Source organism: Panthera leo, chromosome C2 (genome assembly GCF_018350215.1).
Source record: "Panthera leo isolate Ple1 chromosome C2, P.leo_Ple1_pat1.1, whole genome shotgun sequence".
Lineage (NCBI taxonomy): Eukaryota > Metazoa > Chordata > Mammalia > Carnivora > Felidae > Panthera > Panthera leo.
This window is the reverse complement of record NC_056687.1, coordinates 80232086-80375887: the sequence shown is the minus strand read 5'-3', so window position 1 is coordinate 80375887 and position 143802 is coordinate 80232086. Positions and strand designations below refer to the sequence as shown.

The 143802-nt window shown below is 45.6% G+C and overlaps 2 protein-coding genes and 1 long non-coding RNA gene across 5 annotated transcripts; 2 read left to right on the top strand and 1 right to left on the bottom strand.

Moving 5' to 3' along the window:
- Positions 1-27282: 27282 nt before the first annotated feature.
- RTP1 (receptor transporter protein 1) lies at positions 27283-29275 on the top strand. The gene is made up of 2 exons (XM_042903062.1): positions 27283-27554; positions 28756-29275. Exons 1-2 carry the CDS (start codon positions 27283-27285, stop codon positions 29273-29275), a joined length of 792 nt encoding a protein of 263 aa, XP_042758996.1.
- Positions 29276-41811: 12536 nt separating this feature from the next.
- Positions 41812-102794, bottom strand: MASP1 (MBL associated serine protease 1). Of its 2 annotated transcripts, XM_042956145.1 has the most exons (16): positions 102728-102794; positions 95890-96121; positions 76168-76345; positions 73962-74093; positions 71612-71808; positions 69940-70087; positions 68495-68613; positions 67434-67512; positions 61003-61140; positions 60121-60195; positions 49724-49861; positions 48202-48315; positions 47131-47316; positions 45296-45363; positions 42990-43089; positions 41812-42560 (listed from the first exon to the last, which is right to left on the bottom strand). In XM_042956145.1, the coding sequence occupies exons 1-16, from the start codon at positions 102730-102732 to the stop codon at positions 42370-42372; spliced, it is 2100 nt and encodes a 699-aa protein (XP_042812079.1). In that variant the 5' UTR covers positions 102733-102794; the 3' UTR covers positions 41812-42369. The 2 variants fall into 2 exon arrangements, with proteins under 2 accessions (XP_042812079.1, XP_042812078.1); XM_042956144.1 differs by lacking the exons at positions 41812-42560; positions 42990-43089; positions 45296-45363; ... (1 more) ...; positions 48202-48315; positions 49724-49861 and adding an exon at positions 53705-56181.
- On the top strand, positions 89302-106377 carry LOC122230343. 2 transcript variants are annotated; one of them, XR_006207387.1, is made up of 5 exons: positions 89302-89463; positions 97793-97854; positions 101565-101667; positions 102390-102632; positions 103334-106377. It is a non-coding gene; the product is annotated as an uncharacterized LOC122230343 (long non-coding RNA). The 2 variants fall into 2 exon arrangements; XR_006207386.1 differs by having other exon boundaries at positions 103293-106377.
- The last annotated feature ends 37425 nt before the right edge of the window (positions 106378-143802 follow it).

Below are 143802 nucleotides of genomic sequence, written 5' to 3'. Positions count from 1 at the left end.
ACTCTTAGGTGGGGCCAAAGTATCTGCGTTTCTGAACACTTCCAGGTGGCGTTGATGCCGCAGGTGAGTGACTCATTCTTTTATCTGCAGGCATTTTACCTCAGGTTTTCTGACTAGTGACAATTTAATTTCTTTTAAGATTTATCCCACTAATTCCATTTCCCAAGATTGTATTAAATTCTCCTGACATCCGTAGTCTCACTTCCCGTTCCGTCGTCTTTATGGATTTACATATTTCAAAAAGTTGTTTTGTCTTGTCTTTATGTGGTGTGGGAAGGGACTGGAAATAAAAGCAAGTATTCAGACTGTTGCCATTTCTAACCAGAAGTCTAATTTGATTATCCATAAGCTTGGGGCAAATCCTGTTGGTGGCCTCCTCACCCTTTCAAACAGCTACTCCTCCCTTCCCGACAAAGGTCTTTCCAAACATCATTACTTCACCCCAAATCTCCATCCTACCTTTTTGTACACAAGTCCCACCCAGTAGAACCTTTGCTTCAACTTGACCTCTTTAATGTCTTGCCCGCATATCTGAAACTTTATTTAGTGATCACCTCCCTTTTTTTCTGGGAAAAAGAACTTGTTCTCCTGTTCAAAAAGAAAAAAAAAATCCCTTTATCTTACACCATCATTCACTGTCTTGGAATTCTGTATTTTCAACTGTTCCCTCTCTATGGGTGGTGGAAATTTGTGCATGTCTCTCAAATAAATTAAAAAATCCTGGGGCGCCTGGCTGGCTCCATCGGTTACGTATCCAACTTTGGCTCAGGTCATGATCTCACAGTTCATGAGTTCAAGCCCCATGTTGGGCTCTGTGCTGACAGCTCAGAGCTTGGAGCCTGCTTTGGATTTTGTGTTTCCCTCTTTCCCTGACCCTCTCCCATTCACGCTCTGTCTCCCTCTCTCTCAAAAATAAATGTAAAATAAACATTTAAAAATTCATAAGGTAAATTAAAAACCTAGTATCCCCCTCTCCTACCCCAAACAAATGGTTCCTGGAATGTAGGTCTACTTCTCTTTTATTTTAGCTCTTTCTCTCACAGATCTAAACGCTAAGGAGTCTTATGCTTAAGGTATTTGGGGGGTAATGGCTAATAGATGGCTACTGGCACGAATAATTTCAGTAGCTGACAGAGGACCCAGTAAAAAGAAGCATGGGGGGGCACCTGGGTGGCTCAGTCAGTTAAGTGTCTGACTCTTGATTTCGGCTCAGGTCATGATGTCAGGGTTCATGAGTTGGAGCCCCATGTGGGGCTCTGTGCTGACATTGTGGAGCCTGCTTGGGATTCTCTCCCTCTCTCTGTGCCCCTCCCTTGCTTGCTTCCTATCTCTCTCAAAATAAATACAAATAAATTAAAAAAAAAAAGAAGCATGGAAATGGGTTGGGGTGTGTGGGCTCTGGGAGGGGGTACATATAGTAATTATATGTTCCAAAGGATAAACCAGTTATTTTCAAGGGTGCGAATAGCATGCTTTTAATTGTGACATTAACTAGTCCGGCACTGGCTTAAAGAAACCGGAGTTAATTCTCTCACATAAGTCTGGAAGGAAGCCATGACTCAGTCAGGTCAGGGGAAGCAGCCTTTCCCTCAGAGTTGCAAGTTGCCTGCCAGTTCCTGGTCAACACAGAGGGTGGAGAACCGTAGATAGAGTCTGCTATGTCTCCCAATGAGCAGAGTCTCTTCCCACCCCTGGCAGTTTTGGGGATCGCAGCAGTGTCTTAATAAAGGAACCACTTCCCGACAACCATCTGTGTTTTCCTACTTCCGTCCTGGTTTTCTACTGCGGACGTTGCTCCGTCTGCTGACCGCAAGCTCTGCCGGCACTCATTTTTTTTTTTTTTTAAGTTTATTTGATTTATTTTGAGAGAAAGAGAGCAAGCAGAGAAGGGGCAGAGAGAGGAAATCCCAAGCAGGCTCTACACCATCAGCGCAGAACCCTACGTGGGGCTCGAACTCATGAACCGCGAGATCACAACCTGAGTGGAAATCAGGAGCCGGACGCTCAACCGACTGAGCCATCCAGGCAACCCTGCTGACACTCACTCTAGTTGTGTTCATTTCATTAAATTCGTGATTCCGCATTGCCACTTTTTGGCTGCACACTATCCTCATTTCTGGGTACCTTTGCTACTTACTTTCTTCTGAATTCTACTACCTTCTCTCAGGAACCATCATCTCCCATTAGGTACCACTTTGACCCACTGGGCGTTGCTGCTGTTCTCCTGGGTACCATAACTCCCACTGGGACTGGTGATTAGGATGCAGTGGAGGTCTCACGTGCCAAAGCTCTGTGGCGTTCCATGGGGAAGAACGTGCCCCCCTCTTTCTTATATTTGGTCATTTGCCACCATGACTGTGGTGCCGTGCCTCAGTGTTGCACATGGCGATTAGTGAAGGCATGTTCTTATTTTCATGCCACCTTTCTCTCTACCCCATTCCCCAGGACACATGACGAGCAGTTGTACCCAGCAACTGTTGAGTCGCTCCCCATCTCCTGTCACTGGCTCATCAAGTTGTTTTCCATGCTCACTGCTTTTAATGGGCTAGTTTAGTCAATCCATCATGTGCCCGAATACCTACTAATCCAAGGTATAGGTTCTGACATCAAGCCCCATGTTTAGTTGTTCATCAAGGCAGTGGGCTCCCAAGGGTTCCCTTGGTGTGGCTAGGTGTGTAGCAGGCAGGGTGTGAAAGGGACTGGTTGGTTGATATATCAATTAATCCATCCTACCTGCTTACACTGTACCTTGAGGCGAACTTCTTTATCCAGTGGGATGGTTACTGAGCCTTCACTAACCTTGTATTTCATAATCTGCTGAAGGGAGCCAGGGGCTGAGATCTCTGGTGCCCTAGCAGTATGATGGTGTGGTGGTGGCAGCAGAGTTTATTGCCCGGGAATAAGATGCTGAAATTAGATAAAGCTCAAAGGAGTTAGGCTGGGCTCTGGAGGGTTTCTATTAAGTCCCCAAAGGTGATCGATGGTCACGAGCTCTTCAGATCACAAAGTTGGCTCCTGCCCCATCACTCACTGTAGCGCCATGTCTCAGCCAGGAGCATCCGCCTGGCAGCTTACGCCTTCTGAGGTCCGTGGAACTGCTGGGCCTGCTGCTGAGTGGCAGCTTCTGGCCTGAGCTGCCTGGTTGTTACCAATGTAAGTTTGCTTTCTCTTTCTCCTTCCTCCTCATTGATCTTCTTCCTCCATTTAAAAAAAAAAAATTAATGTTTATTTTTGAGAGAGAGAGAGAATGAATGGAGGAGGTGCAGAGAGAGAGGGAGACACAGAATCCGAAGCAGGCTCCAGGTTCTGAGCTGTCAGCACAGAGCCCAATGCGGGGCTGGAACTCATGAACCGTGAGATCATGGCCTGAGCCGAAGTTGGATGCTTAACCGACTGAGCCCCCCAGGCGCCCCTCCATTTTTTCTTTGTAGTTTCATTTCCTTACTTTTGTTTCTTTCTTGTCTCCATTTCTCTTTTCCTATGTCTGTCTTCTTTGCTTCAAAGAATTAATTCCATATCTTCCTTTCTCTGACCGTTTGTTCAGTTCATTCGAACACACACGACAAGTGTGTTATGTGCTAGGGCATGTGTTAGGTGACAAAGGTATAAAGGTGAATAAAAGAAGGCGAGTTTTTCTGACACTTAGTTCGTTGTCAGCATCGGAACTATGATCCACAAAACAAAAGAAAATCATTAAGTGACTATAGTATTTCAGGCGCTTTACCCACATCACTGTATTTAATTCTCATAAAAATTAGTGAAGTAAGCATTCCATTTTACAGTTGAGAAAACTGGGACAGTTTCTGTCCTGTTTCTGACCCAACCTTTTCTTTTTGTGTCTGTCTTTCTTCTATTTATGTTACCCCCTTCACTTCCTTCTTCTGCTTCTCACCCTCTTAGCTGTACTTTGCCTCCCTCCCCAACTCTTTCTCTCTGTGCTGTTACTCTTCCTCAGCCTTTTCTCTTCCTGGTCCAATTCCCCTCTTCCCAGTTTATGCTCCCTCATCTCCCGCCCTTCTCCCTTTCTCCCTGCCTGCTTTCTGGCCATTCTGATGCAGTCTCCCTCACTCTAGGCTTCCTTCATCTCATCTCAGCATCTCAGACCCTCCCCCTTCCTCTTGCCTCTCTGTCTGTCAGTCTCTGTCTCTGTGTGCTTTTCTTACCTCTCCTTCCCTAGTTTCCTTCTCCTTGCTGTTCTGCCTCTTCGCCTTTCTTGCCTCGTCTCTGTGTTCTTTTTGTTCTTCCTCCTGTGATTTCTCCTGTTGTTCTTGTGTCTGACTCTGTTCCTTTGCTTCTCTTCCTCATCTTCTATGTTTATTGCTATCCCATCTTCTATCTCTCCCTCTAGCCTCTGCTTAACTCTTTCTAAAGATTCTTTTTTCTCCCCTACTTTCTTTGTCCTCCCTCTCTCTGCTCTCCCTCATCCATCCCCCTCCTTCCTCCCTGCTGCCCATTTATCCCCACTACATTTTTTCTTCCTCTCTGTCCACTCTTGGCTCTTCATTTTCTTTTCTTACTCTCTCCCCTGCTATGGCCCCTTTTCTCCCCCAGTCGTCCTAGCCCAGGAGGAGAGGGAAGCTCTGTGGCTGATCCCTCCCTCTCTCTGGCTGTGGGTTGGTGAATCTGGGTCTTCTTCCTGCCCTGGAGCCTCTCATTCCTGCTGCTCCCTCTGGGCAGTGTTGAGAGGTCCCCGGCCAGCAGAGGTGTGACCTTGGCCACCACATACACAATGCTAAGAGAGGCCAAAGAAGTCAGAATGCCATCCCTGGGGAGATCAGTTGTTTTTCTGAGCATCTAGAGTAGGGCCTGCATGCTGTGTGAGCTCACAGTGTTAGCATGGAGCAGAAAGCCACTTTTCCTTGACCGCTCCCCCCTTGTCCTGTCCATGTGTTCAGGACCCTCATGAGCAGTGACATCCTGGGGCATGTCCTTTGAGGGGCAGCTGCCCTGGTCATGTCCTTTGGGGGCTCTGGAACTTTGGGTTACCTGGGACTGGCATAGATAGGGCAGCTTCTAAGCACCCTGTAGTCTGGTTTTAGGAAGGCAACAAGATTTGAGCCTGCCTGCCAGCCTGCAGTGGTCCCCGAATACCCTTGTTTGCACCTCCATCTGGAGAATGGACTACGCACGTGGCCAGGGGGTGTCCCACATTCAGAATGCACCCTCAGCTGAGGCTGAGCAGAGGCTCTGCGCTGGGTGGGTCCTCTTCTGTGTGTCCCACGTGGCCCATGTCTCATCTGAGAGGTCTCCCTGGGATATCTGCTTCTTGGGTCAGGTGCACACAACGAGCCAGGGAACATGTGTTACGATAATTAACGTGAGCCCATTAGGATGGGCACCGCGGCGAGGTCTGGGCCAGAGGAATTGACACACCAAGGGCTGAGCCTGTACCTCGATCCAGCTTTCCCCAGTAGACTCTGTGCATGCTGCTGGTATCATGGGATGCTGTGCCTCTCACTATCAATGAGGGCTACAGGAGAAAAGCGTGAAGTGACCATTGGGGTCAGAGGAGAGAGAAATTGTGACTGGGAGAATCAAGGAAAGCTTCCAGAGAAGGTAGCATTTGAGGTAGGCCCTGCGGGATGGATTTGTTTTGGAAGATGAAGATAGACAAAGCAACAGTTCTTTCAGAGATAACTTTAAAGCTCCTCAGGAGACTCTAGGCTTTGGAATCAAGTGTCTCCGTGAGTAGAAGAATCCAGATCCCTGAGATGAAGCAGGGGTGCAGAATGAGGTGGGAATGAAGTACCAGCAGCTCCTCAGGGCTTACCTGTGACTTGGCTTGAGCAGTTTGTAGGGCTTGGGGCTCACTGGTGAGGTTGTGTCTTGTCCATAAGCCTCTGAACCACTGGCTGCCTCCTAGCCTCCAGCACACAGCCCTGGGGCTGACGTGCGAGTGACGGGGCTGGCCTGGGGCACTCTGAGGATCGTGCCAGTCCTGGGGTGGAGAGCTGCCAGTCACCTGACTTGTCACCTGACTCGCATCATATCCCTGCCTCTTCCCTTTGACTGAGACACCAGGGAGATACCACTGCAGGACTGGACCTTTATCTGGAATTGTCAAATATGAGAGTAAATGTACCCTGAAAGGCCCAGAATGGAAAACACTGAAGCGAGAATTATCTGTGACCAGGACCTCACGGCACTTTCTCATTTGCCGTCATCCATCAAACGCGAACTTTTAAAAAAGCAACCAAGCAAAACAAAACCCTGCAATATCACTCCTGAAAGCGTCTCCAGGGGGGTCAGCTTCACAAATCGTTTGAGCTGGAAGGGATTTTAAAGAACGTGTGCTCTAACCACACTACGTTTTCATGTGGGAAAACCAAGAATATCACGTGGTGTGTTTGAGTCAGGGCAGTTTATAAAACACAGGTTTCACAGCATGTAGCTCTGCCCGTGTCATGTGCTCTTGAGTTTTGTTGGGATTGCATGAGAAGAAACATTCTGTAGTTACTTACAGCCGGGGCTTCAGGGTCAGACCAGCCCGAGTAACATTTTGGTGCCTTCTAGTTTTAGTCAAGTTCTCTTTGAGCCTTGTTTTTTGTTTTTGTTTTTTTTAAATCTTTTAAATGGATAGAAGTATGGGATCCGCTATATTGGAATTATATCAGGATTGAATGAGATGATTCACATACTACACCTGGTGTAGAGTCTGAACATGTCTACTCACTAAAACTCATCTAGCACCATTAAGTTATACGGGTTATTAAACTTTTTTAAAGTTTATTCATGCTGAGAGAGACAGAGACAGCTCTAGTGGGGAAGGGGCAGAGAGAGAGAGAGGGAGAGAAGCCCAAGCAGGCTCCGTGCTCCCAGCCCAGAGCCCAACACGGGACTCCAACTCTGGAAACCGTGAGATCGTGACGCAAGCAGAAACCAAGAGTCAGACATTTAACCCACTGAGCCATTTAGGTGCCCCCATTTTTTTTTTTTTTTTTTTTTTGCATTGTGTAGCGTGTCTCTCAAGAATTATTGTAGAATCTTACAGTGTGTTATAACTGTATCTGCAGTGAGTAGTTTGTTGCTTGCCACGGACTTCTTTCTATTTCGTCTTTTCTTGCCAGAACCCCAGCTGTCCGGGGCCTGCCCTTGCCCCCAGCTGTTCCGCTCCACTTGGTGGCTTTGCAGGTGCTGGCAGGGCTCCTCACTCACTTGTCTCTGGCGTTTACATACCAGCCATCTTTTCACATATGACTAGTTGGTCAGGATGTTGTTCAACCTCATCCTATCCATGTCATTCCCTGAAAAACTGTCTTCAAATTTCTGCTCCACTAATGACACCATTCCTTGTGGCCCAGGGCTGTTACAGATGAAGACTCTCTCTCTCTCTCTCCTGTGTACACACACACACACACACACACACGCGCGCGCGCGCGCGCGCGCCTTTCTGTGTTTCTATGAAGTTTGATTGGAAAGGGTTCTACAAGCGTGGACTCCAAGGAGCATCTCAGCCAGGTGCAGCCCCCAGCGGGTTCAAGTAGGGTTCAAGTTTCTCACAATCCCGTTCCCAGCAGAAGCCCCACTTCGTGCTCAGGACAGCACATCCTCCTGTGGCACCTCACAAAGCTTCAGATGGCCCCAGAGAGCACGTCAGCTGTCTCCTTCTGGGAGCACTTAGGCTCTCACTCCTTGGCCAATCTGTTCTTTGATGACTGAAGCCAAGGTTTGAACTTAAGCTAGATTTATGATTAGATTCCTCCAGGAGAAAGGCCTCTCAACACAAGTCAGAGTTGGGATTTGGGTCCCCAGAGTTGTGCCTCTAGACCAATTCCCTGTGTGGGGAAGGCACGGTTTGGCTAAGAGGAGGAGGCAGGGCTAGATACAAGTGGCATTTTTAGACTCCAATTCCTGAAAACACTTGGAATTTTTTTCAAACCATAGATGTCTTTGTTGCTGAGAAGGCAAGTCGTGATAAGGTGCTGAGCAGGGGAGCTGAAGCTCCTGTTTAACTCATCAATTTACCTACTCATGGTATAATTTTGAGTGCACATCTTTCTCTGAGCCGTAGGATGGAATGTGGCCTGACCTGTCCCACCTGTTTCCCCAGCATGGAGGCCATGGGTGTCTCTAGGGTATCCAGAATATCTTCAACATGTTAGAGTACCAGCAGAAAGTCCCCGGCAAGAAGGGTACTTGTGAAGTCTTGAGTCTGTACTTTTGATGGCTGTTGGGGATCATCATCCCTGCTTGGGCCCCGGTCCCACCTTTCACAGCCCTGTATCAGACACATGAAAACCCTTCCTGAGACCCTCCATGTTAGGGTCTCCTGGCATCTTTCTTGGCCTTCATCCTATCCTAGTTGCTGTCTACTGCAAGATGGAGCCTCCCTGAGGTCCTGGGTTGACTGCCAAGCCCTGACCTTGCCATATTGCGTGTCCCCTATCCTTCTGGATTTTCTGTTTGAATTATCCTCCCGATAGCTGTTTCTGCATCTTTCCCTTTTTTTTTCTGTCTGTAACCCTCTTCACCATCTCTGCTGCTCTCTCATCTTTGATCTCTTCTTTTTCTTTATTTTTCTCTCTCCTCCTGATTTTTGTTACTCTCCCTCACACTGTTTTCCTTTAAACATTTCTTTCTGGGCTCTCTTGGTCCTTTCTCTTTCTTCTCACCTGTCCCCCTCTCTCTCTTTTACTCCCTTCTCAGCATATCTCTTCTCTTCTTATCTAACCAAGTGTCTCTTTGCTACTTTATCTCTTTATATCGCTGACCCATCTCTGTGCATCTGTCTGTTCTCCCTCACTTTCCTTCCCTTTCCTTTTCCTGAAAATACCTTTTAAAAAAATTTTTTTTAATGTTTTATTTTATTTTTGAGACAGAGTGAGACAGAGCATGAACAGGGGAAGGTCAGAGAGAGAGAGAGAGAGAGAGAGAGGGAGAGAGAGAGAGAGAGAGAGAGAGAATCCGAAGCAGGCTCCAGGCTCCAAGCTGTCAGCACAGAGCCCGACACAGGGCTCGAACTCACAGACCCTGAGATCATGACCTGAGCCAAAGTCGGACGCCCAACCAACTGAGCCACCCAGGCGCCCCTGAAAATACGTTTAATGTAAAATATAAGCATACATATGAGGAAGGCACAAAACATGACTATAAGGCTTAGCAAATAATTATGAACTGGACACCTATGTAACTCCTGCAAAGGTGAAAATAGATCATCTCTAGGATCCATGGCCTCTGTTATGTGCTGTTCTGACCACAGGCACGCATGTCCTTGGAGTCTCACTTTTGTGACTATCATTTCCTTGTTTTATTTATAGCTGGACCACCCATGTACTCTTCTGAAACAACATAGTGTAGTTTTGCCTATTTTTGAATGTTAAGTACATGGAATCACACCATATATATTCCTCTGAGTCTTGCTTCTTTCACTGAGTATCACGTGTGTCAGATTCCCCCGTGTTACTGCTTGTAGTTATAGTTCATTCATTGCCAGTGCTTCCTAGTACTCATCATACGGACGTACTTAACCAAGGATGTACTTAACCATTTATCCTATCCGTTAAACAAGTTGTGGTTTTCAGAACACCTGTTCCACCTTTAAAAATAGCTGGTTTTGCTGCCCCCTGGTGTCTTACTGTCACCATAGCAACACCACTGGGTGTATCTTTTCTTACTCCTTACAAGCCAAAGAAGGGCTCCAAAAACCAGCTGGAGTTTCATCAGTCCAGCTTGCTCAAATTACACCTGGCGCTGAGGAGACCACACCTCTCAGCTGCAAAGGGCTCTGAAGAGGGAGAGGGTTTTCTTACCTGCACCAGGGTGAGCTCTGACTTGAGGTTTGAGTCACCAGGACTGAAAGGAATTCTGTGTGAATAGATTCGTCAGGATAGAGTTGGGAGGGTCTCAGAAGCCTAAAAGACTGTTTTTAAAAAGAATATCTTTTACGATATTATTATTCAGACATCAAGTCCTCCTGTAAAAGCAGGCTGGAGTAATTCATTTCAATGCGTATTTCTTTTATCCACCTGATGTTTACTGAGTCCGAGATTGTTCGAGGCACTAGATGACACAACTAAGCAAATCTAATACACAAAGAGTGAAAGAACTATTATAATAATCTGCCAGTTAGTGATAAGTACTAAAAAGAAGATGGTAAGGAAATAGAGGGTAATGGGCTGGTCCACGGAAAGCCACTCAGAGCTGGCGACAGGCAAAAATATGCATGAAATAATGGAGCAAGCCATGTGAAGGTCCAGGGGAAGAGCACAGGTAAAAGAAACAGTAAGGGAAGAATTGTTGAGGTGGGAAAGATCTTGGTGTGTTTGAAGCACAGTGAGGAGGTGGGTGTGGTAAGAGCAGAAGAGACAGAGCAGCAGGAAGAGGGCTGGAGAGATAAGGGAGGACACTGTAGGTGTGGTAAGAAAATCGCACTTTCCTCGGAATGGGGTAGCTTTGGACTGGATGAAATGGTGGAGATTGTAGGAAGTGGTCATATTCAGGCTGTATTTTGATGACAGAGCCTCCAGGACAGGCAGATGGGGATTGAGGGAAACAGGAGTCCTGGACGACACCCAGTTTGGGCTTAGCTGGTAGTGGAGGGGTGGAGGTCAGAGTAGGCAGGGAAGGGGCCCATCTCAAGTTCTACTGGGGTGCATTGACCTTGAGATGCTTATTGCTCATCCAAGTGGACACATCCAGTGGACAGTGGTATGTAAGTCTGGGAGTGAGATTGGGGCTGGAGGTATCCATGTAGGATACCTGGAAGAAATGGAACTGAATGAGATTGCCTAAGGACTGGATTCTGGGACACTCAACATTTAGACAGCCGGAAGAGGAGGTGGGGCCAGCAAAGGAAGCAGCAGGAATGGCCTGTGTGATGGGAGGGAAGCCAAGAGAGTTTAGCATCTCAGAATACTTTTATTTCTTAATGTTTGTTTGTTTGTTTATTTATTTATTTATTTATTTATTTATTTATTTATTTATTTATTGAGAGAGCATGTGTGTGCACATGCTTGCAAGTCAGGAAGGACAGGGGGCAGAGAGAGAGAGAGAGAGAGAGAGAGAGAGAGAGAATCCTAAGCATGGAGCCTGCTGCTGGGCTCAATTCCGTGAACTGTGAGATCATGACCTGAGCCGAAATCAAGAGTCAGATGCTTAACCGACTGAGCCACCCAGGCACCCCTCAGAAGACTATTTTTAAAAATAGTTAAAGAAGGAAAGCAATAAACTCCCAAAAAAATGCTATTGAGAAGTCAAGTAAGATGAGAATTGAGAATTGACCACTGCATTTTTCCAGGATGGAAGTCATTGATGACCTTGGCAAGACTGATCTTAGTAGGAGGGGATGGGCTGGAAGTTTGGTTGGGAAAGATTGCCTTAAGACCAGGGAGGGGAGATGTAGAAATCATGACTAAAGACAATCAGGAAGTTTTCAAGAAATGTAATCCACACTCACAGGTAGTTGAGCTCATTAAAGATGGATCAATATTTCAGGTGGCTTCTGTGGCTTTTGAATTTATATCTGCCAACACGAAAGGCAGGCCAAAAAAGAAAAAGTTTAAAAAATGCCTCTCTGGTGTGCTGGGAAGAAAATCATTGAAAAATTTTAAAGAAACTTATTTTTGCATCTAAATGGCTTAAAAGTTAAGGAGAACCCTCCCACTCCCCCGCCCCCGTTATGCACCATTAGAAGGCAGAGTACTAACCAAGCTTTTGCAATTGCATCCAAAGTGCTGGCTTGGCTCAGGAGAGTCAGATGGCTGCAATTGTGTGGACAATTTCCTCTTAAAAATTTTTTTTATGTTTATTTATTTTTGAGAGAGAGAGAGAAACAGAGCACCAGTGGGGAAGGGGCAGAGAGAGAGAGGGAGACACAGAATCCAAAGCAGGCTCCAGGCTCTGAACTGTCAGCACAGAACCCGCTGAGGGGCTCAAACTCATGAACCACGGGATCATGACTTGAGCCCAAGTCGGACACCCAACCAACTGAGCCACCCAGCACCCAAATGATCTCCTTTTTTAAGTACAAATTGAATAACCTTACAAATCTGTTTCACCTTACTTTTTTTTATTCTTGATTTCTCTTTGACCACATTTTCTCACCTATTTGATGTAAATTTTTTACCATTTGATCATTGAATTATTTCTTCTTAAACACTGCTTTAATTTTTTTTGGAATAAGACAAGTAATAATATCTTAGCTGACCAGTGTAGTTATTGAAATATTTGTAGGTTTTCATCCAAATGGCCTTTCATAGATACCTGATACATATAAAATGTTATCCCACATCCTTATGGATTCCAGCATTATACATAAGCTTCATACTTATATGGATGTTTATAGCTTCATATTATAAAACTATGAATACATATTCTTTAGTTATAGACTATGTTAGTCACATACTCCAGAGGAACAGAAACTATATATCTATATCTATATATAGATATATTAATTAATTAATTACAATGAATTGGATCATATAGTTATGGAGGCCAGCAAATCCCAAGATCTTTAGGGTGAGTCAGAAAGCTGGAGACCCAGGAAAGCCGCTGGTTTAGTTCTAGCCTGGAGGCCAGTAGGCCCGAGATTCAGGAAGGGTTGATGTTTCCACTGGAGTCTGGAGGCATGAAAAGGCCTATCTTAGTTTGGCCTGCCTTAGAAGGCTATTTGGCAGGAAGAATTTTCTGTTACTCAGGGGAGGGTCAGTCCTTTTGTTTCTTTCAGACCTTCAACTAGTTGGACGAGGCCCACCAACATTAGGGAGAGCAATTTGCTTTACTCAGTCTTCTGATTTAAATGTCGGTTTCATCCAAAAGCACCTTCACAGAAACCACCAGAATAATGTTTGAACAAATACTGGGATATTCAGTTAACCATTGGGGTAAGGTAATTTTCACTCAAATAATTAACAAAAAATTAATTGTCACATAAATAGATACTGTTTTATTTTTAGGTGTTGAGGTTGAGGATGACCAAACAGTATTTAATTGACGTAAGGTCATAATATACGAGTAGCTCCTTGTAATATTGGAGTCTTTGACTCTAATGGTATCCAATCCCCTAAGTAAATACAACAGGTAGGGATTTCTAAGTGCATGCTTGAATTACACCTGTGAAATAGCATCTAAAATCTGATCAGAATGAGGATGGCCTGGGATCTCATGCAGGGACTCTGGCAGAGACTGCTGATTATCCCCTGACACTCTCCCTCCTAATATACCCCATCTGGAACCCTCAGTCTACTATAGAGGATGGGAATGCTGTGGATGGATTCTATGGTGGCAGATACATCCAAGTGTCAAACCCTCAGCTGCATCAGCCTATTCCAGCAGAATGCCAGTGACAGGTGGACTCAGGGACTGATATGGGAAAAAGTGGACAAAGTAGGTGACATCATTAGATCTAACTTAGGGAGTTGGAGTAGCCTTGTGCTACTCTTCTCTCCGGTCCTTTTCTGACCCCCTCAGGAAGCATCCCTGACCCTGATCCACAGGGAATGCTGCTGAGGCTTTTTCATAGCTTGGGACTTGGCAAAGTATGGGATGCCCTTCAGCCTCTTCTGCCTTATATAGAATTTCTTCCCCTCCTGACTTTTATTTCTTCTCACGCCCTCTCTTTCCAGCTCTGTCTTGGTTACATGCAGAGTGTTGTGCTTAGAGTTGGGGGGACCCGGGTCTGAATCCCAGTTCTGCCTCATAGAGGCTCCTTAACAATGCAATCCTCATACATTCTTTCAGAGAGTATCGCAGAGGACCAACCACAGGTTCGGCAAAGACTCCCCAGTGGGAAAGAGCAGAGAGCAGTCCTCTGTCCAGAGCATTTCAGAGAAAATGGAAGGAAATGAGGGGGTGTTATGTCTACACTGAGCGGGTGACATGTCTACACTGCTTCCCTCCTCTGACCTATCTGCATTTCTGAGGGTCACAGTCTCACACAACTAAGAGAGCTAGATGGTGAAGTTCAGGCCCGGGAGGTCAGTCACAACCCCAGGGAAGCCTTCCTGGGTTTGTTTTGAATGTGTTGTTGAGGACGGTGCCTTTCAGGGCACCTCTCAGTGGCTCTCTAATGAAGACCCATAGGAGAGGTTTTGCTTAGGACTCAGCATTGGGAACAGTGCTGTACTTGAAACTCTTGTTTGCTTCTGCCGTATAGACACTGAATGCCTTCTCACTACTCCTGTTTCCTTTTTCACATTGGCAGTTACCAATTTTGTGGCCATTCCTGTAACACGTGTATAGGAGTCCCTGGAACTCATTTGTGCACAGACTCCAGTTCTCGATCCATCTTATTTACAGTTCTATTCTTGTTTACCCTCTGCTTTTGTTTTTACTGATTTACAATGTTTTGGATGAAATTTCTAACGTACTTAAAAGCAGAGAGAATAGTACAATTAGCCTCCGTGGGTCTAGCCTCCAGACTAAAGTTATCGAGATGTACCACACTGGCATCATTGATTGATTCCTTTTATGTTTTTGTTCATGGCTGGGGAATTTTGAAACAAGTATTAAATACCATGCCATTTTATCCTTACGTACTTCATTCAGCATGTCTAAAAAATTTGGACAGGTTATTTTTTTATTTATTTATTGCGTTTTTTTTTTTTTTAACGTTTATTTATTTTTGAGACAGAGAGAGACACAGCATGAACGGGGGAGGGGCAGAGAGAGAGGGAGACACAGAATCGGAAGCAAGCTCCAGGCTCTGAGCCATCAGCCCAGAGCCCGACGCGGGGCTCAAACTTGCAGACCGCGAGATCGTGACCTGAGCCGAAGTCAGACGCCTAACTGACGCTTAACCCCTATTTATTGCATTTTTAATTTTAATTCCAGGATAGTCACCAGTTAAATTAGTTTCAGGCACACAATACAGTGATTCAGCAATTCTATACATTACCCAGTGCTCGTCGTGATAAGTGTGCTCTTTAATCCCCATCACCTATTTTACCCATTCTCCCACCCACCTCCCCTCTGGTTGGACAAATTCTTAAAAATCCATAATGACATTGTCGCACCTAATGAAATTATTAACAATTCCTCAGAATTAGCTAACTCAGTCTGTAATCAGATTTCTCAAGTCATCCTAAATATGTCTTTCTGTTTGATTCATTCAGTATCCAAAGAAGGTCCATCTATCACATTTGGTTGTAGATCTCAATTCTCTTTTAATTTATAATGGTTCCCCCCTCTCTTATTTTTCCTTTGCCATTTATTTATTATTTGTGCCGTGCCACAAAACCATGTGTCTTGTGGTTTGCATTTTCAAAATGTCCATGTTTTGGACTTTGCTGATAGCATTCTTGAGGTGCTGTTCGTGATATCCCCTCCTTATCCTGTGTTTCCTCTAGACGATCTTGAAGCCTGAGCAGATTCAGGTTAATTTTTTTGATATGAATATTCTACGGTTAGTGTTGTACAATTCCTGTAACGTTCCATCAGGAGGCGTGTTGTGTCCTGTTGCTTTTCTTTTCATGATTGATCCATCCTGTTCCCTCCTTCTCTGATAGGCAGGAAATCTCTTTGGTTTTTTATTTATCCTTCCATTTATTTTAATATATGCAAATATTGACTTCTCACACTTAGGTCAAAAACAGCAATCTCTATATGCGCCTGACCTTGTTTTTAATTTCTTCCTGTTTTTTTCTTAATTAAAAAAAAATTTTTTTTGAGAGAGAGAGAGAGAGAGAAAGAGACGGCAAGCATGGCAGGGGAGGGGCAGCGAGAGAGAGGGAGACACAGAATCTGAAGCAGGCTCCAGGCTCTGAGCTGTCAGCACAGAGCCTGACATGGGGCTTGAACCCATGAACCATGAGCCACTGTTCGAGCCAAAGTTGGACACTGAACAACTGAGCCACCTGGGTGCCCCTCCTTCCTGCTTTTAAAGATAAGAGTATATACTGGAGATGATTGCATAACTTATGGAGATAATCTTCCTTCCTTTGTTCAACATCTACCATTGGGTAATGTTCCATATTTTATTCATCTATCCTATGAATAAGGTTTTAGGTTGTTTTCAGTCTTTGGCTGCTACAAATAATGTTGCAGTAAATGGTTTTTGTGCACATCATTTTCGAATTTTGCCAGTATATGTAAGGCATAAATTTCTAAACATGGAATTGCTGAGTCAAAGAGAAATGCATATATTATTTTGTCACGTATTTTTGGTTATGTTAAAATGTAGAACATACTGTATTTTGTGTGTATCTGAAAGCTACTCTGAACTCTTTTTCAAGAAAGTTGGGCATGAATTAATTGTTATTTTCATTATTATAATAATGCTTTAGAAGGCACTGAATAAAATACATTTGATTGTATATCTATCATTTACAGGCATGAGTCTCTATTGTGAAAATGAATATTAATCAGGGATTATCCATATACTTCCCTCTTGCCCCATGAAAGCAAATGCCGTCATTGCCAGATCAACCTTTCCCTCCTCTCCCCCCATGCTTTTTCCACCCCTCACACTCTAAACTTGTCACTGCTGGGCCAGTGTCTAGCCTTTTGTGAGAATGGGTCAAGAAGGATTTTAGGGCAGTGAAGAAGCTACCCAGGGAGAAAGGTAGAGGGATGGGAGGTGAGCAAGCCGAGGCCACAGAGGCTGGAGGTGGGCAATGTGGTGGGAAGGTAGAGGTAGCAAGTGAGGGGTGCCAGGGGACTTGGAAGGGGGGAAGTGGGGGGAAGAAACATAGGAATGTGAGAAATCTGCTGTAGCTTGTGACTTTGATCACTTTTGTCTCCTTTTGAAAAAGTAAGTGAATACGATTCTTCTGTAGTTACTTATTTGGCTCTTGCAGCATGCATCTTGAACATAATGCCGTGTAGAGATGGACCTGTGTGGACCATAGCGTCGAGTCTTCGTGATACAAATGCCTAATGCGTTTGCAGAGAATACTGGGTTGAGATTTAAGTTGGCTGTCAGTGTGAAATCCCTTATGTGAGGATTAATATATGTGAACCAACCTAGGTAGCATTGGAAGCCCATCCACGTACCCACCATGTAGGTATATATTTTTCTAATTATAAGCAGACCTAAAGGCAAGGCTGAGTCATCCCAGACGTCCGCTTACATCCTAATGCTTGAATCCAGATCTCCTGAAATGAAACTATATGAATCACTGGCAACATCTCCAAAAGAGAAGAAAAAACACGGCAACAGAAAATAAACCCTGACTCCAAGCACTGCCAATGCATTAGCTGCACAGAATAGGCCAGGTTGTCAAAATGTTGGTGGGTGTGGCCGCCATCTAAGGAGAAACTGAGGTCAGTTGCCCATGATCAGAGACCAGGGAGCAGCTACATATGCCCTTCACAGGATTCTTTCGTAGGAGAGCAGCCTTCTGGCCTGGTCCCTGATGGCCTTGAGGGCTAAACTGGGAACCCGTTCCCTGAGGGCACTGAGGGCAGTGCTTGGCAATCCTCTCCTCAGTCCATCTCCATCTGTGGAAAACTGGGGCTTGAATTCACGGTTCTTTCTTCCAGAGAGGATCGAGACTTCCATTTGCCGGAGTCTGGGGGGAGTAACAGACACAGAGTTGTTTGCTCAGCCTTAATCTGGGAACCTGGGTCGATTCTGCTTTCTCTCTGCCCAAAGTTTAGAACCGGATTATTATTGTACTGATATTGACACTTACCCTGAAGACAACTCTCCCTTTTTCTACCCACTACTGGTTTCGGCTCAACATTTTATTTCTTTTCCTTCCTCCCTTCCACCCTTCCTTCCCTCCTGACTCAGGATTTGATCCCATGATCCTGGAATCATGACCTAAGCCAAATTTAAGAGTCAGACGCTTAACAGACTGAGACACCCGGATGCCCCTCAGCTCAACATTTTCAAAGTAAATGTAAAACTTCCATATACAGTGGACCCTTGAGTAACATGGATTTGAACTGCATGGTCGGTCCACTTATACACTGATTTTTAAAAAATAAATACAGTATAGTACTGTAGATATATTTTCTCTTCCTTATGATTTTCTTTTTTCTACCTTACTTTATTGTCAGGATACAGTATATAATACAGTAACATATCAACTATGTGTTAATTGACTGTTTATGTTATCACTAAGACTTTCAATTGATAGTAGGCTATTAGTAGTTAAGCTTTTGCAGAGTCAAACGTTGTATGTGTGGATTTTTGACTGCGTAGGCCTTGGTGCTTCTAACCCCCACATTGTTCAAGAGTCAGATGCACTCGTCTCATTTACCCTCACTGATACCCTGTGAGGTAGGAACCATTATTCCCCTTGCCCCCACCCTAGATCAGCCAAATGAGGAAACAAGGCTTTCAAGAATACAAAGTTCTCCAAAGTTACACTCCCAGTTAAGTGGTAGAGCCTTGAGTTCAGCCTTGAATCTTTGATTCCAAAGTGCATGTTCTTAACCACTGTGCTTCCTCTTGTGTCCTAACTGGAGTGGACTATGGCCATGGCCTTGAGATGGCCACTTGGCTGTTTTGCATTTCAGTCTGCCCTTCATGCTGCCAGCTGACTGCCCCTCGCAAAATATGGCTGTCTAATAGCATCAGTCTGACCATCCCTGATATATGCCATCTCCCTACTTCCTACCGAAATGTGCCGAGACATACAAAGGACACAACTGCCATAGCACCGGGAATTAAGGATGGTGATGCACCATTTGCCAATGTCTGGGAAATTTCCCACTAAGTGAGATGTGGAGGGGCTTAACATGACAAACTTTTCACTTTGACCTGTGACACAGTAGCGAGGCAGTCATAGTGATACCAGAGAGCAAATTTGACACTCCTCACCCCAAGTCCTTTCTCCAGGCCATGCAAACTCCGCATCTCCAAGTCACCACAGCCATGGCTATGCAATTCCTTGTGGGGGAGGAAAATAGAGGAAGAGTCTGTGTTAGTTTCTTCCTGGGGCAAGATATAAAATCAGCCAGGCAGAAAACCAGAGCCTGGGGACAGTGCACGCAAGGGCTTGGTTTCCTGAGACAGCTCTGCCCAGCCCCTCCCTCTTACCATTTACCTTTGTTGTGCCAACAGAAGTAAAAGATAGGGGGAACTAGTAAGTAAGTAGGTTTTATTGGGGAGATACTTAGGAAAGCCTGCAGGAGATGGGTTTCTGTGTGGTTTTGCAGAGAGAAAAAGAAAAAGTTTCAGAGGAATATCTGCTACGATAAGTCAGAAGTGGATGGTGGCAAGGAAGTTTAGGGTACTCTGTTTTGTGTTACACTATGTAATTCCCCATCTGGCATCTCTCGGAAAGATGTCAATAAAAATGTAAATTAATTTTCAATGCCTTTTTGGACTGTGCTTCTTTTTATTATGTCTCTGTTTTTTTTTTAATTTTTTTAACGTTTTATTTATTTTTGAGAGAGAGACAGACAGAGAGAGCGCAAGTGGGGGAGGGGCAGAGAGAGAGGGAGACACAGAATCTGAAGCAGGCTCCAGGCTCCAAGCTGTTGGCACAGAACCTGATGCGGGGCTCAAACTTACGAACCCCGAGATCATGATCTGAGCTGAAGTCCGAGGCTCAACCGACTGAGCCACCCAGGTGCCCCTTTATTGTGTCTCTGTTTAATGAATGATGTCATGGTGGTTCAAATTCATCTCCTCTTCACAAGGAGGCAGTGGAAGAAATGGAAGGATTCCTTCTTAGTCTGGGTGAGTCAATCCTGATGTAGGTCTACCTCCATCTAGGGTGTTATCTGAGTGAGGGGAATCCATGCTACCTGCCTGCTGGAAAATATCGAAACTGCATGCATTTCTTTCAAATTTGAGCAAGTAGGGAAACAAACCAAATCAAGCCAAAGAAAAATATAAGCCCACTCCAAATGGAATCCATAACAAGAAGCCACAAAACACAATAATACTCTAAAGATGTTAAAAAAAAATACAAATTTAGAAGAAGTTACCATAGGAATCAAAAGCATGCTTTAGAAGAATCTGCTTTCCTTCTTTTTTCTCCAACTCTCTTTCTTTCTTCCTGTGATTCGCTTGCTTCTCTCCTCAGTCCTTCAGTATTCCAGACTCTCTTCTCTTTCTTCCCCTCCACCTGCCCTCCCTCCTTCTGAAGCTTACTCTTCCTATTTCCCCTTATCCCTTTCGGTTTACGAAGTCCCTGCTAACGAGGACATGGTGGGCATCTTTAGATCTTCCCCTTGTTCTCCATCCCATGTCACAGAGGGACTGTTGGGGACTGAAGTTCCAGGTCCTCTCAGTCCTGAGCCTCCCGGGGGAAATCTCTTCCTGTAGCTTCTTTGCAGCGTTTGACATCATGTCTTACATCAGAGTCCCTTGGATCCATGTTCCCTTGTTGAGGCTTGTTAAAGAAGGCAAGATGCAACAGGTGTGGGGCAGCAGTGACCCTGTGTAGAGTCTAAGGGTGCCTCAGATTGAATTTTCTGGAAACAGGTGCAGAGATGGAGAGCTGCATGCAGCATTTACTGGGAAGTGCTCTCGGGAGTTACACCTGTGGGGAGGTGTGGAAGGGAGGGTTAGATAGACAAGATAGTGTCACACCATATGGTTGCAAATGAGACTCAGCTGATCCTAAGGGGAACTTGGAAACTGAGATAGCCTTTCAGAATTGTCCCAAATCAGGCAAGGGGGGCAGGCCTTTGGATCCTTGAATCAGTCAGTCATTGGCCTTGGGGAGTCTACTGTGAAGGGCAATTCTCAGTGAGCCATCAGCATTAATATTCCCAGCTGAGGGATAGGAGCAGCTACAGAAAGGAGAGAATCTGGGTGGGTGATCTGGAGTCCTACCTAGGGATGTACATAATTTAGGTGTTTTAGAACCATCCACCCGATACACTCCTTCATTCGTTATCACAGTGATGAATGAGACAGAGGGTCAGATACGGATTCGGTCTTCATACAAGGTACAAAGTGATAATGACCCAAAAAATAAAGGATCGAGAAAAAGATTAAGAAGGGAGATACCAACCTCAGAGGAGGATCTGGGTCTCTCTGGGGGAAGTAGCTTTGAACTGGCCCTGAGAGAAACACTAGATTTGATAGGTAGATGTGAGGTGTAGGGCAGCTAAAATGTAGACAGAAGGAGTCATTTTGAAGTAAAGTTCATCCTTGGACAACATGGTGATTAATGGTGCTTATCCCCTGCCCAGTCAAAAGTTCATGTACAACTTTTGACTCCCCCAGAACTTAACTGCTAATAGATTACTACTGACCGGAAGTATTACTGATAACGTTGTCAATTAACACATATTTTGTATATTATAGGCATTATATGCTGTATTCTTACAATAAAGTAAACTAGGGAAGAGAAAATGTTTTAAGAAAATCACAAGAGAAGATACATTTATAGTATTTACATTTATAAAAATTTTTTTTTTGCATGTAAGTGGACCCATGCAGTTGAAACCTGTGTTGTTCAGGGGTCACCTATACTTTAAAGTCTGTGCAGGTCTTCAAGCCCCAGGTTATTTTGAATAAGGAAGTGCTGATTTCTCAAAGTAAGCATCTTTAAAGACTTGTGATAAAGCATAAAACGGAGTGGAAAGAAAACCCAAGAGGCCTTTCCCTGGAGATGTTTTGCATGAATTAAAACCTCGAAGATGGCAGGAAGCTACAGGTATGGAGGTGTTCCCTGGAGACCCCATAACTTTAGCATCCTATATTTAATGGAAGTTTAGTCACAAAGCCATTTCTGAGGCTGGTGCCTTGAGACGAGGTTGAGAACTTTAAGGATTGTAATAGCTGCTGCCTTCAGGGATCTGAAGGGTGCCATGGAGTGGGGTGGGGTGGGGTCTAGCACTTACTTAATATGGATCCAGAAGGCAAATCTGAGATTACTATATGCATGAAACAGGAAAGAGATGGCTTACCTCATTGAAAGGAAAAGTTTAATGAAAGACAAAGACATTGCTTTGTCAAAACCAAGTAGGTTAGGAAGTAATAAGTTGACTACAGAAGATATTTCAGCAGAAGCTGTAAATGCAGACAAGGTTAGAGAGAAGATTCTTTCTTTGAGATTCACAGTTGATCTAGATGATCTTTAAAGCCCATTTCAAGTCAGAGATGATATAACAATGACTAGCGTTTATTCAGCATTTACTATTACTTGTCATAGTGCTTAGCAGAGCAGGAATTGCCATCAGACTACCCAGGTTCAAATCCCTCCCATACCACCTGCTGCCCAAGTGACTCAGGGCAAATTGTTGAACCATTTCAAGGTTTATTTGACTCACCCATAAAAAGCAGAAAAACAAAAGCGTACTTTATAGATTTGATGTGAGGATAAAATGTAAACCTTTAACAGGGTGCCTGCTTGGCCTATAGTAAGCACTCAATAAATGCTAGCCATCCTTATAAATGCTGTTGTACGGAAATGTGGGCTGCTATAGAGAGCATAGGAACTCCCTGCCTCGACCCAGTATAGGGGAGTAAGCATACCAGGCTGAGTAGTGTGGTGCTCTATGAAGACAGGATTCAGGCATTTCAGGGGGAAGAGACATCAAGGACAAAGGAAGAGGTGGGATTCCAGAACCTGTTCTGGGAGTAGAGAGGCATCGGTCAGGTGGGTTGAGAAAGGGTAAGGTAGTGGAAGCTCTGCTTGGTGAATTAGATTGAGACCCGGTCATGGGGGAGCTTGAGAACCACACTAAGCAATTAACTCAGGGGGGTTAAAGTGGCCTTAAAGTATGAAAACGGGTTGCTTTCCACATTTATGCATCCTTCTTTTGTAGACCCTGCTGAATCTAGTTGGAGTCAGAAAAAACTTGGAACACTCATTGCCAGGCAAAGATATAACCTACAGCTGTCTGGGTTAGAGGGTGGTTATTTTATAACTTTGGTCATTTAACAATTTGAGAAGGATTCTAGACAGCCAGCCGCCCTTATTTGTTCATAAAATCTTTAGTAAGGAAAAATTATGGGCATGGTATCATGTCCTCATTGGGAAAATAGAGAGTTGTTCCTTGCATGTTTCCGAGGCTCTAGGGGGGGTTTTGGAGAGGGAAATCCTGTCTTTACCAGAGCTACAGGTGGGTTATTAATTGGGGGCCCACAAATTATTAGGGCAAGGACGAAACTTACAGACACGTGCTACAATTCTACCAATTTTCCAGACAGAGAAATGGAAGACCAGAGAGCCCAAGTCACATAGCAAGTCAGTGACATAACGGCAGACCTACCATTTCTCTTTCTCGTTCCCATTCTTTCTGCACAGTTCTCGCTAACACTATTTCTCTCCTGTAGTTTCTGAGAGTTTCTATACGTAGATATGTACTGAGTATCATATTTACAACTAAGATGTGGATCTATGTGCAGAGGTGTGTTGTACCACATCATACCAGATGTTGGTTGCTTCCAGAAGCAAGGGTCCCAGATGTCTGAAATGCAATTTAGTCAAACGATGGCGAAGAGTCTACAGGAAATAGCAAAGGTTTTGCATAAAATGAAAAGGCTATGGACACCAAAGTCCTAAGGCTAGCCAGGCGTGGGTGGCTGCACTGTAAAAGGAAGCATGAGTCACTATGACCCATGAGTTCCCTCTGGTGCAGACTTGGCCAGTCTGAGTTGGAGTGTTCATGTCCTTGCGCCTTCTGCACCTGTTCCCCATGGGCACTCAGATATGGGGCTTCGGGCCCCTTGACCTTCTACCTGGTGTGAAATCCATCTCTCTTCTGGTGGGGCTTGTCAGACACCCTGAGCAGGGGTTTCGCTCCTGGAAACTGAGAAATGCAGAGTAGAAATGCAGCTTCTGGTACTGGTGCCCCAGACAGCCTGCAGGCTGACCTTCAGTGAGGTCATTTGATAAAGAATAAGTTGGAATACCATAGGCTTATTTATCTTGATAGAAGTACTATTTTATTGGAGAAAACATCCTGCTATACACAAGGAGGTATTACATTGGCCTCTGCATAGCAAGCTCAAGTTCTAAATTAAACTTAATTTGTGCCAATGGGGATTGCATCAGCTGGTTACATACACACTTGGGTGCGTGTGTGTGTGCGCATGCGCGCGCGCGCACACACACACACACACACACACACACACACACAATTCTGGTGATTCTTACCTTCTATGTTCTTGTTTTTCATCATAATGTTTACTGTAGCAACAACTGCAAAATGCTTCTAGAGAATTCATTCCTGGTATTGGGTGATATGCTTTGACTCCAGGGCGAGGTTTATAAGCTTCCCTCAACCTCACATATTTTCTGGGAATGTCCTCAGCCTCCGTTCTCACCTTGGCTTATGGCTACAACCTGAGACAGCTCCCAACATACCTCTGAGGCTGATTAAGTCAGTTCACTTCTCTGGGCATTGATTGCCTTAATTCAGAGACAAGAATACTGACTTGAAGGATAAAAAGTTTAATAAAAAGAAATCCTTTCCAGTGTTAAGGTTCAGTGGCTACAATTTAAATTCTGCCTTTCTTACCGTGTCCAGTATAAAACTGGTAGAGTGACACCTCCTCAGAGCTCTTCAGTTATGTAGTGGCCCCTGAGGAGACAGACCCTGAGTCCAGGCATTACCCACAATGCCTCATTAAGAGCTTCCTTCCTCCATCCAGTGGCCTCTATCTTCCCTCCTGTACCCGAAGGATTCCAATTTATAAGTATAAAGCTCTTTGAAACTGTACATGGTATCGTCACAGGGGACCTTAGTGTTGCCATATACTTTAATACCCCATTGAACAAATGGACAAACAGAGGCCAAGAGACGTGACGTGTCCAAGGAACCAAAGCCAGCCAGTTGCAGAACTGGGATATACATTTATATCTCCTAACTTCGGGTTCAGTGCTCTTTCCACTGCACCTGGGTGCCTGTCATCAATTGGTTACAGGCTTCACAGGAACGGTATTCACACAGATGGCTTTATGCACTAGATCTTCTTTGGTAAGATTTCAAGACGAATTTCTATTTCAGCTCTAAAATATTTACATTGGGCATCAGGGGGTCCATGGACCCCTACAGCAGTGACAGGGAGCCTGACGGGTCAAATACGCCTCACCCCTCTTCCCCAGAGTTGTGGCCTCGGTAGGTTCTAGTGAACCACTTGCTGGAAAAACATGAACTTCAATCCTCAGAGTCTGGAATGGCCATATTGAGTGATGAGAAGGTAGAAAGACGTTTATTTTGTGAATATTTTGTTCTAGATCCCATGCTGGACAAAGCTGATCAAAGCTGGGACTTTGGAGACAGTCATATAGGATCCCATCCCGGTTCCATTAATGATTATCTGTTGAATTTTGGGCTTCTCTGCTTTAGCTTCCACATTTGCAAAATGGATCTGCTGCTGCTGTTACCTACCTATGGAGGTTGTTATTAGGATGAAATAAATTAATATGTATAAAGCACTTAGGATAATGTCTGATACCTAGTAAGTGCTGTATCGTGATTGCTGTTTCTATGCAAATTAAAAAATATGTTCACATGAAAACACATGTTTTGCCAGAACAAAATGACACACATTAAATATATTAGAATGGCTACCTATGAGAGAGAATTGCTACCTATATAAGAGAATTGCAAATCAGACAAACAAGAACAACAACCAAAGCAAGTGATTGCAGAGCCCTTGCTTTTCATCTCTACAGATATTGCTTCCTTGTTATCCCGTTGTCAAGGTGAATAAACTGAGGCTAAGATAAAATATGTCAAGGCATCAAGCATTCATGCAGGGGCAGGAGGAGCTCTTGGAAGGTGGGCTCCTGTACCAGATGGGAATTTTAGGCCTTTCTTTTTCGTCTGCAAACGTCAGGATCTGCAGGCTGCCCATAAGTCACACTGTTTGAAGAACCTGTTCAGATTCTGAGCTTCTGCAGAGAGTAGAGTCAAGAGATGTGTTTTACAGCTGCAGGAGGCACTGTCTGTGAGATCTAGAATGCAGGACCATGAACTTCATCAATAAGTTGTATACAAATAGGTAGCAAAAATGAAATTATAAAAGATTAGAAGAAAACACTTTAGTACCCTCAAATAGAGGAGTAGCTAAATAAATTATGCTCCACTAGATCACAGAATATAGGCAGACCACAAGATGGAATAATATTAATTACTTAGAAAAATATTCACTATATATCGTTATTTAAAACATAGATCACAGTGGGGCATGTAGAATGTGTGTGTATGTGTGTATATATATACAGACACACATATACACACACACAAGCACAGATAAGTGGCAGTCAGGATGCATATATCGTAATATTAACAGTGATTATTTTGAACACGAGTTTTAGCAAGAGTTTTACTTTTGCTTTTATCTATATTTTCCAACTTTTCCAAATAAAACTGGGACTTTTATAAAGGAAAATAGTTTATTAAAAAATATCAGGAGAGGCACCAGGAATAAAGGCTATTTTCCCCCACGTATATTGCTCTCGTCTTCTATCATCAGGTTGAAAATCATCTTTTCTCCTCCTACCAGGCTGATGCAATGGTACCCACCTTTGTGCAAAGGTAGTTGCTCTTGTACAAGGCTGTCCAAGTACAGATCCGTTGCGTTCTGGCTATTGGGTACATACACAGTTACCACCTGGCGTAGAGCCTGGTGCAGGGGTGTGTTTGAAATGAATGACCTAGGGGTGCCTGGGTGGCTCAGTCAGTTAAGTGTCCGACTTCAGCTCAGGTCATGATCTCGCGGTCCGAAAGTTCGAGCCCCGCGTTGGGCTCTGGGCTGATGGCTCAGAGCCTGGAGCCTGCTTCCGATTCTGTGTCTCCCTCTCTCTCTGCCCCTCCCCCGTTCATGCTGTGTCTCTCTGTCTCAAAAATAAAATAAAAACGTTAAAAAAAAAGGTTTATGAAATGAATGACCTAAATGAATGAGTATGGGCTCAATCACTTGGATTTGAATATGAGCTCTCTGCCATTTATAAGCTAGATGAGTCCCGCCTCCTGATCTGTAGAGTGACAATAACGATTGTGGGTCAAAGGACTGCCAATAGTTTTTGTAAATGGCCCAATGCCAGTCACAAATGGGTGGGAGTGCAGAGAGTTTATTATTATTGCTGCGTCTATTAACAGGTCCACAGCATCCCATCCCTAAGGTCTCTTTGGCTCCCTAAGGCATCATGGTTACCATAGCAGCCAGATGCTGATGATGCCTCCAGGGGCAGCAAGGTGAGGCTGAGCCAGCTCCCGGGTCTTCGCCTCTGCATGCCCTTCACAGGCCAGAGTGAGATGGCCTGAAGCTCAGCCTCCTTTCAGGCCCCCCACCTGCCTCAGGTCACTTAGACCCACAAACTTTGCCTCTGCAGCCTCAGTTCGGGGCCTTCCAACACCCCTTTGGAGAGTCCCTCCTCCCCAAGCTCTGTCTCTTGGCGCCCTGCCTGGTTGCTGTGGAAACAGGTTCCACTGCGGACAAAGGAGGGAGCTGGGTCCTGCTTCCTCCCGGTCCTGTCGATGAGGATTTTTAGACCGTGGAAACTGCGCTGCCCTGCCCTACACCTGCCCTCGCTCTCCGTGTTCTCACTCAGGTGGAGCCTGCCCTCCTTTGCCACTGACGAGACCATGTGTAAAAGCGTGACTACAGGTGAATGGAAGAAGGTCTTCTATGAGAAGATGGAGGAGGCCAAGCCGGCCGACAGCTGGGACCTCATCATAGATCCCAACCTCAAGCACAACGTGCTGGCCCCTGGCTGGAAGCAGTACCTGGAATTGCATGCCTCGGGCAGGTGAGTGGCCCGGGCAGTAGGGGCCTGGCAGGCTGGGGGCACCTTCCAAGAAGAAACAGAGATATAGAGAACCCAGATGCTTAGGGTCAGTCTCGCTGGGCCGGTATAGACTGGGAGGCAGAGAAAGAGTCCCTCACTGGGAAGTGGGATACCGGAGTTTCATTCCAGCTCTTCCTCTGCACTCCTATGTAGCTTTCCCTCTCTGAGTCCTAGCTACTGCTTCTGACGAAGAGGTGGGACATACTTACTAGTTCTAACCTCCGACATTTTACATATTTTCAGATTTTAATCCTCTAAATGGGTTGAAAACCAAGAGACGGGGGGCTCAAGGTCTATGGAGGTTGAGTTCTGTGCTCTGGTCCTGGGACAGTTCAATTTCAATCTATTTAATTCGGCCTGACTTAATATAAAATACTGAACACATGAGGTGTTCTAGAAACTGGCTCTACTATGAGCTCCACGGCCCTTGAGCAATTCATTTTCCTTCTTGGACCTCACTTTCCCCATTTGCGAAAGGAGAGGTTAGACTAGATCCCTACCTTGTGGGTCATGGACCAGCAGCACCAGCATCATCTAGAACTTGTTAAAGATGCAGAATCTCCAGTCCCGTTCTAGACCTACTGAATCAGAACCTGCATGTCAACAAGGTCTCTCAGTGATTCAGATGTACAGCAATATCTGAGATGACTTTCCAGCACTCTTGTCCATGGGTCTATTATGCAGGACTTCCCTTTGGGACAGAAGATGGGGAGGCTCCATGGTGCAGCGTGGGGGTCAGAAGCAAGGCCTTACTTCCTGCCCTGGTTCAGTCCATCCAATTCAATTCAAGAAAAATCTATTGAGCACTTGTTACGTGCTGGCTACTGGCTCTGACTCTGGCTGTGTGCACGTGGAGGCCCAGCAGCAGTAACGGTGTCATTTTTCTCCTGATTTGGGTCTAACCTGTTCACAGTCAGTGTTAACAGGTAAGACTGTGCGGACGGATGGTGCATTTCCCAGCTGGTCCAGGCCATCCCCGCCGTGAGACTTAAAACAGGTCTGAGCAGGAAGGACTCATCTGGTGCCCCCTGAACATTTTGCAGATGAGGAAATATCCCCAGAGCCAAAGCCCCAAGGGCAAGGCCTGAAGGCACTGGGATGCAGGAGGCAGGGGCCTCTGCAGCACACAGTCCTTTCCCCCTGCCTCAACCCCTCTCCGCAGGTTCCACTGCTCCTGGTGCTGGCACACCTGGCAGTCGCCACACGTGGTCATCCTCTTCCACATGTACCTGGACCGCGAGCAGCGGGCGGGCTCAGTGCGCATGCGCGTCTTCAAGCAGCTGTGCTACGAGTGCGGCACTGCGCGGCTGGACGAGTCGAGCATGCTGGAGGAGAACATCGAGAGCCTGGTGGACAACCTCATCACCAGCCTGCGCGAGCAGTGCTACGGGGAGCCCGGTGGCCAGTACCGCATCCACGTGGCCAGCCGCCAGGACACCCGGCGGCACCGCGGCGAGTTCTGCGAGGCCTGCCAGGAGGGCATCGTGCACTGGAAGCCCAGCGAGAAGCTGCTGGAGGAAGAGGCTACCACCTACACCTTCTCGCGGGCGCCCAGCCCCACCAAGCCACAGGCGGAGGCGGGTTCTGGCTGCAACTTCTGCTCGATACCCTGGTGCTTGTTTTGGGCCACGGTCCTGCTGCTGATCATCTACCTGCAGTTCTCCTTCCGCAGCTCTGTCTAAGATTCCCTTAGTGGGCGCAGGGGAACTCTTTGCGGCCCAAGGCCCATGGGGGCCAGCCAGCTGGGGGGAGGGGGCAAAGAGAGACCTGGGGTGGGAGTGGGTTAAATTCTAGTGCTGGTGCCACCACGGACTCCATGGGGACCCTGGGCAAATCACACGTCCTTACCATCCATAAAATCAAGGGTTTCTGAAGTGAAACCCAGGACCCCCAAGTTCTGCATAGCTGTTGCTCAGGGACTTTTGGATTTGGAAGGTAGGCCTGGTGAGTAGGGTTCCCATCCTGGTCACACTGTCCATTCCTGGCTCCTACTTCCTCATCTCGCCTTGATCAGAACATCTTGGAGTGGCATTTAAGAGTTGTGGATGCAAATAGGTTCAACTGCTTCAAAAGAAAAAAAAAAGCTTGACCATCACAGGGCTTGGTGATCTCAAAAGGCCTTTCCACAGTGATGAGCTCATTCTTGTGCTCTCTTGTCAACCCCCGGCCCCTATGGAGAAGCTTCCTCCTCAACTCTGCCTCCCTGCACAGAGCAGAACTTTCTCTTGAAGAGAAGAGGTGGAAGCATTAGGCTGTCCCTTTGCTGCTGGATGCACAGGGTTCCTTGATTCTGTTCCCCAGACCCCTAGCTTCCAGCAGCCTCTCTCCACTCAGGATGGATTCTGAGGCCTACCTGTCTCAGAGATGGTGGTTGGGGTAGAGTTCCATAGACGAGGCTTCCTACCCATGGCTTATGAACTGACAGAGAATTTAGGGGAGGTTCGGAAGGTAGAGTGTTAGACGCAAGGCACAAAATCCCTAGGAAACAAATATATGATGCTCTGTTATAATGAAGAGTATGTAGAGTTCAGGGACCCAGCCTCACCGATTCTTCAGCAGTTCTGATGGTCATGACACCTAGGGGTCTGGCTTCCTGGGCACCTTGCTGATATGCTAGTTGAGAGGCTTCCCTACTTCGGCCATGCATAGGCCCTCTCACCAACCATTAGCTGTCCATCTAGAACCACAGGGATGGGGTGTCATTAGCAAGAGAGGGAACATTAAAGACATGAAGTGCTTTACCCATAGAGAAGTGCATAGATATGTGAGAGAACCTTGTATCACTTTAAACTGGGATATGTATGGTTTGGGGTGGGAGGAGAGACTTTCTGAGGGTATGGGTATGGATGGGGTGTGAGGGGAGGCAGAAGGCAGGAGATGGGATGCCACCCTGCACTTTCTAGGGTCCTCATTCACCTCGCCTCTGTTAACAACTTGATTCTTCCTGTGTCCCCTACCGATCCCCTTTTTAATGGAAAGTCACCACTGTCTGTAGTGGTGGAGGGAGTAGGGCCACTTATATAAAGATGGGATACTTTAATAAAGACTGTATATCTTCAATCAGGCTTAGTAGTCATGAATGTGTGCTTGAGACCCACTACAACGTCCCTGATATGTGGTCCCTGATATGTTAGACGCCCCCTGTCTCCTTCTTTCCCCTCTCTTGGGCTCCCATATAAGGCTTTATCTAGTTCCAGCTTCAAGGTCTGGGCTGATCATGAAGGTCAGGAAGAATGCAGGCAGCGCTCAGTCAGTCATCCAGGGGACTCAGCCTAAGGCTGGTCGTACCCTTGCCCTTGCTGTAATTCTAGCACCTGGCTGCCGACGTCCTTTGCTTTATTCACACAGTGCTCATCCCTTTATCCAGGCCAAGTACCCCAAACACCCTCTGTCTGACAAGCCCTGATTTGGGTGCTGGGATCCAGTGGGCACTGAGACAGGCCTTGTCTCCCAGAGAGCCCTGCTTATTATTGAGGAAGTTCCTGGCCCTGGCTGTGCTTTCGAAATCCTGGGGAGCTTTTTAAGGAAATGTCTGTTCCCGGCCTCCACTTCAGTGCAACAGAATCAAAATTTCTGGGCATGAGGCCTGAGCATCTGAATTGGAATAAGACTCCCAGGTGGTCCACCTGCGCTGCCTGGTATAAGGCCTTCTCGCTGAGGAACAGACTTCCTTTTGCACCCAGTCTTGTTATGATGAGCCCTGAGGTCTCCCTTGATGGCCCTGCCTTGGATTCTCTAGGACTAGGACTCAGCTTCCCTCTTACCCCCCTACTCTCTGTCCTGGGAACTTGACTTTCCCTCAAAACTCCTGGTTCCTGCCTGTCCTCTGCTATGATGGCTTTGTCCTGCTCTGAGAGTCTCCATCATTGAGCTCGACCACTCTTGCCAGATGCTTATCAAATTTTGTTACAAGTACTTGCTTATGGCTGTATTCCTTCCTGGAATGTGACCACAGTGTGGAAGTGGCTTACCTCAAGTTCCCTTGCCAGCTAGTGGCAGAGCAAGAAGTCCAACCCTTACCTAGTTTTAGTTCAGGCCTCTTTTTTAAAGCATTAGGCCTCTTCCTCCTCTGTAGGAAGATGTCTGCAACCCTCGGAGGCTTCCACTGTTTCCTTTATTGTTGTTGCTACAGATTGGGGGGCGGGGGTGGGTCTAGGTTTGCTCACTGGCTTATGCCTCATCTTGGCAAAGACTTCTCTGGGACAATCCTTCCTTTGTACACATTGCCCCGTGCCACATGATGAACTTGTTAGATGTGCCCTAGGCATTATAAATAAACTTCTCGGAGACATTTCAAGATCCCAGCCTCTCCCACTGGAGCTTCCGGGTACTAGTCTTGATGTTCAAGCCAGGAGCAGACCTACAGGCTCTGAATTGTGGCTCCAGAGGCTGAACTCCTCAGTGTGGTATCAGCATGAAATGCAGCCTGGATCATTTCCCTCACTCACGGGACAGGGCCATCTCCATGGGAGAACACTTCCTGGGGGTCAGGAGCCCTAAGAACAAAGGAAATCACCAGCTCAGGACAATTTCCAACATAGTCCATAGACCATCAGAGCTGTAAGGCAGCTTCGATCTAGGGCCTTTATGTCATGGGTAAGGAACTTAAGCCTAGAGAAAGTAAGAAATTTGACCAGCGTTATATGCACAGAGTCAGGGAAGATGATTAATTCAAACTTCAGAAACAGGTTCTGCTACTTATGAGCTGTACAGCCTTGGGCAAATTACTTAAACTCCTTGAGCCCCCTTTCCCTTATCATCAAAATGGGAATAACACTCGTGCCTTGCGAAGCTATTGTGAGAAATAAATGAGGCACTGGCAGTAACTTTGCCTGATACAGAGCATAGGCTCACCCTCTTCCTTCTTCCCCTTTGCCTTTCATCTGGCAGCCTCCCCTTTGACTCCCTGAGGGGCTCTTTCTCTTTGTGATTTCAGCTCTGCTGGTAAATGTTTTAGGGGGGGGGGAAGCAAAGAAAGAAAAAAGAAAAAGGAAGGTAAGGGTTAACTCCTCCAGCCCAAGGCTGAGACCTGGTTTATTTAAATGTAATGTAGAGTCATTTCTTTTCTTCGTCTCAAATTTATTTCAAAGCAGTGACTTCATTTTTCCAGTGGCATGGTAGCCACTCTTCATTCTTCAAAGAGAGCTATATAAAAATCACCCCAAACAGAAAACACCAGTGATTTCTGGGCTCTATTCCCATTGGCTGAAATACCGCAAAAGGAATTTCGTTCCATTCCAAGTCCCATTCTGGTTCTCTGTAGGACTCCCAGCTAAGGAAATTCCTTTGGAATCGTTTTTTTGGCACGGCGTGGGTACTGCCACATGCACCAGGGAAATGAAATCCGCCTGTTGTATGGCTATTTTGTGACGAATCTTGTGTGGGTAGGTGGGTGGTGGTTGTGCTACAGAAAACTCATTGGCCTGGGATTTGGGCAACATGGGTCCCAGCTCTGGGTTAGATGTCATCGAGGCATCTAGGCTGCTGACCTTGGGTCTTTCCCCTCTCCTGGCTCTCAGTTTCCTCATTTGTGAAGCAAAGAAGTAAGGTGATCTGAAGGGCCCCTACTAGCCTTGACCTTGCTCATACACTGCAGCTTGGCCTTCTTCGTCCTCACTCGTTTGGGGTGGCGCCTGACCCTGACCCATCTGGTGGGTCATGTAGTTCAGCACTTCAGTCTGACCAGGTGCAGGTGGGTTTGGAGTTTGATCCTTTTCCCCTTTCCTTTCTGGAGGCAAACTTTGAGACATCATACCCTAACGAGACCTCTCTGCAGTGATATTTGCATTTGAAAAGGCAGTTACCTTGAGAGGTGCTGCCTTATACAGGGACTTGGGTGGTAGCCATGGAATTTCAGTCTGTGTTGTTGTCCCCTCACTTCTAAAATAAGCTCAATCATTCTTCACTTCATCATAGTGGTGTTACAGTAACGTTTTGAAGACGTAATAAGATTTCCCCTGTTTCCAGGATTATTCATTCATTCAACAAATGTTTATTGGGTACATATTATACGTTGCGCTTTGTTCGAGGCACTGTGGATAGAGGGGAAAGCAAAGCCACCAAATAGTTTACCGTATGCTTAGTAGAGGAACTAGGCAATAAACAGTCTGAGTAAGATGTGTGATATATTAGGGGCTGTTAAGTACTAAGGAGAGGAATAAAGTAGGCAAGGGGGATAGAAAAGCAAGGACTGGAGTTACCATTTTAGATTGGGTAACTAGGGAGAGTCTCGCTAAAGAGGTGAACTGAGGAAGGGGGGGGGATGGCATGTGCAAAGGCCCTGAGGTAGGAGCAGCCTGGAATGTTCAGCTGTGAGGAGACCAAAGTGGCTGGGGTGCAGTTCAGGCTTAGTAGTCATTACTAATAGGGTAACAAAGATTAGAGTACTAATGAGGGTCAGACCATATGTGTCACAGGGTATTGTCAAAACGTTGGTTTTTAATCTGAATGAGACAAGAAGTCAGTAGAGGGTTTGAGCAGTGGAGTAATGTCATCTAATTTATCATCACCATGTTGAGAAGACCATAGAGGAGTAAGAATAAAAGAGGGAGGATTACCTGGGAGGCTCTTGCAGTAATCTAGGAAAAGAGGTGATTATGACCTGTTCCAGTGAGGTGGAAAGTTGGATTGAGTCTGGGTATATTTTAAAAGTAGAGCTGAGAGGATTTGCTGATGACTCAGACATGAGAGAAAGAGGAGCCAAAGAGGCCCCAAGGTTTTTAGCCTGGCCAACCCCCTTCGGCGACGAGGAAAGCTATGCGAGGAATAGATTTGGGGGCGATGTCAGGAGCTTGGTTATGGACATGTAAAGCTTGATATGTGTTGTAGACATTCTGTTAGACATTAAATGTAAGAAATGCAAGGTGGCAGTGGAATGTTCATAACAGCAGTTCAGAGGAAAGGCGCAAGCTGGAGAGATAATTGGAGCAGTCAGCATCTACGTGATATGAAATGTCATGAGATTCGCTGAGATTTTTCAGGGAGTGAGGCTAGATAGAAAAGAGGCCAAGGACTGAGTCTGGGGCTCTCTAAGTAGAGAGGTTGAAAAGAAGGAGCAATCCACCAGGGGCTGTGGAAACTGAGGCACAGAGAACGTGATTTGCTTGAGCTTTCAGAGCCATCAAGCCGCAGGGCTTGGACTGGAGCCCAGGTCTTCAGCGTCAAGGTGCAGAGCTCTTCCCCCTGGCCCAAAGCACCTTCTCTGTCATGGCTCCAGCTTGCTCTCTGGATGGGAGTCCTGCCCCTCTCCCTTGCGCGGGAAGTGTTTCGTCAAGTCTGAGCAGGACAGGGATTTTTGTTTCTGTTCTTCTCAGTGTGTTTGAAGTGTTTCATAATTTTAAAATGCACTCAAATTAAAAAGGCTTTGTGGGAGGCCTAGACAGCCAGGATGGGTTTGGGCATTGGACACACAAACTCAGACCAAAGGAAGATGTTGTCGGAGTTGTTTAAAGGAAGGATTCTGTTGTCTTGGATCCCGTTGGCAGGCCTGGGCCATGTGTGAGCACTTAAACTTGGGCATGGATGAAATCAACCAGATCGTGTCAGGAGATGGGCTAGATGGAATAATGTCACAGGATAAACAGCTCAGGGGGAAGTGTAGGTCTTCTCTTTCAAAATAGGTCAGCATCTTCTGAAACTTGGGTCTGGACCACATCTACACGGTGCCCTCCAGATTCCCAGGGCTTGCTCTGTTTGATTCTGGCCTGTGGTATGGCTTGGGGTCATAACCTGTTCATTTGCAGAAGCTTCCACTGGGACTGGCAGATGTTGGTGGAGGAGATGCATTCCCACGCACGCGGATCTGTTCATTCAGCACGCTTGCCCTGCGGCACCATCCGGGCTTGACACACCTTCCTCTTGTCATAATACTGTCTTGTCCTAATACCCCATTCTTCAGAGGGGACCCCCTTGGAGCCTTTGTGATCTGCCTAGGTGTTGAAAGGGTCTTGGCTCTTTTTCCTGCATCAGAAGCTCATTGCTGGGAATTGAGCCCGTGTTTTTACATGCAAACAATTTTTCTTAACGTCTCCAAAGAGAGGCCAACACACATCAGATGCAGGAGACAGTTGCAAAAACCGTGTTTGTGTCCTTCCCTCAAATTTAGAGACGCCCATGGCTTTCTTTCTGGAGATAAACACTCATGCCTGCAGCTCACAGAAAGACCAGGGGCCTGGAAAACCATTACTGCCCTTGGGTTTTGGTCTATGCCCTGTTTTCTCTCTGCTTCTCTGCTAATTCATCCTGAAGTATTATCAGAAGCTGGGAATCTCTTAACAGTGTCTCTTTTGGACTTAGCCCTAGGTTCTCAGACCTCTGAAAAGCAGATTCCTGTCCTCCCTCCATACAGGCCTGCACTCATTCAGGACCAGAAGGTCCCTTGCCTGATGTCAGAAGCCATCTTGAATCCCCTACCTTTGGTGTCTTCTCCTTTAGTTACTTCTCTGCATTAAGGCCTCATTGGAAAAGTCAAGTGATCATATCTCCCTTTGATTCAAAAAACTCAAATGTTTCCCCATTCCCGAAACCAAGCTGAGCATACAAGGCCTGCACTTCATATCTGCCTGATGGTGTTCTCTTTTCTCCTAGTTCTTCTGGTTTTCCAGGAACACCAAGTCATTCAGATTCCCCCAAACATCCACTGCCCTTTCATATCCTTTGTTTTGCATATGCTGTTCCCCCATGCCTGGAATACTTTCCCCTTCTTCAGTTTACCATTGCAAAGTAAAAAAGACTGTTCTTTCCAGGAAAATACTCATGCAGAGATATCATAGTGATGGTTTTGTGGCTGAGAGTCAGAACATTCTGGATTGTGGGCTAGAGCAGCAGGGTGCCTACCTCACCTCTGCTTCCCAAAAGCTACATGACCTAAGTCAAAGACCCAAGCTGGAGTAAAAGAGGCTCCCAACATTCTTCAGGAGCCACACACTGGCAGGATAGCTTAGAAATGTGGTTCTCAAACTGTATGCACATTAGAGTTACCTGGGGAACTTTTAATCCCACCCACCAATGCTCAAGACTTACTCCTGGTTATATTCGAGTCTCTGGGGGCTGAGACTCAGACATTGGTGTTTCTGGTGCCTCCTGTGTGCAGCCTACCTTGAGAACCATTGGGGTAGAGCCAGTGGAACCCAGAGTCCATCAGAACTGGTTTCAAATCCCAGTTTCCCCATCTCCTGACCGAGGGACCTTGGGTCACATTTTAAAATAGAAACTTTTAATTTTAAAATAGTTCTTTTTTTAAGTTTACTTATCTTCAGAGAAAGCAAGGGAGTAGCAGGGGCAGAAAGAGAGGGAGAGAGAATCCCAAGCAGGCTCCAAACTGTCAGCACAGAGCCTGACTCAGGGTTTGATCTCATGACCTTGCGATCATGAGTTAACCCAAAATTAAGAGTCAGACACTTAACAAACTGAGCCACCTAGGTCCCTAAAATAGTTTTATAATTACAGAAAAATTGTACAGATGGTACAGAAAGTTCCCATAAACCCTTCCCCAGTGTCTCCTATTATTAACACCTTATGTTAGTATATGGTTCAATTGTCACAATTAATAAACCAGTATTGATGTGTTATTCTTAACAGAAGTCCATCCTTGATTCAGATTTCCTTCATTTTTACCTAATTTCCTTTCTCTATTCCAGGGGGCCATCTAGGGTCCTATGTCACACATTTAGTTTCAAGTATCCTTAGGCTCTGTGTTAGTTTCCTCAGACTACCATGACAAAGCACCCCAAACCGCATGGCTTAAAACAACAGACATCTATTGTCTCATAGTTCTGGAGGCTAGTGGTCTGAAATCAAGAATTGGTGGGGCCACGCTCCCTCTGAAACCTCGGGAATAGGGTTGGGGGGTGAGAATCCTTCCTTGCCTATTCCCAGCGTGTGGTTGCTAGTGACCCTTGGCCTTCCTTGGCTTCTATCCGCGTCCATCATACATGGCGTTCTCCTTCATAAGTCTCTGTCTCTGTGTCTCATCTTCTCTTCCTATAAGGTCACCAGTCATATTGGGTGAAAGGCCCACCCTACTCCAGTATGACCTTGTCTTAACTAGTTGGATCTTCAAGGACCCAGTTTTCAAATAAGGTCACATTTGGAGGTCCTGAGGATGAGAACTTCAATGTATCTTTTTTAGGGATACAGTTCAGCGTATTATAGACTCCTCTTGGCTGGGACAGTTTCTCAGACTTCCAGTAGTTTTGATCACCTTAACAATTCCAAGGAGTATTGGTCAAGTGTTCTATAGACTATCCCTCAATTGGGATTTTTCAGATCTGTTTCTCATGATTTTAGGCTGGGGTTATGAGATGAATGGAGGAAGAGTGCAGAGATACAGTGCTATTTTCATTAGGACATATCAAGGTCATATACTATCAACATGACTATCATTGTTAATATTAACTGTGATCACCCGGCTGGGGTAATGTTTTTGTTAGGTTTCTCCACTCTAAAGTTACTTTGCCACCCCCACCCCCAGCTCCCCCATTTCCGTACTGTACACTTTGGAAGGAAATCACTATTTGCACCCCACACTTAAGGGAGGGAGAATTATGTTCCATCTCCTTTAGAGCAAATTATTTATATGAACCATTTGGCATTCTTCATGGGAGATTTATCTATTCTCCCCCATTTACTTATTCATTCAATAACTTACGCATGTAAGTATACACTTATGGATATGTATTTTATACTTTGGGTTGCAATCCAATTCTGTTTTGCTTTGTTGCTCAAAGTGTTCTTGCTTTGGTCATTAGAGATCTTCCAGTTGGCTCCTGTGTCCCTTTGACATACCCCCCATCACTGTGTGTGACTACCTTATTCTCTGGAACAACATACTCCAGGCTCATCTTGTATATTTTCTGTGCTAGTCCTAGAATCAGCCATTTCTTTAAGGATCCCTCGTTCCTTTTATTGAAGAATAGTGTTAGAAACCAAAATCTGGACATTAGGTGTGCTTGTTGCTACTGGGGTGTTGGTGTTTGTAGGTTGGTCCACATTTTTAACCTCACTGTTTTAGTTTTCTTGCCTGTAAAAAGGGGAGAAGAGAGTAAGAGTACTTTGTGAAGATAGATGAGAGAATTATGTAAGAGCTTAGTGTGGTCTCAATCAGATAGTGAATGTTCAGAAATGTTAGTGATTATCTCCCACAGAACTTTTTATATTTGAGCTACATTTAGTTTCCAGAGTTCTTTCCTATATGGTAATTCATCTTATTCTACAACCCTCAGACAGGTAAAGCAAAGATTTTTCTGCCAGTTAATGGATGGAGAAATTAAGTGGATAAGAGAGTCAACCTATGCTGCACTAGAACCTAAGTCTCTTGGTTTCAAGACCTATTCTAGACCCAAATTGGTCACCATCTCTGCCACATGATCAGTATAGATTTCTCTAATTCCACCTAATCCTACCTATCATTGCTTGAAGGGCTTCTTGTTGGTGCTAATTCTCTGATTCTTGCCATCGGAACAAGATTAACTCATAGCAAAAGGAAAGTACACACTACAATTCAAAAGAGTGCACTCATAGACATGGTGCCATATTTTCTGAACCAAACAATTGAACACATGATGAAAAAATTTTTTTTCTATTCTGGGAGTGGATGACAATCAAGAAATGTAATTTGGATGCTCAAAGATAAGCATCCTGGAATATTTTGATAATTTATAGGAATAATAGGACAAGGTGTTTAATCAGAACTGACCTGAAAAACCTAAGACCTGCTATTGTATTGACAATATGATCTCCCCCACTATCTCTGTTCATAGTACAGTGATACTAATCAGATTCAGAGAAGTGTTGATAAATGAAAGTACGACTTACCAGAATCATTAGTGCATGAAAAACATATAAGCCAAACAGGATTCTTTGACTCAACGCAGATATTTATTGGAACAAATGGGTAGCTACTCACAAAAACAATAGCATTTGTTGCTAATGAAGTTGGCATGATCATTATTGCAAAGAACATTCATGGTATGGAATCACAGCTACAAACTCTATTCTAGGGAGGTGGAGTTTTGTTACATAGAAAAGGGACCCTAAGAGGCAGCACATTTTGAATTTGGAATGGGCTGCATTTGGAGCTAATGAGTTTCCCACCTCTAGATAAGATGGTCCTAATAGACACTCCCACCCTCTGCTTCTTTTTTAAAAAAATTTTTTTTAATGTTTATTTATTTTTTGAGAGAGAGAGAGAGAGAGAGAGAGCGCACAAGCAGGGGAGGGGCAAGAGAGAGAGGGAGACACAGAATCCGAAGCAGGTTCCGGGCTCCGAGCCGTCAGCACAGAGCCTGATGCAGGGCTCGAACCCACAAACCATGAGATCATGACCTGAGCCAAAGTCTGGCGCTCAACTGACTGAGCCACCCAGGCACCCTCCAACCCTCTGCTTCTATAACTCTGTGAGAAGTTTGGGTTTCTTGAAACTCAGCAGCAGTGCAGCGGCTGATAAATGCTTGTTGATCAAGGGTAAGCTGGAGTTCCAGAGCACATTTAGACATTTCCTCAGAATAAGGATAAAGGGGAAATAACAGGATGAACTGGGTCCAGCAAGAAGCGAGTATTTATGCACAAATCCTGAGGCTATTTCAAACGCTATAGTTGCCTGACTTTTAGAAGAAAGGCTATTTCAGATGGTGATTCTGATCCCAGAATCAGAACAATGTCCTTTCTCTGTTCCAGGCCTAGTAAACCCACCATTTTTGTGGGAGAAGCTAGTGTAATATGAGGAAAACCTGAGTGGACATTTACTCTTGTGATCCTTCCACCTGGAATGCCTCCCTCTGTTTTACCTGTGGGAATGCCCACCCTCCTCAAGGGTCAGTGCCAACATCATCTCCTCTAGGATTCCTTCCTGATGTCCCCTCTTCTTTCGCACGCCTCCATATCAGAGTGGCTATTCTTTTGCTTCCATGCTGCTCCCAAACATAGCACTTGGCTGGGTTCCTTCTGTTCATGGTAGTCACTTGTGGATGTGTCAGTTCCACCTGTAGGAGCTCCTGGAAGGCATGAACCATGCTTCCCTCAACTTGGTATTCTCCATAGCCCCGTCGGCACAGCCTAGCACATGGGGACACCTGGGCAGTGCTGTGAGGTAGGAAGGTATGGGGTTTTGGAATGTCTTACAGCAACTCCAAAACTTTGCATTGCAATTCTTTGGTGTCTGAGATAGAGCTCCAGCTCGTCTGACATATATCTGATGAAGTTGGGTACCCATTGCCATCTTCCCTTTACAGCATGGACCACAAGGCCCAGAGAGGTAGAATGACTTGCTCATGGAACCAGCAGCAGGCTGTGAATTGCTGTCCCTGAGCACTCAGCCTAGTGCTTAATTTCTGTGAGTTCTCACCCCTCGGTATCTTCATCTTCCAACAAGAGGTTCTGACTGAGTCCACCAACCGCAGTGCAGGTTAAGAACTAGAATCTCCCACGAAGACCAATTTTGATAAAATAGAAGACAGGAACCTGGGGCTTCTGACCCTTGAAGAGCTTAAATCTCAGAGCTCTGGAGGGGATGAGGTCTCCCCAGAGATGAGGTGGTTCTTGGAGGGGAGAGGCATTCTGCCTGGGAAACACTTGTGATCTTGCAGTGCCAGGGCATTCAGGGTGAGGGACAGGGTGTGAAATCAGTGGCACTGCTGCTTGGGGTTAGCTGGGGACATAAGAAGGAAGGGTTCAGGGGTCTGAGTCTAGCCTACCAGGGCTGACCTTGTGCAGCTCAGGTTCCCAGGAAGGGTAGGAGCAGATGCTCTGCTTTGGAATGTGGAAAGTTCCCTTGGCTAGCACTTTGCTAGGTGACATTCTTGGAAACCAGGGCATGGTAGACGGGGTGGGGATGGGGAGAGCAGTGGATGCAGTATTGGGTCTGCATCAAAGCTCTGTTGAACCTTAAAGTAATTTTTGCCTTTTGGTTACTTCAGCTTCAACTCATCTCATTAGAGAAACATGTCTTTGTTGGATCCTAGACTGTCAGAGCTGGGAGGGTCCTTTCAGATGAGGGGAAGGGACTGGCATAGAGCCACACAGGAGCTGGGGGAAGAGCTATTTGTAAAACCTGGCATCTGACTTCCCAGTCCACTGCTCCTGGTCTGCCCCCCTCCTCCTGTCCTGCTTCTCTCGGGCACTCTCTCAGTTTCATGTCCAGCTCACATTCACAAGTGCATTGCTATGGGACATGCTATTGGACTTAGAAACTTGTCACTTTTTCTTTTTTTAATAGGGAACATGGATTGGGACTGAGAAAAGTACATGGTAGCAAAGAATCATGGAACATTTTCAGGCAGATGAAGGAGATGGTCAAGGTTGAGGGGAAGGGTACACACTGAGCAGCCCTAAGACCCGACGGGATTTGTGGGAGAACTTCATTTGCCTGGTAAACACAATGACTTTTGCTAAGTCATGTTTATTGAGGACTTATGTCTGCACTGTGCTAAGTGCTACGTATATATTAATTAATTTTATCTTCATCAGACTCTTCTGAGGTAGGTAAGGTATGCCATTTTTATAATATGGACAAAGAAACAGCCATTCAGAGGTAAAGCCACCTGCCCAATGATGCAATGTCAGTAAGTGATAGGGCCTGGCTTCAGCCTTGTATTCTGATCACTCAGCTACTCTACTCCTTTACAGAGTGTGGAGAGGGGGCTGAGATACCTCTTTATTGGCCAGTAATGGGTGGGCTGAACGAAATGGGTGAAAGGTGAGGGGTGGCCATCTTGCATCAGATAATTATCCTGTGCTGCTGAGTGACCCGGGGCAGGCGGTTGGGGGTGAGGAACAGAATTCAATTCCTTATCCTGGTGACCCTCTGGATCCAGTCTGTGTTGTAGTAGATGTAGGAATACACTCCATAGCGGTCTTTCTTTCCACAGTCGTCGCCCCAGGACACCGTGCCCACCAGGTACCACTGGCCTGTCGCTTTATCCAGGGTCACCATGGGGCCTCCGGAGTCACCTGAGCAAGCGTCCTTTCCCCCTAAATGAAAAGGAGATGCATGTTAAAGCTTTCCCCTTCCTAGCCCCAAATAAATCCAAAGGAGCCTCCTTTTCCCTACATCTGACTTGCAGTTCAGAGAATTGAACACGAGGGGGCGCAACAGACCATGTGACCCAAACCCGGACTCTGCAGTTCTGTCCGGTCTCCCGAGAGCTCAGTGATTTCAGTTATTGCAGGCAGGTTCGGGACTCTCCTTTCATAGGGGAATCCTTGGGCTTGGAGATGGGAATGATGGGAATTTCTTAGCACTCGTTTCTTTGACGCAGTGTAATTCTCCAGTGGAATCCTTCTTCTCGTGACCTCCCCCATTCCTCTCTGAGTCCTCCTCTGTTCAGCCTTAAAGACTGGACGATCTCCAGTCCTTCCATTGCTGGTGGTGCCCTGTTGTATGCCATCCTCTTGACTTACCTTCCTTCTCCCCAGCACAGATCATGTCCCTGGTCACTTTCTTCTTCAGAGGGGCATAGGCCTCTTGGCATGTGCGGTGGTCAACGATTGGGATTTCAATCTGCAACATAAGGCCATTGTTGGCTCTACCCCTGGCTGAGGAGTTCTTGCTGTTCTGATACCCCTAGAGCTGGCTCCTCCCCATCTCCTTCCTGGATGAGCTTAGGTCGAACCTTAGACCTGGTCTCAGAGACTATCCTATTGTGCAGGTGAAGGAACACTGAAGAATGGGGAGATCATGTTCTGCTACAGTCTTAGTCATGAACTTGCTGTGCGACCTTGAGCAAGTCTTTTGCCCTCCCTGGGCCTCATTTTTCTCATCTGTAATAATACTTGCCTAGCACATTCATTATTTCAAATATGGGAATGTATACAAAACATGGTCAATCTTCTCCCCCCGCCCCCATCCCTACAATTGCTGGCTGTGGGACCTGCGGCATATAGTTTACTTACTGCTTTTCAGACCTCTGAGATCGCTTCCTCATCTGAGAAATGGAAGTCACACTACTTGCCATACGAATCACATGGAATGGTCCAAAGAGGAGAGGAATAAGCAGATACTTTGTAAATTACAAACACCGGATAAATGTTAAGTCCATAGGGGTTACCACTGCTTGCCTTACAGCAGGCATCACAGTAGTATAAGCTTCTGGACACTGGGTTTGCATTTTGTCCACTTCTACTTACATAGCTTGGGACAGAGTCAATACTCAGGGAATAGTCTTTTTAACTGAAGCAATAAATTGATACGTAAAAGTAAGGTATTGTGATTATTATTGCCCTGGATTCAGCTTGGGGGTAAATGTTGGAGCAGATGTCTGGGATAAAATGAAGAAACATATGAGTCTCATTTACCCACACCAAGAACTGAATGGGACCCCAAAGTATAGTTCTTGTTGACCTTTGCCATTTTGGTCCCTCTTGGGCCATGGCCTTCCCAAATCACTGGGGAGAGAAACTTAGGGCAGAGCGGTCACAAGCACAGAGTAGTCACAAGCACATATCTTCAGCAGACCATCAAGTGCCTGACTGACCTCTATTCATTGTTCAGGTATTAAAGTGTTATTTTCTCTGGAGAGCCCTTCTGTACCCTTAAGATGAGGTTGGATTTCCTGTTATACATTCTGGAGCCTCCTGCACTTCTTCCTCATCACATTTATCATGTTGGTAACTACTTTCTGTCCCCCTCACTTGACTAAAAGGGCAGATCCAGTCCCTATAAGATCCAGGGACATGATCTGTCCTTTTACCCCCCTGCATACCTAGTAACTAGTACAATGTCCGGTACATGGGAGGCACCAAATAAGTACCTGGAAGTTAGTGAAGGAAAGGATGAATGGCTGTTGCAAATCTGAAATTTCGAAGTGTGTTAAAATAACATATGTTGTGGGGCGCCTGGGTGGCGCAGTCGGTTAAGCGTCCGACTTCAGCCAGGTCACGATCTCGCGGTCCGTGAGTTCGAGCCCCGCGTCAGGCTCTGGGCTGATGGCTCGGAGCCTGGAGCCTGTTTCCGATTCTGTGTCTCCCTCTCTTTCTGCCCCTCCCCCGTTCATGCTCTGTCTCTCTCTGTCCCAAAAATAAATAAAAAAAAAAAAAACGTTGAAAAAAAAAAATTAAAAAAAAAAAAAAATAACATATGTTGAAAGGTCAAAAATTAGCTGTGGCAGTCACTAACCCCAGTCATGTCAGAGTCAGGCAGATCTTGGGGGGGCGTCTAGCATTGCCCCTAACTTTGCAGCTCGAGATACTATACAATGATCTAGAGAGGCAAATGACTTGTTTAAGATCACCCAGCAAGTTAGTAGGAACCAGTACTTGGAGCTATGGCTCCTTACTTCTGGTTCAGTGTTCTTTTATGAAATGATATAAATGTGAACTCCTAAATGCAACTGTCAAGTTTATTACTACAAGAACTGCAGCTCTCAAGAGCCCATTCTTTAGCCCATTCTCTGGTATGTGAATCTTTACGGTATACTGATGGGTCACCTTTTGGGGTGTCCAAGCCTGCTGTTTTCTGGAAGAATTTCCATGAGCTGAGTCTTTAATATGTTACAGAAATACTGAACAATGTTTAGAGACTAGTGCCCCATGTAGAACAAACAGACCAAACTTGTTGGGGTTCAAAGTCCCAGTGAACTTTGGAGGTGGGTCTGGGCCCCTTTTGTCTCTCTCACCCAAAACTCTAAATCCCTGAGGGGAACATGGAGCAGAAAGGGTCAATGCAGGGCAGAGGCATCATTCTCTATGGGGCATAAATTGAACCTCACCTCCATCAGTGTCTCTGGGAACCTTTGCAAGAACTGTTTCCCCCAGCCACTGACGATGACCATGGCGCCTGGAGGAAGGAAGACACAGTGAGAGAAGAGAGGCTGTCTGTGGGGTTCTCAGAGGGTTGAGTCTTGCTGTCCCATCATTCCCTGCATGGGAAGGAAGGGCTGAATTTGTCCCCTTGGAGAACGGCAGCATGGTGGAGAGGAGAACGGCTGGGTTGGAGCTTACCTGCAATAGAGGTTTGGACATTTGTTTCTAGGACTCATTAGCTGGCTAATTTGTTGTCCAGTTTCTCCCGCTCCCAACTAGCATGGAACTTAGGCTCCATTAAGTTAGTAGACTCAGCTTTCTCTCTCTTCCCTGCTATATCCTCATGCCTCCAGCAGTGCTGGTGCATAGTAGGTGTTCAATCAATAATGGTGAGAAATTAAAAAGTTCAGCCTAGTCCACAGTGTGCTCTGATGCCTTCGGGGAGCCCCCTCACCTCCCTCCCTTGCTGAGGCTTGGCTTCCCTGTCCATAAAACAAAATGAATTGGCTGGACTTGGTATTCTCTAACACCTCTCCCAGCCCTGATATTCTAGAAGTCTATGAAGTTGGCAAATATTGGGACAGTGTGGAAATGGGTTGAGCTCTGATAGAGCAATCATTTCTTCATTTGAAAAAGAGCCTGGACACTGGAAACAGCATTGGGTGTTAAGAGGGAAAACCTGGCTTCTGGTCCCAGCTATGCCTCTTACAAACCGTATCTTGGGTAAAGTCACTTCACCTTGCGAGGACTCATTTTCTCATCTGGAAAATGGGACTACAATACCACTTCACCAGGCTTTTAGAAGTAATAAATAAATTAACAAAAGCAAAGCAACTGGTACATGGTAGGCACATGACATCTGATAAAGCAGAGTCATCGCTGTGCCTTTCCTGTTGGCTCAGCTCTATTCAGCCATGTTTTATAACTTGATCAAACCGAAGAAGGTTAGCTACGATGCGGCACTACTGGGTTTAGACCAAGATGAAAAGAAAGCCAGTGTGTTTGAGTGTATTATTGAACTTAAATATCACAGCCACCCTATGGGGTATTATCTTCTGTGTAGAGGTAAGGGCCTTGAGGGTCTAACACTGTCTCAAGGTCACCCAATTGGGAAATGGCAGGGTGGGGTTTTGAATCTGTGTGGTGATGAAACCATTGTCTCTCGGGCCCAAGCTTCCTCTTTACTCTGCTTTGTGATGCTGCAGATGAGGCTCTAAAATGGGAGTTGTGCTTTGTTGAGGAGGAGGGGTCCCAGAAATAGGGGGCGTTTCCAGGAAGCCTTGCTGTTACTGTTGGCATTGCCCTAGCCCTGGGGGCTGGCCCTGGCTATTTCCCCAGCACCTCAGCACAGGGCTTTCTCCTCAGGCTTCTGAATCCCCTTTCCAAGTTTCTAGGTCCTGTGACTGCCCCCTCCCCCCTTTGTTCCCCCAGCCCCAGGAGGGGTGGGTTCTTCCTGTGGGTACTACCTGTGTTACATTAGCATTAGTATCCCCCTTTACTGCCCTAGTCCTCCAATGCCCTGTATTAAATTCTCTCTCTTGCGATAACTAGTCTGGTTTCTGTCTTCTCATCTGGATCCTGACTGACATAGTATTTACAGTACTGGTCAAGCCTGCCTATTTACTGTGTCCTGCCATGGAGCCGGTTCTGACTTAGCTGTTTTAGGGGAGGCAGCGGAGGGATCACGCAGACATGGTCAGCAGGCTCGGCTGGCACCAGAACCTCCCCAGGGCTGGAGAAGAAGTCCCTGTGAAGGCACCTGCTGCTCTGCAGAGGCAGGAGCAGGGGTGCGGCAGAGTACCTTCCTGTGGGGGCCCCTCGGGCAGACAGATGGGCATCACATAGTCGTTCAGCACCGGGCTCTCCAACAGCTCCACCAGAGCCACGTCATTCTCAAATGTGTTGGGGTCATACAGGGGATGGAGGAAGAAGCGTTTGACTCTGAGATGCTGTTCATTCTCATCTGACCGGCGCCTCCAATGCTTACCTGGGCAAGAGAAGGCCCATGAGGCATGGGGGTAATGGAGACATGGAGGGTAAGATCACACCTTGTCCCCAGTCACCCCCTGTCCCACCCAGCCTGCTTTCAGCCTTAACCCTTTTCTGCCTCTCACTGCTCTTTTCCCAGCCATCCCCTTACTCGACTTCTGCAAAGTCATGGGCTCCTACCTCTGGCTTTCTTCTTGAACTGATCCCATTGCCTTATAATCCTCATTCTGATGATCATTGCCACATGTCCAAACTATATAATCACACTTCAGTGCCTCAGTCAGGTGTTCCCTCCTCCATGAAGCTTCCCCGATTCTTGTGTTAGATTCTTCAGTTAGAAGTCTCTTTCTTGTGAATTCCAATGGTACCTCATCTGTTCCCCTCCTATAGGACTCTCTGCTTCCTATCTTATACTAGAGGTCTCTGTGTTCATATTCATAGTAGGCTGTAAGTTCCTTGGGGTGCAGGAACTGGCTCTTAATTACACTGTGTTCTTAGATCCCGGCATAATGTCAGTAGGTAAGTATGTGCTGAACCGAACTGAATCAGCTGATGGTCTAGATTTTATAAAAGAGAGGGTCAGCTTGGATCATCTGTGTGTGACTTACCTGAAACCATGGATTCATAGAAGCCTGAAGTGTCTTTAGAAAATATCTAGACTGGGATCCTTATTTTACTTATAAAAACTGAGGGCTGGACTTCAACGACTTGCTCATGGTCTCACTACCTGCAAATCATAAACTTGGGCTAGGACTGAGGCCTCTGGACTCCAGTTCTAGATCATTCTTCGTCCCAGGTGTCCTGCCCTGATGAGTGAGTGAGTGGACACAGTCTATGCCCAGAACCACTGTTGGCTTTAGGAGTCAGCCTGCTCCTCACTCACCCAGGATGATTTTGAAGTCAGAAGGTCTGATCAGGTCTGAGTCCTGTAGGGCTGGGTATTCTGGATTGAGTAACTGGTGGAGGCAGTGAGCCGCGGTCACAATCCAGCTGGAGCCTGAGAACAGAATTGTACATAGGTACTGCCCTAGACTCCCCCTCCTGCCTTCTATTGCCTTGAGGTGAGAGCTTCAGACTACTTCAGGCTTTCCCCTTTCCATTGTGTTTCACAGCCCGAATTCAGACACTCATTTGACCCTAATCTGAAGATGAGGATTTAAATCTGTGATTTCATCTATCTATTCTAACCAAGAGGCCAAGACTGAACATCTTCAATGGGATTTTAGGGCTCCCTTAAACCTATGGGCTTGGTGAACTCCACACAGCCCAAGATGGGTCCGCAAAAAGCCTTGTGCTTACTGGCTACCCTTTAGGCATCAGCCTCAACTGGGAACTTCTTAGAAATGCAGACTCTCAGGCTCTGCCTCAGATTTACTGAAATAGAATCTTTATTAATTCTATAATAAAATCTGGGGATTTTAACAAGACCCTCAAGTAATTCCTATTCATATTAAAGTTTGAAAAGCACTGATCTAGCACGGACATGTCCTTACCTGACTGTACTGTCAGGAAGGTGAGTCAGTGAGAGACGAGGCTGGCAGCCTGGGAGCTGCCCAGGCAGATGTGGACCCATTCATGCCTTCTGATCTCTCAGAGATCAGACCAGGAACTGGCCAGGGACTCTAGGTTGCTATTCATTTTTCCTATGATGTCAGAGCTGGAATGGATCTTTGATCATCTGGACCAAACTGCAATGGGAAGAGCTGCCAGCCATTTCTTTCCCACCCTTACTCCCCTTCCCACCCACGTTCACTCCTTGCAAAATCCTGACCGTCCTATTTCCTAATCCTTTCGAATCTGCCTTATTTCTTTCCCTTGTCCCATGTCCTCATGCTGAGGCTAATGACTTCCCTCCCTACAATTGCAATGGCTACCTCACTGAATTCCTGGCTTCTGGATTCACTCTTCCTTCAATCCGTGTTACCCCGGCAAGAACTTTCCATAATATGTTTATAAATCTGCAGCAGCCTTCAGGAGAGATCTAAATTCCTAAATATGGCACTCAGGGCCTTTGTAAATCTCCCTTCCCTGACTTCTCCAGGGTGAGTTTCCTGGTTCTCCCCAGTCCCACAGCCCTAGTCAGCATGCCTTTGAGCTGCACATAAGTGCCTTGTAATTCATGTTTGAGGGTCTGACTCCTTGACTTAGTCCTTCCCAGTGCCAGAGACTGACCAGGACTTCATAGGTGTTTGTTGACTGAAGGAGCAACCTAGAGCAGGAACACATGTCTCCTAGCTGCAGTTAAGGACTCTTCCTACCACACTGTCCTTCTGGGTCCTGCTACTAGTGTGGACAGTGATTCTCAATGAAGAAATCTTGATCAGTCTCTAGAATGAAGGTTGGTTCCCTTCACTTGCACCCAGTCCCCGAATCCTGGGTCCCCCACCCTTTCCACATCTCCTTACCTAGAAGGGAGCCCCCACAGAAGGGCTGCTCACTCCAGTGTGACAGCATGGCAATCCAGGGGGTGGTGCCCTTCTGGGCTGGGCGTCCATTGAAGATCCTGGCCATCAGCTTCCGGGAGAACTTGGGGAGCCCACACACTGCAGCCAAAGGAGGGAGGGACAGATCACACTCTGGGCTTCATCTTGCTCTTTGCTAGAGGTATGAGCTCATCATCGTCTTTTAGGAACATCTATTATTTTTGATTTCCCAGCATTCACTGCACTTTAAGTAATAGCACCCCAGTTTTTCTCTGGGGTATACTCTTCCCTCATTCTTAGTCCATTATGTCCTGAGTTGGAATGATCTTACATCTGTTTCCAGACATAGGAATGTGACTCAGACCTAATGAATTAAATCCTCTCATCCTCTGGGGACAACAATTGCTCAGAGATGGGAATGTAACCCTGGCTAGCCCAATGAAAGCTGGCCTTGGGAATTTTGCTAAACGTATTAGAAAAAGAGAAGGCCTTTCTCTATTGGGGTTGCTAAGCTGCTGGTTATAATCCAAGATCTATCAATGATCACTTCATTGGGAGTCTTCAGAGAATGATGCTACTAATGGAAAAAAGTGGGTCTAGATGATGAAGGATGAAGCAAGAGAGAGATTGTATCCTGATATTTGGGTTCCTTGATCTAACCATACCTGAAGTCTTGTGATTTGGACTTTTTAGCTATGTGAGCCTATAACACAAACACTCTCTCCCTCCCTCCCTCCCCTGCCCTCTCTCTCTTCCCTAAGCTATTTGTATTGGGTTTCTTTTACATGAATGAAAGAGTCCTGACTAATAAAGAATTTTCATGCTCTATCCAGGGGGATCTCTTTTCAGAGAAGCCCTTCCTCAGGGCCTTGGGGGGTTGAAGACCCCTCCAAGGGTCTCCCTGATCCATATTGTTTCCACTGACTTGGATTCACAGACACAGACACACAGCACCTTACAGCTGAACAGCCTTGGAGACCATCTAGTCTATCCCTCTCATCATACACCTAAGGAAACTGAGGCTTTAAGAAGGGAATTAACTTGCAAAGAGCTACTCTATGAGTTAGTGGCAAAATTCTAATCTAGGTCTCCTGACTTCAGGGCTTTTCCCACCATATCCAGCACCACTAACTCTTACTATGTGACTTCCTAGAGCACTCATACCCTAAGCCCCTGGATCCAGGTAGCCATTTGCCTTCTTGGTAGCTGTCACCAGGCTGCTGAGTAGGGCTGGGGAAATCCCAGATGGATGTGCTTTAACCTTGACTGCATCTTCAGTATCTTCCAGTAGCTTCATTCTACATGCCCTTGGCTAATGTCTCAGGCTAATGTCCTGTCCCCACTCCCAGCAGAATATCAGAGCCCACTGGGTGGGAACTCTCCCAAGCATTCTCTCTCCATCTTCCCCTGTCTATAAACCTTTTTCTCTTCAGAACTAATTCTGGACTCTGGATCTTCTCACTTCCACACTCTTGGGGACCTGGCTTGGGAGATTCTCATCCCTCTCTGATATCTTGAATCTTTCCTTTGCCCACACCTCCAAAACATGGCCGTGTTCTCATCCTGAAATCGCACTTCCACTTTCCTGGCTTCTCATTCATTCTACAGTCTCTCCTTCTCCTCCCTTCCATAGCCAAACTTATGGAAAGAGGAATTGACAGTTAGTCTCCACATCCTCTCCTCTCCTTTGGAGGTGGATTTGGAAGAAGAAAGTGCCAGACTGTGCATACACTTGGAAATAAAGTGGCTATTTGGACATTTAGTAGATCCACAACAATATATGGAGGTAGAATGACTCTGGACCCATACATGGGACTTCAAAAGACATGTTTTCATGTGTAGGAAAACAGGATTTGAAATTTTCTGTCATATATTCTCTATGTCCAGGAATTCCCCTTGTCCTCTGGCTCCTTATTATTAAAGCTGAGCATCCATTGTTTTAGGTGAGGCTGGATACAATTCTGACTTTTGAAAGAGCAAAGTAGAAAGAAAAGTTGGAAATTTAAACTTTCATTTGAAGAGTCAAGGATTGTGGTAAAAGATTTGTAGGTTTCAAGGAATCCAAACCCAGAGAACTAAGCATATAATCATATAATTTTTACTGTAAGTCATAGAGAAAAGTGGATGTAAGGATAGTTGGATAGTTGCCTGCCTCAAGAGAGAGAGATAAAACCTAGGAAAAGTGTGGAGACAGAGGGGGGAAATGAGGGAGGGAGAGAGGAAGGAAGGAAAGAGAGAGAGAGAGAGAGAGAGAGAGAGAGAAGAGAGGAGGAGGAGGAGGAGGGAGAGTTGGAGATTTAAACACAGCAGGGGCCCTGCTTCCTAGAGCCTCTGAGTGGACAGTAGAGGCTGGGTCCTTGTCCCTGGGGAGTATCCTGCCTGGAGGTTAGCTTCAGACTGTCCTGTGGCATTGGCACTGTTGACTACTGTACCCTTCCTGATACTGCCTCCTTGGCTTCTGAAGCACTTCTCTGCTGTGTTTCTGACCCCTCTTTTTTGTCTCTTTCTTGGAGTTTCTCTTTTCTCCATGCCTTCCATGCTGTGGCACCCTTGATCAGTCCTTGGCCCATTCTTCTGGACACTTCCGGTAGATAATAGCAGTCTCCTGTGGCCATCCTACTGTACCCTGATGGATTCCAAATCAGTATCTCTGACCTGGCTTCACTTCTCAGTGATTCCCTTCTTGCTTATTCATTCCTTACATCTCCAGCTGGATTGCTCGTGACCTTCTCCCCTCTGATATTCCAGATGTCTGTTAAGGTCTGCATAGATTGCATCCTAAAGCTGGTAAAAAAAAAAATCACCAGGGGAAGTAGAGAGTAATGTGACTCCTCCCTGCCATGTCACAAGGTGGTTTCCATGTAACCTCATGATACCTCAGCGTCTCAATATGTCACAACATAAAGTCCTAATATTTAGAGGATAGTAAAAATCTGAAACACATTAGAACGCAAGACAGGATAGTGCTCGAGACCAGCTACATATACAATGTCAAGCATAATTTAGGATTCTTTTAGTTCTCAATAGTGTAAAAAACATGATATTTTCATTATGATACGAACCCCAAACAAAGGCAAACCATGAGCACATCCATGGAGAGCCCTCATGAGCAGGTTAGCTGTGCCCCCCCCTCCCCACCAGCTCCATGTCTGCACTATTTCACACCAGGCCTATACACTGAGCCCTGCTGAATACATCATTTGAAGGTTTTAAACTCCCCCAGCTCCCACATCTGCACTGGCTTAGCCATAGGTCTGGTGGGTTTGCACCTTTTTCTCCAGCACCTTCCCCCTCCCCCCACTTCCCACACTGTGCTGCCCACCCTCAGAATCCTCTGCCAGTGAGACCCAGGAATCTGCATTTCTAAGGAGCACTCCAGGTGATTCTAATATACTCCCAATTAGAGAGTCACTGGTTACAGGGCATAGTGCAACCATTGTATGGCCTTTAAGACTCCTTCCACCTTCCCTGATTCCCTGATGCACCTCTCCACTCAGGCATGCTTCCCTGCTTGATCTTCATCCACACTGGCCCTTCTCTCCTGTCTCCTGGTGTGTTCTCTGCAGCCTGTTTATAAAGCTCCCCAAATCCCCTTCAGCCCTGTGACTCTCCCGCCTTCAAGTGCCCACATTGCTGTGATCTCTACTCTTCTTACGACACTTCACTGCTTTCACCTGTGTGAGACAAGGATGCACGTGACCCTGTCTTGCATGCTAGTTTGGCCTCTTTGAAGTTAAGGACTTAAATGACAGGTGCTTCAGTGAAGGCACACAGCCTGGGGGGACACATGTCCATAACTGACTCCATTCCTCATTTTACCCTTTCTTGGATGATGTCCAAATGACAAAAAGTTGTACCTTTTCTGTAATGGGAGAGATAGTAGCTTAATGAGGGGCCAGTTTCCTTCAAAAGGTCAAAATACACAAACATCAACAATAACCAAACCTCAGAATGAAGGCTGTTTGTTATCCACAGAGGGTTTATTTCCACTTTAGACCCCTGACAGGAGAAACAGAGCACAGAGGCACCTTGCAGAGTAGTGAAGCTTGTGGTATGAAATATACAAAATACAGCATTCTCTATGTGCACTGTTCATAGACATAGGAGTGTGTTTCATGAACTGATTGGACAAGCGGACACTTCCCAATGTTCTCTTGGAATTCTTCTCAAGAGACTTCTCTGGCTGCCTTTCTCTGACGGAGAATCCCCAGAAAAGCAAGCTCTGGGGAGGAGGAACACAGTCAGCCCTGTGAGAGCCAGGGAAAGGCTCTGGCAGTCAGAAGACTGAATGCTAGCACTAGAAGAACGCTGAGAGGGATCTGATGTCTTCCTTTTCTAGATGAGGAAACTGAGGCCCAGAAAGGGAAAGTGATTTGTGAGAAGTTATACAGCCAGTTAGGGGACTGGAACCCAACACTCTTGGCTGTCTCTCTCTCTTCCCTGCCTTTCATGGGCAAGTCTCTGCTTCCCATGACTCGGGCTCCTGGAAACCAGAGGGGTGGATCTCTCTGAACATCCATGCCAGGTGGGTTCTCTGAAGAGCTCAGACTGTAGGCACACTGGGCAGTCTGGTGAGATCAGGTTACTCCTAATGTCCTGAGCCCACCCTTCTTCCATTTCCTTGCCCAGAAGCCCAACGGGACACAGTGTGGGCCTTCTCTTTTTCTAAACAATCCAGTTGGGTCTCCATGCCTAGGGCTGGGGCTCAGGTCGCCCTTTCAGATGATACACTTCAAAGCTGGAAGTTTGCTTCATGCTTGTCTGGAGCGGCAGGTGTGGACGCCCATGTTGTCAGCTGATATTGGAGAGTAACATATGGGTCTAAATGATGTGTTCAGAATTGACAATAGGAATTTATCAGGGATGGGGGGCCTCCCACTGATATTCTCCTCCTCCTGGTCACCACAACACCTTCCCAGCTTTCTCGTTGTCCTTTGAAATTCCTTTAATAGAGAACACAGGCGTATGGCTTGGACTACAAGAAGCTTTTGGGAGAGAAACCTAAGGAACAAAAGTACTCCAAGGCATCACCCTAGGAGACAGAGCCTTGGGGGTCTGATCCCTGTCTTCTAAAACCCTAGAAGAGACTAGACTTGTCTGTGCCAGGGGTGATCAGGGAAAACATACGGACTCAGCATTCAGCTCAACATAAGGAAAGATTTTCTAACAATCAGGTCCCAGCTCGGGCACACCAACAGTGCGAGGAGTGCGTTTGGTAAGTGACTAGGAGTGCATAAGGCCACCGGGGTCAAGTGCTCCCAAAGAGGAGTGCTGGGATTGGCCAGAGGTCTAGTCTCCCTCACTGTGCTGCCGGGGAGAGTGAGGCCTACAGAGGGGCAGGGGCTTGCTCAGGGCCATGCACCCAGGTCTCTCATACAACCTTTTCCTATACCACACTGCTGGCTCTCAGGGCCCCTGGGCTGTCTTGGGAGGATGAGAACAGCGCGTTCCATTCCATCTGGTCTGGTGAGTAACGTGGAGTGTGCTGTCGGAAGTGCGTGTGCAGACTCACTCGGGCTGGGGTGGGGCAGGCAGGCCCTGAGGAAGTCGGTCAGCTCACCGTTCCACCTGGAGCGCCCCCAGGCCTTGTGGGGAGCCCATCTGCTCCCACAACCAGTCCACGTAGTTGGAGACCTTTGTGTAGACCCCATAGACCTGCTTGCTGCCGCATTCTTCAGGGCCCCCCCATGACACCAGGCCTTGGGCCACCCAGCGCTGGGTCAAGTCATCCAGAATGACAAAGGCTCCACCGCTGTCTCCAAGGCACGTGTCCTTGCCACCCTCATAATAGCCGGCACAGAACATGTTCTCTGTGACACTGTAGTTACCCGATCGAGACTCATAGCTGGTTTTGCACTCAGCGTGTGGCACCACAGGTAACTTGACGTACTGCAGGACATCGGACAAGGTCCGTGTGCCACTGCTGATGATTTCATCCACTGTCACGTTAGGATTGGAGATGCCCCACCCAGCTACCAGGCCCAGCATGTGGGGCTCCGGGCCTTCGGGCTCAGGGCTTGGTAGGCAGATAGGCATGACGTGGGGTCCCAGGGGCACAGGTTCCTGAAGCTGCACCAGAGCTATGTCATGGTTGTAGTTCTGGATGTTGAAGTCTGGGTGGAGCACCACTTGTGCAGCTGAGCTGTTGACAGCGCCTGATTTGTCCCGCACATCGTGCAGGCCCAGGTAGACGGTGACATGCTCCTTGGAGACCGGTGTCACTGTGTTGTCTCTTCGCTGGGAGCGCAGCACATGGGCTGCTGTGAGGATCCAGGACTCGGAGAGCAGAGCCCCACTCCCAAACCACTTGTCATTTGGCACCCTTGAGGTGTCCTCCACCACTATCAGGGCCTGCCATGGAAAGAGGCCAGGCTCGGCATTCCGACCCCCAATGATTCTCTTGACCAGGTTGGGCAGAGAGCGGGAGGGCTGACCACACACTGTAAGGAGAAGGAGGGAATGGGGACAAGAGACAGAGACTGGTCAGGTCAGACATATGGAAAGAGCTGCTGAAAGAAATTCACATCATTCACTGTAGATTATGCCACACGGGACCCTACTCTACATCACAGGGCCACACTAGCCTGGGAGAGTTCTGCACAGGTGTCATCTTCGACTTGTCTTTCTGGTCTGGCCTGTGTATGGTCTGGCCCTTCTGTAGCCAGTGCTATCGACAGACCAGACCATTTCATGTGTGGGGGCTTCACCATCCTGAATCATTTCCAGCCAACATCACTTTTGGCTTTGACCAGCTCATATTCCAGAAGAGGCCCATGCTGTGGGTACTTAGAAAAGTTCTGAAAACCATAGGTCATGGGCTTTGAGCGATGGAAGGAAACTAAAAGACTGTCCAGCGGGTCACAGCAAACACTGGGCTGGGAGTCAAGATACCTGGGGACTTGACCCAGCTTCTCTCTCCTATGTCCTGTGTGACTCTAAGTAAATTTGTCTCTTAATTTTTGATCTGCTAAATGAAGCAGTTGGCCAATATGATCTCCATGGATCCTTCAAATTCCAAATTCCCTCAATTTTTATTTCATTTTCCATGGCCATCCCCATTTTATGGGAGTAAAACTCTCCAGAGGTTAAGCAATTAGCCCAAGACACATGACCATTAAGTTAGTAGGGGAATTAACTAGATTCTAAGATCAATGTCTTGTCCCATATCCCACAGTACCTCATTATGTATACAGATCATGGTCATGGGCTCTGTAACTTTTTCTTCTTTGGCCTAAAGGACTCATGCTATGAATGCATGCCCAGGGCATCGAAGGTTAGGGGAAAGTGGCATAATCTACAAGCAATGATGCATGGGCTCTGCTCTGAGCCACCCATCATTGCACCCAGGAACCATGTAGTACCTTCAGGGGAAGAAGAAAGGTCTGATCAAACTTCGTTCCACTGAGTTGTACCCCGAGCATGCACATGCACCACCAGCCTCCTGCAGCCAAATGTCTTTGGCCCATGAGCAGAGAGGGTCTTCAGTACCAGTCCCCTGCTGGCCAAGAACAAGCTCACATGGGCCTTCCCAGCAGGGCTCTTAGGCTTGGGAGGTGAGCCTGGTGTGAGTGTGGGCTTCCTCCTGGTTGCAAATGGCCAGGCTACATTCTTTGGTTCTGGATACTTTCAACAATTCTTTAAAGACCAAGGAATATTTGTGTTTTCTTGGCAACTTTGGGAGGTCAGGCTTTCAGCGACCCAATGTTTTTCAGATGCTCTTCTTCCTGATGCCAAAAGCTTCTGACATGATCCTTAGGCACTCTGTCCTTCACATCAGGCCAGATGTGAGCTGGCCTTTGCTAATTCTCTGTGGCCTGGTCTTTCAGAGTTGAAGGCCAGACTCCCAATTACAAGCAGCAGCCTACAAGGTGACATCTCAAGGCAATCTGTGACTGGCCCTGCACAACAACTCATTTAGTGCTGAAAGGGCCTCATCTGGTAAGGGACATGCCTGTGGTTGAGTTCATGCTTACAACAAAGCCAGCTCTGAATGGTGCCTTTCTTCAATGTCAGAGCTGGGGAAGCTTGGAGCACCACTAATTGACAGATGGAGAAATCGAGGTTCAGAGAAGGCAAGTGACATACTCAAAGTCATTAGTGACAGAGCCAGAAGTAGAGCCTGTTTCTTCTAACTCTTGTTTTATTTTCTGCACTAAAGTCTGTTTTTCATCTTGATGTGCTTTTGTCTTTTCAAGAGGTTGAATGATGCAACAAGCCTTGAGCGAGCTCATTGAAATGGGACCTTCTTTTTGGCTGCTACCCTTTTCCATCCAATCTTTCCTGGAATAAAGGAATCTTCTTGAAAAACTAGAGCTTCAGCTGCACTGAAGCCAAATTCAGACTCTAGAGCACTGGAGGTACTGAGGGAGGGCCCTTAAAACAAAAATATAATATTCTAGAATTCTGGGTCCATGAGGATGCCATGAAACATAGAGTGAAGAATGGCTCAACACTGCTTGTGTTGACAGCAAAATTCTTGGCTTCATCTTCCAGCTCTGCCCCTAACTTTGTGAATAGCTTTGGATAAATCAGTGCTCCTCACCGATCCTCAGTTTTCTCACATGTAAAATGAAGGGCAGAGAGTATTTGCTTAATAAGATTCTTTGGAAAGGTGGATGTTATGATGTTAAATAAAATGGCTTTCTCCTTTCTGGTTTGCTTTTGGGTTCAATTTTGGTGTCTTAGGAGGAAAGGATTTAGAAATCTCTGGCATGGTCCAATGGTAAACCACAGTTCTTCCCAATACCAGGTGTTAAAAGAATTTCATGACTCACTATATCCAAGATGCTTTGTGTAAATATAGAGGATGATAACCATTGCAGGTTATAGAATGTTATGGATCACTTGGTCCTACTCCCTCACTTCTGAGGTATGGAATCTTAGCCCCAGAGATTACTTACCAAAGATCACAATAAGAAAATGACAGCACCAGGACTAGGACCCAAGCCCCTGACTCCCAGCTCAATGCCTCTTCCCCTTCCAGAGGTTGCAATATGGCTGCCCAGGATGGAATCCACCTGCAATGCTTTTACCTTTGGCCCACATAGTATTTTAGCAACATGGGGATTTGGCTTTCCAGTTTTCCACAGCTCCACCATTCCCCATCTTCTCTGAGGGTTCACATTGGGTGTGCTCTGTGCCCTTGGGTGTGCTCCTGGCTAAGCCTGAATGAGATGATGGGGATCACCAGGGTATGAGTGGGTTGACCTTTCCTCCGCTTCACCTCCTCCAACTTCTTTCTTAAGTATAAAACCCTCCCAAGTGAAGTCTTCCTAACCAGTCCTGACTCCTCCACTCCCAGACTACCACACGCAGTGAATTCCTCCTTCTGTAGGATCTCATAGCAACTGTGATGGCCAACATAGAATGCTAACATTTTCTTTGGTTCTTACAGATAATGGTAGACAACCCTATAGTCTTTCTATTTTAACATCTATATCTAACATATAGAAGCCTACTGAGTGGATATTGAGGGTTACTAAAAGGTACCGTTCAGATAATACACTGTCTCAGTTTACCCCACACTCTAATTCAGTAAAATACAAATGCCACGCAACATTTAACTATACTGCAAAGCTCCTGCTGTTCCAGCAAATATGTAGGTGGGGTCAGCATCACTCCTCAGTGCTGTCCTGAATGGTTGTATCTTTTAATGAATTCTGCTTGATTAATTAAGTCAATTCTGCTATTTTTGCTTTTATTAAGAGTGTATATTTCTGTGCCATGACTATTAATTTTCTTTTTGGTGTGGATTATTTGTTTCACCCTACAGAGTGTGTTTGAGGCTACAGTTTTCTAGAAAGTTGATTTGAATATATGTGTGCACGATGATTGCAATGCAAATCACCTATATTTTTAATGCTAACACAAATATCTACAAAATGTCTCCCAAATCTCTATGCACAGTGACACTTTCTGTTACCACAAAGTTCTTTTTTCATCTTAGAGTGGGGTGAGTAGGTGAGCCATGGGGCTGCAGTGGTCAGTAAGACTTGAATACATTACTCTTTGGAGGAACTTCTTATTCTGTCCTATAGTTGTCCGTTATTTGTCCTATGTTGCTCATCTCTACAACACAGTGAGTACTTGAGGACAGAGTGCCCACTTTCTTGATTTCCCTGGTGCACAGGAAGTGCACACACAAACTGTTGGAGGGAAAGCCTGGTGGGAATGGAGCAGAACTGCAGAGAGAAGAGACAGGAAGGCTCTTGGTGTGATAACAGAGGCTGAATGTAGAGGCTGGATGGTTTGCCAAGACCTGATCTTGGGCTCTCTGAGGTAGCCCTTAACAAAGGACCAAAGCATCATGTTCCCCATCCACTCTCCAACAATAGCCTTGGATGGGAGACCTGGAGGCAGAGGACTTGAGGGTCAGGTACCTGGTAGACATGTGGGCTGGCTTCTCCCCAGTACTTCATTCATCCAGACTCCTTGGGCAGAACAGGTATATATACCTGGGAGAGTGAAAATAGATGGGAGAAAAGGGAGAGAATGGTTGATTTGTAGCATATGGAAAATAGATCTGGGTTCTTGATTCTTTTATAGTAGGCCATTGCAAGGGGTCTCTCTGATGCCATTCTCTTTAGGCCAGTCCTCTCTGCACCCTGAAGGACCTTTCTAAAATTAGAATCTATGCCTTCCCTCTGCTCACAATCACCAAGAGCTCCCCATTGCCCTCACAAACAAACAGCACACTCCTCAGCATGGTGTCCAAAGCTCTGTACAATCTGACTCCTGTCTGTCTGGGGCTGCCCCCTTCCTTTGATCCAGCCCAGCCCCTGGAAGGCACTTCCTCCTCCTCAGTCACCTGCCCTTTGCTCCTGCAGTTCCCCGTGGTGCACTTGTCTGCCCTCCTCTCCCCACTTAATAAACTCGTGTCCACACTCGTGTCCGCCATCTCATCTGAGTCTCACATTAGCTCTACGAGTTCCCCTTTTGAAAAGTGAGGGCTTTGAAGCTTAGAGAATTTTCTTAGTACCAGTCTGTGGCAGAGGCAAAACTGATTGGCTTTACTGTCTCCCTGAGGGTTCCTTCTCTGCCAGGGGCTCTGAGTGTGCATGTGAGGGTTTTGGGGGTGCCATGTGGCCTAACCCGTGGGATGTCAGCTTGAGGCAGGGAGAGGTAAGACATGCCCCCAGGTGTTTCTCCTTCCAATTCCTCCCAAACTTTGGCCAGTAGACTGGCTGCCTCATCCCCCCGTCCAACCCTGAGGCCCAAATGGTACAAGGTGGGAGTGGGCTGGTTTAGCATGGAGGGCTCACCTGTGATATTGTGGAGCATCTTGTAGTAGGGCTGCTGGCAGGAGTATCGGATCTCAGATTTGTATGTGGTAAGTTTGTTCCTGGTGGAGAAGGTGATTTGCCCATGTTTCAGCTCTGCTGGGGCTCCACAGTCTGCAACTGAGAGAAGAGAGTAACACCTCTTAATTACCCTGTGCTCTTCTCCTTGGGGCCATATGAAGGATCTGTCTCATATAGATGTGCAGGTTGTGCACTGCACACAAGTTCAGAGAGCAGTGCTCTAGTCTATGAGAATGGTACCCTAGAGATTTTACAGGGCCTTTGCCGCCATGAGTAGCTGTGCTTTTGGGGTCTCTTCCATCTACTGTGGCACTACTGTGTGGCCAACTCACCTGGCCTCGTGTCAACTCCAGGGCAGGGGCAGGGCTGCTGAGATTTAAGCAGACCCCAGTTTCTTCCCCACATAGTCCTTTCTTTGACTTCCAGTTCTATTGTGCAATCCTCTTAGTCTCTCCTGCCCAAGAATGAAGCCTGTAGCTCATTGAAAAAACTCTGGCTGACATGAACCAAGGAATCATCAGTTCTTCCAGACCCGACCACATGCTGAGCAAGAGCAGTTAATGTGCTCACATTGGTGCCTGGCATAAAAATACCAAAAACAAACAGAAATACAGCAGCTCCTGCATGAACACACAGCCCCACCCTGCTGGCTTTCTGTGGGCATCTTGGCCACAGAAGGCGGGAGGTGGGGCCCAGGGTGGGCTAAGTTTGAATCGTTCACCTGCTTATGTTCTCCAATTGTTGGGGCTGGATGTTGGGCTTGGCGGTAGGATGCCTGCTCCTCTGAGGTGGTCTTAGGGGGTTGCCAGCACAAAGTCCAGTACAAGTCTGTCAGAAGCCCAGGTCATGGGCTGAGGACCCAATTTATCAAACGGTCTCTTCAGGGACTTCTTTTAGGGGGTGGTGCTCATTTCTAAGGGCATCTTCATTTTAGGGCTAACAGCCTATGTCAGAGTTGAAGAATCACAGAAAAGTCATAGATAGAACTTTGCAGTTCATAAGGAACCCCAAAGGTGGACAATCCAGAATATCTTTACTTTACAGATGAGCCCAGAGAGAAGACTTGACTGGCCTAAGGTCACACAACAAGGTACAATCAGAAAACTAGACCTGATTTTGAATTCAGGTTTCTTTTGAGAAAACCAACTAACAATTCCTAAGGATCTGTTTTCTAGGTAAAATGGCTTAAAATCAGTATTAGCTGGGTAATGATGGACATTAACTATTAATCTTCTGATAATTTCAGAGGACAGCATTCCACAGAGCAGAACTTCCAGAATCCCCCCTCCTTGGGAAGCAGAGAGAGGGCAATTTCCCCCTGAGATGCTACCCAGAATTTGTGATTTTTAAGTTTAGAACTCTAAATTTATCATTTTGATCGAATAAAGAGTTACCTAATTTAAAACATAGATGGCTCCAAGGCCCTTCAATGTGGAGGAGAGCGGTGACAGCTGAGGGTAACAGCAGGTGTCTCCTATCCACAAGGAAGGCAAAAGCCAAGAGAACTGGCTAATGTTTTGTCTTGACCTCTAGTCTCCCTAGACAAATCGTTCCCACTCATTTTGATAACCCAAAACTAAAGACACTGTTCTACTCTGTATGATGAAGGTCAGCACTAGGGTCACCAGAGGTGATAACATCTATTATTTAAAGCTATAAAACAGTTTTAAATGTGCTTTCCTGCTGAGTCTCAAAGCAGATCTTTCTTCCTTTTTTAGGAAATACCATTCACTGGTGCCTGGACCTTGGTATTACTGTTGTGTCTCTGAGCTTTGGTTCATTTTACCTATCCTCTGGACCTAATACCTAGTTCCAGGGGGAGGAATTGCAGGGTTGGGCTTAGATCCTAGAAGCCCTGGCTAGAAGTTCAGTCTATTGAGAGACTGTTACTTGGCCAGCAATGGTGGGGAGATATTTCTTGAGTACCTGCTTTCTCATCACTCTAGAGAAGGAACTTTGCTGGCCCTCTAAGCAGATGGAGGTGATAAATAGTATATAATAGAGGGTCGCTTCAGCTTGGGACTTCTCCCAAGTCTATAGTATCAGGTGAAGAGCCATGCCTCTCTGGGACCTGGAGACAACTTCCCTTTCCCAGGGGCCTTGAGCCCACCTGGTGCAATCAAAGATGCTATACCCAGAGCCTCCTTCCTCAGCTAGCCTAGCCTCTTTGCTTTGGAAGGGGTCTCATCCTTTCTCTCACGCTCCCTCTGGCCACTTCCCCACTCTGGAATCAAAACGCGCTTCCTTTTTTCCATTCCCGTGGACGCCCTTTCTCATCATTCCCTGGGATGGGACACACCCACACCCTGTCTCTGCTGTCACTACTGGCTGCCATTGATTTTCCTTCGACACATCTTTCTTGACCTGCCATCCTGAGTGTGCTTTGCCACAATCTGGGGCTTCCTGCAGAACAATGCACCATGGGCTCCCCTGGCACTCACCCCAGCATCTCTTGGTCCCCACCCTCGGTGCACCTGTGCTCCAGCATCACACACCCTCACTGTGCTGCTCACTCGCCTGCTTTCCCCACACGGGAAACCATGTGGTCCACGCTCTGGCCACCCTTGAGGCCTTGATCAAGCGCTGCTTCTTCTTGAAAGCCTTTTCTCCATCTTCTACTTGGAGAGGGCTGCCTCCCTATTTCCCTTTGCTGAGGCCTCTGTTCATCTCTCTGATGCGTGCATCTTATGTTGCCCAGTGTTGCAATTATTTGGGTCCATATCGGATCTTCTGACTAAGTTAGGATCCCCTCTATCACACTGAGTAAAATATCTGTTACACATTGTGGGCTTAAATGTATTGACTTAACTGATGCCCGTCTTGACTGCCCACCTCATCTCCGCTCTCGGGGGCACCCCTGCCCTAAGCTGGCACTGCCGTCTCCGGACCTGCCATTGTCCACCTGTGCAGGATTCTGCCCTCATTAATCACCACATAGACTGACTGACTGGTCACAGTAATGAAGGGTTTCTCAGATGCGTCTATTCTGATTTTGTTCAGGCTGAAGCAGAGATTCCTGCTGCCACTAACAGAGCCCTTTATCGTGACCCATTGATGGCCCATGGCGCGAGAGCTGAGGACTGTGCTTTCAAGCGTGATACCTATCTTTTGAAACCTTTAATCAGGGAATTTTCAGAGATGCAAAATTTGTAAGCCCTGGTCCAGAGGAAAGAATACTAATAATGATAATGATAATGGGCTTTCAGTCCCGTGTTAGGTCTAAGTGGAAGCAAAACTTCTGTGGATGAGAATAGGTCTAGATTTCCTAAAAAGCCATGCTCTGGGAGTTATGGTTAGTTTCACACCTACTTATGGTTAGAAAGTAGCAACAGATAAAAATACTAAAGTCATAAAGTCACAGGCCTTCTGGCCCAGTTCAACTTGAAGTGTGGAGTGGATGAGGAACCAGGGCTCACTTTGACCTGGTCAGCCTAGGGCCATGTGATTGTATATGAAATCTTGTGTCTCTGGAACCAAAGTCATTTTTCCTTTGAGAATTGTACGGTCCGCTTGGAGGGTGCTAAAAAAAATCCCCCTTGGCTTTTCATTATTTTCCAGAGTAATGTTTGAATGATGGGTGGGCCCTCCAGGAGGGAACCTTTCTCCATTACACAGCAGTTTCGACTGCTTGACGCTGTGTTGCCTTGTTCAGCATCCACACTAATCCGCACAGAAATTGGAAATGGAGCGTTGGTGGGGTAGGGAGGGGTGGAGTAGCTCTGGGGCCCCAGGGTCTTGGGTATGGTCCATTCCTGGATGTCTGCACTCTGAGGGGTCCCGTCATTCACTCTGTCTCTTGCTCTGACCCGAGTTCGTTCTCCTCATCCATTTCGGTTTCTGCCACCGTGGTGAAGATCAAAGAGGGGTCAGGAGGTGCAGAGAAAGAAAGCAGAGAGAGGAAGAGAGGGAGAGAGAGAAAGGAGAGAAAGAGAAAAATTAGCAAGCAAAGCAGAAACAGTTCATGCAGGAAATACAGAAATCGCTCCACCAGATTGATTAAGAATGCAGTTTAGGTACAGCCAGTGTGGATGACAGTTTGGGATTGTGGAATTTGTACCATTCTGAGAATTTGCAGGGTCATAAGTCCTGGCTCACAAGGATTCCAGCACTCTGCCCCTGAAGCGAGCTTTGTTTTCATCTGGTTTGAACCTTCATTTGACATATGGCATTCAGCATGGAGAGTACTTGTGTTGGGTGGCCATGGCAAGGTGGAGGCAGGGTCAGGACAACCCTCCATCATTTCCACTTCCTGTTCCAGTGCAAGTTTCTTCACTACACATGCACACTTCCTGTTCCCAAACTCTTGCCCCACATTCCCTAGGGACTTGAAATTTCTTAGTCCTACTCATCTTTGCACCTAGGACCCAGCATATGTCTGGGACGCAGAGATGCTCGGTGAAAACCTATTCAGTGAATGAGTACAGGTGCCAGGTATGCCTGAATTGGGATTCTAATAACCCTAATCTGGACTATGTTGGGAGAACCAGGCCATATTCAGGAGAAAAAAAAATATTCCTCTTCTTTAGTACAAAATGATGGCCATTCTTTTGTATACTAAAGTAAGTCACTTAAAATAGTACCATCAAATGAAGTACTTCTGTTGTAATCGAAGTGTGCATGCTTCATTGGGGAAAAATTACTATTAAACTTTTCTACCTTCCAAAAGTATGAATGAGAGAAACCAAACCTCTGCCTAGTGAGGAGTTTGGATGTGGGTGGTGGGGAGGGAAGAGAGAAGCTTTTATGAACTTTCACTTATTCCTGGTGCTCCACTGGCACAGTAGGTACATTAGCCCAACTGGTCTTGAGAAAAATCAAGAGTGTAGGAAACTGAGGCCGGAAGTCTGAGTAAATTGCTTAGGGACACTCAACTGGTCAAGTCTGGATTTGATCTAGAACTTTCTGACTTTACAAACATCCTGTCTTCTCCACACCACATTCTCTTTTGCTTCCTCCTTCACAATGTGCCCTTGCTTTGCCTTGTACAGTATTCACACAGAACTTAGTCGCAGCACTACACGTGAGCCAGGCTTTGGAGAAGGTGGTAGACATGTCTGCTGGCCTTTGAGTTCCTCAGTTTCTGGACCTTTCTTTTCTACCTGAATTTTCTGTTTCCTATAGGCATCCAACTAGTGGAAGCCATAAAATGCACCCCCCTGCCCTGCCTTTTCCCACCCTGGGCTCTGACTCCAGCCACGTTGTCATATAAAAAAGAAAGATTTGAAAAGCAAGTGTATTTTCTAAAATTCTGTCTGGGATTTGCCTCAAGAGAGCACCTTTTGGGATGAGCACTGGGTGTTGTATGGAAACCAATTTGACAGTAAATTTCATATATTAAAAAATAAAATAAAAAAAAAAAAAAAAAAAGAGAGCTCCTACTGACAGAGTCCCCCCCTGGGGCTTTGGGAGTGGATCTGCCTGCCTAGAGAATTTGAGCCACTTAGTTCTCCTAACTACAGGGAAGTGGGATACTACTCCACTGTTTATGGCAAGCCATGAAACGGGGGTGGGCAGGACCAACTCTTGCCTTTTCACCTCTCCCTCCTAAAGCCAACCCTCTCTTTGCCCCTTCCCTTTCTTCCCTTCCCACCCTCCCGTCACCACACCTCCCTTCCCCCATGCTGCCATAATGAGTTTCCTAAAACTGTGGTCTTCACAAGTCTCTAACTGGAGCGACCTGGGTAGGGGACAGGGTGGTGGCTGGTAATCTATACTTTCACAGTGCACACTAGGTGATTTATGTGGAATATATTATTTGAGAAACGCCCCAATGTATTCTAAAGTATGAAAGCTAGTTCAACTTTTTATTGCACATTTGAGGTGAAGGATCTTGTGCATGATCACGGGGTGGGTTAGGAGCAGAGTCAATGCAAAATCTCAGGGTCTCAAGAGCCAGTACAGAGCTGTGCCCCTGGCCCCTGCTTCGCACAGTTCTACTGACCTCACAGCCTTTCCTGACGGGCCCTAAATCATGAGCTGTTGTAGAAACCTTAGTGGGTATGGCTGATGACCACATAGAGATTGGCAAGGTCATTTGGCTCTGGGCACCGGTGCTAAAATAGTTTCCTGAATTAGTAATTGCCAGAGCTAGTTTCAGAGCTGGGGACAAGCTACTTCTTTAGCAAGTTTGGCAACTTGCCTGCAGGCAGAGGTAAAGTTAGTATTTGGGAAGTAAACCGGGACCAACAAGAAGTTTCTTTTGGAATCCTAATGTCGTATTCCCTAAACAAACAATAGTCTTTCGGTCCAGCCCTCACGTGTCTGCTGAGTTACTGGCCCTACCCCTCGTTGAGCACACCCGTCAGGTTTTCACCCTTGTGTGGTCTCTGATTGGAACCCACCAATGCTGGGGAGCTCATTATCCTTATCATAGACCAGTTTTGTTCTCTTACTTTTACAGGTGGGAATCTTGTTACTCCATGTCCCATCCTTCAGACACTCGATCTGGAATGTGTCCATCTCCACATTATCCTAGGAAGAAACAGGAAGAAGATGTGGCAAGAGGGAGGAGGGGTGGGGTTGGTGGTTGTTCCCCAGTACAACCGGCTCAAATTCCATACCCAGTTGTCCTCGACTAACATTTTCCAACCACTGGCTTCCAAGGGCAAGCTTGACTTCATGGAAAAGACAGACTCTGAATTCATGGTGCCCATTCCGACCGCGGAAAGGGGCAAGGGCTGTGTGTGAGGAAGGGCTGGGGCAACTGTCCTGGAGGGGAAATCTGTACCCTTGACTCTCTTTCCAGAGCAGGGCCTCTCAAATGTGCATAAGCATCCGTATGCCTAAAGGCTTTTGCACAAACTGCTTGGCCCCACCCCCGGAGTTTCTGATTCAGTGGGCCTGGCTTGGAGACTGCTGTTTGCATTTCTAACGAGTGACGTGATGCTGTGGTGGGGACCCCACGTGGAGACCCATTCCGTGAGAGCTCCTCCAGCTTGGCTCGCGCTGGACTCACCTGGGTAACATAACAGAAAAACCAATCACTGGCCCTGCCCCAGAGATCCCGCTTTAATTCATCTCAGGTGAGGCCTAGGAGGTGCTTTTGTTTCTATTTTCCAAGGTAGCCAGGAGGCTCCTGGGAAGAGTGAGCCATGTGCCACCTCTCAAATCTCTGCTTCCCATCCCAGTTTCCCCCAATCGGCCTGACTGATGAACTCCGTTAAGGTTGTTTGTCCTGATTGTAGGGCTGAACGGATCTTGATTTGTTTTTGCAATTCAAACCAGCCCAAGGTATGATAAATGACTTTTGTGCCATTTCTAGAAGTGAGAGTCTGGGATGCATGCTTTGGATTATCAGAGGGCTGGCATTTCTGGAACATGCTGGAGGTTTATGGGGAAGTTGGTAAATACTGTGGAGGGGCCATGGCAAGCTCCGGGAAGCCCGTCTGGCCTGGGAGGCACAGGAGCATCTCTCTGGCCTGGTGGCCCTTCCTCCCCCAGCAGGACCCTGTACCTTTAGCACTTTGTAGCCTGTGTCACAGCTGATGAGCACCTGATCTTTGAAGGAATACTTGGCTTGCAAGGGCTCGATTTTCCCGTGGACAGGAGGTTGTAGGTCTGGGCACTCATTCCCTGGTGGGGAGCAATGAAAGAGCGGTGGGTGAGAAAACAAGGAAAAGGCTGCATCAGGTGGCGAGCCCCTGCAGTGCAAGGTATGGTGCAGGGGAGACCCACAGAACTAGGTGTTGGGGGTCTGTACCTACTAGGTTCTGAAGACTTATTCTGGAACCTTGAGCAGGTCACTTTCCAACTTGGACCTCTATGTCCTCATCAGTAAAATGAGCGGGTTGGCCAAATGATTTAATCACAACACATGGTAGGAAGGATATTAAATGTCATTGAGTGCAACCCTTGTCTGAGGCCTCCTTTACAACATCTTCCGTGGTAGATGTCAAACATCTATTTGCATTCCTACAGTGACAGGGAGCTTAATACCTCCCAAACCTGTGCCTTTCCTACTGGACTCCTCTGGTGAAAGGAACAGTGTTTTCCTATTTCACTGAAATTTATATCCTTGTCATTGGCACTCACTGGGCAAAGTTTATTCTCTTGGGCAGCTCAGTATGACTTAATCGCTCTTTCTCCCCAAGACCGTTCTTCAGAGTGTTAGAGAGAGACCGTGACCATATGCTTCTGAGTCCGCCCTTCCGAAGCCTAAATTGGACAGGATTCCCAGGTCTGGCTCCACCCCTGACATTTTTTCCTGGACAAATTCTCTGTTAATACACTCTCCATTCCCCTTCCCAGAACCAGGCATTGATGTGATAATGCAGGCAAGGCCAGGATATCAGATCTATGAGATCAGCCACAACCAGTACCCTCTTTTTCCTCGGCTTACTGCAGACCCCTGGGGCACATGGCTCTATCAGGCTTTGGGCCAGGACTGGCTGCCTTGGGGTACTAGGGAATGAGGCCTATGGAGGCTGCCAGTCTGGGGGCCACAGGAGGCAAACCGCCATAAGGAAACGTTTTGAGCTATAGGCCCACACTCAAATTCCTGCCCCAGACTTGGAGAGGGCTGAACTGGGAGGGTTCTCTCCAGGCCCAATGAATCAGTGTGAAACAGTAGAGTTCAGGAAGTAAGTTTTTTTTTGTTAGTTAGTTTGTTTATTATTGTTCTTGTTTAAATCTCTTTATGTGATTCTGAAGTGCGGCAAGTTTGAAAACTATGTCTAGTCTAATCCCACCATTATTGCTGCCCTTGCCCCCATTTCCTGGATGGTAAACTGAGTCAGGAGACAGAATGTATTTGGCCCCAACCTCCTTTATAGCGGAGCTGAGGGTCCTGTCACGTCCCCAGAGGAGTCCCAGGCCTGCATCCCTCATCCCTCAGCTATTGTCCCATGAGGGCTGAGCATGGTGACTAAGTGTGACCCATGGGGGAAGAGGCTGTATTACCTGTTGCCCTGTACGAGAGCCTCCAGCCCCGGTTCTCACCAGAGTTGTCGCTGCGGAACAGGATCTGGACACTGTGGCTCTGGGTATTGATGGGTTCTGGGGCTCTCTCTCCACAGAAGGGCCCCCAAACTTTTGGGTCAGCTTTAATCTGTGAGGGGCAAGATAGAGAAAAAGGTCACATCTGAGCTGTGGTGGCAGCTGCTGGGACCATCTCTGTACTGAACCCTGGCTTTCTGGAAGCTTCCATGTGAACCCATAGTATTCACTCATGTTTTTAGCGGGCATTAGCATTCACCAAACAGTTCCATCTCTACTCTCTCACTTGTAGATTACAATGGACTTGGAAGTGGACAAGGCAGTCCTCTGCTCCAAGATGAACATACTATGTCTCAGAATGGGACAGAGTCCTGTCTAGGTGCATAGGATATAAAAGGCTTCTGCTCTTAAAGAAACTGCAGTCTAGTCGAGGATGGAGGCGAGGGGGGGACTAACAATAAATAAGCAAAATAATTATAAAAAATAATCATGATGGTGTGTGTGTGTGTGTGTGTGTATATATATATATATATATATATATATATATATATATAATACAAGTATATGCTATATATTTCTAATGTATGTAGTAAAATCTATGTAACCTATATAATTCATCATTTATATAATAGATAAAATATTTATTTGTTTATTTGTAGACAAAACTTTAAATAGATGGTCAGGGAAAGTTTCTTCAAAGAGGTGACACTGGATTTGAGACATGGAGAATGAGTAGAAGATTGTCACTTGAGGAAGAGGGAAGAATACTTTTCAGGCAGAGAAAACAGTATATGTAAAGGTCAAGGCCAAAGGTGGGAAAGAGCCCAGCATTAAGAGCAGGGAAGGAAGCCAGAGTGGCTGGAACAGAAGGAGTGCCATAGCATGAGGTTGGAAAGGCAGGTATGCACCACATGATATTGAGGGGTTTATGTTTACTTCCAAGAGCAGTCCTAATTGGATCTGGATTTTATAAAGATCAGCCTTGATGTCATGGAGAACAGACTGTGTAGGGCAAGGCTAAAAGCAAGAAAAACAGCTAGAAGCCTTGCCACGGACCAGGAGATAAGAGGGATTTTCCTGGAATGGAGTCAGTGGGGATGGAGAGAAAGAAGTAGGCACTATTAGCTGATCTATATTTCCTGACTACCAGGTATGGGTCCTTCCTGTGCCTCTAACTCGTGTTTTCTTCCACCTCCGAGGACCAGGACTCCTGACCCTTCATCTGGTGACTTCCACAATCTTGGGTGATATCTCCATCTTGTCATCTTATTGTGAATGGGGGAAAAGTGAAGCCCCATGAGGTTAAGTGCCTGGAGAAGGTTTACAGCATAGCTCCTGGGATACTACGCGTGGTAGGCAGAAGTCTAAGATGGTCCTCGTGACCTTCACCTCTGGTGTTCCTTCATGGTGATATCACGTGACATGGCAAAAGGGATTTTACAGGTGGCCAAGGAGCTAGTGTTGGATCAGGGAAGATCCCTAGGCTGGAGCTGATGAAGCTGGTAGACACTATTTTAAGTAATTTTTGGTCTTGGTCTTCTATCCTGGGAGAAACTGGAGGACCAAGAATATCAATTTTCCCAATTCAGCCAAGATTTCCCAGCATGGCCAGGGCAAATGTCCATTGTAGGCTTACCTTGATGTAGTCATAGGGGCAGGGCACCTCAGGGTGGTCCTCAATGTCGAAAATGTCCTCAAACTGGAGGCTGACCATGAAACCCTCCTCTAGCTCTATCGTGTAGAAACATTCCGAGCTCTTAGGATAAGGGTTGGGGAAGTCGGGGCTGGTGATCACGCCGGTCCTCTGGGTAAAGAGGTTATCACTGCACTCCACTGTGGGAAACATACCAGAGCAAAGTGGCACACTACAGCCATGGCCACAGCAACCCCTTTCTCATCGGTTACTGTATGACTTTCCCACTGGTCCTGAGAGGCAATGGGAAGGCATCATTAGCCCCATGTTATGGATGGGTAGACTGAAGTTCAGGGAGAAGTGATGTATCCAAGGTCACACACCTCATAATATTCAGAGTCAAGACTCAAAGGCAGTGACTGTGATAAACCTTCTCATCAGCTTCTCTGGTATTGGTGTGGGGCAGAGGGGGTCTGAGAAGGAAAAGTTTTGAGATAGACTGGTAGGGGGAAACCTCTAGACCTCCTTTGTCTGTTCTCCCCTCAGCCCAGAACTCCATTAGGTCTCTGTTCAAAGCCTTCCTGATCCCTCATCCAACACGGGACACTCACACATATCCGTACTCTCTGGCCCCTGACCTTGTTCTGTTTCTCCTCATGTGGCTGACCACTGCTTGACATTATACAATATATTTGTTGGGGGATTTTCTTGCCCGCAGTAGACTGTAAGTTCCCTGAGCTCAGGGATTCTGCTTTGTTCGCCACTGTAGCTGCAACCAAGGATCCAGTGTCCTGGGACCCTGGCCATGGCTTAGCCCTGCCAAGGCCCTTTATCTGCCACTGAACCTTTGTCCTTGGGCTGACCCCTCCCAGATCTGGGATGTCAATCCTTTCTAAACCCTTGTTTATCCTGCTCATTTGAATATGAGAAAATTATGGCTCAGAGAGGGGGCATGGCTAACCTAAAGTCCTATAGCTGTGAGCTGCAGAGTATGGTTAGGATGAGGCCTCTTGAATTCCCACCTCTTTTCATTTCTTACCCCAAGCACTCTCTGGGGGGTGGCATTTAGCCCATGGAGGCTTTTTCATTTTTTTAGGCAGGGCTACTCTTTTTATGCATAATACACAGACGGGACATACAGTATATAAACATATATACGGTATTATCTGTGGTATTAAAATTTCATGGGTAGGGGAAATTAGGAAGATAATGTTTTAAAAGGCTCCTGGAGGCAGAGGAGAAAATGAAAACAAAGACCGAGAAGCCTTGCTCATTCTTAGTCCCCACCGGACTCAGTATGTAGTAGATACTCAATAAATACCTACTGAATAAAAACCAAGGAAAATACAGCCCTCTTGAAGAAAACTCCTGTATGTGCCTCCTTTATACTGATGGATCACATGAGGGTTTTATTCAGAAGAAAGTCGAAATTTTTTAAGGAGGAAGGAAAAGAAGTCTTGTTTCCAGCCTTTCTCTCCTCCAATGATCCCCCACTCAGCTTCCAAGTGACCCTCCTAAAACACAGGTCTTTACCCTGCAGCCATACTGATCTGATGGCAATGCCCCAAACATGCCAAGTTCTATCAGGACTCTGAACATTTGTTCCCTCTGCCTGGAGCACTCTCCTTTTCCTTCTTCTTCCCACTCTGCCAAGGGCCACCATCTCTGGGACATGTCTGCTCACGGTACCATGCAGACTTAGGTCACTTGTGCTGAGCCCACAGCATTTGCTACATTTCACCACTTGCTTCTGTGCTGATAACCCCACGAGTCAGGGAGGCCCTCATGGAAAGTGGCTGAAGTCTTCCATTTCTCCATCCTCGCCCTGCCCGGAGGTGGCAGCAGGGTGAGCGTGTTGATTAAGACAGGAAACCAGAGATGGAAGGAATGGGGCATGTTCCTCACTGTCTCTGTCTTTGCCTCTCTCCTTCCTCATCTTTTCTCTGGACTGAGGTTCTCTCGATCACAGAGGAACTTGTGAGGCCAGGGGAGTGAAGAGGTAAAGGAACGGCTGGGTGAGGCCGGGTGCATGGCTGAGAAAGGACTGGGAACCCAGCTTTTCCCATAACTGAGGCCAGGCCAGTTACCTACAGTAGGAGAGCAGAAGTTCCTGCTGTCCAGGAAGAAAGATGGCCTAGAGGCTTCACAAGTGTGGTCCTTTGAGAACCTGAACGCAGACTTCCCGGCTGGCGGGCATTTCAGCATCTTCAGGCATAGGGTATCTGAGGCAGAGCTCTCTGGCTTCATTTTTACTTGTTTCTACTCCATATCTGTTCCGCCTCTGAGCCTCCCCTAATCTTATTGAGAAACATGGCACAAAGTGGTGATATACGGAGTCATCCTTGGGCCCCACCTCGGCAGGTCCTGTTGTCCGTGTGGAGGAGGTAGCCAAAGCGGCAGGAGCAGTAGTAGCCGCCGATATAGTTATGGCAGTAGTGGTCGCAGGACAGCTCCTCGTCCTCCCGCTCAGTGCACTCGTCTACATCTGCAGGGCAGGTAGAGCCTTTTGGTCAGTCGGTCCATGTGGGACTATGAAGACAACAGCCATGTACAGAGCACACAGTATGGGCCACTCCCTGTGTTAGCCTCACATAAAGCCCCAAAGTAGCCATTGTCTCCATTTACAAATGAGGCAACTGGAACTCAGAGAACGGAGGCAACTTATCCAAGACCGTCAAAAGCCAGGTTCAAGGCCAGGCGAGCTGCCTCTCACGGGTGCCACTACCCCGTAAGAGTTGTGATAATAGCAGGTAGAACTCTTACCATCCCCTTTCCACAGACGATGAAACAGACAGTTGGGGCCTTTAAAGAACTTACTCCAAGTCATAGAGATGATAAAAGGTGGAGTCAGTATTCACACCCAGGTAGGGTAGCTCCAGAACCCATTCTTTCTTTCTAGTCCATGCAGCCCCTCTCTCTCTATATATATCCCACTTCCCTGGGCAGTGGGAACGTAGACATTAAAAAAAGGCATGTTCTCAACCCAATTTAAAAATTTGATCATGCAAGGGCACCTGGGTTGCTCAGTCAGTTAAGCACCCAACTCTTGATTTCAGCTCAGGTCACAATCTCATGGTCGTGAGATCAAGCCCCACATTGGGCTCCATGCTGTCAGCTTGGAAGCCTACTTCGGATTCTCTCTCTCTTCTCTCTCTGTCCCTACACCACTCCCACACTATTTCTCTTTCAAAACCAATAGATACACATCAAAAAAATTTTGATCATACATTTCCCCCTAAAAGCTAAAAGAATGGCCAACAGGCACATGAAAGGATGTGGAACATCACTAGTCACCAGGGAAATGTAAATCAAAACCATAATGAGGTACCGCTACATACCCCATCAGAATTTTAAATTTTAGAAATTAAAAAATTGACATCAAACTCTTGTACATTGGTGAAGGAATATAAAATAGTACAAAAACACTTTGGGAAAGGCCTGGTAATTTCTTATAAAATTAAATATACACCTGCCCTATGACCCAACAATGCTGCTCCTACCTATTTACCCAACAGAAGTGAAAACATATGTTTACAAAAAGAGTTTTACAAGAGTGCATAGAAACTTTATTAGTGAGAGTCAAAAAACAGATAGAGTTCAAGTGTCTACCAGTGAGAGAATGGATAAACAGACAGTATTATATTCATACAATGGAAAATTACTCTGCCAGGAAAGGAGCAAGTTACCTATGCATTGCAACATGATTGAAACTCAAAAACTTTATTCTGAGTAAAGAATCCTCACTTCCAAAATATATTTTGTGTACGTTCATTTATATGGAGTTTAAGAAGAGGCAAAACTCATCTATAGTGGAAAAAAAAATCAGAACAGTTGTCACCTCTAAGGTAGATGGGACCAGACTGTGACTGAGAAGGAGCATAAAGGGACTTTCTGGGTTAATGGTAAACCTCAACATCTTGTTAGGGGCTTGGGTTACACACAACATAAAATTTTTGAAACTCAACAAATGTACTGAAGGTTTGTGCATTTCACTGAATGTACATTTTACTTTATTTTTTTAAATTTTTTTTAATCGTTTATTTATTTTTGAGACAGAGAGAGACAGAACATGAACAGGGGAGGGGCAGAGAGAGAGGGAGACACAGAATCTGAAACGGGCTCCAGGCTCTGAGCTGTCAGCACAGAGCCTGATGCGGGGCTCGAACTCAAGGACCGCGAGATCATGACCTGAGCTGAAGTCGGACGCTTAACCGACTGAGCCACCCAGGCGCCCCTGTACATTTTACTTTAAAAGAAAGGAAATTGTGAATAGATATTGAACTTCAGCAAAATGAAATGCACGGGTAAGTATTTAGGAAAAAGTGTACCACTGTCTGTCTGCAACTTACTTTGAAATTCATCAAAAAGAGGGGATTAATAGCTAGATTGAGGATGGATAGATGGGTAGATATGTGATAAAGCAAATGCAGGAAGATATTAATGGCAGAATCTCTATGGTGAGTATGTAGGTGTTCATTGTAAAGAAACAAGCATGAGGTACTTTTAATCTTTAGAGAGAAGGGGAGACCTGGGGTGAGCCACCCATTTCTCCAACTTACCTACAGCCATGTAGTGGGCATCAAAACCCGTGAATCGCTCCTCATTGGAGAAATCTGACCGGAAAGTGATGGACATGAAGGAGCCCGGGGAGAACACTACTTCCTGGCCAGGGGTCTGCTCCGTGTCTGTGGTCTCCCTGCCACAGAAGGTTGCCAGCACCTGCTCTTCGGTTTCTACCTTTGGGATCAAAGAGGAAGGGAACAAGATGAGTAGCTTCCAAAATTAGCTTCCCTGCTGGTCTCTAAACGAAAAGAGGGAGGGGCTGCCTACGAACAGACCAGGCAGCCTGGGAAACCCAGAGAAAGAGGATTTGGGACTCTGGGACTTGAGGAAAGACCCAGTGCAGGTTAAGTCCATGTGGCTGCATAGTCACTGCCTCATTCCTTTGTTTAGGTCCATCAGAAGTAGCTTGACATTTGTCATCCTATGGACAAAAAAATGACTCATCTGTCAAAACTAACTCACTATTAGAACTCAGACTTAGATAACCTCACAGATGGATTCCATATGCAACAGAAACTGACCACATTACCAAAGACGAGAAACGAACTCCGAGGCATTCACTGAGCATTCAGTGTGTGCCTGCCACTGAGTAAAGCATGGGAGCTGTGCCTGGGGAGCCAATATTCAGACTGATGAAAACACAGACAGAGCTGTTATACGGTGTGACAAGTGCTTTAACGGGAACGCAGTCACTGGGAACGCACTGGCACTCAGAAGATGAAAGATCCCATCAGAATGGAAACTACAGGAGAACGAGACTTTGTTTTCTTTGTAGATGTGTTTTTAGTTCATGGAGCAGGACCTGGCACCTAGCAATTACCCAACAAATGTTTGTTACCAAGAACTAAAGTGTGAGGCTCTTTCTGAGAACAAGAAGCCAGGGAGTCTGTGGGAACATAAAGTCGTAGGAAAGGTTGAAACGAGATTATGACTGACTTTGAATACCATAAGAACACTATGTGACTCTTAATTCTGAGTAAAGAAAAGACACTGGAAACTTTTGAACAGGGAAATTATATAATTAGAACTATATTTAGTAGGTAGTCTTAATAATTCAGAAATGACTGGAATCATCCCTGAAACATTTGTGTTTGTGTTAAGACTCAGATGCAAAAATTACCTGTTTGCTAAAAGAATTCCCTTCCTTGGAGGAGCCAGAGACCCTGTGTAAATTCAGAGACCCCAGCGGAGAGCCTAAATTGGGTGCCTAAAGCTGATTTTGTGTGAGTTTGGTTTGGGAAGTACAATATGGTAGCTGGTTGGTATGTTTATTTGACTATGAATACTTGGCCTACCTACCACTCTATCATTACACTGACTGGATTCTTTTGAGGCTGTATTTGTGTTTGCAACCTCTAGATTGACATTTTAGCCAAGATGCGTGAGAAAATCTCTTACCAAGAATGATTCTGATGCCTTTTAAAGTCATTAAGGGAAAGTTCTCAAAGGCTCTGCGTACCTCTAGTAGCTTCTAATGCATTCATTGTTTTGTTCATTAGCCTAGTATGTCAGAAGTATCTTGACATTTGACACTTCTGTTTTGAAACTAATGATTTATTTATTTAAGATAAGTGGGAGTTTTAAAGAAAAACAATTTGCCCTGGCAACAAAACACAAGGACAATTAATCACTAACTTTGGGAATTGAAGTGTAAACAGAAGATGAGATCATGGCTTTGCTGTTTATTCCTCTTCTCTGCAGATACTAGCCAAACTCACACCAGCCTTGTTACTGTAGAATGTACCTATCTGTACACAGTCACTTCCTTGACCACCATGGCTTGTTTGTTATTTTGGTTATCTGAGTTTTCCAGATAGCCGAAGTTTTACCTGACCATAATTAATAATAACCATCATCATCATCATCATCATTATTATTATTTAGTGTAATGCTTTTTAAAGTGCTTTATACAAATCCCTGCTTTTGTAGGTGAAACATGCTAACCCTTTCTTGGCGACCCAAGGACATTATTATGAATGTCAATCATTCTGGGGATATTGAGTTGTTTAATGTCGCATGCCCTGCATCGAATATTCCTGGACTATAATGACTTTGCAATTCTTAGGTCTCCTTTATGTAGTGTTTTATTTTGTGTCTTTTTAAAAATCAGTTTATTAACTGAAATATGTTGTAAAATGGAAACCAGAGTAAAGGCCTAGGAAAGGCGTGAACTGGAGGACCCTATCTTGGTGACCTCTAACTCTGAGTTCTAATATTGATAATATAAGATATCCTGACCTGGCAGTTGAAGGTCCTGAGCTCTCTATTCCTGACTCTACCATAAACCGTCGCAGGGCTGCCTCCTCTCTACTCTCAGTTATCCACCTGATAAAACAGGGGTTTGAACTAGCTGAGCTATATATATGTTCTCTTCTAATTGTGACATACTAGTATTCTAACAAATTGTTACACCCACACATTCAATAGGCCAACTGGAGGATGGTGAGCAGAATTTTCAAGACACCAATTGTTTTCTGCTGAAGAACTTGGTGAACTTGAACTTGTTTGTGGTCTATAACCATGCCATACAAAGTCAGTTAGTTAACGAGTAGTCATATGACTTGAGCATTAACACTTCCAGACTCAGCAGCTTCCTGCTTGTACTTTGGTATCCCCCAAAGTCTCTTGGATCCTATAGTGCCTGGGGCATGGACACTTTCAAGTGAAATCAACCAGGGATAACGTGGATCACGGGGAGACATAATGAGGGTCTGTGATAACAAACTCCCTCATAACTTGCAGGATAAAAGACACTTTCATGATGGCAGATAAACAGTCATCATGTACAGAGCCACACTATTCCAGACAACAGGTAAGCATGTTCTGGCTGAGGCCCATGGGAAAATCTCAGCCATCTATATCTTTAGGAGCAGGGGATAGAAGGCTCTGGAAGCCTGGGAATTCAGCCTGCTGCTCAGAATAGAGTCCTGGAATATCAGAGCTGGGAGAGAAGGACCTGTAAGAGCTATTTCAATCCCCCTCCTTCTAGAGGAACCTGAGGTCCAGAGTGGGCCAGTGACTTGCTCAGGAGTAGACAGATAACCATGAGCATTTCCTGATAGCACTTTTGCTTTTGGAACTATTCTGACCCTGGAGAAAGGAACCCACCAGCCCAGAGAGTACATGACAAAAGACATAGGCACTTTGCCAAACAACTTTTCTGGCTCGAGGGCCTCTTGAAATTTTATCTTGGGGGCATGGACTGTCTCCCAGAGAGGATGTGGCTCAGTGACAGCTCCAGTCATAACCTAAACAGAGGGGTCATTGACCTTGGTTAATATTTGCAGCCCCTGCTAAGAATTGTAAAATTCTACAAAAATCATTTACCTCTGAGCACAGGCAAAAGATTGAGCCCTGGCTTCTGTTTGGACTGTCCCATTTCTAGGGTCATCATGTGAACATGATGATGGGAAGTACCTTATCAAATGAAGACACAAAATTCATAATAATAGAGAACCATCTGGCCGGGGATCACAGACTCTTCATTTTTCTATTTCTTATTATGGCAACCATACCCTTTCAGGCTATTGTTATTTAGGGCCCCAACACATGGATGCATGTCCTCAATTTGTTTTCTTTCAACTCAATTCAAAAAATATTTATGTACCAAATTCTGTCTGGACTGTAATGTGGAGGATGCCAAAAATTACTTATTTGTTGCATGAGCTTAATGAGCAAGTCCCCTGCCTCTGGGAATGTGAAATTTAGTAGGACAGTAAGATAAGTACTCAAATGGGTATGTGTTCAGGAACTGTCAGGGCATAGTTATAGCAATGAAAGATAGGAAGCCCCAGGGGTTTAAAGAAGGAAACAAATTCCATCCAGCTGAGGGGAATCATAAAACATTTAGGAAGAACAGAATGTTCTTTGAACTGAGGCCTGAAAGATGAATAGGAATTAGGGAGGTAGAAATAGTAGGTAGAGTTGGGGAAAGCAGGAGGAGCTTCTAGGCTAAGGGAATAGTGAAGTCCCGGGGGTATTCAGAGACTCAACCATCCCTCCTTTCCCATCACCACCTGCCATAGGAAAGGTGTTGAGGACAGGGAGCTGGGAAGAGAGATCTAAGGAAGAGAAGCCAGGGTCTGTTTTCTATGAATTTTCAACTTAGTAGAAACAGCACAAACCTTGGCAAAACTAAGACAGGCCAGCAGATATTTTAATTAGGCAGATATTCAGGAAATGTGCTGGATTATTCTGCGGTCAATTTAGTTAATCTGGGAACGATATTTCTCAGAATCTCCCTTTCTGTATAGCTCCAGGGTAGAGGGGGCCAAAAGAGAGGCTTGTGTGAGTTTAGAACACAACAGTCCTTACTCTCTGAAGGCTGTTTTGTGATCAGCTACGGAGAATGAACAGACATAGATGCGCCCAGTGGGTTCCCACTTGCCCTCACTCTCCTCCACTCTGCAGTCAGCGCTTCTTTCCAACTACTGGCTCTGCTGACCAACAGTGGCTCAGACCCACCACCCACTCTGAACAGCTTCCACCTCTGTGGGTGGTTCAGAGGTGTTCAGAGTCAACAGCTTCTTGCAGACCTCTCCCCGTGGGCCCCCCTTCATGGGCCTACTTTGGCTTCCTAGAAGGTCTTGGATTCTCACATTCCCCTGCAGGTGCCAACATCTCCACCCACGTCCGGTTTTCAGGAGCACTGATTAGTGACCATGGTCCTCCGGCTCCCCAGTTCTGCTTTCACTTTCCCAGCTTCTCCTCTAGTCATGTGATTTCTGAGGCCCCAAATAGCTCTTACGTCTCATTGCTCACAGAGCAATTTCTCACTCTGCTTTCCTCACTGAACTCTGGCTGATACAGGTACCGGCTTCAGAAGTACGGGGCTGTAGCAAACAGGACCCTTGGCTTGGGTTTTGGGACTGGCTAGCAAGTAGAGGTTAGAAGAGCAATGAGCAAACCGCCACAGGGGGAGCTTGACAAAGACAACCTGCGTCACGTAGTGGCGAGACGATTGGTACAACCTGCCCGTGGCAATGTAGATGGCAGAAAAATGTACACAGTGCACTTGTGGATCTGCTAAGGAGATCTCTGGACAGTGTTGAAAGCGTCAGTATGTGTTTCTAGCTGTATGTGGCAAGGCGCTTCTGGAAGGAGTAGTCCTTCAGTGTGCAAGCCTTGTGACTTGCCTTGACAAAAGGCATGTGACATGTGGAGCTGGTGTGCCACTTCCAAGGGGCCCTGTGGCTCTTGCAGGCATCAGGGGGCCTTGTAGCTCTTTCCCTGTGTGCCTCCATGTGAGGAAGCCCTGTCACGCCTACTGGAGAAGCAAAGGTCACACAGGCCAGAGAGGAATTATCCCAATTGAGGTCTCTAGACCAGCCGGCTGACAGCTACCACCATTTGGAAGGTCATCTTGGACCTTCCAGCTTCAGTTAAGCTTCTAAATGACTAGAGATACTCGAATGATCTCAGGCAAATCCAGCCAAAGACCATCCTGTGAGCCTAGCCCAGACTTCTGACCAAAGGATCTGAGCAAGTAAAATGGATGTTGTTTTAGCTACTAAGTTTTACAGTGGTTTGTTGCACAAGAATAGATATGCTATGGGGAGTAGGAAGCAATTTGGGACAAAGGGAAAGAGTGACATTTATGAAGTGATACTTGGAGAATTACCATCTCATAGGTTCTTGGGGCCTTGAAAGCTACTTGGCTTGACTCCTTATCTCCCTATCACACCCCTATCAAAAAATCATGCCGCCTTCTTGAGATCAATTGCAAAGATGAGAAACTCAACTACCTTCTAAGACAGATCAGGCTGTTTGGATTACCCTCCACCTACAAAGTTCTTGCTTGGCCTCCTATCTGGGAATAAAACTTAGGGGAAGATATCCTAAATGTGGAAAAACCTTTTGTGACAAAGATGTTTCTAGCACCCATGTATAATGATAGAAAACTAAAAAAAATGGTAAATATCCAATTCTAGGGGAAACAGTCTAAATGAGCCTTAACTTAATAAATATTAGGCATTAATTATCACATTAATGAAGAATTTGCAATGATCTGGAAACCTTCCTAGTAGGTTAAACATATACATGGCGTAATTACCACAATGCATTATGTCGAAGAAATGCATTGAAAATAAAAAGGAGAAAGAGTTAGAGCAAACTGTTAACAATGACTAGTGGAACTGCAGGTAATTTTTCTTTCATCTGTTTCTATATTTTAAAAGTATTTTAAAAAGAAACCTGGGCCCAAAGCTACTTCCTTCTCATTCTACCAGTGGCATAAAATCGGTCAGTTTAGGTCAACAAACACGGAACACAGAAGAGCGGCAACTAACCCAGCCTGGAAGTTCAGGGTTGGTTTGTGGTCCCTCTGTCTCTCATAACCACCCGAATCTCTGGTATGGTGACTCCTCCCCACCCTGTCACCTCCTCACGTTTTCTTCTAGCCCTTGGGTCCCAACAGAGCTGAAAAAGAGGTGAGGCTCTTTGCTTTAATTCCACACAGATAATATGGTAAGAAGTAGAACTCTGATTAAACAATCAAGAAACTCAGAATAACTAAAATTCACATATGGAAGTGCATAAATTGTTTTTGTGATCATGAAGTCCAAGGGGGAGTCAGTGGATGGTGTGTAAGTGGATGGAGGAGGGGAGACAGAAGAGTTCTTTGGTGTGGAGTTCTTGGAGACTGGGGGAAGAAATAGAAGGGGGAGAGAGAGACAGATTGAGAGAGAGAAAGCAAGGTGGGGGCATATAAGAGTATAGTAAAAGCATTTCTGTTTGGGTTTGGTTTCTCAAGAAAGTGAGTTGAGTTGTGAATTGCTTTCAATTTTTAAATTTCTCTCTCTCTCTATACACACACACACACACACACACACATATATATCTATATATCTATATATCTATCTATATAGATAGATATATATATCTATCTATATATCTATCTATATATCTATATATCTATCTATATCATATATATAGATATATATATGAAGTGTTTGTTTACTTAGAGAGGGAGAGAGTGAGCTCTAGCAGGGGCGGGGCAGAGAGGGGGGGACAGAGAATCCCAAGCAGGCTCTGTGCTGTCAGTGCAGAGCCCAATGTGGGACTCAATCCCATGAATCATGAGATCACGACCGGAGCCGAAATCAAGAGTTGGGTTCTTAACCAATTGAGCCACCCAGACGCCACCAAAATTTTTCCTTTCTTCTTCTTCTTTTTTTTTTTAACGTAATCCCTTACTGACACTGGATCATGTGGGACCTCATCTTTACATGAGTTGCACATGAGTCTTCACCAGTTATTAGATGCTGGGAAAATCATTCAAACTCTCTGCGTTGTAGGTGAATTGTGGCCCCCCCTCCCCCATAAGATATATTCAAGTCTTAACCCTTGGATTTGATTCGACCTTATCCGGAAGTAGGTCTTTGCAGATGTAGTCAAGGTAAGATGACCTCATACTGGCTTAGGGTAGACCCATAATTCAAAGACTGGTGTCCTTATAAGGGGGACGTTTGTTCAGAGACACACACAGAGTCAAGTGTGAAGGCAGAGGCCGAGACTGGAGACATTCTGCCACACACAGGGAATGCCGGGGATTGCAGTCAACCACCAAAAAGCCAGAAGGGGCAAGGAAGGATTCTTCCCTAGAGCGTTCAGAGGAAGAGTGGCTTTGCTAACACCTTGATTTCAGACTTGAAGCCTCCAGAGCTGTGAGACAATACATTCCTGTTATAAGCCACCTAGTTTGTGGTGCTTTGTGATGGCAGCCCTAGGAAACGGCTACGCTCTGTATACAGGTTTTCTCATCTGGGAAATGGTGACAGCGATAGCGTTAATATCACAGGACTGTTGTGAAAGTGACATGAGTTAATACGCGTAGAACACTTAGAAGGGCTGGAATCTAGTCAGCTCTCAGGATATCAGTGAGAAGAACAAGACTGCTGAGATCCGGTCATCCAAGATGACCCCCTTCTGCACTCCCTGCTGGGTGGGCATGGGTAATTTCACTGTTTGAAGAAGAGGGAGAGACTGGAACTGTCCCCGTATCCCCTCTGGTTTCCAATTTCACACCTTCATTCCCGATCTCACTGAAGCCATCAGCACAGACTTCTCATCCTGTGAGGCCCCAGAGCCCAGGCCGATGGAGAGGGAGGGGCACCTTGAGACCCCTCACAGCCCGGCCACTTCATTTGGCAGGTGGTGTCTATCTTAAGTTCCTTTGGCCCTCTGCACTCGAGGCGTCTCCTGGCAATCCCAGGAGGTGGGTGACAGAGGATATTACACCGATTTCACAGAGGAATGTGAGGGAGCTCTCAAAGTTTCCATCCCGCAAGGGAATATGAGTCCAGGAACCTCCTCACTTCCCTGTGTTTCAAAGGACTGTTCTATTCCATGGGGGAAGGGAAGTGGAATAAATAGTTTCAAATAGAGAGGGAGGGAGTCAAACCACAAAAGACTCTTAAATACAGAGAACAAACTGAAGGTGGATGGGGGCTGGGGAGAGGGAAAATGGCTGATGGGCATTGAGGAGGTCACTTGTTGGGATGAGCATTGGGTGTTGTATGTAAGCGATGAACCACGGAAATCTACCCCAAAGACCAAGAGCGCACTTTACACACTGTATGGTAGCCAATTTGATGATAAATTATATTTAAAAGACAAAAACAAAAACAAAAAACAAAGGATTGCTCTAGATGTGGGAATTTAGGCCGGGGATTCACTTGCAGCCCTGGGCTAGGACTTCTGACTCGCAAGAGAGTGCTCTGTGCTCCTGAAGCCACCCTCTCAGTAAGTCTATCACCTCCAGGGACCGGGCCAGGGCTCGACAGCTCAATCTTCTACTTTACACACTTGTCCAGATTTCAGTTAAAGATCACGAGAAGGAGCAAATTACGGGTACTGGATTCCAGACAAGAGCCTGGGACTGGAGAAGAAAGGAGGTGTGTGTGTCCGTATGAGTGCGTTTTGTGTATTGCATTCTGGAAGCTCTTGAAAGCCATGGAAGTAAAATAGCACAGCTGGTGGGTCTAAGGCTCAAGTTGGCCTTTCCCGAGAGGGGCTGGAGGTTGATGCTTGGGTTTCAGCCAAGTCATTTGGTCATAAGGTAATAATAATAATAATAATAATAATAGTGATAATAGCACTGGTAACAGTCATTTCCCTCCTCTGTGTGGAACTTTCCAGCTGACAGGTATTTTCACCTTCTTTATTATATTTGCTTCTGCTGGCTCTCTTGCAAGGAATGCACTTCAGGCACACATTGTGATTCTGAGCCCAGAGAGGTGACATGAGTGCCCAAGGGAACACAGCCTAGGAGTAGCAGACCTGAGACAAAATCCTGATATCCTGACTTCCAGCCCTGGTCCAGTCACTGGAACCAGAGAACCACAGAAGGTCAGAGATAGAAAGGATATGAAAGGCTACCAAGTTTATCTCTTCTCTTTCTTACGTGGGGAAAGTGAGGCTCAGGGAAACGGAGTAACCCCTTCAAAGCCACATGGCCTGATAACGGCAGGGGTGTGTCCCATAGTCCCAGTACGGTGTTCTTACTTATGTGTTCATCACAGTAAAAAGCTCCTAACAGAACTGGGTAAGCCCCTAAGAAGGTATTGTGTCCATGGAAATGGCACACACCATTAACGGCGTGGGGGCCTGAGCCATGGCTGGCGGGTCCTCGGAGTCCAAGACTCCCACTGCTCCCGGGAAGGATTGCCCTTTTGCAAGAAGGGCTCTGGACAGAAAAGGGGATGGTCTCCAGGCAGCAGGAGCATGGGGAGAAAAAGAGGGCTGGCAGGGAGGGGCTCTAAGAGCCTGGGAAGCGGGGCGTCCCGCAGGTGGGAAAGTGGCAATGCCCACTGTCCCAGCAGGAGCGGGGTAGAGAGGGGGTAGGCGGGAGAGTCTGGGAACTGGGGCTGGGCAGGAGGGCCAGGAAGGATTCACTCTCTCCAGCTTGTGAAAGACTCCCCACCCCGTGCCTTCTGGAACTTCAGAGCCAGGCTCATTCACATGCAAATCCTCTCAGAGACTGGGGGTGGGGGTGGGGGGGGGGCTGGGCCTCAAACTGTTTGGAGCCCGAAAACAGTCCAAGGGCAAGAAAACACAGCAGGGTTGTGTTCTGCAGCAGAGGCAGCCTGGCTCAAGGTATGTCACAGTCAAGCTGGGGGTGTAAGCCGTGATTGAGTAAGGGCTGAGCGCAGCGAAGGGGCCTGCCACAGGCCAGGGTCCCCAGGCAGAGTTCCCAGGAATGTGTGAGCTGGCATATTCTTCTGCTCCTGCCAAGGACCCTGTCCAGCCCTGGCCCTCATGAACATCCTCAGATCTTCACGGGAAAACTCCTGCAGAGCACAGGAACAAGGACCAAAGGACCTGGGTGCCCGCCCTGCCTCTCATGGCATGTGTCACCCTAACCTCCCCAGACAGTAGGGTGGCAGAGCTGGCTGCCACCAGTTTATAAGTGCAAAGGGTCAACTTTTCGGAGATTTTGCAGCCGGTTGTTAAAACACAGCCATCGTTAACAATTCCGTTTCAGAAAGTTGCAATTAATTAAATTATATTGGAGACAACTTCTACAGAAGGTCATCACCTCCCATTGTCAGTATTTAACTGGTTACCTATGCCCTGGAGGTAATGAGTGTCTAGGGTACCTGAATGGTGAACGGTGTGTGAATTCTGAGCATCTCTTCTCCCTGCCCTCCCCGCCTACCCCCAAGTCCAGAGCCACTTGTTAATCATTGACAAGCACACCTCTGTCATCAGGCCTCAGTGTTCACAAGCATCTAAGGTGGGGGCAGGATGTTAATAGTGTCCTCTAGGAGTTGAGAGGTCATGAAACACTGGCATGAAAACAGCTTGTAAAGTCTGTCATTGCTGTGGGCGCTGAGCAGGGACCCTATTTCCCAGCCGCCTGGTGATCTGGCCATCCTTCCCAGCTCCCTTCCTGCACCTGTCTCCATTTCTCATCCCTGTACCTCCTGCTCCGGTCACACTGCTTTTCTTGCTGTTCTTTAGACAGACTGGCCACGTGCCCCCTTCAGGGTCTGCGCCCTGGCTGTTCCTTCTGGGTGGAAGGCTTTTCCCCAGCAAGCCACATGGCTAACTTCCTCAACTTCTCCAAGTCTTTGCTCAAGGGTCACCCTGTCGATGAGGACTACCCTGACCGACGTGTTTATTTATTTTAATTTTGTATTTTTAAAAAGTGTGTATTTATTTATTTTTGAGAGAAAGAGTGTGTGTGAGCGAGTGGGGGAGGGGCACAGAGAGAGGGGGACAGAGATCCCAAGCAGGCTCTACACGGTGAACCCGACGTGGGGCTCGAACTCACGAACCATGAGATCATGACCTGAGCCGAAATCCACAGTGACACTTAACCAACTGAGCCGCCCAGGCACCCCCTGACCAACGCGTTTAAATCACAACCCTTGCCCTGCCTCACCGTGACCCTTTATCCTGCTGCATTGCGTGTCTCTGCCTATCGCCTTACTACGCCCTGTATAATTTATCTATGGATTATGTTCGGTGTGTATTATCTGTCTCCCCTCAGGGCAATATAAGAACCCTGCAGGGGTTACTGTATGTTTTCATTATTGCTGTACCCCAAGCTCTAGTAACTAGTTTTCCCTCTTTGAGCACACCAAAGTAGATTCAAGCTCTGCTGTTCACCGAGGTGGAGCAGAGATCGGTCTGCGCACACACAGGCATGCAGATTTGTGCACCAGGTGCCCCGGCACCCCAGAGCACCCCCGCTTCACACCCATCTGAGTGTGCCTGTGTGCCCTGCCCCGGCATTGGGACCTTCCTTCTGTTTTCCATCCCCCAGAGCCTACGCTGTTTGCCCTTCCTGCATAAAATGAGCGTTTGTCACACTTCTCTGAAGCTCATTTCCACTTCCTGGGTTCTGTGTCCCTAGCATTGGAACCCACTATCTCAGGAGTGGAAGAATACCCCCAGGGACTACAACCGAGATTCATGAGAAACATCTCCCCTCCTCTCGTTTCCTTCAGAGGCCAAGGCCGCCTGTCCACTCCCAGAGAATTAGCAGAGCTGCTGCGGTAGCTGGGGTCAGCCACAGCCTGAAGGTCGAGGGCATGTTCTGAGTAAACACAGAGCACTGCACAGAAATTAGGAGCCCGGGGGTCAGGGGATTCGGGCTTGGAGCAGGGCCATGGGAGGGACTTATCTTGCCATTCCACAGCAGGATGCAGACTGACCCTATGAGGCCTGGAGAAGGGAGCACTGGATTGAGAGCTGTAGGCCGTCAGAACTGGGAGGGGTTGGAGACGCCCACAAGTCCTCTTCCCTCACCGGGCAGCTGGGGAAACTGAGGCCCAGAGCAGGGAGCTCACTCATCCAGCATCTCAGCAGGAGTCAGTGGCTGCCTTCTAGGCCAGGGCCCTTTCCTTATGCTCACTAATGGGACACATAGGCCTTTTCCTGCTCTGCCTGCTCTCGCTGCTGGAAACAAATCTAGACATGGGTCCTAAGGTGCCAGCGCTGACGGTCTAGTGAAACGACCTGGAGTTCACTGTTAGGGCTTGTGTACCACACACAGATAAATCAAGCCCTCATCCCTCACAGCTCAGTCTCCATTTCCTGATAGTTTTGTAAAATAGATGTCATCTCCAAGTGAGGATAAAAGAGAAAGTTCTTTAACAGATTCTAGACAATACCAGGACCCTCAAAGTCCTTCTGTTTTACCAAATTTTACTAAATTACCCTGACGGGCAGGGTTGCCTTAGGAGTAATACATAGCCAGGAAGCATACCAAAAGGTCTCTTCTAGGACAAAGCCTGTTCTAACAGAATGACTAAATGGAGAGACAAAATTATGACTTGGGGGTAAGCAGACCAGGGCCTGAAAACTGGCTTTCTGTAAAGACTGGACAAGTCCACCTGGGTTCTTTGCATGATTTCTTTTTCTGTAAAGTAGGTGTAATGATCCCCGCTCTTCCCCCAATAATCAAATGCCGCAATACATGGGGAACAAATGTGTGTTACTGAAAGGTAACTGAAAGGTAACACACAAATGTGTATGACTGAAAGGTAAACACACAGGAGAAATGACCTCTCGCATCTGACCAGTCCTTTCGAAATATTTCCCCATAAGTTGCCTGAAGAAACCGAGGGGCACGAGCAAGGTCATGGGTAGCCAGTTAGTGGTACGGGCAGAGTGGATGAGAAACGCGATGCTCATGCAGCACCTGGCGATACCAGCAGGCACTTTATTATGCACACGGTTGCCATCGTTACTGCTATGACAACATTACTGAGTGAATGCCATACGTGTTGGACAGATGTCATTAAAAATTCTGCCTCGTTTGGCATTTGCGATAAGCCCATGAGGTAGGCATTATATTATCCCCCATTTTGCTGTAAGAGGTGGGTGGAGGCAGGACTCCCCCCCCCCCCCCCCCCCCCCCAGCCCTTGCTCTAAAGCCTGATCTCGGAACCACTGAGTGTGCTTGCCCCTTGCGCTATGAATTCTACTTCCAGCCAACATTTCGTTTAAACCCTCCCACCACCTTCCAGGAAGGTACCATGTCATGATAAACTTCTTTTGGTTGTTGTTGTACTAGCGATAAAACCAGTGCTTAGGGAGATCGAGAAGCTTAGGGAGTTGCGCTGTGAATTCCTATTTATTGTTATTTAGTATTATTCCTATTCCCCAGTCTTTCCTGAACACCTGGAAATGACTGCTCCCTGACTTGTATACTGCCTCACCCCCTTTGTGTTACTTGCACAGCTTTGATGTATTAATTAGATATTTGTCTCGTGACTCGCTATGAAACTGCCAATTCCTGGAGGGCAGATACTGTCTCACTCATCTTCGTGCGCCCTGTCTTTGGTGCAGTGTCCTGCTTACAGTAGGTTTTCAATGGGATTCTTGGACTGTATTCCATAGGCCATGGGGAGTCACTGAAAGATTAGAGAGTGTCACAGTCAAAAAGGTGTTTTAAGAAGATCTCTCTGAGGGCGTCTGGGTGGCTCAGTCAGTTGAGCGTCCTGCTTCGGCTCGGGTCATGATCTCCTGGTTTGTGAGTTCGAGCCCTGTGTCAGGCTCTGTGCTGACAGCTCGGAGCCTGGAGCTTGCTTCAGATTCTGTGTTTCCCTCTCTCTCTGACCCTCCCCCACTTGCACTCTGTCTCTGTCTCTCTCAAAAAAAAATAAACACTAAAAAAATTGTTTTAAAAAAAGATACCTCTGGACACAGGCAGAAGGTGGACTGGATGGGGAAAGACTGACAGCTGGTAGACGTTTAGGAAGCAATTGCAGTAGACGTGGTGAGAGGAATAAGAATTAGAATGGAGGTGCCAACAGTGGGAAGAATGGAGGAAACGCCGAGCGCGTCGAGGACAGAGGGTTAACAGGAGAACACTGGTGAGACGTCACAGGAGCATCTGGCAGATGCCAACTGAGCTATATGTACTCAGTGAGAAAAAGAGAGAGAATAGAAACCAAATGTAGGTTGTTATTGTCTCTTTTTCCAGTGAACAGATGTTGCGAAGTGAACTTGAAGATAGGGTGTGTGACTTTGGTGTTCCCTTGGGGGTTCTGGTTTCTCAGGACCTTTTCCAGTGACCATGGCTCCGGGGACCTTCTCTAGGCACAAGTCACCACTTCATCTGATGCCCAACCAAAGGACCTAATTTGCTGTATTCCTGCGACAAAAGGTTCTTCTGTGCTCTATTGTACTGAAGAGACCAAATAGGATTGACTAGAGACAATGTTGGCCTTCATGGCACTTACTTACATTTACATTATGTTAAAAACCTAAGCACCCACCCGGTGGGACTTCACTGTTAATTTTTTTTGTTAATGTTTATTTATTTTTGAGATAGAGAGAGACAGAGCATGAACGTGGGAGGGTCAGCGAGAGGGAGACACAGAATCTGAAACAGGCTCCAGGCTCTGAGCTGTCAGCACAGAGCCTGACGCGGGGCTCGAACTCATGAACTGTGAGATCGTGACCTGAGCTGAAGTCGGACGCTTAACCGACCAAGCCACCCAGGCGCCCCAATTTTTTTTTTTTTTAAAGAAGAAAAGACTGAGAGTCTTGAGATACAAATTCTCAGTGTGGCCCTGGCCAACGAATGGCCCCTTCCCTAGGCTTCGGTCATGCTGGTCTGGTCGTGGAGTTGAACCATGATTTCTGAGGTCTTAGATGCATAGAATATCCAGGCCGGGGTGGCTTTGGAGACCGTCTGTTTCAACTTGCCTTGTATGAGAAAAGAGGAAGTTGAATCCCCTCTAGAAATACTCACTTGCCCAAGGCTAGTGAGTGGAGAATGACCCCAAGAGTCCAACCCTTCTGACTCCACCACAGCCAGCGTCCGTGCTGTGTCCCGTGCCTGCAGTGCTAACCAGCTGTGACTCATCTGCCTCATCTGTGCACTGCAGGAATCCACACATTGCAGCCACATTCCAAGGAGGCAGATGCTGTCGTGCAGATGTGCACACGCCTCGAAGACCAAGGACTGCGGGAAATCAGGCCAGAGAGGAATTTTCATAAAATGAGAGCATCCGGACCACAGCCTTGGGGTCCTGCTCTTCTTCAAGCCTCTGAACTATGGAGTCAGCAGTTCCATTATTGTTACCCTGATGGGCCTGGGTGGGAAGGACAGTCTGTGTCTGTGAGTTTAGGCTGGGCCAGCAAGGGTCCCTGTGAGCTCGAGGGTGCTTTAAATCTACTCCTAGGCCTGCCAGGGGAATTCAGTCACAGAGTGTAAAAGCCTCAAAATAGGGGATAATGTCCCACCAAAGGGACATCAGGGATATTTAAAGTTGCTTGGGAAAGGACAGTGGTGGCATGGCGTGTTTACAAGTTTTCTCTAAATGACATCCCCCGCGGACGGTAGGCTCTCATTGGAATGCTTATGGCCACAGAACTTGGAGAAGTGGATGTTGTAACATATGATTACCATTTTCTGGCATTATCCTAACTAGGACAATGAGGGTTTGGTGGGGTCATCTGGAAAGTTCTGGTGAGGAGCATTAGGGTTAGAGTCTAGGAATTTAAGAGACTTTAGGGATCATCTCATGTCACCCCATTGTGGAACAGATGAGAAAATAGAACTTTGGAGAGGAATGTTGACTTACCCAGGAGTGACATGGCATGTTCCTGCTTTATTCAGATGGAAGGGAAGGAGCTTCCCTCTCATTCATAGCCAGGAAAGGCACCTTTTCTGGAGGGCAGAGGGAGGGGGGCAGTTAGAAGTGAATGGATTTCAACTGTATGTGGAAGGCTTCTGGGTTTGGAAGTTCAGAGGCCAGAGTACTAGCCTTGTGCCAGAATTTGGAGCTCCCAGTCTCCTCTTCTGTCTGGTGGGGACTAAAGCAGTATTCAAGTCATAAATGCTGACCTTCAGGGTGCTCCAGGAGGATGAGTGAGCTTCAGAGCCACCTTCCACCCACCGGCCACTCTTGTGTTTTCTCTATCGCGCCTCCCAGAAATTTGTTAGATGAAAACTTTCACGGGGCAGAAATGTTTGAAAAACAATAATAACAACAACAGTGGGGGATTAACTGAGTCTCCTGAGGGCCGAGGCAACTTGACATTCTGGGAGTTCATGACTCCAGACAGGAACTCCGCCAGGTGCCTGTGGGCAGGGGCACAGAGCGTGTTGCTATGTTAGCATGAGTTACCAGCCAACGAGGGTGCAACGTCCTGCGAGGGGAGGCCTGCTCAGGTCCCGTGGCCGTTGGAACCTCTGTAGGGAGGCTAATGCTGATGCCCGGGATAACATTCTGGAAGGCAGTCAGCACAAGAAGAGAGATACATCTTGCCCTCCCTGCCCACTACATGAATCCCTTTTTGAATTGGGAAAAGGTGTCTGAACCAGAGACGAGAGGACTGTGGGGCACTTCAGGTAGCAGACTGCTTCCTTGCTATGTCCAGGGGTCACAGTCTTATTCTGGAGTGAAGAGAGTGCTATAACGTTTCCTTCATTCAGGAGTCAGTGGCAGACTGGGGACTAGACCAGGCATTTCCTGGATCCCGGGCAAGCATCCAGGACCATGCTGCCCTTCCAGAGGACCTACCTCCATCTGCCTGGACTTTCTTGAAGGTGTCTCACAGTCCCTGATAGAAACTATCAGTTAGTTTCCCAAGTATTCTTCAGCTAGAAAGGTCAAGCTTTGGGTAGAATACTCCAGGGTCCTTAATTCAGTGTCAGAAGAGGTCTTTGGGTTCTATTGTTGGACTGGAAAAGTGCCTTGTCGTTTTTTTCCCATTACAAAATGCAGCTGATGTCAGCTCCTTAATCTGCCTTGCCAGGAGACTCCATTTATTTGGGACAAAGGAATGAGTTAAATCCTCTGCTGTGTGTTTATTATCTCTATAAAGGAGTCCTAACAAGGTCAAGCTTGGCATCTGTCTGAACAAGAGGAAAACTGGTGAGAAATGATTGCTCAGTGTATATGAATTGAGAGTCAATTCTCCGGGTGGAGGAAGGGGGGTGGATAATGAAAGTAAGTCATTGTTACAGCTAACGAAAAAAATTCTGTAATTTCCACAGTCTTAAGGCCTCAGCTACTAGCAAAAGCAAGTTTTTTTCTTTTTTTCCACTGCAAAAAAATTCTAGATGGTTGACATGTTTGAAAATAAGAAGAAAGCAGTTAGGAAGTTCACATCTAACCTTGTTTAAACCTATGGAACCTACTGTTGTATTAAGCCAATGTTTCGTCATTTTCCTTCTGGTTAAGACCACTTTCTAATGCAAATATTTGAGGATGCCATGGTTTTATGACCAGCATTAGTTGGGGGAATGGCCTGGAAGAGTCTGCCAACCTAATGTCCCCTACCCATAATGCATCTTCTCCTGGAGTCTGGCTATGGGAGAGGCTAGATTACATCCTGGAAGACATAACTAATGTATTTGTCAGAAATTTCAATTTAGGATGATGAACACTTCACGTCTTGCTCAATACTGCCTGCTGGATCCCTGTGACTCTGACCAGTTGGCTCCATTTTTAATTAATTTAGGGAAACTATATGTCAGTCTAGATTGCCAACCCACATCATCTCCTAGAGCATCCAGATCTACCTCTTCTCATTCTTGATCTGTCAATCTTTTATTGTCATTATTCTTTTCCATCTTATGCAATGGCCACTCTTCTAGGCTCACGTCTCTCTGTGAGGGACCAGATCTTTTGTATCTTTAAATTCTCATAGTCCCTAACATAGGACATTCACAGAGGGGCGGCATCACAATGAGCAGTGGTTCTCAAACTAGGAGATGCTGTCCCTCTGGAGATATAGGCAACTTCCAGAGGTGTTTTTGGTTGTCGCAACTGGAGGGGGAGTGCTATTGGCATCTAGTGAGTAGAAACCAGGGATGCTGCTAACAATCCTAAAATTCGCAAAACGGTTTTCCTCAGCAAAGAATGATCTGGCTCAAAATATCCACAGCGCTGAAGCTAAGACACTCTGTCGTAGACCACCAATTTGGGAAAGTTTTTAATCTTAGAAACCTTGCCATAAATGAGATAGTTGGTGGAGACCCAATGTATAAAATAAGCAATACACAACATTTAAAATAAATTTAAACAGGGTGGGGATTCATAGTCCCACTTATCAGCCTCCTCTACCCCCACAGTGGTCTTATAAGCCCCTGCAGTATCCTGGGGCCCAGTGGAGTGTGACCTGAGAGCTGTTCATTTGGTGTAGCCAAAAGAACATGGAAATGAAAGTCACAAGACATGGGTTTGTAAATTGACCCACCGCTTCACCTTCTTGGGTTTGTTTCTTTGCCTGTGAAGTGCCTGTCTTATAGAATTTTTTTTAAAGATTGAATGAGATTTCAAGTATCCATGTACATTGTAAACTCACTGCTTTGCTGTTGTCAAACATTCTGGTTAATACAAGAACTCTTGTTGAATTCCTGGCTGTAGAAAACAGAGACTACGATAAGACTGAAAATATATAAAATCTACTCTGGAGTGATTTGGTGAGAACTTTTCCAGAAAGCCAGAGAGAGCTTAGAAAGTAGATTAGTAGGTCTCCACATCTTTTTGAGCCAGATACAACCTTAATAAACTTGATCTCCCAGACGTACTCCAACCTTTCTCAGCCTTACTTTCAGAGAACAGCTTCCCATCCATGGAATTGTTTGTGGGGTCCCTCTAAAGTTGAGGCAATATTGCTTGGATGCTGTAATCATTTCCTGTTCCTCTTCCACATGATCTTTACATGCACTTCTGATTCTGACCCCCCCAACCTTGCCCACACCCTTTGCAGAGAAAATCTAAACTTCTCAGCATCACATTCAAGACCCTTCAGAATCTCACCCCAATCCAACCGGACCTCACCTCCGACTGTCTGCTACTGTATACCCAGCCTTCCCAAATACCTGATCATTACTTAGGGAAGTAGGCAAGGCTTTCAAATGCCTCAGCTTTGGACATGATTATGGCTGTGTGTCAGTCTGGTTATGCTTACTCTGGGGTCTCTGCCCTTTTCTTGCTGCTTGTAAAGGTGACCTTGGAGCAGAGGTTAGTGGAAACGTTAAGGACTTTGAGAACAGAAAGAAAACAGGGGAGGTTACGTTTGGCTGAGTTACACCTTGCCCGCCTCAGTTTCCCTTGTGGTCCTTTCTAGATCTCCCACTCAGCCTGCACCTAGCATATCATCCCAACCTTCGTTCATCATGTTGTAACTTTGTGTGCCTTCCTCACTGGACTGCTACCCTGGGAGGGAAAACACAGTGTTTAATTCTTCTCTGACTCCCAGTAGAGAACCTGGTGCAGTGAGGGAATATCAGGGGGTCTCACCTTCACATAGTCATATTCACAAAGGTAGGAGGACTCCAAGTTGAAGTGCATGAAGTAAAGCTTGATCCGAAATCCCTCTGGGACAGTGATATTCCAAGTCACCTCTGAATCACTCGGATAGGAGTCTGGATAGCCAGGTGACTGGATCTGACCAAACATATTGTTAAGCTCCACGGTGTGGGCCGAAGCTTTCAACAAGGAGAGGCACAGAGCGTGACAGAGAAGGAGCCACCTGAAAGACATGAATGGATCTACTTACGTTCATGGACACAGGTCCTCACCACTTAACTAAGTCCGCAGCCAGGAGACCACACTGTTGGCAGATCTCTGCCGCTGACGTGTTGTGGGTACTCTTCCCCGCTCTGGGCTTGCCTACCCAGTCTATTCGACAGGGAGATGGTAACTCCATGATTCCTAAAGTTTCTTCTAGCTGTGCTCTTCTGAAGGTTTGTTAACAGTATCCAGCTCTCCTAGAAAGTCCCCTAGTCGCGACTCTGACACGTATCATGTTACTGTTGAAAACTTAAGTTTCATGATTAGGTAAAAGTGGATGTCCTTCCTTCAACTCAGCTTCATTTAAGGATCTTGGACTCTGGATTCAGTTTTGTCAAAAGTGAGTAACAGTGACGTGGTAATGTTGGGAGGAGATTTATGCTCCAGGATGGGATCTTGCAGGACCTCGAACAGATTCGACAAAATCGGTCAAGGTACGCAAAGTTTGGAATTAAGAAAGAGTAAGCAAAACATGTTCCCCCCTTGGGTAAGTGTTCCGATGAAAGGATCAAAACCCTGCAACTTATTTCCAGCTGTAGGAATCAGAGATAATGGACTGTTAAAAAAAATTGCTTCGGGGGCAAGGAAAACCCAGTAAAACTCACAGAACACACCCCAAGTGGCGGAGGCAATGGCGAGGCAGAATGTCCACGGCTAGTCAAAACCCGAATGGTCAATATGCACCACAGCAGGCCTCTAATAGATTGTTCCTCTGCAAGACCCGAGGACCTTGAGCTCAAACACCCCAAACCTGGCTCATGAACGTCTTGCCTAAGTCCTCTTTATTCTGCTTCATATGTCAGGCCATCCGCTTCTCTTCCGTCAATTACATTACACGTTCTTATCTGACCTATTGTTATTGCACCCTAAGTAATCTCCCTGTCCCCCACTTGATACCATTAAGCCCTTTGCTGCTGAAGTTGATTTTCCAAAACACACATGACCATGCGGCTTCACTGTGGCTGTGGTCTCAGGCCTCTGTCCCTGGGATCGTGGACTAGCCTGTTCTGATCTAGGGCTGATCCGTGGGTCCAGCCCCAGCTCGGGGCCAGCTGTGCCCTGCCATGTCATTCTGAAAGCATGCCATGCCTGTCCACGCCTCGGCCCCCTTGCGCGTACCATCCCCATTCTTCGTCTGCTTGTCTTATTTATCTTCCACCACCCAGCTCACAGCTTCCCAGGCTATGGTGCGCTCATCACGCCTCCAGATCCCACAGCTCCCCGTACATGCTTCCTTTCTGCCTGCATCACCCTGGGCTGCTTCAGATGCAGCCCCTGGAGCGACGGATATTTGGGTTCAAATCCCAACTCTTCTACTCACTGGCTGTGAAATACCAGATAAGTCTCTCTGAGCCCCAGTTTCCTCATCTGTTACGTGGGGAGTATGATCTCTAATTATAGGACTCCCATGAGCATTAGAGATGATGTATATAAAGGACCTAGTATACAGCCTGGTATAAAATAGGTGATGGGTGAATAAAATGAATGAATGAATGAATGGATGGATGGATGGATGGATGAAAGTGTGCCTGAGTCTTCTACAGCCTAAGTCAATACTGGGAAATTATACCAGCATCTTTGGATGACAGTAATCCCGCTTTATCTACAACCTTATTTTTTGTGGTTTCAGTTACCCTTGGTCAGACCCAGTTCAGAAGCAAGATGATCCTCCTTTTGACATATTGTCCAAAGGTCAGTAATAACCTAATGCTACATCACAGTGCCTACATCATTTTCCTCATTTCATCTCATCACATAGGCATTTTATCATCTCCATATCCTAAGAAGGATGAGTACAGTACAGTTAAGATATTTTGAGAAAGACTTATATCGGGGCGCCTGGGTGACTCAGTCGGTTGGGCATCCAGCTTCAGCTCAGGTCATGATCTCGCGGCTTGTGAGTTCGAGCCCCGCGTCGGGCTCTGTGCTGGCAGCTCGGAGCCTGGAGCCTGCTCCGGATTCTGTCTCCCTCTCTCTCTGCTCCTCCCCTGTTCACTCTCTCTCTCTCTCTCAAAAATTAATAAACATTAAAAAAATTTTAAAGATACTTTGAGAAATCACATGCAGGTGATTTTATTGCAGTATATTGTAAGTGTTCTATTTTATTATTAGTTACTATTGTTAATCTCTTCTTGTGTCTAATTTTTAAAGTTTATTTATTTTGAGAAAGAGGGAGAGAGAGAGAGAGCAGGAGAGGAGCAGGGAGAGAGAATTCCAAGCAGACTCCCCATTGTCAGCACAGAGCTGGACTAGGTGATGGAACTCACGAACTGTGAGGTCATGACCTGAGCTGAAATCAAGAGTCGATCGCTTAACTGACTGAACCATCCAGGGCCCCTCTTACTGTGCCCAATTTATAAATTAAACCTGATCCTAGGTATGTATATAGAGGAAATACATTGTATTTGCTAGCAGGGTTCCCTGCTATCTGTGGTTTCAGGTATCCAGGGAGGGTCTAGGAACCTATCCTCCAGGCATAAACAGGTACTATTGTAATGATTCCATCATTGCTAATCAGAAAGTTGTTTCTACCAACTCTCCCTCCACAGCACACAGATGCATATATACACATATATGAATTTTTGAAGATGTAACACAAGATAACTGTAAATATAGATTATCTAGCCATCTGAATATTGTATTTACATAAAAGGTAAATAGGTAAATGCAAAAGGCCTAGAAGGATATTAACAGGATATTAACAGTGGTTATCTCTAAAATGGGAATATAAATATTTTAAATGTCATCTTTGTGTATATGAAATGTTCACACTTGTCAGGAAGGAACTTGTACTGTTTTTTCTTTCTTTTAAAAAAATTTTTTTTAATGTTTATTTATGTTTGAGAGACAGAGAGAGACAGAGTGTGAGTGGGGGACGGGCAGAGAGGGAGACACAGAATCTGAAGCAGGCTCCAGGCTCCGAGCTGTCAGCACAAGCCCCATGAAGGGCTCGAACCCACGAACTGTGAGATCATGACCTGAGCAAAGTCGGACGCTTAACCGACTGAGCCACCCAGGCGCCCCGCTGTACTGTTTTTTCAAGAAAAAGAAAATAATGAAGTTATTTAAATTTTTTCCAAGGTCCCTACAATAGTAACATGTGAGATTTCAACAAAGGAAACAAAATGTTTTAATCCAGTTGCCAGTGTCAATATTTTCTAAAAACCAATCTAGGAGGGAGGGCCTCCAAGGCAGAGAGAAGGGAAGGCCTAAGTCTAAGCTCTCCAGTGCACTCACAGGAAAGCGGAGTCCAGAAACTCTATCTTTCAGGGCCCAGGCAGCCCCACATTCAAGCGAGGAAATGTACCGATGCTACCAGGGCGGGGAGTTCTGGTTCAGTTCCGCCTGGGGAGGGGAGGGCACTGGTCTTGGGTCAGAAGAGCTAGATTCAAGTCCAGCCTTTGACTTGATTTCTCTGCCCCATCTTGGGGAAGCCAGGTAATGCCTCAGTTTCCTCATCCCGTAGTGGTAATAACGACTTCCCTTAGGGCTGCTGTCAGAGTAAAGGAGGATTAGAAAGTACTTTGTTAACCGTCCAGCCCTCAGCAAATGTTAGTGATAATTACTCCCATCATGCTGCTTCCCGAAAAGCAGCGGTTAGGAAAGAGCTTTGGCTCCCAAGCTGGACTTTCCTGCAATAGCGACACCCAGATTATGCAAGGCTGAAAGGTCAACTTTCTCCATGCCTGCTTTTTCCAGACCGCATGGAGGAGACTCGGAGCCTCCTAATGCTGGTTTTGTCAAGAGTTGACGGCTGACAGCCCCATTCAGCCTCAAAGGCCCACATGTGGTAGGTAACCAGCCAGTGTGGGAGGAAGGCCTGCAAAGCTTTCTGTTCTATTTTGTTTGCATCTCAAGACAGTTTCAAACATAGGAAACAAATACCTCCTTGCACATAATGGGTTTGAGCATATGCTTGCTTGCTTTAGGGGCTGCTGATCGAAGAACACAAGTGGACGCTTTTGTTTCCCGTGACACTCTCTGAATGTTTTTTGCTTCTTACACACCACGCACTGGCTGTACAATTCCCCACACCTGCGACCTATTCTTGAGCTAATCAAAAAGTTTAGCTACATTTGCTTGAGATGTCAAACATAATACATAAAGCTGGGACTTGATGGACCCCCCTGCACGAGGAGGCTCTCCGGAGTGCACAAAATGCCTGTGTGTGTGTCAATGATCGCGGAAGAAATAGCACTTTCTATCCTCTTTATTCCCTCCCCTCACTTCAACCTACACTGCACCAAAACTTTTTTAAGTAGAAGAGTTGAAAGCTACTGTATAGGTAGATCCCTTGGACAATGCCCTTATTTGACGGATGATGAAAAGGATATCCCAAGAAGTGGTATGTAATGCCCAACAGCAGATGGTGAATTAGCTTCCACAGAAGAAGGGAATCACAAAAGCTAACAGAGGAACCTGCTGGGTCCATGCCCATATCATGCCCAGGCATTTGGCCAAAGCAATTAATCCTGTGAAAAATAATTAAAAAACTCATGGCTTTACGTAGAAATTAAAAGAAAAGATACTAATAACAAAGCCCCTCCCCAACAAATTCTAGTTTAATTGGTCTGGAGTGAGGTCTGGTCATCGGCCCTTTTGAAAGCATCACAGATGATGCTAATGTACAGCTAGAATCAAGAGCTCTTGGTATAGGATAATACACTTGGTTGAGAGTCTGGTGGAATGTAGCAGAAAAAAATCTTGGACTGGGAGTCCAAAGACCCAAGTATGAGTCGGAGCCTTTTCAAGATCATCAGGGTGGCCTCGGGCAAGTTGCTTAACTGCTTTTATCCCCACTTCTCCGTGAATCCTCATCTCATCTAAAATCTGAAGACCAGATGAGACAGGCCTATAAAAGTGCTTCTCAAACTCTGAAGGGCTGTGTCCCCGAGAGGCAAGACCCTTTGGAGACTTCTAACAGAGCACGTCTCCACTGGTCGCCAACTGAATTCTGCTCAGCTACTATTTTTTGAATGCCTAATAGGAAACAGACATTATGCTAGGGGCTGGGCACACTAAGATAAACAGACCTAGATCCTATACCTTAAGGAGCATTCAGTCTTGGACGAGGAGATAGATAATTGAGCGGTGAAATATTACAAAGACGAAAAGAGATGTAGCTCCCAGGAACAGAGACCGTGCAAAGGACAGGATGCTTATGTTGGGGATGTTGGCCAGGGCAGAGGACATCATGTTTGAGCTGTGGCTTGAACAGTCGGGTGCTTCAGGTGGAAAATAAGGAGGAGAGAGGTTCTGCACTAAGGGATGATACAGAACTGTATAAATCAGCCTGTATGTTGGCATGCTGGGGCATTGGCTGGTACAGCAGGATTTGAATAGTGACACATCAGTCAAATTGTCACTCCACGTAGATGAACAGAAATCCTATCTTTTTGCAGGATAAAGGAAAACGAAGTTCGATGGGAAGCTTAACGCTACAATGGATTTTAAAAGAACAGATCGAATGAATCGTAAACACCTGATTATTTCTCTGAACCACAGGTAATCTGAGCCCAAAGAGTTAACACAGTCTGAAGCCCCCCAGCGGCCCCAGACCCAGAAAAGTTGCTAGGTGACTTTGCAGAAGAGAAACAAATAGAAACTCTTTTTCCAATTGAGAAGAAAATCAATGGGAAAAGAGGTGCTCGGGGACTTAACACATCTGCAGGGTGTTTTTCTTTTTCTGTCTTTTTCCCCCCTGTATTTTTAACAGCATTAATGCTTAGAAATAGTAAAAATAATTGCACTGGCTGGGTTTTGAGACTCGCAGAGGAAAACTTAGAAGAAATGCCTGGTAAGAAGGATCAAGTAACTCTTAAGTATAAGCTGAGGAATAGGAAATCTTGAAGAGTTTAAAAACAATTAGAATTTAGAGTCCTAGATTTAGAACGCCAAAGACTCCTTTTTTTTTTCTTTCTTTCTTTTTTTTTTTTTTAATTTGTGGTATCCCTTTAAGAGCCATTCGGTGCAATTCATAGTCTGATTCATACCACCAGCTGCCTCTGATTTCAGTGAGAAATGCAGAAATTTATAAGGAACTGTAAAATGGGGACAGGTTTTTCGTCTTCTAAATTGAGGTTTTGACTGGCAAACTTCTGAAGGTTTAAGAAACCACAGAGCTGAGCTGTGGGAAGCTGGTTTCTTTTCCGGTCCGAACAAATAAACACACAAACACATACCTAACTCACAAAGTGTTGGAAGAGATAAATCAGTGCTCTTTGCAGAGGAGGAAAACAAAAAATCAGCCTTGCGGGCACCGGAGGAAAGTCACATCTGCCAGCAGACAGCACCCTGTGCTGGCAGAGGGGGAAACTGAGCTTCGGCAGTGTCCCGGCAGGATTTGCACAAAGTCTCCTGTTTCGAGCTGGGGTGTCCCCGCCGTCCCAGGACAGCGCCCAGCCCGCATCTCCCTTCTCAAAGCCCCAAGGATTGACAAGAACCCCCTGCAACACCCCCAGGACGCCCAGGTGAGTCTGCCTAGAGACAAGGTCAAACTCTCCAGGGCTGCTTGATACCTGGTTCCTGAAAGGGCACCCGTGCCCACTCCTGCTCTGGCACTCACCTCATTTTCCAGCCTTGGGTGCTCCTAGCTGCCTGGCCTTGGTCCCCCCGGTCTGACTTTCCTGTGAGCTTGTCCCCGGTGTGGTGTCAGCGATGCCTTATCTTTGTTCTGAGGTCCCTGTGTGTCTCTGGAATTGGCTGGCATTCTCCATTCAGGTCACGCCTTCCCCTGCCTGCAACAGATCCCCTCTCCCCCTCTCTCCCTCTGCCTTTTCCTCTCTCTCCTCTCTGTCTCTCCCTCTCTCTCTCTCTCTCTCTCTCTCTCCCTCCTCTCTCTCCCTCTCTCCTCTGACTCTCACTTACACACACTCATAGGAACCTGACAGAACAGAATCTGTCTTCTTCCTGAAAAGATCTGCTCTCCCAGTTCCTTCCTTTATCCTGTGTGGCTGGCGCCAGCTCTTCAGAGAAAATAACTGGGAAGCTCAAAAAGGTATTTGTATCTGTGTGTGTGTGTGTGAGAGAGACAGAAGGGGAGAGAGAGAGAGAGAGAGAATGTGTGTGTGTGTGTGTGTGTGTGTGTGTGTGTGAATGGTGGAGAGGGACAAAGTCTAATTTCTCTTTAGTCTCCCCTGCCAGATGGCTATAGTTTTCTGCTCGTCTTCAGGACACCGGCAAAAAGACACCAGTGAAGCAGAAACAACCCACTAAGAAGGAATTCTGACATCTACACTAGGAAAGAAAAAAGGTCCAAATCCCAAAGCCTCAGACAGCCTGCAAACAGCAACAGATTTTCCTGCGAACAGAGCCACTGGCCAGGAATGGGAGGGAGCCCCAAGTCCTACAGTTGGCTAGTGGTTCTCCTCCACCTAAAAGCAAAACTTGTGCTGTTTACCAGCTCAGTGTGTGGAGATCTAATTCAGCCCAGTGCGGGTCCATCAACAGCAGGAGAGCCCGCACCCTATGGGGATAGAAACACCTGGGCCTGTGTACCAGCCTACACCCTGAGATTGTGGAGAAATGCAGCACCAGATCTAAGTCGAGCTGAATAAGACAGTTACTTCCCCACGACAATGGCAACCAATACTCAATACGGAGAGAGACGTCTGGGCGTGAAAAATAGATTTTGCGGAGAAGCTTTTCTGTGTTAGGAACAGCGCTAAGCATAAGCATGGTCTCAAGTACTCCCGAGGATTTGTAAGGGTCACCCTATTGTACTCATTTTACAGATGAGAAAACTGAGGCTCAGAGAGGTTCTACACCGTGCCAAGATCATCCAGCTCTTTTTTACTCCTTTGCTACTACCGCCAAGAGTTGACATTTGTTGAGCCCTCTGTGTCGGGGACTGTTCTAGTAATGTGTTAATTTCCTTCAATCATCTTTATATCTCGTAGAGTTGGGTAGTAGGCTTAGCCCCATTTTACAGATGAGGAAACCGCCCAGAGAGATTAAGTAGTATACCCAAGATCACACAGAAAGCGACAGGGGACAAATTTGAGACCTTACCCACGGTCTTGCACTGCTCCTCACTCATATATTATAATGTGTCTGGCATTTCAAATACAGCATCCACAGGGAAGCTCGACTCGAGGCATTCTGGAAAGAGCAGTAGGCTCGGAGTCCGAATTTAGCTGTAATCTTTCCTTTCTGTGCGAGCTGACTGTGCACCGTTGGGCCCAATACTTTATTAACATCTCTGATCCTGCTTTGCATCGGGGAAAGGAGGCTTGCTACGAGGCTTCAGGGTGATTATGTTTGTGGAAGTGCTTTGCTAGCTGTCTGGTGGTGTATCTGAGAGAGGGCCCCCCACCCGGTCTAACCCAGGTCACGGACACAGGTACTCTCCACGCTTGGGTACTGCTGCCTTGGCAGATTTGGGGGAACAGGGGTTTGAATCCCCCCCCCTCCCCAGGATTCTTCTTGCCTCCGTTTTCTCTCCAGTTTCTCTATTTTAACACTTTCAAATGTCAGTCTTGCCAGGCCTGGCATTAGTGAGAGGCTGTGGTCGATAATGTGGGTGCAAATATATGAGATGAGAGAATATGTTTGAACTCAGGCACTGTTTTAGCAAAATGTTGCTTTCTGTTTCAGGCAGGGTAGGGGGAAAAAAACGTTTAAAAGTCCCATTAAGAAGCCTCATAGGCTCCTCAGACATCAAATAACTCTCGCAAAACAACATTTTAATGATTTAAGTGTAAATGAATCAGAAACACATGGATTGCATTTCTCTTGGAATACCCCAGGGTTTTTAAACCGAAGGAGAAAGAACTTGGCTCAAAGCACAGTGTGCTATGCAGAGGGCCCTGCCCGTCACAGACATTCCCTCTATTCATGTGGCAGCAGGACTGGCCCTCTCCTAATTTAGGGCACATACAGGAATATGCAATCATTTGTTCTGGGCACAGAGGGAAGAGCTTGGGAGAGAAAGCCATCAGCGTCTCCTTGTAAGTGTCATAGAGCACTTGAGCTTCCCAGAATAATTTCCTGGCCAGATTTTTTCAAGGCTGCCAATGTTCAATGGGAGGCATTTGAAATACGTTCTAAGCCAAAGTTCTGCCAATAGACAGCAGATCTGATATGTGTTTCCCTGGGAGTTCGCCAAGGCTCAGATGGAATCTGCATGAAAACAGGAACTGTGTGTGGCTGGCTCAGTGAATGATCTGGGTGAGATTCAGGGAAGTTTCCCATTAGACTAGAAGACATTGGTGATGTTGTCCTGACCTTTTGATTAAAAAAAAAACAAAAAAAACCTCTCTGAAGTATCATTAACAGACCATGAGAAGTGGGAGGAACACAAGGGAGATTGGTCTGGGAGTAGGCTCGGTGTCAGTAAGCTAACTTGTATGTGACCTTGGGCAGCGACTTTCCCGGCTGGGGGGAGGGAGGGGAGGGTCATCTCTTTGCTCCACTATAAACTCAGGGATTGGACCCCGTCGAGATGATGGAACACATATGAATGTGGATGCGAGAACTGTGGAATAACCCTGCAGTGAAGGTAGTTGCGAGGGGTTGCTCTCATGACCTACGAAGAGAGTCGAGTCTAGAGCGGCCAACTAATCTCGACACTTGCTTTATCTGCGATCATCGCACATGACATTGCTCAGGATTCTGTCGTGGTTATTCAGAAAAATAATTTTTAAGAAGATTCACCTAGGTTTTTAAAAGTTTGACAAAACGCTTAAAATATACATCCAATCAACTAACAGTACCTCATTTAGAATCCTAAAATGTAGAACAACAGAGGTGGGCTCAACAGCCCCAGGTTAGAGTGCAAGACAGGGGTCAGAAATACAGCACTAAGAGGGTAAATGTGACAGCATTCCTACCACTAGAACCGGGCTTGGTTTATATGTTGTACCGAGTATTTATTATATACGACTCCTGAGCCGAGACTTTCTGGAATCCCATGAATGTGCTAGAAAATGTCAAGTATTTGGGCAATGGGATTTTGTTGGCAAAGTCTGAAATCCAGGCTTCCTATAGAATATCTAAGAAACTGGTAAATAGCCCCAAAGATGGCACCTTATAATTATATTTTGGGTTATACAATACATTGACTATGTTGAAAGCCATTGCTTCAGAGCCTATCATATTTTCAGAATAATATTGGGGGGGGGGAATTAAAGAAATACCAATCCCTAAACTTCATCCCAGGAGATTCAAATTCAGTGAATTTGGGGTGGAGAGCCTGAATCTCTAATTTTAAAAGCTCTCCTAGGGGCACCTGGGTGGCTCAGTCAGTTCAGCGGTTGAGCGGCCGACTTCAGCTCAGGTCATGATCTCATGGTTCGTGGGCCCAAGCCCACATGGAGCTTGCTGCTGTCAGCGCAGAGCCTGCTTTGGATTATCTGCCCCCCCCCCCCCGCCCCTCCCTGGCTTGTGTTCTCTCTCAACAATAAATTAAAAAAAACATTAAAAAATAAAAGTCATCATGGCATGTTTTTGCCTATCTGGGTACATACACCATAATGGTACATCTTATCATTGATGGCATTTTATTTTAGTTTTTAGTTTTATATATATATTTTTTAACAATTGTAAATATTTATGCACCCAACATGGGAGGACCCAAACATAAAGCAACTATTAACATAGAGGAAGAAATTGATGACAATACGATATTGGTAGGGGACTTAAACACCCTACTTACAACAATGGACGGATCATCCAAACAGAAATTGATGGCATTTTAGATTTGATGAAGTATCCTTAGCATGTGCCAGATGCTTCCATATACATTATTACATGTAGTAGTCACATATTTTTACAGAGGAAGACACTGAGGCTCAGAGAGACCATGCCAGTAAGAGGACAACTGCCATGTGGAGTCTAGGCCCCCTGACCCCAGATCCAGGACTCTTTCCCTTCACCTGCAGGCTCCCGATCCTGCCTGTGGACTTTGAACACCCATGAGCCATGCTATCACGTGTCTGCAAGAGTTCAGGGAAGGCAAAAAGCGTATCTGTTGAAAAACAAACTATTAGGCTCTGTTATGAGCTGAAGTGTGTCCTTCCTAAATTCGTATGTTGAAGCCCTAACCCCCAGAACCTCGGAATGTGACAATTTGGAGATAGAGACTTGAAGAGGTGATTAAGCTCAAATGGGACCATTGCGGGGGTGGGGGGGGCGATCTTACCGGTAACTGGCATCCTTATGATAAGAGGAGATTAGGACACAGACACCACAGAGGAAAAGACCATGTGAGGACACAGTGAGGATGTGGCTATCTGCAAGCCAAGGAGAGGTGTCTCAAAAGAACACCTTGAGCTTTCACTGGAAAACACCTGCCCACACCTCGGCTTTGAAGTGCTGGTCTCCAAAACTATAAGGAAATAAATTTATGCTGTTTAAGCCACCAAATATGTGGTACTTTGTCACGGCAGCCCTAGCCCATGTTCTCTTACACAAGGGTCTCGAAAAGCAGGCAGCACATGCCAGCTGCCAGCAGGGTGTCAGGCCGATTTCAGATGCCACGGACATGGGATTCAAAAGTGCCAGGGAAGCTGATATTCTGTTTGGTAGATAATAAGAGAAACCTCGACTAATGTTCAAAGAGAAGTTATTTTCCTCACATAGCTAGAAGTGAGGAGGAACATAGGTCTGGGGCAGCTGCTGGGCATTGTTTTCTTTCTTTTTTGCTCTGCCAGCCTTAGGATATGGGCTTTTAGTCTCATGCTTGCCACCTCATGGTCACAAAAAGGCTGCTGTGACTCTACATATCACGTCCACATTCTAAACAGAAAAAAAGGAAGAAGAGGGAAAGGGAATTGGTGGACTTCTCCTTATGTCCCACAGACCAGAGTTGGGTCACATGGGAAGTCCAATTCTTAGTTTTACAGCTTACATAGCCGAGACAGGCAGCAAGGAAGACAGGGGTTGGAAACGGAAATTGCATGAGTCAACCTTCGGTGTCTGTCACCACCATATGCCAAGAAAGTCCTGCCTTCTTCATTTCCCTTTCACTCCTGATAGTATTGAGAAGAAAGTCTGAGGGTGATGCCATTATGCCATAAATGCTAATTACCCTTTTATCAAGGACAGGTGGGTCCCAAATTCATAGTCTTGCAGAGGCCATATTATTCTTCTAGAGTTTAGCAACGTTTTATTCATTATTTTTATTTTTATATTTAGAGCGGCAACATACTTTCACATATATGGATTTCAGTTAAAAAAGAAAACAAATCTGGAGTAGATTTAAATAAAAATATCAAATAAATAACAATAAACATGTTTTCATGTATATGAAAAAAATTATAAATGTGGCCAAATATTGGAAGCATTGCTCTAGAGGGGGGACACAATAGAAGCAGCCTGGCATGGCCTATGAGTCAGGATGCTGAGAACAGAGGTCACATTCTGCCCTAACCCACTGAGAAGTCCTGAGCTTTTTGTCTGTCCTCCTTAGGCTTTGGATTTCTAATTCGCAACGATGATGTTGGATTAGCTGTCTTGTTTTCGTTTTTGTTTTATTTTTTTTAAAGGGTATCCTTTCTCGAACACTTTAAGATCACTTTGTTTCAGTGTGTGGAACCATACCCGATGCATTACTATCCATCCTGGACTAATGTTTTAGATCTCAAAGTGGCTTTACAAAGAGGGTGTACTCTGGGATATAACAGAAGAAAGTATTTTCGAGAAGAACGCTTTCCTCTTGAAAATAACCATTAAAGGGCATGCCTTATTATCGGCATTTTACGTGTATGATTAATAATATTGAGGTGACGTAACAGAGGCCTAGAGAGAGAAATGTGTTGTCCAGGGTCACACTGAAATTAGGTGGTGAGCTGAGATATGAGTCAGAGTTTCCTACTCCAGTGCTCTTTTATGTTAGGTTGTAGGCCACTCTATTTGAAACTGAGTACTTTAAAAAGAAACTTGCTTGTTTTTCGGAAGACCCCAAATGACCCTTGCCTGGCCAGCACAGCTGGCTCTCTATTGCACAGTTTTATTGAACAAAGAGGTATGCTAAGGTGTTTGGACCTACCTTTAAGAGCAAAATCTTCATGCTTCATCAGTTGCCAGTAGGCTTACAGATTCTAGAATCTACTTTGGGCTCTGTATCAGAGAGGATACCCCTCCCCTTTTCCCACCTCTCAGCCCAACCTGATTCCCACCTTCTTCCTTATTCTTTAGGCTGGAGTCTAAGTTTATGAGTGGAAATGAGTCAACTGGTCATACACATCAGCTTCTCTTGCTTCCTACCTTCTTTTATTCAGTGAAAAAAACCAACAACTAGGAACTAGCCTTCTTTAGGTCTTCTGGCTCTATCTTTACTCTTCTTTCTCTATGCTCCTTGCCAAAGAGTGATAAGGGGAGGATGTTAGGATTTAAACTCTGGCAGGGGGTGGGCGTGCTCTACTGAAACTTCTGACTCAAGGAAGCCCTGTCATCTAGCCCAGCTTTACTGGAGGGCTCAAGTCTGTGGAACCAGGAACTAGCCTCATCGGTAACACAGGGTACCTGGTTTTCTGTTTGATGACCTTGCAGGAGGACAGGTGACGTTTCAGGAATGATCCTGGGATTCTTAAGTGGTTGAGACATACACCATCTGTTTGGGCAGAGATTTTGCCCCTCCCAAATTCATTTGTTGAAGTCCCAACCCCCAATATCTCAGAATAGGATAACATTTAAAGATACGGCCTTTATTTATTTATTTATTTATTAAAAAATTTTTAACGTTTGTTTATTTTTGAGACAGAGAGAGACAGAGCATGAACAGGGGAGGGGCAGAGAGAGAGGGAGACACAGAATCTGAAACAGGCTCCAGGCTCTGAGCTGTCAGCACAGAGCCCGACGTGGGGCTCGAACTCCCGGACCACAAGATCATGACCTGAGCCGAAGTCGGACACGTAACCGACTGAGCCACCCAGGCGCCCCTAAAGATATGGCCTTGAAAAGGTAATTAAAGTTGGGGCACCTGGGTGGCTCAGTTGGCTAAGCATCTGGCTCTTGATTTTGGCTCCGGTCATGATCCCAGGGTGGGGAGATCAAGCCCCATGTTGAGCTCCAGTGCTGAGTGTGGAGTCTGCTTAAGATTCTTTCTCTCCTTCTGCCCCTCCCCCCTGCTTGTGCTCACTCTCTCTCTCTCTCTCTCCCTCGAATTAAAAGAAAAAGGTAATTAAAGTTAAAAAAGTGCTGTTGGGTGGTCCCTAATCCAGCATGACTGGTGTCCTTTTAAGAAATGGAGATTAGGACACAGATGACACCTAGGGACAACCGTGTGAGGACACAGTAAAAAGGTAACCATCTGCGAGCCGAGGAGAGAGGTGTCAAAAGAACCCAAACCTGCCAATGCATTGATCTTAGACTTCCAGCCTCCAGAACTGTGAGAAAATACATTTCTGCTGTGTAAGTAACCCAGTCTGTGGTATTTTGTTATGGAAGTCCTAGGAAACCAATAAGCCCTCCCAACCTCCCTTACCCTTGCTCACCTAAGTCCATTTTATATCAACAGTAGTTTCTATTCACTCATTATGTCTTCCCTCTCCCAGAGGTTCCCCAGATGCTAAGGCCACAGGGACCAAGCAGATCCAACCACAGGACAGAGTTGTTTAGACCATAAGAAGCAAATGGACAGTTGGGGTAAGACCGTGGGGTGCGGTTGGGGGGCAGACTCGGATCGTGGATGAGTCAGGGTCCTTACTTCCCTAACTCTCTACTGCTATTTCATGACTATTACTTTTCCACCCTCCTTCCAAATTCCCCTGCCCTTCTATCACTCTGGCAAACTGCTCATCACTGTTACTGCCACCTTCCAATCTCTTGTTCCCATCCTTTGCTCCTTTCTTTAAGAACTTAGGCATGTGGCACCATTGCTTACCTTTCCTTCTGCGTTCCTCCTGACATCCTGAGTGACCCTAGGCCTTCATCCTTTAACATCCTCATCCTCAATGATGACTTCTTCCACTTAACCCTAACCACCTACTACATCCATACTCACATCCACCTCTGAAGTCCTCAGCTCATAAGAAACGCCCCATTTTCTGACCACCATGTCCTATCTTTCTAGGTCGTTTGCTCCTTCCATCACCCTACAGATTGCAGTAACAGTAGACTTCAATCTCATCAAGACATACTGTTCTTTGACACCACTCTATTTTCAGTCTATCAGGTCCTCCTGCCTTTACATCTTTTCTGAATCCCACAACCAATCGCCAGCATTCTTTTGCAGATGATTCTGTTCTTTTTAAAAAAAAAAATTTAACATTTATTTATTTTTGAGACAGAGAGAGAGCATGAACAGGGAAGGGTCAGAGAAAGAGGGAGACACAGAATCTGAAACAGGCTCCAGGCTCTGAGCTGTCAGCACAGAGCCCGACGCCGGGCTTGAACCCACGGACCGCGAGATCATGACCTGAGCCAAAGTCGGACGCTTAACCGACTGAGCCACCCAGGCGATCCCAGATGATTCTATTCTTTCTCTCCCTGTTTTCTCAGCTCTCCTCTTGCTTCAGAGGAATGATTCTTTATCTTCCTAGTGAATCATTACGAATCTAATGAAAGCTAGATCTCCTGTCTGGAATACCCCCCATAAAGCCCCATAGTTCCATCCCTCAACTCCTTCAACTCTTTCTAAAAGTGTCACCTTCTTAGTGATACCCTTCCTGACCACTCTATTCTATCGCTTGTATTTCGACCCACACTCACAACCCCCAGACCTGGTTCCAGTTTTTTTCATGGCACTGATCACCAGCTAAGGTACAATTTATTTTAATTATTATTTGTTTGTTGCTCCCTTCCCATCCCATTGGAATAGCATAATCTCCAGGTGGACAAGTAGTTTTGTATTTTTTGTTTACTGCTCTGTTTCCAATTCCAGGCCACTGCCTTTGATTTGTACTTAGTAGGGCCTTAATAAACATTTGTGGAATGGTCTTTCCTCCCAGGGAAAAATTTAAATATGCACATACTCTTAAAACTTAGCATACAATGTCTGGGTCTTGATGGCCTTTCTGAGGCCCTGAAACTCAGAAGCTTAGTGTTAACCCTTCTTCCTGAATATTTCTCATGCACTTCATGACTACAATTTTAAATGCTGTTGTATACTGATTACTTACAAATCTATTTCTGTAGTCTATTATCTCCCCACAGTTCCTCGCCCACCGATCAAGTGTCTGTTCACACCTCCATCTGAGGTTTCTACTGGGCAGAGGTTACAATCTTTCCATTCTCAGTTTGCTCTTTCTCCTGCACCACCTATGTTCGTGAACCACCATTAGCTCAGAAACTCACGCCAGATATTTGAGAGTCAGCTCTGATGTATTTTTTTCCTTTCTCCTCATGTGCCATTAATCAATAAGTCCCATTATTTGCATGTAAGTCTTTTGCAAATCCAGCATCCTAGTGGAAGGCTTCATTAATTCACACTGGCTTGTCTCAATAACCTCCTAATTGGTTTTTCTCTCTACAGCACCATTCTTAAAAAAAAAAAAAACAAAAAAAAAAAACAAACTCATTAATTCTCTCCTTTGTTAAACCTTTTCCTAAACGCCCTCCTTTGCTTAAAGAGGCAAATAAGAGTGTCTCAAAATAACATTTGAACCCTGAAGCCTCATGTTGACATGAGGTGCCATGAGATTGAAATAGTCTGCAGTGTTGAGACAGCATGTGGAGGACAGCTGCATTGGCAAGTGCGCTGGGTCCACAGCACACTTTGCATGAGTGAGAAAAAAAAAACTGTTGTATAAAGCCACAGAGCTTTTGGTTTTTGTTTGTTTCTGTAGATGATCTAGCCTAGCCCAACTCACACGATGCTCTTATGTCGAATTGCTCTTTTCACGTCTATATTCTTCCCCTCACTTAGGCACACACACTTTAATGTCTAGAACTGGTACCAAACTCATAGTTTATTCCAGATTCCATTACGCTCTTTCATGCATGCGTGAACTTATATACTTGGTTCTCTTGCTCTTTACTGCTATTTTCTTCCTCATTTTCTTGTAGAACGTTCTCTAATTTATCCTTTGAAATCTTGCGTAAATGTCAGCTTTTCTGGGAGATCTTCTCTGATCACCCAGTGGAGAAGTAAATACTACCTTTGTTCCTTATACATACTTTACATTATTGCATGTGTTACATTATAAAAGTGGTCAGCAAAGTCATGGTGATATGGCAGCTGAATAGAATGAGTACACGTCAGCTAAGGAAGGGTTGGTGGGTTCAGAAGGGTGGACTATATTACCTGGACATCAAGAGAAATGGAAATTTCCAATTTCTGTACCCAATCCATAGACATACTAAGAAAGACTAGAAATGAGAGAAATAAATGAACAGCTGCACTCAGAAGCAAGAAAAGGAAAGATCTGTGGATGAGAAAGTCTGTACAAGGAGGTCTGTAGATGAGAATTTGTAGCAGTGATCCGGGGAACCCATCCTGACCATGGGAACTCATCCTGTGGGAACCCATCCTGACCATGTGGAAAGCCATCAAGGTCCCATGGGGAAGCTGGATTCTGACAAGGCTGTATCATGAAGTCACTTGTTAAGAAATAGAAACCACCAACACAGAAAGGGCACCGAGCAAGCATCAACAGATATTTTTTTTAAAGATTGTATATGGAAAAAGGATCATAAATTCAATAAGAGAAGAATGTTATGTAAGGAAATAGGGTTAACAGAAATGTAAGAGCAGCATTTTAAAGTAAGCTATCTCTGGAGTGCTAAAGGAGGGTGTATCATCTATGAAACAAGAAGAGGAGAAAGATCTGAAAAAAGAATAGATTGAAACACAAAAGGAAGTAATTGGATAATCAGTGAAACTAAACCAATAATTTTGTATTCATTAAATATAATTATGTTAAGTACACGTATTAAAATTAAAAATAAAATGCAGTACTAATATGATGGATGAATGGTCACAAGTGAATGATCTGAAGAATCCAGCTGAGGAATTTCCCCAGATAAAGAGATCAGAAGTATGGAAAAGTAAAGGGAGTATAGAATCAGAAGATCCTATGTGTGTCTAGTGGAATTTTCATTACAAATGGAATAAAGAGAAGGGAAAGGAAGAAATCTTTGAAGAAATATTGGTCTCATGGGGCTCCTGGGTGGCTCAGTTGGTTGAGCACCTGACTTCGGCTCAGGTCATGATCTCTCAGTCTGTGAGTTCAAGCCCCGTGTCGGGCTCTGTGCTGATAGCTCAGAGCCTGGAGCCTGCTTCGGATTCTGTGTCTCCTTCTCTCTCTGCCCCCACTCCTCCACTCTTTGTCTCTGTCTCTGTCTCTCTCTCTCAAAAATAAATAAACATTTTAAAAGAAAGAAAAAAAGAAACATTCGTCTCAGTTTTCCCAGAATTGAGATGAAACCATGAATCTCAGACCGAAAGGATCTCCCGAGCCTCATGTGAGATACATACATAAAATTATACATCGATTCCTTGCTGTGAAATTTCAGTATATCAGAGGTAGAGTTAAAATCTTAAAAATTACCAAAAAGAAATAATGAAAACCAGACTAATATCCAGATTTTCTGCCAGCCACCTGGAAACGAGAGGGAAGGAAAAAATATCTTAATGTGCAAAAGAAAAATCCTTTGAGCCTGTCATTCTACACTAGCCAGAGGATTATGTAAGTGAAGCTGAAATACAGACATACTCAGGCTCTAAAAGCTTATCACTTGCAGGTCTTTTCAGAAAGAATCACCGGAGGATGTTGGAGATGGTTAGTGTTGACGAAACTGTGGAGAAATAGGCACACTCGTATATTGCTTGTAGGAATAGACAGTGGCATGGCCACTTGGAGGGCAAGCTGGGGGTATCGGTAAAACAAAAATGTGCATAGCTTACAAATCAAGAATGTTACTTCAGGATATCCGTCTTAGAGAAACACTCACATGGGCGAGCATGTTCCTTGTGGCATCGTTTGTAAGGTGAAAAATGAGCCTCGGTAAAATAGTGGTTAGATGTAGTATGGAGCACCAGTGAGAGAAAATGGGAAAGATCTATGTACAGCAACAAGAATTTATCTCCAAGACTTAGCACTGAGTGAAAAGGGAAGGTTGAAGGATGATATACATGTGTTAGGATACTATTTATTGAATGACAAAACAATAGGCTCACCAAACAATCCATATCTTGTACATATCATAGACATTTTGCATGTATTTGGCATATGTCTTAGAAGGAAGCGTGGGAAGGAGATCTAGCCAACGTAACCGGTTACATGTGTGGTGGATGTGGTCAAGAGAGGCTTCATTCCTAGTTCCCAAACTGCAAAGCCTTTTGTGCCTGGTCAGGGGCGCTCAGGCAGCAAAGTGGCACAACCCAATTCACAATGATAAAAAAATCCTGCTGGGTATCATGAGGAAAATGGATTTGGAGGATGGGAGGCAGGGAGGCCAGGTAGGAGGCTATTGCAGTGGTTAGTTACAGGACTCATTCATCCATTAGGCATTCCCGGAGCCTGGAGCCTGTGAAAATGTTTTAATTAAAAAACAAACAAACAAATATATAATAATGCACTTGGCTTGGATTACATTTGCCTTTATACCAAGGCATGGCTAAAATGTGATTTTTATTCATGTTTTAGATGGATGGAGGGGCTCATAAAGGCAGAAGTGCCTAGAGCCCGCAAAAGTCATAAAGCAGCCATGATTGGGAAAGAGTAATGCTTGCACGGTTCCGAGTGGAGCCAAGTGGACCAAGGCAAAATATGTGTTGTGATAAGAAGAGCCCAAACCTGGCCGTAAATTGAGAGTGGGGAATGATGAGGGAAGGGAAAAAGCAAAGATAGAGCGCCCGGAATGCTCACTTCAGGTGGCACCGGTACCACTTACGGAGACAGGGAAGAGAGGAGGAGAGCAGGGCTTTCCAGATCACTAGCCCTGGGCGCCACACCAGCTGTGGAAAAGTCACCACTGGTCCAGGATCTTGAAAGGGTTGAGGACTACCGCTGAGTCTTTAGGCAACAGGAAGGCGGAAAAGATTTTTTAGCGAAGGCTGACATGATCAGACAGTGTTTTAGACAATGCATGTTTGGAGGCACCTGCGTGGCTCAGTTGATTGAGCATCTGACCTCGGCTCAGGTCATGAACTTGAGGTTTGGTTCATGAGTCCAAGCCCCACGTCGGCCTCGCGGCTGTTGGTGCAGAGCCTGCTTCAGATCCTCGGTCTCCCGCTCTCTGCCCCTCCCCCACTCACGCTGGCTCTCTCGGAAATAAATAAACGTTTGGAAAAACAGTAAAAAAAAGAAAAGAAAGGAAAGGAAAAGAAAATGCATGTTTGATGAATGAGCACACGGGGTGATTAAAGTGAGTTGGTCAGAGCCTGGAGGATATCCCGGGAGCTAATAATACCTACGTAGCCAGGCTCCCGATTCTCCTGCCGCTCCCAGACTCAGGAAAATGAAATGAAACGAAGGCAGTTTGGGAAAGAGCTGGAAAGACCTCCCAGCTCGACCCAGCCCAGAGCACAGCTTGGCTGAGGCTCCGGCTCATGTGGAGCACATGGGGCTTGTGGCTGGCTGTATTCTCGGGCCAAACCACAGGGCAAATTCAAACCCTTCGGTTTTCACAACACAGCAAACCTGAATGACCACGGCTTTTTTTTTTTTTTTTTTTTAAAGCAGGACCTTACAAACAAAATACTTCTTCACAAAAAAAAAAAAAAAACATCTCAGGAAAGCTGGCTACCCCTTAGGCAATTGTTATAAAGGTTGGGCTCAACCACAGCCCACATGGAAAGGGCATAAAGCTCTGTGGACCTTCTGTCTTTACCATGTCTGACCAAGAAAAAAGGGTGACTCATCTGAAGACATTGCCGGTAGACCCTGTTAGGTAAGCACTTAGCACATGATGCTTACTGCTACATTATTAGGAGAGCAAGGCATTTGGGTAAGCCATGGCGTGACCCAACTCTTTGGGCCTGAGTTGTTTGGATTTTCTTCCCATAAATGGGAGTGATGATAACACTTTCCCTACATACTGTTTCAAGGACATAGTTATTCTTAAAGGCTTTTAAATAATGCACACCTCTGAGAGATCTAATGAAAATTGTTGCCCTCCAGAGAAAATTGTGTATTCAAATAAAAATGCTCATATACCTGTTTGTAGGATCAGGGATTACAACTTCCCTGGTAATACCTTTAAATTTTTTTACAATGTTTATTTTTGAAAGAGAACGAGTGAGAGAGAGAGAGAGAGAGACAGACAACGTGTGAGCATGGGTGGAAGAGGGGCAGAGAGAGAGGGAGACGGAGAATCCAGAGCAGGCTCGGCACGTCCAGCACAAAGGTCAATGTGGGCCCGAACCCAACGAACCGTGAGATCACGACCGAGCGGAAGTCGGATGCTCAACAACCAACTGAGCCACCCAGGCACCCCCCTGGTAATATCTTTAAACCACCCGCAAAATGACCGTCCATTTTTGGGGTCTCAGCCTATAGTAGTAATTATTAGCATAGTTGGAAAGTAGGGTAGAAGGATCATGAAAGGTATATGTAGAAAGTGGCCTTCAGGTTGGGACTGAAAAAAACAACAACAACAACAACGAACAGGACTTCAACAGGCTGATGGCAGGGCAGGAGCTACAGAAATGGCAAAAAGTGAGGTGGGAAGGCCAGGGATGGAGGCATGATGCACAACGAATAATAGAGCTGACCGTTTGTGGAGCCTGTGCTGTGTGCCAGACAGTATATGCATTCTCTTATTCGATCTTCACAAGTCAGTGATCGTTAGCCCCATTTTAGAGACAAGGAAACAGAAAATTAGGGTGGGAAATAATGAGATGATAATGGAGGTAGGGACTTAGCTTTAAAGTCTCTATTTCAGTTCTCTGTGCCGTTCTTTTTAGTTTTGGGTGTGCTTGAAAATTTTCCTGATAGAACATCTTTAAAGTCTCCTGCTCCTTGGGGCGCCTGGGTGGCTCAGTCGGTTAAGCGGCCGACTTCGGCTCAGGTTATGATCTCATGGTCCGTGGGTTCGAGCCCCGCGTCAGGCTCTGTGCTGACAGCTCAGAGTCTGGAGCCTGTTTCAGACTCTGTGTCTCCCTCTCTCTGACCCTCCCCCATTCATGCTCTGTCTCTCTCTGTCTCAAAAATAAATAAATGTTCAAAAAAAAAAGTTTTTTTTTAAAAAATAAAGTCTCCTGCTCCTTGCAATTTCTCCACCACAAGATGGCTTAACGGAAAAAGCGCTATAACCTAACACCCGTTAGTTGTGCAGCTTTGGACATGTCGCTTTCTCTTTCTGAGTTTTGCTATTTATTCTCATCTGCAAAATAAGGAGGTTCATCTAGAATTATCTCCAAGTACTCTCCCAACCTTAGAGTCTATGATTTTTTTAAAGTTTATTTCTTTTGAGAGAGAGAGTGCAAGAGTGAGAGCAGGAGAGAGAGAGAGGGAGAAAGAGGGAGGGAACAAGCAGGGGAGGGGAAGAAAGAAGGAAAGACAGAATCCCCAGTAGGCTCCATGAGGTCAGCACAGAGCCCGACGCAGGGTTTGATCTCATGAACGATGAGATCGTGACCTGAGCAGAGATAAAAAATCTGAAGCTCAATTGACTGTGCCACCCAGGCACCTCGAGTCTATGATTTTTTTTTAAGGAGAAATTATTCATTATTCAATAAATAATTGTTTTTCATGTGTTCATACTCCTATTTTCTCAGTAGCTTGTGTCATTTTATTTTTAAGACAGCTGTTTTGAGGGTATAATTGACATCCAGTGAGCTACACAAACTTAATGTGTGCTATCTGATAAATTCTGACATATGTTTGCACCTCTGAAGCCATCACAATAATCAAGACAATGAACATTTTCACCATCCCCCAAGGTTCCTTGTGTCCCTTTGTAGTTTCTCCTTGCCCCTCCACCGTGCCCCTGCTCTCTAGGGAAAAACTGGGCTTTTTCTGTCAATGCATATGAATTTGCATTTTCCCCAATTTTGTGCAAATGGAATTGTACGTTATGTTCCCATATTTGTCTGGCTTCTGTCACTCAGTGTAATTATTTTGAGATTCACCCATGTTGCATGCACCGTTAGTTCACAAGCCACAATTTTTTATCTATCCATTCATTAATGGACATATGGGTTGTTTCCAGATTTCAGTAACTACAAATAAAGCTCCTGTGAGTGTATTCACATGCATGTATTTGTTTGGAAACATGGTTTCATTTCTCTTGGATACATTTCTAGGAGTAGAATGGCTGGGTCATATGGTAGACACAATTTCCCAAAGTCAACATTCGAAGTGAACATTCTAGTTGTGCCACATCCTTGCCAACACATGGTAAGGTCAGTCTTTTTCATTTTAGCCATTATTTTTTTTTAATTTTTTAATTAACGTTTATTTATTTTGTGACAGTCAGAGACACACTGAGCACGAGTAGGGGAGGTGCAGAGAGAGGGAGACACAGAACCGAAAGCAGGCTCCAGGCTCTGAGCTGTCAGCACAGAGCCTGACACGGGGCTCGAACCCACGAACCGTGAGATCATGACCTGAGCCAAAGTCAGTCGCCCAACTGACTGAGCCACCCAGGCGCCCCTAATTTTAGCCATTCTTATATATTTTTAGAGGTATCTCGCTGGGTTTTAGTTTGCATTTCTCTAAAAATGATTTTGAGCATCTTTATTTGTTTGTTTTCTGTATCTCTATCTTCTTTGGTAAAGTGTCCATTCAAACCTTTTGCCTATTTTTTCAATCATATTATTTGTTTTCTAATTTTTGAGTTCTTTATATAACCCGAGACCATTGTATACACAAATCCATTTCAGAAACATGATTTGCAGATATTTTCCCCTAGTCGGTGCCTTGTGTTTTCAATATGTTAATGTCTTGCAGAAAAAAAAAGCTTTTATCATTATTATTTTGAGAGAGAGAGAGAGAGAGAGAGAGAGAATGTGCATGAGCAAGTGAGGGGGCGGGAGGGAGAGGACTCAGTGCAAAGCCCAGTGTGGGGCTCAATCTCATGACTGTGAAATCATGATGTGAGCGAAAATCAAGACTCAGATGCTTAGCTGACTGAGCACCCAGGTGCCCCCAAAAGCTTTTAATTTTGATAAAGTGCAATTTAGAAATCTTTTTCCCTCTGGATCATGGTTTTGATGTCATATCAAGGAAATCTTTGCTTAACCCAAGTGTCTGGCATATTAAAGCACTATATATTGGGTGGTTTAAATAATAGACATTTATTTTTCATAATTCTCTAGGTGGCAAAGTCCAAAATCAAGGAGGCAGCAGATTTCGTTGCTGGTGAGGGCCCTCTTCCTGGCTTGCAGACTACTTTCTTGCTGTGTCCTCACATGGGAGTAAGAGAAGAGAAGCAAGCTTTCTGGTATCTTCTCTTATAAGGACACTGATTCATTATGAGGGACCTACCTTTATGATCTCATCCTATCCTAATTTCCTCCCAAAGGCCCCCTCTTCAAGAACCATCACTTTGGGGGTTAGGGCTTCAACATGAATTTGAGGGTGGGGCACAAGCATTCAGTCCATTGGTCATAATGATTTTTTTCCCTGTATTTTCTTCTAGAATGTTTATACTTCTAGCTTTACATTTAGGTGTATGATCCACATTGAACTGATTGTTATATATGGCATGACAAATGGATCTAGGAGAATTTTTTTTTTTTAATTTAGATATCCAATTGTTCTAGCATGTTTTGTTAAAAAGACTATATTATTTCTCGATCAATTTGCCCTTGCACTTCTGTCAGTTGTCCTGTATGTGGGGGTCTATTTCTGGTGTCTCAATTCTGTTCCATTCATCTATTTGTTGATCTTTGCACCAACACCACATTATCTTGATTACTGTAGCCTTAGAAAAAGACTTGAAATCATGTAGTATTAGCTCTCTAACCTTGTTCTTTTTCCAAGGAGTTTTAGAAAAAGCTTGTCAATTTCTACCAGAAAGCTTGCTAGGATTTTGACTGAGATTGTGTGGTATCTATAAATGAATTTGAGGAGAGTTGACATCTTAAAAATATTGAATGCTCTGACCCATGAACACAGTATGTCTTTTCATTTATATCGTTCTTTAATTTCTCACAGTGATTTATTATTTTCAGTGAATAGTTCTTGTCTACTTATTGTCATATTTATCTCTAAGTATTTCATAAATTTTTATTTTATTGTAAATGATTTTTATTATTATTTCTGATTGTTTATTGCTAACATATAAAAATACAATTCATTTTGTATATTGATCTCATATACTGCAACCTTGCTGAATTCACATTTTAGTTCTAGTAGCTTCTTAAAATTTAAGATTCCATTATATTTTCTACATGGATGATCATATCATCAAAAGAATAAAGAGAATTTTACTTATTTTCTAATCTGGATGCCTTTTATTTCTTTTTCTTGCTTTGTTACACTGGCTAGAACCAAAAGTACAATAGTGAGTAGAAGTGTGAACATAAATGTCTTGCTCTTGATCTTATGGAGAAAATACCCAGTCTTTCGCCACAAAGTAAGATGTTAACCATAGGCTTTTTGTGATTGCCCCTTACCAAGCTGAGGAAGTTTTCTTTTATTCCTAATGTGCTGAGAGTTTCCATCAGGAATGGCAGTTGGACTTTACCGATTGTTTTTATTTTTCATTTTTGAGATGGTCATATGATTTTTCATTTTTTGTTTATTAATATTGTAAATTTCACTGGTTTATTTTCTTCATTTTTCCAGAAAGTTAATTTTGCATTCCTGAGATAAACCCCACTTGGTCATGATATATTATTTTTTTCATATGTTTGAATTCATTTGCTAAAAGTCTATTAAATTTTTTTTGTATCTATGGTTATGAGAAATATTGCTCTGAAATTTTCTTGTAACATTTTTGTCTGGGTTTCTTGTAATATCAGCAAAATATGGCCTCATAGTGAGTTGAAAAATAGTCCTTCTTTTTCAATTGTCTGGAAGTTTATCTACATAAATAAACAAATTGATATTATTTCTTCTTTAAATCTTTAATAGAATTTACCAAAAAGATTATCTGGGCCTGCCCCTCCCTTTTACTTCATGAGAAAAATTTTAACTGCAAATTCAATTTCTTTAATAGGTTTAGGAGTATTCAGATTATCTAGTTCATCTTGAGTAAACTTTTCAAGGATCTATTCTGTCTATGCTGTCAAACTTATTGGTATAACATTGTGCACAGCATTCTCTTATTACGATTTCAATATTTGTAAAATCTTCAGTAATGTAACCTCTTTCATTCTTGAATTTGGTAATTTGTATTCTTACTCTTTTTGTACTGATCAGTCTATATTGAAATTTGTCAATTTTATTACCTCCTCAAAGAAACTAGTTTTGGTTTCATTGATTTTTTTCCCTCCATTAAATTTCTGTTTTATATTTCATTGATTTCCTCTCTGACCTTGATTTCAGCTCAGGTCATGATCTCACAGTTCATGAGATCAAGCCCCATGTCGGGCTCTGTGCTGTCAGCCTGCTTGATATTCTCTCTCTCCTTCTGTCTCTGCCCCTCCCTCACTCATGCTCTCTCTCTCTCAAAATAAATAAATAAGCATTAAAATAATAATATATGTTTCTTATAAACAGCATACAGTTGGGTCTTGTTATTTAAAATTTATCTGACAATCTTTGCCTTTCAGTTATGTGTTTAGATCATTTACATTTAATGTGATTATTGATATGGTTGTGTTTGAGTGTATCATACAAGTCTTTGTATTCTATTTGTCCCATCTGTTGTTTGTTTTTCTTTTTCCTTTTTTTAGCTTAATTTAGATTAGAATAAGCATATGTGTTATAATTTATTTTTATCTCTTTTGTTATGCGCTAATTAGGTATAATTCCTTGTTTTGTTATTTTACTGGTTGGTTTAGGGTTTCACATATCACAGTTTACCTTTAAGTGATATTATACACATTCATGTATATTATAAGAACCTTACAATAGCATAATTTCATTTTCCTCTATGTCACTATACTGCTGTTGTCAGTAATGTTCCTTATACACATGTTACAAACAGCTTAGTATGTTGGTATTATTATATTTTTAAAAGATAATTGCATTTTATTTTGTTATTTTTTTTTATTTTTTAAGTTTACTTATTTTGAGAGACAGCATGAGCAGGGCAGGGGCCGGGGCAGAGAGAGAGAGAGGGAGAGTGAAAATCCCAAGCAGGCTCCACACTGTCGGCACAGAACCCAACATGGGGCTCAAACTCAGGAATCATGAGATCATGACCCAAGCTGAAATCAAGAAACAGATTCTTAACCAACTGAGCCACCCAGGTGCCCCAAAAGATAATTACATTTTAAGTAGATTTAAATAATAGTAAAAAAACTCATGTTTTTTAAAATGTACTTAGCATTTCCAGTGCTCTTCATTCTCTTGTGTAGATCCATATTTCCATTTGGTATTATTTCATTCTGTATGATGGAGTTCCTTTAACACCTTTAACACTTTTTGTGTGTGTGTGGATCTGATGCTGATGAATTCTTTCAAATTTTGTATATCTGGAAAAGCCTTTATTTTGCTCTTGTTTTCTAAAAGCTATTTTCACTGGAAGTAGAAGAGTCTATACTATTTTGAGGGTGAGAGAGGTATAATTAAAATAACAGTTCACATATATCAAGCACTTACTATATGTCACTCTCTGAGTTCAGTATTATTATTATTTGCATTGTACAGATTTGGAGATTGAAGCTCAGAGAAATTAGGTAAGTTGTCCAGTGTCAACATGCCTATCAAGTGGCAAAGTGACATTATTCACATGAATCTAGTGTCTCTAATTTAAACCACAACATTCCACTGTCTATCAAGAAATAGAAGACATGTGAGTACACACTCCTGGAAATGCCTCATGCTTGTATTTCTGAGAAAAGATAAAGTCATTTAAGAGTCATTCCAGATTCTTTCCAGGACAATGGTCTCAACAGGAAACTCCCAGAGCCCTGTGAATCTGAACAACTCTCCAGAGACATGCTTATAGAGAATATGATCAACAAAGCTCCACAACACAGCTGGTTGGCTCAGAACAGTCCAAAGTAATTCCCAGTGCCTGGGAAATGGTCTATAAAATCAGCTATTCAAGGAGCTGGAATGGGGACTTACGATGTATGAAAGATCCTTTCCAACATATCCTCAGGGACGTGGCCAAACCAATTGGTAGATTAATAGGACTAGTAGGGAGCAGAAGATCAGGGTTTTAGTTCTGCCTTTATTATTTTTTCTGGTGGTGTGAACCTTAAAAAATAAACTTACCCCCCTGCGACTCAGTTCCCTCTTTAGAATATGATAACAATAGTAACATGATAATGATAATTCTAGTGCACTCCTTCGAGTTTTCCTGGAGAATCTGGGAGATAAAGAGTAAACATACTTGAAAATCCTCTAAATCACTCTCTTATTTGTCATCTGTACAGGAATCCTCCCTTACTGTTCTCTCCTTCACACCTCTTCAGCTAGAAGGGTCCTTTTTCAACTTTCAGAGCCATTCTACATTCCTTCTGAAGTCATGTATCTCTGCCGCCCTTGCATTTCGGTCATTTATACCTGTATTTTATACTTTGTAGTACACTGTAAGCTCTTGAGTAATATACTTATAACTACATCATTGCTCTAGCCCCCAAGCATTGTGCAATGCTTCATGTACTTAGGCGTGCTTCACACTCCCTAAACATGTGTTTAATCAATAAAAGATTGTCAGAATGAATATTGTTAAAAATGATTGGGCTGGGATTTCAGAAAGACCCCACTGGACCCAGGTGAAGATGTCCACAAAATACCCCCGATGGGTTTATATTATTTTTATCCTCCTTGATTGGAGGCATTTAGAAAAATGGATCCATTTTGACTGGTGTCCTTCACTGTGCCCTGGCTCAGAGTTGCATCTGCAATGTACTCCAAGTCCATTCTATGATGCTCAGAGAAAGGTTGTTAATACCCTTAACCAACCTGTTCACAGCTGATTATCTCTTTCTGAGAACAAATACCGTGGGCTATAGGAGCTTCCCTGTGGATGGTGGCATTTATCTTCATGTTAACACCCATGCCAAGTCTCAGCAGAGGATAGGGCAGATGCTAAAATACCTCCACATCATCATCCCTCTGCCACTGTCCAAGTCCAAGCCCTCACTGTGTCACTGGGAACTTTGTGAGCACCTTTGAACTGGCTTTCATTTTTCCAGACTTGCAACTTCCCATGTATTCTCCACCATGCTCATCAGTGATTCTTTTCAAACAGATTGAGAGGTAATTTGGGTTCCTGTACCCAATTCCAAAGCATCTCAAGCCTCAAAGCAACTCAACACCATCAAGCAACTCAACTCAACTCAATTCTGGCACAATCTGTCTAGAGACAACATCAGATTCAGATTCCATAAGTTAACAACTCAGTCCTATAAGATTGTCCCCCTCTCCCCCGACTTGAGATGCCAGTCACAAGTCCAGGCTGTCACCGGTGCTCCTGTCCAACCAGCTATAGACTGAAGGTTCCAACAACCCCCTCCAACCCAGGGTGCCAATTGCAACTCTAGGTTACTTGTGCTTCTGATCAACGGGCTATAAATCAAAGTTCCTATGATCGCCTCCTCCAGTTTGATTAGTTTGCTACAGCAGCTCACGGGACTCAGAGAAACATTTTATTTATTAGAGTATCAGTTTATTATAACAGGATATAACTCAGGAACCAAGGATATAACTCAGGAACGGCTGTATAGAAGAGATACATAGAACAAAGTAGGGAGAAAGAAGATGAAGTTTTCATACACTCTCCAAGCAGACTATTTTCCCCAGATCTCCACATATTCATCAACCTAGAAGCTTTCTAAATCCTATCCTTTTGGGTTCTTTATGAAGGCTTTTCTACATAGACATGGGTGATTAAATTATCAGCCTTCAGCAATGGATCCAGCTTTCAGCCCTCTCCCCTCCCTGAGGTCAGAGAGTGGGACTAAAAGTTCCAACCCTCTAAATCACTGGGTTGATTCCTCTGGCAACTGGCCCCCATCCTCAGGCAGGGTCCAAAAGTCATCTCATTAACATAACAAAGGACACCTTTATGATTCATCACTTGGGAAATTCCAAAGGTTTTGGGAGCATTGGGCCGGAAATGGGGATGAAAGCCAAATATGAGTTTCTTATTATAAATCATAATATCACGAGAGGCAATAGTGCATGGAGGAGGAGACATGAGCTTGCAGCCTGACAGACCTGGCTGTGAATCCAGACTGCCATTTCCTGGATATTTGATTATGGGGAAGAACCATTTTCCCTTCCACTTCATCCCTCATTTGTTGTAAGCATTATATGATATGTTACATGAACATCTCTTAGCAGTGTGCCTGGTGCATGGTTTAGTTCTTAAATTTTTTTTTAATGTTTATCTATTTTTGAAAGAGAGAGAGAGAGAGAGAGAGAGAGAGAGAGAGACAGAATGCAAGCTGGGGAGGGACAGAGAGAGGGAAACACAGAATCTGAAGCAGGCTCCAGATTCACAGATATAGAATCTGAAGTAGGCTGAGCTGTCCACACAGAGCCCGATGTGGGGCTTGAAATCACGAACTGTGAGATCATGACCTGAGCTGAAGTCGGATGCTCAACCAAGTGAGCTACCCAGGTACCCATTTTTTTTTAATGTTTTTTATTTATTTTTGAGAGACAGAGCGTGAGCAGGGGAGGGGCAGAGAGAGTTGGAAACACAGAATCTGAAGCAGGTTCCAGGCTCTGAGCCATCAGCACAGATTCTGACGCAGGGCTTGAACTCGTGAACCACGAGATCATGACCTGAGCTGAAATCGGGCCGCTTAACTGACTGAACCACCCAGGTGCCCCATCCCACGGTTTGGTTCTTAAATTTGAGTAGTTGTTACTAATTCCTACCTTTGTCACAGTGAAATGTTTGTGGCTTTGAATAAGTCACATTTGGTGTTAGAACTTCAGAACCCCCGTGTGAAAAATAAACAGATTAGTTAGGATCTCATTCAGCAGCAGCAGTTGATAATTCTTTAAATGGACTATGAATTCAATGCCATGTATGAAAATTTAGATTTGGGGCTCTCCAGAATAATCATAATGTTTTTCACGTTCTGATGTTTGAGAAGTCCCCTTCACTGCTTGACAACTGCACACTGAGAAATCAGGGCTTGTTGGGAAGGAATGAGTGCATCCTAGCTCAGCATCCTCTCCTAGCAGGGGTTTACCCAATCACCCCCTCTTCAGATCTCTGTGGTCTGAGGATGGTGGAAAAGGGCTCCTAACCCCTTCTGGCAGTGTAATCTTAGGCTGTTTTGACTTCTCAGAACTCCAGTACCTTATGTCAGTCCTTAGACAATCTCCAAACTCCTTCCATAGTCTTGGTTCTAAGGGGGCATTTCCCAGTGAGGAACTAATCCACACTCACATGAAAAGAGAGCTGGTTGTGTAGGTGGGTGGGCTATTGACTTTGGGTGGGGTGGCATGTTTTTTTCTCCAATGTTCTGTGGAAGAACGATGGGACAAAACGAGGACTGGGTCTACACCCACACTACCTGGATGGTTGGACACAACTCTGAGAACTTGGGCATCCCATGTAACTTGCCTGTATGTGTTTCCTCGTGGGACAGGAGTCATTGTTCAGCCTACCATTTGGCACCTTTAAAATGAGAAGGACTGTTATGGCTGATGTTATTTTTCTGAATATCTCAGGCTTCTGCCCAGAGATACAGTGAAAACATTGTATATCACACGTTAAAAAAAAAATGAAATAGACACAAAAAGCTTTTATGCCAAGTTAGAATTTGGAGCAGAAATTATTTATAAAAGAGGCATTGCTACTGGGCATGTTTTGGTCTTCAATTAAATTCTTTTTAAACTCTGGCTCCATGGTGTAATGGCTTTGGAATTAGCAATAATGAAACATTAGTTACACCGGTGAGTAATGGTTTTACTTACAACAGGATGGAAATGTTAACCCAGTGGTGCCCAGAAGCCAAATATAAGACCTCTAAGTGTTTACCATCCTGTATGTTAGAAGTCACGGTCGTTATCTTTAGCTGGGTGGTTGAGACACCCACAGCAGGCTGCATTTTACCTTATAGTTTTCCCTGGCTGTTCTCTCTCTGCTTCAAAACCCGTTAGAGAGTACTTGATATCAACTTCTTTTTTTTTTCCCCCCTGGCAGAGAAATTTGGTGTGAGAAATATTGATTTGGCCAAATTCACACAGATTGTAGGTGACAAAGCCCAGAAGGTCATGAGGCAGTAAACCAGTGGAGAGAGCAGGGTCTGAAGTCAGGTGTCCGTTGATGTGGATACCTGTGTAAGTTGGGAGTAGTTACTATGTGTGAAGGAGTTGGGGGGGGGTGGTAATGCCTGCTTCACAGAGATAAGTGCTTAGCCCAGGGCTGTGCACTTACTTAAACAATAAAAGTGAGATGCTTCTTCCTTTTCTCCTCCTTCCTCTTCATCTTTCGCCTCACTTTCCACTCGAGCACGTGGGTGTTGACAAACACGGGCCGCAGCCAACCTCCTACTTACGCAGCTCCCCCAAATCACCCGGGAATGTTCCCCCTACAAACCAGTTCGGGATTGATTAAATTTCCACTTCCCTTTCAGCTCGTGTGTCCTGGGCTTTGGAGACGTTCCTCCCCTCCTGTCTTTCCTGCCTTCTACTTTTGCAGTCAGCCCTTCAGCCTGAGCCCTGACCTTACATGGCTCTGGAGCCTTCCCATGGGCTAGAGGGAGGCCTGCCAGGGGCAGTGCTTTATTTTGGGTGGAAAAGGGGGAGGAAAAGGAAAAGCTGGAGCAGCTCCTCTCTCTTTAGCCTTCCTCAGGAAAAGGTCCCTGCTCTGATCTCCCGGAGCCCAGCCCAGATGTCACCCTCCCCCAGACCTGAATTTCTTTCTCCTTGGCTTAACTCCCTTGCTCCAGCCCTTAGGGCCAAGCTCCCTGGCAAGTCTGCTTTGCCTCTGCAACATGGGGTGTGTAGCTATCCTTTGGGTTTGCTAAGAACTCATGTTAGCAGCAGGATCACCTGAGAACGTGCTAGAATCCCACGTTCTCTAAAGTTCTGCACCAGATCTACCGAAGGAGAACTCTGGAGACAGAGCCCAGCATTCTGGGTTTTAACAAGCTCTGCCCCCCGCCCCCGGTAATTTGGATGCACCCAAAGTGTGAAGACCACAGTTGTAGGGAAACTGAGGACCCACGTGCTCCATCTGATGTCTTGCTATTCCCAGGGGGAACCTCACAGGTTTTTCTTAAAGGCTGTGTGCTTTCTCCAGGGTCAGGGCATGGTGGTGAGAGATGGAAGGTGGAGGAACTCAGCGAATTCTGCTCTGTGGGAAAAGGGCAAAGGGGCAGGAATCAAATATTTCCTGAGTCTTTATTACGAGTCAGGCACTTGGCATCTACTGTTTCCTTTCCTTTCCTCTTTAATTTAACAATTAAAAAAATAAACGTTATTTACTCCTATGTTGCAGACGGGGAATCTAAGCAGCTGGGCTGGGAAAAGGGTGAAGAGAGGGTGAGACTGACATAGACCCAGGGCCACAAACTGGACCACAGATGGGGCAGGATGTTATATAAAAAGAGTGGGGCACCTTCACGTTACGAGTGGTGAAACTGAGGGCCAGAGAGAAGGGTCCTGCCCAAGGTCACATGGAAAGGCAATGTCTACTAATTTCCAGTCCAGTGTTCTGCCCCCCCCCCACTATCAATAAGCAGTTTCTTGCATTTTTTACAAATTTCTTTTAAACTTTTTTACTCTGAAGTCATTTCAGATTGACAGAAAAATTGGAGAAGCTGCATAGATGCCCATTACATCCTCACTCTGCTTCCCCTAAAGATAACATCTTATATACGCATAGTGTAGTTAGCAAGAAATTTTAGGTCTCACTAAACCTTTTTTTTTTTTATATATACTTGTGGATTTGCATTCAGTTAAAATAAATAATCTAGAGTCCTCGTGTATCCCTCATGCAGTTTTCCCCATGGGAATAATTTAACTAGAACTTTTATGTTGGTGGATATGCCTTTGTTTTATTTTTCAAGTTCGTCCTCACTCGGGAGAAAGCTTTCAGATTTCTTCGGAGGGGCCACAGAAGACAGAAACTAAAAAGAAATCAGAATGATAGTGGTTTTCTCAGCAGGAGAGATGAACATTGTGCTTTTTCTGGACCCACTGTTGCTTCTCCAGGGACCTCCCATGCCTTCCAACAAAAACCTCCGGGGCAAAGGTCCTGCAGGTGCCTTTGGGAGAGAGCCCTGCAGGCAGGAGGCAGGAAGGAAGCAATGGCAGTGCTCCAGCAACTTCAGACCTCAGGAAGCTTGCCCTTGAGAAGTACCTTGGAGGTCAGCCGCCCAATTCTGCATCTGAGGCTTATGTCTCTACCAGCCTCTGCTCCAACTTTGCCAATGCTGAGAAGCTGCCCTTATTCAAAAGCTTTGATAACTCGGGGTGCTAGAAAGTTCTTTCACTAGACATGACAGCAGGACCATATTGTCTTGTATCCTGTGAGATTCCTACCCTCCCGACACAGTGCTCAATAACACTAGGTGCGCGAGTGGCTGAATGAATGAAGAAGTGAACATTCTGCCCAGTTTACGAGGTTGGAAGCACTGTCTCCCTCTGAAGAGCCCAGCGTGCCAGGGACAGAGCCAAGTGTCTGTGCCTCGTCAAGGCTAGGAGCCCTGGAACTTGAGAGGGATGGAGACCTCCAGGGTAAGATGTCTCTGGGGCGGGGAGAGGAGTCTTTCAAGTGTTCTGAGCGCCTGGCCGAGCGGCAGCCTTCTTCCATGGCCCTGACTTATTACATTCCTGGGTAAGTTGAGGGAAATTCAATCCGTATGTTCCCAGGCTTATTTACATGACTCTCAGCAAGATGCTGCCATTGTGTAAGAGCCATTTGACGTCCGTGGTGCTGCCCTCTTTTTTCCATTCTGAGAAGAGTCCCTGAAGAAAAGCCAACTCTGCAGTCCGTGGGGAGGGAGGAGTAGGAGCACAGAGAACAGTCATCTGGGGCCGGACCCACCAGGCAATGCAGTGTCTGTGGAGACCTCTTTCAGTGAACCTGCAGGGGGAGGCTGAAGAGAGAGGGGAAGACGGGGGCATTGGGGGGTCACAGCCCCCAGGATTCCTGCCCGGTCCTGTGCCCATGTGAGCTCTGCCAGCTGTTGACTGCAGGACCTCATTGCAATGGGCGGAGGTGGGAGCCCCTCAAGGATTCACAAAACAACAGGAAGGGTGGCTGGAGCATCAGGAAAATGGGGGCTTCTGGGAAAGGCACCCCAGTTTGCATTGTAGCACAACTGTGGCCAACTTGCTTCCTCCCTATGGGCCTCAGTTTCCTCTTCTGCAAAGTGTGAGGCTGTACTCTATTCCACAGTCTTTGTGGGTGCCAATGGCCTATTCGAGAACCCTTTTTTTGTGTATTATTGTATCATCAGGCACTGCTTAGATAAATAATTTTCAAGAAGATATGTTTGCCACAGTCATCGGTAAGAAATACACTTTACACACTCACCTAGTACATATAACCGAAACAATATTTTCACAAATCAGTGTTTATCCTTCCTACAAGATGGACATGTAGATCAATGGAACCGAAGACAGAGTACAGAAATAAACCTACATATTTATGATCAATGGATTTCCAATAAAGATGCCAAGGCAACTCAAGGGGGAAAGACAGCCTTTTCAGATGGTAGTGACACCATTGGATATTCACAGGCAAAAATACACACATATACAAATGCATAGACTTAGACTCTTACTTCTCATGACACAAAAGTATGAATTAAAAAATAGATCGTAGACTGAAATGTAAGAGCTGAAAGTAGAGAGCAAACTGTGTGTAAGTCCTCACAAGCGTTAAGCAAAGTGAAAGAAGCCAACTGTGAAAGACTAAGTACTTTGGGCTTCTCTTTACCTAGAGTTTCTAGAAAAGACAAAACATTAGAGACAGAAAATAGATCCGAGGTTTACACAGGCTATCAGGCTGCCAACAGGTGTGAAGGAACTTTCTGGAGGGTGGCAGGGTTCTAGATGGCGGTGAATGGTTGCAGGGCTGTGTAAATTTACAAAAAAAAATATAATGGATGGATTTTATATAAAATCTAACTCAAAGAGACACGTCAGCCAATAAAAGTAAACTTAAATGGTAAAGATGGTAAATGATTGGTCCCTTTTTTGGGATCTTTGGGCGGGATGAGTTCATTCCAAACCACCTCTTCCTAACTTTACCCGTCTCTCTCCGTAACACCCACGGCATCATTACGCATGGATATGCTGCTCATAAATGACTAGCCATTTGAAAAGATTAGAATAGATATATAGAGATTTGTATTGAAAACTAAACTCTTTTGAGGAAAGAAGTTTATAAATCTAAGCCAGTCTTCCAACACTTTTATATGTGATACCAACACATGCCCAAAATTCTACCAAAATTATAAAGTCTCCCAAAAATTTGTTATAAAAAAACTTTATAAAAAATTTTTTATAAAATTATAAAGTATACCAAAATTAGCCATAGCTTCAAGCACGTAAGTCGTCATACTCACTAAAGACACGATCTGTTGGTTCTGAATACCTATGAAGCACAAGGAAGAATGTTTTGTGTCTCTTTAGCAGCTTAGGATGGGAATCAGACACCGCCAAAGATTTCCTAACCAGTTAAGTGTCTTCTAAACCTCACTGTGGTTCATTGACAGCCCCCCCCCAACCCCCCCGCCAAGATCTACCCAATCAGAATCTCTGTGAGGCCAGACAGAAGGTCTTGGGGATGTCTTCTCGCAAAGCTCCCCAGGTGTTCAGGGAGATTTGTGAACTTGGTTTGGTGAAATCAGTTCAATCAGTTTTGAGATCCATCACAAGGAACTGGCTTCCACTTATTGTTAAAATATCAAGGTTTGCAAATGAGTTACTTTAAAAAACATTTATTAAGCAGAGTACAGACTAAGCTGTCTCAACCATCATACCACCCACTCTTCCCCACCGTCGCGTCTTTAGAAAAGTGTGAAAAAGTAACAGTGGATAGGCTAGAATTTTGCTAAATCCTGGGATCTCACATTGATAACCTGAGGTCCTTAGCTTTTAAAAGCCTTGTAATCCTTTTCGGTCAAGTGGAGAATATTGTCAATTAATTTTTTAAACCGTTGTCTGCTGTTCAGTCAAGTTGCCCTTCTGTGCTTGTGGAAGCTGACTTTTAAACCAAGTACAGAGTTCATGTCTGCTAAATTAAAGCTGGGTTTTAGCTCTTCACTCTAGACACTTCACATCTCTTTGGATCTTCGTTCCGTTGTTTAACGATCTTACTATTTCTCCCAGATTTATCTCAACTCAGATTTTGGCAAAGTGAGTTGATATATTTATGGTGTTTGTTATCTTTGTACCTCATTTGAATCACCCTGCAAACCTGTTTTCAAGCACACCTTTCCCCTCCCTCTCCCCACTGGCCTCAGGAGAGAGGGGCTCTGGACCTCACCCCAGCTCCCAGTCCTCTCCAGGATGCTCCCTTCTCTGGCCACCCTTCCCTCCTGGACCCTCTGCTGTGATCTTCAGCCACTCGGCCTCCATACCATAGAGAGATAGTCAACTTTTCCGACCCGAACACCAAAATTCTTCTCTGGCACCTATTTCCGTCCCCCTCTGGCTTCCATTCTCTTTCTCATTTTCTTTCCAGGTCAGGCTTCTAGAGGGAGGGAGAGCCCCTGAGTGTCCGTATTTCTCTTCTCCAGTTACTTCTGACCTTCTATCGTCTGGCTCTGTCCCCACTGCTCCCACAAAACCGCTTGCAGGATAGTCATTAAGGACCTCCTCATTGCCCAAAGCCAATCACCGCATTTTCTCTTCATACCTAATTTAACTTTCCTGGTGAGTTTGCTTTGGGGAACCATTCTGTCCTTAAAACAATTTTCCTGTGGTCTTATAGGCACTGCTTGTTCCCTTGTCCCTTCCTACCCCTCCAATTGTTCCTCTGTAGCTCCCACCACAAAGCATCTTTTTCACAGCCCCGTCTCTCACTGTCCTTGGCCCTTGCTCCCCTCATTCTTCTCCAGTGGTGCCTCAAGTGCGGCCCTTGAGTCGTTTGTAGCAGAGGCTTAATTCTTGCTAAAAATGCCAAGTGCTGGGGCACAAGCCCAGACCTGCTGAAGCCGAATCCCAGGAGGGGTCCCGGGACTCTGCTTTAGAAGCTCTCCCTCCTGGAGATCCCATAGCACACTAAAGTTGGAGAACACCAGCTCTATAAACTTTTCCTGGGCCACGTTCTTTATTCTAATGTTTCCGACTTCATTGACCCCACTGCTGCCCAGACCCCCATTTCATTGTTGTCTTTAAAATCCTTTGCAGGGATTTCACCCCTAGAAACAGAGGCTAAGCTCCCATGTCCTGGCATGAGGAGCCCTTGTGAGTTGGCCCCCGAGTTTGCCTTTCTCACCCACAACTCTCACATGCATCCTATACTCCAGATATACCCTTTCCACACCTACTTGTTCACACCTCTGGGGCTGGCTTTGTCTGCTGTCGGATGCCCTCTACCAAGGGCCACCTCCATTCACCTTCAAGTCTCAGAAACTATCTCGAGATTCACAGCCTCACCCCAGTGTTTTCTCTCTGCCCTTAGGGTACCTCTGTGTAGGACTCCCCACATCATATTGTGATCCATACTTGACCTTGCTGGGTCTCCTCCCTGACTGGAGCACCACACGATAGGGACCATGCCTTGTTCTCTTCAGGACCCTGAACTATAAGGGGTCCACAGCATGGAGTAGGAAGACAGTGGTCATGGTGACAGGGGCAGCAATGGTGCTCCTGGCCCGCATGCATACTGTACGGCTCATCTGGGTGATGGGGAACTTCATGCATCTGTCCGTGTGTTCCAGGCTCCAGGCTGGGTCCTGGGATACAGAGTGTTGAACAGTCTCTGCTCTCAAAGGTCTCTTTTTGAGTGAGGGATGCAGAAAAGTCAGTAGGACAACCTGGGTACAGAAGGCCATTGCAGAGGGAAACTTAGAGGACTTTAGGAGCACAAAGGAGGGCATTCAGCCCAGACATTGGTTCCAGATGGAAAATTCCTGTCCTGGGAAAAGGGTGAAGTGGAACGAAAAGTTAACATTGCACAGGGTGGGAGAATGCTCCGGAAGGAGAATGGGAAGGCCTGAGCTTCAACGTAGTCTCTGCCACTGATGAGCCACCTGCTATATTATGCCATCCCTGAGCTTCAACTTGCATGTCAGTAATGGGCGGAGTTTGAACTGAGTTCAGTTTTGAAATCGGTAAAAAGCAAAGTACAAACTTAGTACGAAGTCTGTGTTGTAAAAGGTGCATTCTTAAGTAGTGACCACCAGGTGGCACCAGAGAATCACTTTTAGCACAAACCCCGGGGTTTCGCCTCCTTTACTGAACCCTGGAAGGGGTGGGGCAGCATCCTTTAGAATTTGAGGCTGATGGATGCCACCAGCTCAAGGCTTGGCTTCTATGTAAGGCTCTTCTGAGACATAGGAGCAGAAATCTCTTTTGAAACACGCCACTTTGGGGGAGCTAGGCATTAGTTGTCTTTACACGAAGTATAAAATCATCTTCTATGCCTGCTGATGTCCTCTGGAGCCTGTTCCAGCATTTGCATGCTACCGTTCCGGCTCTGACCCCGTGTGTTGGACACGAGGAGGGAGAGGCATTGCTCTAGTCCCACTGGGACCACCTACTCACTTTTCATTCTCTGTGGGAGGCAGGCAGTGACCACAGGAAACAGTATGCATTGTCTTGCTAAGGACATGTCCCATCCCTGGGGCTTTGAGCAAAGCCAAGTAGTTGGGAAGATGACAAGTCCATTCTAGATCTTCATGTGGCTGGAACTGAATCAGAGACTCCTGTCAGGATCTGATGGAAGCCATGGACCCTCTCCTTCAGAACACTTACAACATGCATGTTGTTTCAACTGCTTCCAGACCTTTGCCTAAGGGACCCAGGCTGTGGTCCTTTCAGGGTTTCACTGGACCTTAAGAACTTAATGTCGTGTAGTCATTCTCGATGGTCAGCTATGCACTTTAGCCTCTTAATTTGTAGTAAGACTATTTCCTCCTGAGACGGTTATCTCTTCCAGAGAACAAAGAGTGGCAGTGATGGGTCCCGAGTCTTAGGATGGGTAATATCTAAACAGTGGACCGTGCACAGATGAGTTAGACATAACCCTGATGTGTTTGGATCTGGCTTTCATGGGAGCACTTGGGCTGCCAGAGGAGGCTCCATTCTGGAACTCTGCTCCAGGAGAGGCTGAAGAGCTGCGAATGTTCCTGGCTGGGGACCGCGCGCTGGGAACGCACCTTTGCTGCACCAGGAAGACTGGGAGCTTCTGGCCAGCTACTCATCCACATCTCTGTCCTTTCTTTGTGAATCTTGCTTAGTGCTAGAAAGCTCCAGAGGTTCTGCCTGTGCCCTGTACAGCTGCTCCACACATAAATGCCTTTCGGATTCTTTGCTTCCTGAGGCTAATGACCTAGAAGCATCATAAGACAAAATAGCTAGCAATGACCTGGGGATGAGTGTCTGTCTCCACTTGGGCCTGGCTCTGCCATTTATTAACCGCGAGACTCTAGGCTTCAAATATAAAATGGGGATAATGACTTGTCTTCTTTGCTTCATAGAGTTCATGTATTCAACAAATACGGATTGGGCACCTGTTATGTGCCACTCACTGCTCTAAGCACTGTGGATGCAGTGGATGAAACAGACATGATTTCTCTTGTCTTGATGAAGCTAACAGTCTAGGGCAGTTTGAGAATCAAATCTGAAAACGTATCTGAGTACCTTCTGTTGTCTCTGTAGTGTTGGGCTGGGCTGCCATTCATACACTCTTCTGACTCTTTGTCGTTGTTGTTTAATGGTTTTGTGGCCCACTGTGGCAGGAGACACAGACTCAGGCTCACAAATGTTACCAATGTGGGAAAGTTCCAAACAAAGTTGATGGCTCTCAACTCCAGTCAATGGGAAATTGTAAAGGGGCTGGCCACACCTGTCTTCCTTCTTCCTTCATAGTCTCTCTCCTGGAAGATAAATCGGTGGGACTGAGACCTCCATTATTTAAACAAGCCACAAAGTCTATTGAGGTTTGGACAAGCAGGGAGATCTTGCGGAGCATGTAGGTAGGACACTGCCATCCCCGCACCGCAGGGCATCCTGCGTTTCAAGTCTCTTGAGGGTTTCTCTCTCTGATCCCACTGCCCTCACCATATCTGATGCTGGGTGCACAGCTTCACGCCCTCCCCTACTCTGCACCCTCGCCTCTTGCTTTATTTATTTATTTCTTTTTTAGTGAAAATAATTTAATATGGCATGGGGAAGGAATCTTGTTAACAACCGAAAGGAAATAGAAAAGAAAATACCAAGCTGTACCAAATGAGACCTGTTCATGGAGAACAGGGTCTTGAGCAGAAGCCAACACTAACATCTTCCACCCGAATCTCCTTACTGACCCTGCCCCATCTTGTTTCCTGGTCACTTGGGCTTGGGGCCTACTCAAGGACATGTCCAAGTTTCTGACATGCATTGAGGTCACAGCTGATGGGAAGCCACCTCCTGCTTTTCTCTGTGTTTCTTGTATGCATCCCCTCTCCTTAGCCCGCCTCTGCAGAGGATTGTTAGATGATATACAAGGATTGCTTCCTTGGATCTGTGCCCTCTGGTTGTGTCTCTCACATGGAATTTTGGCTCAGCCAGGACACTTACTTTGGAAAATGGAACACTAGCAAACTTGATGCAAGCAGAGGCTTTAAAAAATGCCTGATTTCTTTAGCTTTCACTCAGATGTGCCGAAACAGCAGCACAAATGTATGGCAAACAAGCCAGGTTGTCCCTGAAGGCACTAGCTCAAAGATTGGAAACAACCCAAAGGTTCCCATGTACTGATTTGAAAAGATCACCATGGTTTAGTATATAAAGAAGAGTAGTATATCCAGCATAAGAAGGTTTTGTGTCCAAAATATGGGAAAATAAGAACATACATTCATGTATGGTTGTGTCCTCATTTAAAAAAAAAAACAAAAAACAGTGGAGGGGCGCCTGGGTGGTTCAGTCAGTTAAGCGTCCGACTTCAGCTCAGGTCATGATCTCGCGGTCCGTGAGTTCGAGCCCCGCATCGGGCTCTGTGATGACAGTGCAGAGCCTGGAGCCTGTTTCAGATTCTGTGTCTCCCTCTCTCTCTCTGACCCTCCCCCACTCATGCTCTGTCTCTCTCTGTCTCAAAAATAAATAAACGTTAAAAAAAAAATAATACAAAAATAATAAAAAAAATTAAAAAAACAGTGGAAAAGTATATGAGAAATGAATAAGAAAGTGTTATCTGTGGCTGGGAGCGGGCTGGGAGAATAGGGCAGACTGGGGACAGGAACAGGGAGGAAGATTTTTCACTCCTACCTTTTTACAATGTTGAACTCTGTTTTGATCAATTCAACTTCTGTATTAAAATGCTATTAAAGAAAATACAAGGAAAAAGTAAAAAAATACATAGGAAAAAAAAAAAAAAGCCTGATTTCTCACTTAGGCCTCCGCCACTGCTCTGAGAACATGTTTGGGCTGGGCTGCTAGAGGGATGTGACAGAGAGCTGACCAGAGAGTCCCCAAGCCAACCTGCCAGCCGAACAACCACAGACACATGCATGGGCCTAGTCAGGATTGGTCAAGTAGGGCTTCTAGGTGACCTGTAGGTATTGAAAAATAATAGGGAGTTTTAGGGTGATTTGTTACTCAGCAGTTCCCAGCTGATACAACTGCTGCTCAGGCCATTATCATGCCTTTCTTAACATAGCTTAAGAAAGGTATTGGTAATTTAATAGTAATTCACTGGAATTTAATGGTAGCTCATCTCCTGGCCTCCAGGCAATGTTCTTCCAGTCTTGCCTCCACTCTGATGTCAGAATGATCCACTCATGTTATGTGGGACTGAACTGAATTATTGAAGAGGCCATGAGGATCATCTGATCCTTTTCACAGATGAGGAAGCTGAGCCCTAGAGATGGAAAGTGACTTTTTCATGTCACAAAGATTCAGGGACAGCCCCCATCAGCCTCAAGGCGGGAATATAAAACTCTGGGTGCCTGTTTGAGGCTCTATCCCTGCACTGGAAACCTGCTACATGATCAGAGTAGCTCCTTGCCATCTTCCACTCTAACAGGTCCATTCCTGGTAGCGAAGGTCTACCCTCTCTTTTCACTGAGGAGCATTGGGAAGATCCAAATGTCTCTCCCCAAATGTCAAAGGGGAGAAGTGTGTGATGGCCCCATTCCAGTGACACCCCTAGGAAATGACAGCTTCCCCCAACACAGCTCAGAGGCAGGTCTGGGCCCTGCTCAGTGTGGGAGGTGGGTCCTCTGTTCTGGGACAGCTGTCCCTAATTCCCTAACCATTTTGATGATTCCACAGATATGACCGGTGAGGTCCCCTTGCCAGACACGCTCCTATGGTTCTTCCCAGGGTTACAAAACATGCCCAGCTCGAAACTTTAATTCTATTTCATTGACTCTTTTAAGAAGGCAAATGGGACAGGATGAGGGCGATATTATTAAAGGAAAAACCTTGATGGCACCTTGATTTAGAAAGCAGTGAATCACTGAAGAGCTGTGTAGCACGGTGCCTCCAAGAAAGCACTGCCCTTGTCACCAGGGTTGCGCGCAGGCTCTCTCCTGGCTGTAACCGAACCCATTTTAGGCGTCCTGGGCACTGGCAACAGCAATGCTTGTGTTGTGTGTGTTCTTCCTGCAACGCCCAAGCTTTCCAGGCAAAACGATTCTGAAAGCAACCAGTTCAAGGTTTCCATTTGATCTTATGGATCTTATGGTTTCCATTTGATCTGCTTCGTGTGGTTCTAAATTCCCACAACCATAGGTGGTATAGACAAAGTACACTGATATTAATGGTGGGGATCTGCGAGACCCTGGACCCCCACTTCCTGCTCTTACCCCCTCTCCCCTCCAGCAAGGCCGTCTTCCAGGCCAGGCTCGTCTCTGGGTGAGACGCTGTCGGTGAACAGGCTAACACTGAGTAGCAGCAGAAACCCAACAGCCCAGAGGACTCTGGACTAGAAATCAGGGCACCTCCTCACCCCAAGTGTTTGCCAAGGTAAAATATAATCCCTTTCCTCTCCCTAGGACCCTATCAGTCATTTGAATACCCACCCCTCTTACTGGGTGGGCTTTCAAACCACAATGTGGTTTGCAGAGGGGGGTCTGAGTGCACTCAGGAAGGGGCGGAGAGGGGGACCCGTCGCTAAAATCACCTTTGTATTGAAGAATAAAGGACTGGAGCTATTCTGTTCTGTGGAAATTATTCCGGAAACTAATTTTCCTGGACAGATGAAAAAGTAGGGAATGCAGGAAAGAATGATTAGGGGTTCTGCAAGACGAGCCCTTCTCTCTTGTTTCTGAGAAAATTGAGGCACTTTGGTCCGTCCTGTTTTGAAGAAGACATAGGTGCAGGAGATGTGTACAAAACAGGTTACTCAATCGCCACCCTGCCTCTGTCCCCAACCCAACCCATGCACATACTTGAGCGCACGGAGAGTATCTCGTGAATCCTGTGAGCTGCTCTGAGGCCCCCATCCTTCCAGGCACTCGGCCCCCAAACTGTACTCCACACTCTGTCTTCAAAATTACAGCCGGGGTGGTCCTGTAAAACACAAGCCACATTAAATCGATTCCCTTGCAAACCCTTTCATCAAAACAAAACCAAATTAAAACCCATTCTTATTCTCTACCGATGGCTGGACCGTCTTGCCGGGCTGTGCAGAATCTGCCCATGCTCCGTTCACCAGCATTAAGTACCATCGGCTCTTGCGTTTGGGCCTAATTCTCTTATTTCCTCTTAAAGGCTGAAAAAAGTCCTGAAAATGAGAGAACAGCAGAAATAGGCTGAGAACTCTTTGAGGTTATTAATTTTTATTTCCCGCTGGGTAAATTGGGCCTGAGGTTCTCCCGAGAAGCCCAGAGCAGTGATTTCAGGGGGCCCTGCCAGGGTAGGTCCAAGAGATCCATCCAAGGCTGCCACAAGAGAGCAATTGGAGGAAAACCAAAAAAGCCCATGCAAGTCAACTGGAAATAAATGAGGCTTGGATAAGCTTCATTGCCCGGCAAGTCTCCTCCTTTCCCCAGTGTCCTTCCTTTAGGGGGCACTCTGCCAGCCAAGTTCCTAGATCTTCAGTCTACAGAATCTGATCTGAATAATAGGAGGTCATATTATACAGGAGACAATGGCTAATAATTATTAAGCACTTACTTTGTGCCATACATTATTCTAAACCGTTTCTACTCAACCATTCGTTTGTTTACTCCTTCAACAGATATTTATTGGCACTTAATACATATATAAATAAACACAAAACAGAAAAATAAACCCCTGCCCTTCACAGTTTACATTCTGGTACAGGGAGACACAAACTATACAGTAAAGGTAATTAACAGGTAAATTGTATTGTATATTAAGAAGTGATGGGCTAAGGGAAGGAAAAGGGAGTATTGGAGAGCAGGGATCAGTTTTGTTTTTTTTTTTTTTGTAACCAAAAATTTTTTAATTTTTTTTTATTTTATTTTGAGAGAGAGAGCACAAGCAGGCAAGCAGGGGGGAGGGGCGGAGGGAGAGAGGGAGAATCTTAAACAGGCTCTATGCTCAGCGTGGGGCCCAACATGGGGCTTGATCCCACGATCCTGGGATCATGACCTGAGCTGAAATCAAGAGTCAGATGCTCAACCGACTGAGCCACCCAGGCGTGCCAAGGGATCGGTTTTACATAATTGGGCCAGATGGGCCTTACTGAGGAAGTGACATCTGAGTGGGGACAGAGGTGGTAAGGTAAGGTGGTAAGGGGACAGCTATCTATGTGGTTAGCTGGGGGACCAACACTCCAGATAAGGGAACAGCCAGTGCAAAGAGAACAAGCTGGATGCTCTAGGACCAACAAGGAGCCCCGTGGCTTGAGCGGAGGCAGCAGGGAGGATGGGGGGGGGGGGGTATAAGGTCAGAGATGTAAGGGTTTGTAGAAGCCGTGAGAGTCTTAGGGGGCCACTGTAAAGGTATGGCTTTCTCTCTTACCAGGTAAGGACCCACTAAGGATTCGACTTAATGTGACTTACATTTTACAGAATCTCTCTGACTGCTGTGTTGAGCACAGAGTGTGGGGGGCAAGGAAGAAGTAGGGAGACAGTCAGGTGGCTGCTACAATAATCTTGCTGAGAGATGATGATGGATCAACAGAGGGGATGAAAAAGGCTTAGATTCCAGATATATTTAAAATTAAAAAAAAAATTTAATTTTTACTCATTAAAAAAAATTTTTTTTAATGTGTATTTAGTTCTGAGAGAGAGAGAATGAGCACAAGCAGGGGAGGGGCAGAGAGAGGGAGACACAGAATCCGAAGCGGGCTCCGGGCTCTGAGCTGTCAGCCCAGAGCCCGACGCAGGGCTCGAACTCACAGACCACAAGAACGTGACCTGAGCAGAAGTCAGACGCTCAACTGACTGAGCCACCCAGGTGCCCCATGTTTATTCATTTTTGAGAGAGAGACAGAGAGAGACAGAGAGACAGAGCAGGAGAGGGGGAGAAGCAGAGAGAGAGAGAGAGAGAGAGAGACAGACAGACAGAATCTGAAGCAGGTTCCAGGATCTGAGCTGTCAGTACAGAGCCTGATGTGGGGCTCGAAGTGCCGAACTACGAGATCATGACCTCGCAGTCATGCTTAACCGATGAGCCACCCAGGAGCCCCAAGATACCAGATATATTTTAAATGTAGAGTTGACAGAGCTTCTTGGGTCTGTGGTCAGAAAGAGAGGAATTAAAAATGGATATCAGGTTTTGGCCTGAGTGCTTAGAAGAATAGAGTTTCTTTTAGGCGAAATGGACAATGCTGGTGAATAAGCTTCTGGAGGAAGATCGGGAGTTCCGTTTGGGACATGTGGCATTTACCAGAGTGGGCAGTTGCATATGTGAGCCTGGAGTTCAGGGGAGAAGGCCAGCTGGAGCTATAAATTTAGGGGTCATTGGCACACAGGTGGTAATTAAAACCTTGAGCTTGGATGAACTCACCCAGGGAATGTGCATAGGTAGAGGGTGGGTCGAGGACCTTGGGGGTGTCTCACATCCTGGGTCTGGGAAAAGATGAGGAACCCCCAAGAAGAAGGAACAGTCAGACAGGAAGGACAAAGCCAAGAGGATGCTGTCCCAGAAGCCAAGGGAAGGGAGAGTGTCAAGGAGGCAGCAAGGATCTGCTGTGTCAAATGTCACTTGCTCACAGATAGGAGCAAGACGGAGAGCTGGCCGTTGGGTTTAGCAATGTGGAAGTCACTGGTGACCCAGACAAGAATGCTTCGTGGGGAGTAAAGGGCATCCAAACCTAGTCTAAGTATGTTTAAGGAGAAGTAGGAGAGGAATTGAACACAATGAGTACAACATAAGAATAGGTAGAGAGGGGAAAATAAAGGCTCTAGGAGAAAAAGAGGAGTACTGTTGGAATCATGTCTTTGGGTCACCTAAACAGGGTTAAGAATCCAGTCACTTTGGATCACTGAAGGGCTGGCTTTGTCATCGTTTTCTAGGGCTGCCAGAACAAAGTACCACAAACTGGGTGGCTGAAACAATGGAAATGTACTGTCTGTCTCACAGTCCCAGAGGCGAGAAATCCAAGGTCAAGGTGTTGGCAGGGTTGGCTCCCTCTGAGGTCTGTGAGACTTTCTTCCAGCCTAGTGGTTTGCTAGAAACCTTTGTCATTTCTTGGCTTGCA

What these genes read in the sequence shown, in the direction of transcription:
- RTP1 (XM_042903062.1), top strand. Translation starts at nt 27,283, where the DNA reads ATGAGGATTTTTAGACCGTGGAAACTGCGCTGCCCTGCCCTACACCTG. An exon ending in GAATTGCATGCCTCGGGCAG is followed by an intron (nt 27,555 to 28,755) that starts GTGAGTGGCCCG and finishes CCCTCTCCGCAG; the next exon opens with GTTCCACTGCTCCTGGTGCT.
- MASP1 (XM_042956144.1), bottom strand. An exon ending in GCTCTCGTACAGGGCAACAG is followed by an intron (nt 68,614 to 69,939) that starts GTAATACAGCCT and finishes GCTCCCCACCAG; the next exon opens with GGAATGAGTGCCCAGACCTA. An exon ending in CCAGCCCACATGTCTACCAG is followed by an intron (nt 56,182 to 60,120) that starts GTACCTGACCCT and finishes TTCTCCTTACAG; the next exon opens with TGTGTGGTCAGCCCTCCCGC.